The following is a 144,179-nucleotide window of genomic DNA, read 5'->3' on the forward strand; positions in this document are numbered from 1 at the left end:
TGGTTTTTCAGGCTTTAAAAATGCAAGAGCTACAGGGTCATGTATGCTTCCAGGTAGATATCAAAGAAAATCTTTGGAATCCAAGAACTGTTTGTTAGGGTCAGAGTCTATGTAGACAAATCCGAGAGGGCAACTCATAAGGTTGGGAAGGTGAAGCATGACGAGAAACCCGAAAGTTAGATATTAGTACATGGAACATCTGCTAAGAAAAGCTGCAATCAATAAGCAGAAGCAGCCCACCGGAGGCTATGGAGGCTGTGTCCTGGCTGGCTCAGAGTTTGCTGTGTAGAATAGGTTGACACCGAGTTCACAAAGATCTGCCAGTCTTTGCTTCCTACATGCTAGAATTACAGATGTGCGTTGCCATGTAAAGTTTTATGTAGTTGCCATATTAATTATGAAAACTCAGCCTTAGCTTAGGCTTGTCCCACTAGATCTTCTAACTTGATTTAACCTGTTTCTATTCATCTGCATTTTGCCTTGGGGATTTTTACCTATTGCCATCAGTTTGTCCATGTGCTCTTTGTCTATCTGGACCTGTTGTCCATTCATCTGCTCACTTGTCTGTGGGAACCTAGTTCTGGGCTTTTCCTCTACAGCCTCCACTGTCCTCTATCTTGCTTCTGCAGCTCAGCTCAGCCCTGAGGCTCAGTACAACCCTGATGTTGCACTGGTCTCTGTGACAATACCTCCAGCATATCTGATCTCCTTCCCAGAGGGCCCTTGGTACCCTACCGGCTTCCTCCTCTGCTTCTCAGTTAGCTTTCTTTAGAACTCACTCTACTCTGCTGCGACTCCTTTAGCCCTTTGTAGACATTCGGTAACTTGCATGCTACATGCCCCCTCTTTTTCTATAAGTACATACACTCTCACAGTAATGTTCAATGTGTGATCTGAGAGTTATTTGTAGTTAGGATTGGGATAAAAGAACTTAGGTTTGGCTTGGCTGGCTATTGCGAAATTGAGACTTCTTGGCAAGTTGCTGCCATTGAAGGTGGTTTGTGAATTTATAATTCTAATCTCATGGAAAGACGGATGTGTCATCTGCGTTTCTGACAGTTGCCCACAGTTTACCTTGACTCTGAGCCAGAATAGCTTCGTGGGCCTTCGCCCACCTAGTCTAACCCAGCACCTTCAGAGCACATTAAGTGTTTCAGAACAGATAAAATTTGTGTTTAGGAGGCAGAGTTCATGCACTTGGGGAAAAGGAATAGATGTCTTTGGGTGTTTTGGGTATTAAAGTGACTGTCCAAACCTGAACCAAAATGGGTTAAGTTGCACGTTTTATTCCCAGTAAAAGAGTATGTGGCATGTCTTCCATAGAGGATGACATCAACCGCAAGTAGTGCTGGGACGTCCATTTCCATGGACCTGAGGTCTCTCAGATTCTCAGTTGGCAGCAGAGAAACAAAGGCACCAGAAATGACCACCTGGCCTCTCTGTCCACCCTCCTCCTGCTCTTCCTCCCAAGTCCAGCCAAGTGAAAACCAAAATTAAGCACACATTCGTCATTGGGGATCTTATCTTTTAGACTTCAGCCTTTTGGGGAATCAATCAACATGTAGGAATGTTTTCTTATGGAGAAAAAAGTATCCGTGGGCATAAATATTCCCCCCAGAGAACTTCAAACGTTTACAAAAAGATTTATAATTATTTAAATTTTCAGCTGAGTGCTGTGGCACACACCTATAATTCAACACTTGGGGTCCTAGATATTTTGAGATTCTGTCTCAAAACCAATTTGAATTACATGTTTAGATAGTGCCCATCATAGGGCTATAGATATTTCCTTAAAATTTCACACATACAGCCAGGAAGTGGAGTCACATGCCTTTAATCTCAGCACTTGGGAGGCAGAAGCAGGTGGATCTCTGAGTTTAAGGCCAACCTGGTCTACAGAGTGAGTTCCAGAACAGCTAGGCTGTTGCCCAAAGAAACCCTGTCTCAAAAAACAAACAAAAAATCATACATACATGTGTGTATGTGTGTGTATGTATATTTATGTGTATGGATGCTCACATGCCAAAGCATGGGTTATATGATCAGAGGACAGTTTGCCTGAGTCCCATTTGTCCTTCCACTATGTGGGTTCTGGAGGTTGTACTCAGGTTGTCAGGCTCTACAGCAAGTGTCTTTGCTCACCAAGCCAACTTGAAAGCCAGAGAAAACATTTTTATCTGAAAGGATACAACTGTCTCATATGCTTTATGTTTAAAAGAGAAAAAAATATTTTTATTTCTTAAGTATTGTATGTACTTTTGAAAGAAGGAGATGAAGTGAGATGAAGTGAAATCTACTTGGTGTTTATTCAGTCAGAATGATAGCATGCATCATTCTGACATTATATACAAATACTCTATTGCTGTTAAAAAATCACATACTGGCTTAAAGCCTCAGTACTATCAACTCATTTAAAAATATGGGTGTTTCAAACCCGGGAGCCGCGTTTCAGAGAGGGCGGCTCTGTGACCACTGCCGCCGGCACTTGCTCCGAGTGGTCCTGTGGTCCACCTCTGCCATGATGATCTACGGCTTCCAGAGCAGCTACCAGGACTTCTCCTTCGGGTCTTGGAAACTGACAGCGGCCAAGACCCACATCATGAAATCTGCAGATGTGGAGAAGTTAGCTGATGAAATGCATATGCCTTCCCTCCCTGAAATGATGTTTGGAGACAACATTCTAAGGATCCAGCATGGCTCTGGGCTTTGGAATTGAGTTCAATGCTACAGATGCACTAAGATGTGTAAACAACTACCAAGGGATGCTTAAGGTAGCTTGTGCTGAAGAGTGGCAGGAAAGTAGAACGGAGGGTGAACACTCCAAAGTTCTTAAACCGTATGATTGGACCTATACAACAGATTATAAAGGACCGTTACTTGGAGAATCTCTTAAGTTAAAGGTTGTACCTACAACAGATCATATAGATACAGAGAAATTGAAAGCCAGAGAACAGATTACATTTTTTGAAGAAGTTCTCCTGTTTGAAGATGAATTATATGATCATGGAGTTTCTAGCCTGAGTGTGAAAATTAGAGTAATGCCTTCCAGCTTTTTTTCTGCTATTGAGGTTTTTCTTGAGAATTGATGGTGTGCTTATCAGAATGAATGACACAAGGCTTTACCATGAGGCTGACAAGACCTACATGTTTCGAGAATATGCATCATGAAAGAGCAAAATTGCTAATTTAATGCACGTTCCACCTTCCCTCTTCATGAAACCTAACGAAATCTCTCAATATTTACCAATCAAGGAGGCAGTTTGTGAGAAGTTAGTATTTCCAGAAAGGGTTGAATCTAGCCCTGGGGACTCACAAAGCACATCCTTGGAATAGAATGTGGTACAGCCTACTCTCCATGTAGAGCCTGCGTGGACATCTTGGCTGTTTGTAGGGATATTTTTATTATGAGAATTAATTTCCTTGCTTATGCTCAGATTTTCTGTGGCCTTAAAGGAAAAAGAGTGTTACAGGCAGGTTCCACTCAACTCTCATTTATGTTGTCTGTCTTCAAATTCCTACTGGAGGTGTATGCTCTGTAGCAAAATTTGGATTCCTAAATGATCCCAAATTGTGACCTCAGCAGCAGTGATGTGTATGTGTCTCAGGAGGGGGGCATGATCTGCATCCATCATGAAGCATCGTCTTCTACTGCGAAGAGGCTAAATTGTAAATTCCATCACTGAGTCCCGATGCCTTGTGACTTTCATAGGATTCTGACTGCATGCTGATGGACTGTACTGGCTGGGCGTTGGGCTGGCTTTCTGGTGTTTATTTGCGCTTCTGAAGAGTTGTGACCTGTCACCTAGGAAATTAATCTTGTATTATTCATTAGTTCCAGTTTCTGGGCAACATCATATTGTGTGTATTTGTACACACATGTATTTTTAAAACTTTTCATTTAAATGTCTTTGTCTCTGAGTAAGTGTTAGATTACTTATTTTGATAATTCATTGTTAAAAATTGTGGAGAATTAAGAGAATTTACCTTTAAAAAAAAAGAAACAGAAAGAAAGAAGTGGGTGGCGGGAAAGATGAGTGTGCTTCTGAGGATTTTATTAGTGTGTTCCGGGTGAGGAGTGCCAAGGGAATGTGTCGCCATTTCTAAATATGACATGTACCATTTTATATTTATTTGTCCAGTGTCTTTTGTAAGAGGAGAATAAATAATAAGGAATTAAGGAAAAAAATATGGGTGTTTGCCTGTATGAAGTATGGGTAACCCATGAGTGCTTGGTGTCTGATAAGGCCAGAAGAGGGTGTCAAATCCCCTGGAATTGGAGTTACAGACTGTTGTGAACCTCTATGTGGGTGCTGGGAATTGAATTCGGGTCCCCTGAGAGATCAAGACAGGAGGAGACAGATGTCCCCTGCACAAACAGAACTGCCCATTTTGTTCTACCTATTACCCCCTTCTCTGGAGATGCTATATGGGAGGCAGGAATCAGTTAACATGAAAGAGAAGAGCTATATAAGCCCAGTATAGTGACACATACCTGTAACCCCAGCACTGAGAAAGTAGAGGCTATAAGGTCAGAAGTTCAAGGTCATCCTTGGATATTAGAGAGCTTGGGGCCAGCCTGGGCTACATGAGCTCTTGTTACAAAAGAAAGAAACACACAACACACACACACACACACACACACACACACACACACACACAATATACACATATACAGTACATACACATAGAGACAGATACAGAAAGACAACTACAGAGACAGATAGACAGCTGGAAATCAATTATTTTATAAACACAATGATTAAAGTCCAAAGAGTTCAAGACAATACATAATGGGAAGATAATTATTTTATGTTGTGCTATAAGATTTTCAATAATAATATAATCCTAAATCAAATCCATCATTCATGAAGCACTCTACATACATGCTTAATTTGTGGTTACCATAAAAAATAAAGTTAGTAATAATCCTTGAGAAAGGGGAAGCTCCAAAACTCACAAAGAATATCGTATGATTCAATTTACAAGGTAAAGATGAAATCAATATTAAGTAAGGAATTACAGACAGAGGATTCTGTGATGATATCTTGCTTGTATGTAAATGGAGTTCTTAATTGGTCTAGAAAATAAAAACCTGGAGTCAGATATAGAGGGAAATGCTGAGAGATCAGAGAGCAGAAGCAAGCCACAGCACAACTTACCTCCTCAGCGTCTCAGCAGAAAGAGAGCAATTTTCTGTTTCTCCCTGCTTATATCCTGTTTCTAGCCAGCTATCTCACTTCCTGTCTATCTGTATGGACTTCCAGACCTCCAGACCTCTATGGTTAGCTAGTGGCAAGCTCCATTCTCTGATCCCCAGACAGGCTTTATTTGTACAAGCAAGATATCACCACAAGATTCAATACAAATCTCAAAGACCTACACTGCTGGAAGGAATAGCTACCATTTCATGTGGCAAAAAGTATGAGACTGGCCAAAAATGTTTTTTTTTTTTTTTGATAATAAGGAAAATAATGACTCAGGACCAGAGAAGAGGAGATGCTACCTGGTTACCAAAAGGATGTTTACATGAACTGAGTGGACAATAAGCAGGTAGCCACACTATTCCTAAATACTCATCAGTAAATCACAATATTGTGTGTGTAGGGACCTAAGGGTTCTATGGCATATCTCTAAGTAAATGGATGGAGTCTTTCTTGGGGATCTACGCACCCTTGTGGTTGTCTAAGGGGCTGCAACGTTGGCAGGTCATTATAGAAAAATATTTAGAAATGCAACTGGTACTTGTAAGATGTCTACACTCAAAATGTGCAGAAGAGGGCAAGAGAGATCATGACCATGTTCCCAGGCATCCTGCTGAGCTTCAGTTAAAAAGGCCTAAAACAAAATGTGAAAATAATGCTGAAATTCATGGACAGGAGGCCAGGGCAGAGTGCTTAGCCCCAGCAAGTCTGTAGGTTCAGTCCCCTGCAGCAAAGTACAAAAGCCAAATCAGACAACCAACAAACAAAAAAAACAGGAAGGGTTTGAACTTCATAATGGATTTGCTTGGGGAGATTGTGTTGCTGTTAATATGTATATGGTTGAATGTTTTTTAGTGATTGCCTAATAGAGTAAAAAGAAAAACAAAATGTGTTCAAGGTCTTTCTAAGTAAAGAGCAAGATGTTGAGGTTTCACAGTTGTAAATCTGTGTAAATATTTGCTTCACCAAGTAAGGCAAATAAAATTTCTTCATTATTCATTCACATGGTGTAAGAAAAACAGCACCCTAAGAAGATTGTGAAACAAAACAAAACATTCCTTTCTAATGGCAAAGAAACAAGACAGTTTTTATCCTGTCTGCCAAGAATGAACTGAAATCACTACCAACCCCCCATCAAAACAGAAACCACTACAATTTGTCAGCATTTGTCCAAGACTTTATTACTGTATCCCTTTGCCTACTTTTGATATTTACTAATTTATTTAATAAAAACACACTGATTATCTTTCTACTCTTTTGTTGAATAGACATTATCTTACTATATTCCCGTTGCCATAACCAAACACTATAAGCACAGGGGACCAGAAGGACAGCTAGTCAATCTTGTTCATTAGATGACTGCTGGTACCCAAACTGCATTTTAAACATCAATAGCACTTTAAACATGTGAAAGAAAGCTTTAACGAGACTCTAAGCTTAGGTTCCTGTCATTGGCGTATTACATGTCTCTACATACATTACTTCATTTTGGTTTTGTGGCCCACAATTGCTTCAAATTGAATATTCTGTATACGACTTATGGCTTTTAAGGCACGTTCAGGAAGAAACCTACATTAAGAAAAAAAATAAGAAATTTCAATTTAAAATTTTGATACTAGTGTTCCATTTTTTTCCAATTTAAAAGTGCCCTGAAGCTTACCTGACCCTCATTTAGTTTTCCTTCGTTCTCTGTTTCCTTAGTTTCTCCCACCCTCCACCCCCATCTGTACTGATCTATAATATATTGTCACTCTTTCATAATAGTAAAATTGCATGAGATCTTATATAAACAATGGTCTAAAACTGAAGCTATAAGTTCACTTCGGGGTCGGTAAATTCTGGTGCCAAGAACCCAGAATCCATTACACACCCTTCCTTCCTCCTCTTACGTTCAGGGTACCTATCACTTTATAAAAGAAAAACTAGAGAGCCTTTAAAAATGCTATTGCCTTTGAGTACATGGCTGTGCCAAGCGCTGACACAGCCAGCTGAAAAACATCAGCCGTCTATGATAAAATGTGTAGGATTCACATGGGCTGAATATTCAAGCTTGCTGGAGGGTGGGTTAGTCAACCTGAGTTGCCAGGTGAAGGAAGAAGAGCATGAGAGAACCGAAGAAGGCAGAACGAGCACTTTCTACAAAGAAAGTCATATTTCAAATCACGTGGTCATTATTTACTAATGCAAGATTTACTTCCCTGTCAGCCCCTGGGTAGAGGGTGGGAAGATAGGGAAAGAAATGAAGAGGTGAGGATGATTCTGCTGGGAGAAGGACAAGGGTAAGAAGAGAGCTTCTGCAGGCCTCTAAACGCCTGGCCCAGACCACAAAACTGTCTCTGTCTAAATGGAGTTAAATGCAAAGGGCAAGGAAAAGCTCTGTTGCCAGAGCACCAAACCACACTGAGAGCTCCACAATGAGGCAAAGGCTTTGTTCAGGGGTACTGCTTTCAACTGAGGCAGAACCATCAATCATATTTATATCATGGTCATATACATGCCTAGTCCCGTTGGGGCTTTTCCCACTCTAATGAGACCTGTGTGGAGGAAATTTGTCATCTTTGGGGCTCATGAGCCTGGGAAGGAAAGAAAAAGGACTCCATGCTAAGGTTCTTGGATTGTAAACAAAGTGATATAAAATCACGTGGAAGTGGGTTGTGAGACAGGTAAGATGCACACTGTCCCAAAGAACTGCAAAAACTGAGCTCCCGAGGCTCTGGGGAGGTGGGCACACAAACGTGGGGACCTGAGTTTAAACCCAGAAGCCACATAAAAAAGCTGGCCATGGTGGTAGGCATGTAACCCCAGTGTTGGCGGATATGGAGCCTGGCACAACCCTGCTCGCTCCTAGACATGGTTTCTGGGCTAATTGGTGAGTACAGGTCTCAATAAAAGACCTTGTCTCAAAAAAAAAAAAAAAGAAAGAAAGAAAGAGAGAGAAAAAAAGAAAGGAAGGAAGAAAAAAAGAAAAAAATCCTTCCTCCATCTGCACCAGCATATATATTGCACACATACACACGAACACACAGAGCCTTTATGATGGATGCTCCATAACTTGTCCTTTTAAAGCTGTCTTCCCTTTAGTTTGAATAGTCTTGAGCAAAGTTTGTATTCCATAATGGGAGACGGAATCAAGGACTCATTTACCCCCATCCCTGAATCAGTAAGGCAGCAGTAACACAGGAAACTTAATTTTCACTCCAGGCATGGAGAGTTTCCATAGCAACCTTCACATCTGGAAATCTGTCTGTAATAACATTTCTATTTATGTTTTAGCATTCAGGGTTCTACGCTGTACTTACTTTTCCAGAACTAAAGAAATACTGATATAAGATGGGACGAAGATCATTTTCTTGTTGGTAAGTATTCCATCTATCAGACTGCTTGCAACTTCACTTGTCTCCAATACAGGCCACAATCTGATGGAAAATGGGAAACGAGTTTATATCTGTTTATACTGTATTTCTTCATTAGGGTGCTGGGATTGAACCCAGAACTTCACACATGCTAAGCATGTGCTCTACTACTGGGGTAACCCCCATTTTTATTTATTTATTTATTTTAATTAATTAATTAATATTTATTTATTTATTTATTTATTGATGCAAACTGCATGAGGCTTTATTGTTGTTTAATGAGCTAACCCCATGTTAGCTTGGGTCTTTCACCCATCCGCCATGGCGGATGGCTAGCAAAGACAGCTTGAACTGGCTGCATAGAGATCTTGTAGGGCAGCATAAGGGGAGTGTCTAGGGGTACACACAGGCTCAGGGTACCCCCATTTTAAAAATCATTTTTAATTAATGAATGAAGGAAATTGATCTATCTCTTCACCAAATTTAGAATTAGGATTTAAAATGCTTCAGGATTCTCTGTATGAATGCCACTCCCCTACACACACATTGTTGTAATTTTAAAAGAGCAGCTCAAGAAAGAAACATGCAACAGAGTTCAATCAGAGGTTTTTTTTATATTAAGGAAAAAAGATCATAAAAATAGGAAAGGGTGGGGGAGACTGGCCTTGGGGTACAGGAGCAGTGGGAAAAGGAAAGAGAGGGAGAGAGAGAGAGAGAGAGAGAGAGAGAGAGAGAGAGAGAGAGAGAGATAGAGAGAGAGAGAGAGATACACCGAGAAACAGACAGAGAGGGAGAGAAAGAAAGATGGGAGGTGGGCAGGGCCCTTTTAAAAGGGAACATATTAAATAGGTACATGGTTAGTGGCAACAGCTGAGGGCATATCTTGTCAGAACTCCAAAGGCAGGCCAGTAAAATGCCTAAATACTAACACACATCCCACTCTGGTATCTTATCACATTTTTATACTTTTAAGTCCAATATGTGTTTGTGTTAGCTCACCAGGTCAAAACAATTAAATCATGACAAGGTATAAGATGGGAAGGAACAGAGGAGGGGGGCAATGACAAAAGGATGTGTGTAGGATGAATCACGTGATGTCTCCAGGCCTGTTGGGTAGGATGAGTCATGTGATGTCTCCAGGCCTGTTAGATGTAAAGAGAATGCTCTGTGGCTGTGTGTGGGTATTCTGTGGAGCTGTATTGTTTTGAGGCATTTAGCAATTAAGATTTGCCTCTGATTTGCTTCTCCTACAGTTTTATGGGGACTTAAGATTTGTATAAATTACAGCTTTTTTTTTTTTTGTATATGTGGTGTAGCATGTATGCATATGTGTGTGCCGCATCTGGTGGCATGGCTTCCTAGATCCAAAGGTTGTGCACATGTCTCATTGAGGAGTGCTCATAACCTGTGCTCAGTGGAGAGTCTTGTCCACTAGTGAAGATGATGAGAGAAAAACCAAAGCATGAAAATGGGTTTAAAATGTCGCATCAAGGTTAGCATGCCTACGTGTGGCTGAGTGAATGTGAGAACTTAATTCTCCGAGACAGTTTGAGGTTTCTGAAGGCTCATGTGTGATTGGGATGTCTGTGTTGTGGACTAGCAAACCATCACATGGCAATGGAAATCCATACTTTTTGGATTATTGGGGCTCAGTCTTTTCCCATCCTAACTTTGCAGTGGAGTCTTCAACCCAGACTTAGAGCCACATCTGACATGAGCACCTTAATGTCAGTTCCAGTGGAAGAAATTCAGGGTTCAGCAGCCCAAGTGGGAACATTCCAGAGTCCTGCACTGCTGTGTCAGCAGCTACAGTTGCTTCAGGACTAGTGCCAATCTAACTTATTCTTCCCTATGGTGTCTTCCCCTACAGTGGTGGGCACTCCTGGAAGCTGAACACTTGCCAGGGTCTCTAGGGGACACACTCTCCCATGTAAGAAAGCTGCTAGGGTTTACTTACATAAAGGTAACCTACAAAAGTACCTATGACCTACTCAAAACATCACTGTCTTCGAGGGCTCCAGCTTAAAGGTCGACCCAGCTGATTCCCACCTCACCTTGTACTTGGGTTTTTGGTGAAGCCAGTGTTCACGAACACAGGGCACAGACATGAGGTTTTGATACCAGTTTTCCCTAAGGTTTCAAGTTCTGCAGTCAGTGCTCTGTGAAAGCCAACAGCAGCAAACTTGCTTGAGCTGTGAGAGAAAATCAGCCATCAGCAAATTTGGGGGACAGTCCCAGCTACCTGTGAGACGACAGCTTCATTTGTTTAGGGCCAGAAGACCCCCAACCTACTACTTACAGTTTTTCTGAGAGGGTAAATGAGCATTCGTTTTATTTTCTTATGTGATTAAGCAGGATTCTGAGCATGCCTAGTACCTTTTTTCTTTTAGGGTTCAGGGGATTGAACCCAGGGGTCTGTACATATACTCAACCGTTGCCACACCCCAGGGCCTTGTTCCTAATTTGTGACTAGCAAGGATGGCAAAACCACCACTTTACAGACAGGCTTAATGTCTTCCATTCTACATGTGACCTTTTCTATGGTCCAGTCAACCTTACAAATGTTTCTTAATCCAGTTTTATTACTGGGTGTTTTTTTCCTTCCTTCCTTCCTTCCTTCCTTCCTTCCTTCCTTCCTTCCTTCCTTCCTTCCTTTCTTTGAGACAGGATTTCTCAAGACAGGGTTTCTCTGTGTAACAGCCCTGGATATCCTGGAACTAGCACTGTAGCCCCCACCTCTGCCTCCCAAGTACTGGGATTAAAGGCATGCCCACCAACTGGCTTATTACTGTTTTTATCTTTAAAAATATGAGTCCAGAAAAGACATTGAAAATACTCTAAAACCAATATTGGCAAACTTTTGTGGGACTGTGAACATTTCTCCTTTCTTGATTAATGGGTTGATGGCTTCTCTCTTGACATTGGTGGTCTTATTAGCTTAATTTCATTGAGTATTTGGAGTTGAAGGACTCAAGACAGTGTTGGAGTCATTGGATTTATACGTGCAATCTTTAACATCAGGTTCTATGTTCTTTTGTTTCTCTGATTATAAAATGTTGATAATAAAATATAAGGCTGTTTGGGGGAGTCAATAAAATAGGATATGAATAGTAATTTATTATCTACAAGGATCTATATATGTGGTAATTGCTGTTTTGTTCCAGGTGACAAAAAATTCAGTGTTAAAAGTTTTCTGTCTCTCTTGTCTCTCTCTCTCTCTCTCTCTCTCTCTCTCTCTCTCTCTCTCTCTCTCTCTCCCTGTCTGACTCTGTCTCTCTCTGTTTCTCTGTCTCTCTGTCTCTCTCTGTCTCTTTCTCTCTGTGTAATGGAAGCCTGAACTATGTTGAAGTGTAATTTATTTGTGACCATGTTCAGTGTGAGAAAATGTTGAGTGTGTAGTTAAATTTAGCTTTGAGTGTGCATATAAAGAAATAACAAATTGACGAACAACATTTGCATTCCCTGCATTCAATTATCTAGGTAAAATTGTTTCTGGGATTATTATATAGCAGAAGCAGGGAAATTAGATGCCATTGGCAGAATTTGTCACAGATAGTGTGTCTGTGTCCCTTGGACATGGTGTGTAGTGTCTGTTTCTCCTGGTGAGGCTGAGCCATTTCGTATTCTTTCTCTCACACATGTATGCACCCAGGCCACAGGTATACCTTCTAGCTTCTGTGTGTTTTGTTTCCTAGTCTGTTGTGTTTCTTGTCTCAACATCCACTCATCCCAGGATATAATGGAAATGTAGTCTATGGGGGGGATTTTCAGAAGTCTAAAAATTTTAAAATAAAATTAGAGCCAGTTTCCTTGTTTTAAAAGTCATTTAAAAGTTACCTTAACCTTCCATGTAAATTCTCTACACCCAAATTCCCAAACCATGGGCCTGAAGACTAAGAATCCTTCAAAAGTCCAAAATGCATAGCACAGCTGGTATTGTTTAGTACCTACCAATATGGGATGAGATAAGGAATCACTCCGTGGCCACACACTGAAGCCACTGTGACAATGTGGCCGGAGTTTCTTCTTAGCATCGATGGGAGAAGTGCTTTTATGATCTTAAGATCCATGGAAAAAGAAAAGAAGCAATGACACAGGCATTAGGTAGATCCCAAATCAGGCCATCTCATTTCTGCTAAGATGGAGGCATTAGAAATGAAATACTTTCGAGACTCTGTGGTCCCTGCTATACACATGACAGAAAGGGAGCATACGCATGATAGCTTGGGACAGCACCGGGAGCTGTGTCCTTTCACTCATGTACCAAGAACCCGTGTCAGTGTGTCCCCTTCTTCTCTTCAGAAGGAATTAAGAAGCTCCTTCCTGGACATGCCATCTAAGCAACATTACTATCCTTTTTTATAGTGCTACGGATTAACCAGAGGACTCTGTGCATGCTCAGCAAGCGCAGAATTGCTGAGCTGTGAGCAATATTGTCAAGGGATAAATCCACAAATGTCATCCCTGAAGGGTAATTGGGCATTTTACAAGTTCTTGGTTTCAGTTAGAAGGATGGGAACCTACTTATCTAACGCAAGCTGAGTTCTCTCCTGGTCCACAGCCACCGGGCAGAGCGAGCAGACCCGAATCTCTTTCTTGTAACAGGGAATATGATACACTATGTTAATGGGAAACACAGGATTTATTTTTGTTTTCCAAAGAAATGTCACTGTATAGTAAGAAATATCAATAATGTTATGAGAATTTTGTAGACCCACCCTTCAAAGTCTATGCAAATTCCTGGAGTCCTGACTGCTAAACTAAAGGCCCAACCAGCTCCAGCCTATAGATCTGTGAGGAGATAATGAGTATTCCTGGTCCCTCTAAACCACTATCTTTTGTTGTAGCTATGACTCACTATTGATTATCAGATAACTAATATACAAGGTCTCTGTGTAGTGTGAGTGGCATGATGACTGATGGCATGATGGTAGCATACACAAGGGGCTAAGGAAGGACGATCTTCAAATCCAGGTTAGCTTCAGATGCTACACTAATATGGAGGCCTGTGCTGATATTTTGTTTATGATCTAACAAATGAAGCTTGCCTGAAGATCAGAAAAGCAAAGCAGCCATCCACTAGAGAGATTTCCACCAATGCTCAGATGGAAGGGCCAATCCATCAAACCTCAGACTGCATCTCCAGACTGCACTGCTCAGACTCATTCAAACTGCCCCTGAGATCCTGTCTCCTTCTGTTGTATATTCCTCTCTAGAGCAGGGATTAAAGGTCTGGAATCCCAAGTACTGAGATCACCTTTGTGTGAGCTCTGCTTCTCTTTTAGATAGATTCAGTCTCATGTAGTCCAGGATGGCCTTGAACTCACAGAGATCCATCTGCCTCTGTCTCCTGAGTGCTGGGATTAAAGGTGCATGCCACCACTGCCTGGCCTGTATGGCTAACTAGTGTGTCTAGCTTTGCATTCTGATCTTCAGGCAAGCTTTATTTGTTAGATCATAAACAAAATATCACTACATTTTCCCTCTCTTATCTAATAAAAATAAAAAGGTCATAACTAATATAAGAAAAACTATATGCACTGCTCTCTCCAAAGGGTTGAGAGTCACACTTCATTTTCCCACAAACAACCAATATTAAGAAATCCCCCAATTCACCTTTCTACATTCTAGCATTTGGTAGATCTAGCAGGCTTGTTCGACCCATAGCCCATAGGCTTCATATGGTTGAGATTAGCTATGAATGCAGACCAATGCAAAAATGTGAACCCATGGAAACATTATGAGATTTTTAAACTGTGAACCTATTGAAACACTCTGAGATTTTTATTTTATTTTTGGTAACTTGATTGTGAACTTCTCAACCATAAACTTCATAGATGATAATGCCATGTCGAAATGTCAAGTACTCAGAGCCTCACCCAAAGTGTCCCCAACCCCTGCACACATCTGTTTAGTTACTTCTATGTCCTTTCGGCCACAAATGGATGCACACGTTATGTATTCCCTCTAAAACCCTGGAAAGAGGCACACAGACAACTCTCAGCAAGCCTCCACAAATATTTTCTGTAGACCTAGCGCATGCCAGGGTCTGTGTTAGATTCTGTTTGGCAAAACAAAGCAGATGGCTTTCATTTGAATGTACCATGCCCACTTGAATTCTGAATCCTGCTGCCAGAGACTCCGTGGCTCCTCTACTCAAACACAGTGCACCATTCCTGACTTAAAAACAAAAACAAAAACAAAAACAAAAAACAAAAAACAAAAAAACTTTACATTTTCCCACCCACTGAACAAGTTTCCAGCCCCAAGGAGATGCCAGACACATACCAGCCAGAAGTGTTTCTGACTCACTCACCCAAAAATGCCCCAGGATGTTGACCTCGAAGGTTTTAGTAATCTCCTCATCCTTAGTGCTAAGTAGGTCAGCTGGGTATATCGCCCCGGCGTTATTCACCACGATTTCAACATCACCCACTTCTTTCTTTACCTTTTAAAATGAGGAGAATGCACACAGGATCAGTTAACTCTCACAAGGACGTGGGGCTAATAGTGACAGAGCTCAGATGGCTAGAGGCGCTTTTTTGTTCAACATTATAAGGACATATGCTCTGCTTTGTAAAAAGGAGCCATAACGTACATATTATTTGTAGCTTGGCAGTTACATGCTGTTAATGGGTTGTGTGTTCTGATCTAACCACTCCACTCCCTGCCCCTAGCCTAGAAGGCCCCAAAAGAGTGCCAGGTTGATACCAGTAGAAACTAAGTTGATTTAACAATTTCAAGAAACACCTGAGTCCAATAACACAGTAAAGGAGGGAATGATGCAAGGGATGACAATGAGACACACACAGGCATCCAAGTCACAAAACCATGGCTGACTATCAGAGGCAAGACGGAGCTCCAGAGCTCCACAACCACTGCCGGTATAATCTGAAGGCTGGGGATGACAGGGAAGACAGATATCTAGGATATCAATTTGCCATCTGATCAGGTTGCCAGCCCTCTGAGTAAAGGACAGACTTAAGATGCAATTTCCGTCTGTGCTCATTGGCTTAGGTGACAGCCAGCTTGGTCACAATACCGTCTAGGGATTAGGGTTTTTTGTTATTTTTATTTCGCTGCATGAGGTCTCTCAGAGTTCAGACATAAAAGAACTGGCTCAAACAATGACACAAAAGGATAGCTGTCATTAGGTAGGCTAAGTCGTTTTGGTGAAAACCTATTAATTTTGTGCTCAGTATAGCCTGGGTAGTATGAAAGCTTATAGATTTAAGATTTTAAATAAACAAGAATTAATGTTTGTGCTGGTAAACTAATACTTCAGTTCTGACAAAATATTTCTGGAGTGTTAATCTTGGTTCTACCGCCCATGGCCATGAACTTTGTCTGGGCCAAACCTTTCAAGCATTTATTTATTGATATATATGAGAGGCTAGTGGGTTTTAAAGTTAAATTAGATTAAAGAAGGTGGCAGCTTATCAGAGGGTTTGGTTCATTGTAAGCACTAGATGTTTACTTTTTCTTTAAAAAAGTGGTTATAGTGGGATGGTGAGAGGGTAAAGGCATTTTTTTATTTGCCAGACCGAACAACCCCAGGACCCATATTGTAGAAGGAGAGAACCTGCTTTCAAAAGTTGTTGTCTGAATTCCAAATACACATTATGGGGTGTGCACACACCCCAACATGCACACGTGTACACTCACACACATTCATGCACACACATATACATATACATACACACACATTCATGCACACACATACACATCTACACACAGACACTAAATAAACAAAATGTTTAACTGTCATTAACTGTATGTTTTCCACAAAAGACTAGATTATACACAAACCAATAAAAACTCAGAGAGGAAATAAGAAATAGGAAAAAATGTAAAAAAAAGTTAGGAAGGAAAAATTTTCTGCAGATAAATCTTCTGTCGTAGCTGGGGGTGGTGGCACACACCTTCAATCCCAGCACTGAGGCAGGAGGATCTCTGTGAGTTCGAGGCTAGCCTGGTCTACAAAGCAAGTTCTAGGACAGCCAGAGAAACCCTGTCTCAAAAAAACCCAACCAAAGAAACAAACCAGAAAGAAAGAAAGAGAGCTCTCATTTCCTCTGGGCCGTTGCTCAAACTTCTGATCAGAGCAAATTTGATTCAAAATATGACAGTCACAGAGGCCAGAGCTGAGGATTTTAATACCAAGGAAGTTCTATGTTTCCCTTCGGCCACACAGCAACTACACTGAGCAGCTGGTGTCTAGGCATCCCCTGAAAACCATTTAATTTCCCAGCTCACTGCCAGCGTACAGATACACACGGTTCTATGCAGACACCTGTGCCTGGTTCTCACCTGATCCACAGAATTGTAAATCTCCACCCGGTTGCTGCAGTCCACCACAAACACGTGCACAGTGGCCCCCAGTTTCCGGCATTCGGCAGCAGTTTCTTCAACACCGCGCTGTATGAGGGGGCCGGGATGGGCGGGGGTGGGTGGAGGCAAATTCAAGGAAAGATAAGTACTGGAGGAGAAATGCTTCAAAATCCTCGTCCAATAAGTCTTTTTTTTTTTTTTTTTTTTTTTTGAGACAGGTTTTTTTTGTAGCTTTGGAGCCTATCCTGGCACTCACTCTGGAGACCAGGCTGGCCTTGAACTCACAGAGATCTGCCTGCCTCTGCCTCCCGAGTGCTGGGATTAAAAGCGTGCGCCACCAACGCCTGGCCCAATAAGTCTCCTTAAGCATAAGGGAATTTCTGGAACTAATTAGACTGACTTTGCCGCCAAACCAGAGCCAGCAAGGAAGAGAAACAAGCTCTTCCACTTAGGGCTTTTGCAGCTTTCCTTCCTGGCCTGGGGCTTGCTTGAAGTGATTCATCTAGAGGAATACAGTCATAGCATGAAGGGCATCCTTGATGTGCTCGAAGATGCCACTTCTTACAATGTCAGGGAAGGTGTCTGAGGGCGGAAGGAAGACTGCTCCACTCCTTAAGCTGGCATTCACGGAGCATCAGCCATCGCTGGCAGCCAAATGCCGAGCACAGTCTAACCAGCAGGGATTCTCGATGACCCATCTCATCTCCTGGTGCAAGGAGAGGAGAGACATATCCGATAGAAGCTTCCGTGGGGAAAGTGTTACTACACCAGATGATCTACTGGGTACTTTTTCTTCTGGCACTTGGAGCAAAAAGTCCAAGAGACAATGTTAGAAATTGTGCACGAGTCCCAGGTATGGAGGCAGCTTATTTTCAGCCTAAATTCAGAAGTCTTTTTTAACCTGAGATGGATTGTCCTAACGCCGTGTGTGTGTGTGTGTGTGTGTGTGTGTGTGTGTGTGTGTGTGTGTGTGTGTGTGTGTGTGTGTTGTGTGTGTGTGTTCAAGCATGTGTTTTCTCTCCTGTTGTTTTAGAGCAGCTGCCACTTCCCTATTCCTTTCGTACTACATGAACCCCAGGCAGGTCTCCAACTCCCACCAGTTTCCTTCCCTGCCTCATCTCCTGAGGTTGCAATTACAGGTGTAAGTCACCACCCTAGGAGGTCTTAATTTTTTTTTTTTGACCTCGAATTCAAGAAAATATGAATTCTTTCCAAGTTTCAATATTTGTTGATTTTATAAGAAATATTATGAGGTTTAAAATAATTTTTTAAATTATGCTTTTTCCTCTCCCGCTTGTCCCCACTTCTCTGTGATGGAGAGTGAGGATGCCAGAGAATCTCTTTCCTGTGTGATATCAGGAGAGGTGTTACCATCTTGTGGGGCCATCCCAGAGTGGATGTGTGGGTTTGGTTTAGGCTAGCCACCTTCCTTGGGTCCTCTTTGCATTTCTCCATCTTGGGCTAAAGCACAGAGCAGCAATGGAAGTCTCAAAAAAAAGGACTTTAACGAGGATTAGGATGTCACTACAAAACCAACTGTCCCTTCTCTCGGTGGGCTGCAGCATAGAGTAGGAGAGTTTCCATTGACTGTGGCTTCAGCTGGAAGCCTGCTTACCGCCCCTCCTGTCACTCCATTTCGTGTAGATCTGAAGTCTGTAGAGAGGGACAGTGACCAGAGCTCCAAGCAGGTGCCTTGACTGATGAAGAAACGTTGTATCTGTTACCTTTCTCAGCTGCACCGCCACCCACCTGCAAGCTGTCCATGCCCCTCCCTGTATTGAACCCTCCACGAGCTAGCTCATGGTAGCAATCCTAATTAAACCTGTTATCTCATATACAAACAAAAGACAGGAAAGTAGAAGGGGCAGTTAGAAAGGGGATCAGCAAGAGTGGGAGGGGCAAGTGGGGATGAGGAATGCATATGATGAAATTATACATATTTATGATGAAACCCATTATTATGCATGACTAATATTTGCTAGTAGGAGCTTATAAAACCCCTCCGGTTTTACAACTGATTTGGAACATGGAAGACTGTAACTCTTTGCTACTTTTGCACAGGAAGCACCACCTGTGAGGTCGATTCCTCTGTGCTCTGCATTTTGATAATCTCGTAAAACTAGTGTATAAAGTAGTATGTTTCATGATGACATTTACACACACACACACACACATAGTTCCCATGCTTGTTGTCCTCCCCTATTCTCTGACAGCCTCCCTGTTTTGTCTTTTGTTATAATTCTATCTGTAGCCAAGGCTGGCTTCCAGCTTATAGCAATCCTCTTGCTTGGCTCCTCCATTGCTGGGACCACAGCAGAGTGACTGTTCCCGACAGACCCTTCCCTCTGTGAGCCTGGCTTGTTTCACCCAACATTGTGATCTCTACTTTCACCCTCTGAAGTTTTATCTCAATTGTAGAGTTTTTTTTTTTTTTTTTTTAATTATGTGATTTGCCTAATTTCAGCAGCTTGGAAGTTTCCGGCTCCTGCATCTCTTGCTATCAAGTTGTACACCATGGTAGAAACAAACAAAACAAAACAAAACAAAAAACCCCACAGCCTAGTCCTCTAGCTTGTTCATTCCATTCAGCCAACCTGCCACACAGATCTGGCAAGGCCCCCCGGGGGGGGGATTTATTAAAACTTTGAAAAAGGAAAACAAAAAGGAAAGCTAAATCAAATAACTAAAGCAATATATGACTTATTAATTTGTGACTTTATAGGTGGCAGAAACATGCATTACCTTATTGATGTCCCACAGCACCAATCTGCTTTTCCGCTTTGCAAATTCATAAGCGGTCAGCCTGCCTATTCCATGTCCTGCCCCGGTGATGAGAGCGATCTGTCCGGCCACAGATTTTCTTCTCCGGGGAATGAAAAACTTTACCAGTGACTCCAAGTAGGAGTAGATGATGATGCCTACCAGCAGGAGAAGTTCTAGGACAATGTGCATGGCTCCGCACCACCCTGTCCCTTGGGCTCTGTCCTCAAAACAGACAACTCTGCAAAGAGCTCCACAGAGAGCCCTGCCTGTCAGGTATTATGGGCTGCAGGAGGTGAGGCAGGCTTCGCTTTTCACCTCTGACAAATCAAATACACCTCTGGTTTTTGAAATGATGCCAGTTTCTAACAGAAGCTCAGTACAGGTCAGGGAACCTAGCAGCCTGTGCCCTTTGGACATGCTTATCGGAGAAGCGGTCGTGTTTCAACACGAAAGTTCACCTCTCAAAGTTATTCTGGAAGTATTTTTATCATCTGGGAGAGGGCTGACTGTTTCATATAATCTCAGGGCTGCCATGCAGCTTCATCGACTGAGTCTGATCCCTAGAATCGATAGAGGAAATAGAGAACCAGCTCTACACACTCCCACCCACACACATATTTGCTCACACAAATACACACACACACACACACACACCATAAAATAAAAATGAGGAACCTAAAATATGGTTCCACAAAGCCTAGCTAATCCACTCATGTATTCACAGAAACCCTTTCTTTGAAAAGCCCTTGAGGCTGAGAAGAATGTTAGTTTATAGGAAACAGTTCTCTCCATGATAACACTGGGAAAATCAGGAGACCAGGTGTCATATATCTCATCTTAAAAGTGCTAAGACTTCTGTCTTAGCCCAAGCTGTGCAAACAAATACCCTGGGTGAGGTGGCTTATTGCTGGGTCCTAGAGGCTGTGTTGCCCAAGGTGTAAGTGGGTTGCATGTTGATGGGAACCGGCTTCTTGGTTAACAGACATCAGTCATTTTACTGCCACTGCATATGACACAGTGAGGAATGGGATTCTCTGTGGTCACACTTATAAAGGGCATAGATGGTCATTATGACTTAATCACCTCCCAAAGTTCCTACATCTCATTTCAGGGGGACACATGCAGGCTAGAGTCATTTCTTGTAGGGAGCCGTCCCTGCATTCTCCATTACAAGATGGCGCCTGCATCCGGCAGGCACCGAATGTAAACAAGATTATTGCGCAGGCGCTGGGTAAATTTCCATTCCTTGATCTCTGCCTATTCCGTGGCGTCATATGGCCGGATGAGCTGCAGCCAATCATGGGGTGACATGTCCAAGGCGGCGGTTGCCCTCCTTTATTAGGGGACGGGCTTCTTGGTTCAGTGTCTCCGCTCTGGTAAGCTTATGCTCTCCTCTCAAGACGCATTAAAGCTTGTCTGCAGAAGGATCCGAGTGTCCCGTGTATGATTTCTTGCTGGCGAGAAATACAGAGAGCGCGCGGGACATATGGTGCCGAAACCCGGGAACATGTGAACATTTCCAGCACCTCGGAGACCCCTCTAACGAGGCGGATTCAGAACTGCAGGGTGGTAAATTCGGAGAGGTATGATTTTTCTGGACTTTGGCTTGGGAATGTTGCTATTGTGGGAGGTTAATATAGAGGCTTCTATGCTTTTACTAGGAGCTATTTTGACTTTTCTCACTGTTGTAGCAATCTTAAAGAAGTCCAGAATTACATATCAGAAACCGAATGTGGTGAGAGATGGGGCGCGCCTAACAATAAAATATAAGAAAAAAGGACCTCCCGGGATGTCTAGTGACAAGGGAGTGAATAATTTGTTAACAGAAAAAACAACAAATAAGAAAAAAGGACCTCCTGGAATGTCTACTGACAAGGGAGTGAATAATTTGTTAGATGATTCTGTAAATAAGTTTAAAGCTTTAAATCTTGATAGCTCTAATGACTCTAAAAGCTCAAGAGATAAAGTTTTAGAGGAAACAGCTCAGGTAGGTGAAAAAGAAACAAAAAAGGGGGGAGAGAAAATGGGGAATAACCGGTCACACCCCGGTAAATTTAAGAGACCTGTTAATCCAGCGGGTGTGCTTCCATCAGCACCCCCACTATTTGGTACCGACTCCTTTTTACCATCAGAGGAGCAGAGAAAATTACAGATGGCTTTCCCAGTCTTTGATAGGGGAAAAGGCCGTGCATGTTATTCAACACTGCTTGGAGGCCTGGGATGCCTGGGAAAAGCCTCATATCCTAAAGTTGCTCAAGTAATTTATGTATGCTTGTTTTAAAATGTTCTATTTCCTGGTACGGCCATTTTGTAGCTGGTCACATGACTGACGGTAGCCATTTTGCTAAAGTTAAAAAAAGGATACTTAGACCGCCATCTTAACTAAAGGTGACCGCATGGAAATTAGAAGTACCATCTTAAAAACAAGTTTTTCAGTTAAGATTTAAAATGTTAATGCTTCTATATATTACAGAAAGACCTTAAGGAAATTTAAATTTCTTTTTAAAACCAGTTTTCAAATGTTTGATTTTATTAATGTTTATACTTAAAGAGCTTCAATTTAGAATTATTTTTAAGCAAAGCCTGACAATGTAAAGTTCTTGTTTTTATAAAAGATGCTAATCTATTATGTTGGTAGCACACACCTTTAAGCTCAGGGTGTTGGTGACACACGCCTTTAAATTTAGGGCGTTGGCGGCATACGCCTTTAATCCCAACACTAGGGAGTAAGAGACAGATAGATCTTTATGAGTTCAAGGCCTGCCTGGTCCGACAGATCGAATTCCAGGACAGGCTCCAAAGTCACAAAAAAAAAAACCCTGCCTCAAAAAGAAGTTAAGCTACTGTTTAAGGAAGTTCAGCTGTATTACAAAAATAAGACTTTACCTAGCCACCTATGTGCTTCTTAAAAACAGATAATGGGCCGGCTTATACCTCTCAAAAATTCCAACACTTCTACAGACAGATGGAAATAACCCATCTAACTGGCCTACCTTATACAAGGCATTGTGGAACATGCCCATCACACACTTAAGTCTTATTTAATCAAACAAAAGGAGGGAATGGGAGCATCCCTACCCTCGGTGCCAAGAGTTGCAATATCCATGGCACTCTTTACCCTTAATTTTCTAAACACCGACGCTCAGGGCCATACAGCGGCCAAGCGTCATACCTCAGAGGAGATGGTAAAATGGAAAGATGTCTTAACTGGTCTTTGGAGAGGCCCGGATCCTATTCTCATAAGATCCAGGGGAGCGATATGTGTTTTTCCACAGGATGAAGAGAATCCCCTGTGGATCCCGGAAAGACTCACCCGAAGAGCCCCTTTGGACCCTCAAAAGTCGGAACTCCACCCTCTCCCCGGGAGTTGAGAGCCGCTATTATCCAGATTAACTCCTGTCCTTGACGGAGAGATTGTCATCATAGATAGCTTCAGCTGTCTCCTATTTTAAGGAAATGGGTGGAGGTGGGATTGTTTGGTGCAGCCGTTTGCTGCGGATTGATGTTGCTTCTCTGGCTGGTCTGTAAGCTCAGGGCTCAAACTAAGAGAGACAAGGTGGTTATCGCCCAAGCGCTTGTAGCTTTGGAACAAGGAAGCAATAGGCCGCTGGCCAGACAGCTCTTGCACACCCGGAGCCTGGGCTCATTGCACAGGGTAGAGTGCCTGGCTTGAGCAGCCCATGAGGGATGCTGAGCATAGGCATCGCACAGAGTTGCCTATTATACAGGCTTCTCTGGGAGGTACGTTGTCCTGCATAAGGGTTGCCTGCCCTAGTCTCCCTTTCCCAGAAAAACGGCAGAGGACAGGTCGAGAGTGCTTCGGGTCAAGCTAACAGCCTAGTTGCGACTCCCGTACACAGTCTTAATGTTTGATTTTGGGAAGGTTCAACCTCTGCCTCTATCCCTCAACATATGGGTGACCTATTTGCTTGTAAAAATATAAAGCCTTATCATTAATTAATAAAAAAAGGGGGATCTGTAGGGAGCCGTCCCTGCATTCTCCATTACAAGATGGCGCCTGCATCCGGCAGGCACCGAATGTAAACAAGATTATTGCGCAGGCGCTGGGTAAATTTCCATTCCTTGATCTCTGCCTATTCCGTGGCGTCATATGGCCGGATGAGCTGCAGCCAATCATGGGGTGACATGTCCAAGGCGGCGGTTGCCCTCCTTTATTAGGGGACGGGCTTCTTGGTTCAGTGTCTCCGCTCTGGTAAGCTTATGCTCTCCTCTCAAGACGCATTAAAGCTTTCCTGCAGAAGGATCCGAGTGTCCCGTGTATGATTTCTTGCTGGCGAGAAATACAGAGAGCGCGCGGGACAATTTCTAATAATCAAAAAGTGAAAATAACCCGTGTCTATCAGTGGATGGGTAAATAAGATATATTGGGCATTTATACAATGGAATGACGCTCTTCCTTTAAAAAAAAATTCAGATATACATGACAAAATGATGATTCTCTGTGAATACTTGAGACACAAAGGCACTGATGTGATTCCTGAGATAGTCACAGAGAGACAGATGGCAGGATGATGGCTGACAGAGGCGAAGTATGACAGGAATAGGGTGTTATTATTTTATGAGCACTGGTTCTCGTGGTGACTGTACAGCCATGGGAATGCACTTAATGCCACATTAAAGTATGGTCGAAGTGGTTAACTTTAGGTCAGGGATGTGTGACCAGCCATTCCGTTTATTTTCTCTATGTTCCATTCTCCTTATCTAGACCATTGCAGTAAGAATAAAGCATGCCTTATCAAGCATGAACCTTCAGCACATATCATAAACTCAACTGTCTCCCAGAAACCACACATACCCATGCCAGAGCTGTCCGAGGCTGGGTGAGTGGCACTTCTGTAATTCCAGCGTTCAGGATGTGACAGGAGGACTGAAAGTTCCAGACAAGCCAGAAATAACAATGAGATTCTGTCCCTCAATCCACAAAGCTCTCCAACAAAGTCAGTTATCAACAGCGAAGCAGAAAAGAATGAAATAAAAAAGCATGCACGTGGACACACACACACATCCAAGAAATTTTGCAAGTAGCAAATGGTTACAGAAATCAAATAAATAGTAATGGTTTAAATTTATTAAGCACATATTTAGGCATACATTTATTTACTCCTCATAGGATGTGTTTGGTGAAATACTATTAAAATCTGTAGTGGGAGCTCGAGAGATGGCCCAGTGGTTAAGAGTGTTGTCCTTGCAGAGGAGCCGAGTTCAGTTGCCAGCACCCACATCTGGCAGCTCACACTTTCCTCTAACTCCAGTGCCGGGGTGATCTGATGTCTCTGACCTCTTTACAAATCAGCACCCATTCATATGCCTGCACCCACACACAAATTCACATAATTAAAAATGATAGAAATAAATCTTTAAAATCTGCAGGAGCAACAAGGTGTGGTGCTGTATACATGTATGGTGTGTGTCTCTAGTCCCAGAACTAGACATGTGTGTATGTATATATGGTATGTGTCTCTAGTCCCAGCATTAGGGATGTATGTATGTATGTATGTATGTATGTATGTATGTATGTATGTATATATGTATGTGTGTATTGTTTGTGTCTCTAGTCACAGCATTAGGAATGCATGTATGTTTGTATGTATGGTGTGTGTCTCTAGTCACAGCACTAGGGATATATGTATGTATGTATGGTATCTTAAGTACCAGCACTAAGGTTTCAGAGACATGCAAGGGATAGTCTGGTCTACTTCCTGAGTGTCAGACCACCTAGAGTAACACAGTGTGAGACTCCATTTCAAACAAAACAACACAAACAAAACCTTCTACTATATGTTTTGGAGCTGGAGCTCTGGCTTAGATGATAGTACCTGCTGCCCTCCTAGTTTAGTTTTAAGCACCTACATTTGGTAACTTACATCCTGAAACTCCAGCTTCCAGGAATTTGGTGCCCTCTCCCATCCCTGCTCCCAGCACCTGAACACATGTGTCATACACACACACAAACACACATATAAATATAATAAATCTTAAAAAAAACAGCAATGGCTAGAGAGAGGCTGAGTGGTTAAGAATGCTTGTTGCTCTTGCAGAGGACCTGGGTTCAGTTCCCAGCACCCACATCAGGCAGCTCACAGCCTCTTGCAACTCCAGTATCAGGAAATCTGGTACCCACTTACAGCCCCCTGTGACACTTGCAAGGACCAGACCAGAGGACAGATGCCATCCAAGTTCACACATCCTTCATATACTTCAGAAAGACAGCCTTAGATTGATAGTGGGACCTGTATTTTACTTCTAAAGGATATGTGGTATCCAAGAATTGAGAAACACTGAGAAAGTGCAAAGCAGTTATGTCTTTCTCAAATAGCTGGGATGCTGCAAACAGTCATTCTGAGATGGAGAACTTGGTGGGTCATATTTTTTCTCTCTCTCCTTACTTTCTATGGGCCAGAAAATTTATGTTCTTCATACAGCAGATTTTAACTGTTAGAAACAGACCTGCCTCCTGATTGATAAACCTTTCTTTGGGCCATATGGTTTTGTTTATTTGGAGACAGGATCTAACTTGCTGGCCTCAAACTCATGATCTTTCTGCCTCAGCCTCCTGGGTTCTGGGGTTATAGACACACACCACCAAACCAGGCTGTATATTCTTACAAAATCATTGCCTGTAATATAGTTTCATTGCAAGTGTAGTCTGGCCATGATTTAGATCAGTTGTTGGCTTCTGACTTGAATCTGGAAGCTTAAATATTAATTTTCTTCATAGCATGTCCCAGGACAAGTTACCCTGTAAAAAAATGTCCTATCTAAGCTAGAACCATCTCCATCATTTAGAGTCTTATTAAACAGAAATTCTTTCTAAACTGGGTGATCTTCTTTTCTTGCTTAAAGGTCCCAGTTGGCCATACCTGTAGAGAAATTAAGAAGCCACTTGGATGTGTCCCTGAAGTTCAGAGGAGAGATCCAGGCTGGAAGTTGTTCGTATTCAGACATCTACTGGCCTGTCCTTGGTGGGGGGGGGGATCCTTACAGAATATGCCCCCAGCTGCAGCCACTAAGAGCATTACCACCTCCCATTTCTCTTTCTCTGCCCCTCCTCCCTTTCCCCCCCTCTTCTCTTGTGCCATTCCTGTCCTCAGAGGCCAGTCTCCCTTCCCCCCTTTTCCCATTCACTTTCTCACAATTAAAAAAACCCTCCTCCCACGCTCTGTCACATGGCATCTTTCTCTTGCTCACCTCTTTTTAAATTACAACATTGGATCCCTGACAGGAAAGGTTCTTCTGGCGTTTCCTCCTGTCCACAGGCAGTTTGAGGCATGCCCAGACCCTGGAACCCGGTCCACATACCACAGTCTCACTTCACCAGATCACTGACTGGGTCCCTCCTTCCAAAACCTGTATGATTGGTGAGTCACTCCCTCTTCCCCACTTCTGCCTATTTCCACTGGTGAGGACTTGTCTCTCAAGCATGGTTTTTCACCTTTGGCCTCATTAAGCCTTGGTATCAGGCAACCAAGGCTTTCTTGGGCTCAGAGCCCTTGGGATCCGCTCTTTGTGTGATAACCCACTGGGTAGCTTGTGCCTGTCTCATTTCTTGGACCCTCAGGTCCTTCGGCCCCTGCCCCTTGATTGACAATCATCTGTTGGCTTGTGCCTTTCTTGAGATCCTCACTTGATAAATAGCCGTTGGATCTGGTATGGGGGATAAGCCTGCTTCTAAAATCTTCCAAAAATCTGCTTCCCAGCCCTTTTTAATCATTTCATGCTGGGACCCTACCCACCTGCTCCACCCTCAATACATCTGCCCTCTTGCACCTGCAACAAATACGCTTTCTTGTTTGCTGGTGGCTTTGTCTTCCATTCAGCAACAATTGGTGGGGTTATCCACCTCTTGATCATTCCTCTGGACATGAGGCTTCCTTTCTCGAGCACAGTCCTATCCTTGCCTTCTGGCTTTTCTTGAAGTCCTGGTACCAGATGTCTGTGTCTCTCTCAGGCTCAGAGCCCTTGGCCCCTGCTCTGTGTTTGATGAATCACTGAGCAGCCTGTGCCTGGCTTGAGATCAACCATCTCTGAATTCCTGGCATGCTAGGAATTGCAGACCCTTGGGTCTTCTCTGTCCCACTCATGGGAGCTGTGTCATCGTCTATATATCTTTGCTCCCATTGGGATGTTTTTTGGAAACTCACTGACCATGCTATTGTTGCAGGACTACCAGCTGTTGTCCATAGAGCTGGAGGTGCAACACTACCAAATATGTCCCGGTGATGCTGTGATGACGGGAAAGGTCAGGTGCTTGAAGCCCTAGGATCCACCTTGAACAGCATTTTTCCAGGTCTAGGTGGTGCCTGACAGTTCCACAGAGCCTGGACAGTGAAATGAAATAGCCAGCTACTCCAGGACATGGTCAGCACAGCAGCTTTCCCTGGTCCCCCAAAGATGAAGGATGCCCCCTCAAGGTCAGCAGAAAGCAGTCTCGAGAACACAGCATCCTCATCCCCGCCTCACCTGTTACCCATCTCTAACTCCTCATCTTTTTAAAATAAATTGAAAGGAAGGAATGTTAGTATTCAGGTATCTGTATTGGCCTGTCCTTGGGGTTCTGACAGGATACACCCTCAGCTGGAGCCACTAAGAGCACCACCTGTGCACATTCACTATGTTCCCTTTAAAAAGGGCCCTGCCCACCTTCCATTTTTCTCTCTTTCCCTCTGCTTCTCTGTCTCTCCCCTTTCTCTGCCTCTCCTCTTCTGCCTACCCTGTCCGCAGAGGCCAGTCTCCCCTCCCCTCCCCTCTCCACACTTTTTGCATTCACTTCCCCCCAGTAAAAAAAAACAAAAAAACAAAAAAACCTTCCACCCAAGCTCTGTCATGTGGCATCTTTCTCTGTGGAGCATCCTTCTAAAATTATAACAGAAGCAACCCCTCATGGGAGATGGTGATTGACATAGAATGTGTGAAGGGGAAGGAGAGAAATTCTTCTGTGTCTGGACTTGGGCACTTGTCAGAAGGGTCATCCTGGTAGGAAACACCAATGAAACTGAGAAAGTGCTACTCATAGCTTACTTTGACTCTAAGACACTATTTAACAGAACAAAAGGTCACCATGAGATTATGTCGGCTGATTTAGTCACTTTATGGATAGGAAATTGAAGCTCATGACCATCTAGCCCAGTGGTTTTCAACCTTCTTAATGCTGGGACCCTTTAATACAGTTCCTCATGTTGTGGTGACCCCCCCCACAAATTTATTTTTGTTGCTACTTCATAACTGTAATTTTGCTACAATTGTGAGCTATAATGTAAATATCTGATATGCAGGTGGTCTTCCGAAACCCCTGTGAAACAGTCGGTCAATCCCCAAAGGAGTTGTGCCCCATCTCCCATTTCTCAACTTGTACTAGATTCTAACTTGTACTAGACCATGTTCTCTACACTGCTGGGCACCTAGAATTGGACAGAAGACCACTAAGTAAGAGGTTCATCTCCCTCAGTCTTTGATAAAGGATGACAAAGTAAAACAAGTCACACCAGGTTAGTTCTAAAGAAAAATCAATGTTATTGTCTATTTTGAGGAAGATTTGGTATCCTGAGAGGAAGAAGACCACACTCCATTGCTGACCTATGTCTATTTTAGTTTCAGGAACCTTAGACTGTGGTGTGCAGAGCTGGGCAGGCCACCCTCTTCCAGGTGGAGGGACTCAGAGTCTAAATTGCAAATGTTTGTTCTAGATTAAGTAGTTTCCTTCCCATCCTGGACATCTATTTGCTGAGTTTTCAAATATATTTTGAATTGTGAAGGTAAATAGAAATGGAAACGGATGATATGTAGGGCAACAGTCTAGTGCTTGGGACTTTCACTGAGGTTACATGATGGAAGGTCAGCAAGCTTGGGATCAAATCTTGAGAATTTGGGATTTTTAGGTAAGCTGTTTAACCTCCTTGGACTATATACTACTGGCTTATCCATAAATAGAGACAATGGTATCTACCACACAGCTTTCCCCAAGGCAGTACTTTGTCACCTACCCTGGGAAAGCAAGTCCTCTACTGACTGAGCCATACCCCCCAGTGTCTCAAGAGGAGACTGTTAGAAATTGTCATGATTTTTATGAACTCTCTCTCTCTCTCTCTCTCTCTCTCTCTCTCTCTCTCTCTCTCACACACACACACACACACACACACACACACACACACACACACACACACACAGTGTCTTTAGCCATCAGCCACATCTGTGTTGAGGGTGTTAACCTTGTTCCTTAGCCTGACTTCCCACCATTTATAGTCTTTTTTTTTTCTAATAAAATGTTGGATTCTTGTCAAGTCAGTACGACAGCTGGGATGAGACAGACCTCAGTATACAACTCAAGGGAGGAAGAAGTGACTTTTGCTGCTGGGTTACAATCCAAGACCAGATCACCTACTGATTCTGACCAATAGTGAGACAGAGTTGCAGAAGGGCTAGTGGGCTCTCCTCAGTGCTCCTTTGTCCCACCTGAGGTCCCAGGCTAGAAGACAGTGCTGCCATATCAGTGTAGACATTCCTTTCTTAGTTACTGTCTGGGGAAACAACCTTGCTGTACACCCAACAGTGAGAATTGCTAATTCCCTAGGCATTCCTTAATCTAAATAAACTGACAATCAAGCTTAGTCATCACATTCAAGGTGGCTCCAGTGCAGAAACAGGATCCTGTCTGTTGGCAATTGGCCTCTCAGGCCTTAGGTTTGGGTATGCTCCTCAGAGGCAGCCCTATGAATGAACAAGGTGGATTTTCTCATCAAACTAGTGAGAGATAGATTTCAAGCAAGGATTAACTTCAAACAACATTTAATAAGCCTCAGACCCTGAGGCAAAGGAGCCACTGCCTGGTGTTGGTGGATTAGAGCAAGCTTTTTAAAAAATGCAGAGAAAAAAAAATTCAGAAGCCCTCCCCCATCCTGTATACATTTGCCATCCCTGAAGAGTGGGGATCTAGACTCAGAGTTGCTCTTCTGGGTTCCCGTGGCTACCACTCTGTCCACAGCCAGCTTGAGTCCTGACTATCCCACTGCACAGGACTGCTGTGAGATCATGTGTAATTTGACTTTCTTTTGGGATGGCCAGCTCACAAATAATGACATGGAGATTATTAATTATGAAAGCTTGGCCTTTAGCTTAGGCTTGTCCTCAATTAGCTCTTATAACTTAATCCATATTTTTAATCTATGTTCTGCCACATTGCCTGGTTACCTCTCCTCTGTTTTTGTTTGTTTGTTTGTTTGTTTTGTTTTTGTTTTTCGAGACAGGGTTTCTCTGTGTAGCTTTGGAGCCTATCCTGGCACTCCTCTGTACAGCACATCTAACTTTCTCCAAGTCTGTTGGCAATATCTCCTTGCCTAGATTCCTCCTTCCCTTTCCTTTCTCTGCCTGGAAGTCCCACCTATCCTCTCCTTCGTAGCTATTGGCCATTCACCTCTTTATTGAACCAATCAGAAGGTGCCTTGGCAAAGATGCACCTTTACAGTGTACACAAATATTCTGAAACAATCACATGGCAATCTCTGCCTGGTGTCTTAACAATCAAGAAATGAGTTTCCATTTTGCCAGTATCATATGCTGTGGTGATATATTATTTATGATTTACTAAAGCTTGCCTGAGGATTCAGAAAGCAAAGCCAGCCTCAAGCTATAGAGATCAGGCAGTGGACTCAAGAGACAAAGGTAGATGGATCTCTGTTAGTTCAAGGCCACCTTATGCTATCTGAGAGTGAATCAGTGCTGGGATTAAAGGCATGCACCACCACTTCCTGGCTGAACAAAGCTTCTTTTACAGGAGGTAGGAACTACTATATCAGGCACTGCATCTTCAAGTGTCATGCTTTTTAAAAACATGGTGTCAGGTATCCTGGCTCTAACTCACAACATAGCTGTGAGTTGACCTTGAGCTTCCCCCTGCCTCCAGCTCTAGAGCCCCAGGATAAGTGTGTGTACTGCCAGGCCAGACGTGCAGAGTGCTAGGGATGGAGCCTGGTAGTTTGTGAATGTTAGGGGTGTACTCCACCAGTTGAGCTACATGCCCAGCCCCACCTGAAACCTGATAAACAGTCCCACCTCGATGAACTTCATGTTCAAGAAATTTCTGGAGACAAAAAAAAAAAAAACAAAACGAGAGAGAGAGAGAGAGAGAGAGAGAGAGAGAGAGAGAGAGAGAGAGAGAGACTTTATTGCATCATTGGCTTTCCTTTAACTTAAAGGTTAAGCCATGTTCTATGTGTAGCAGAGGGAAACACTGAGAATTGAAATCTTGTCCATTTATTGTTACCATTTGTAAGTTATTCTCCCATACTTCTGCCTGAAATCCGACAGATGCTTTTATCCTTGCAATAGCATCTACCCCCCAGCTCCCTTGGGCTGGCATTTCAGGCAACAGCGCTGATGTATGAGATGGGATGTTTCAGAGCACATGAAACCACTGTGAAATGACACTAGACACAGTCCTTCATTCTATCTTGAGAGGGTAAAGTTTATAATTTCATATGGAATAGAAGAGGAAATGTGAATTACATAAACTAAAAGTGCAATTACAAATATCTTAAATAAAAATTGAGTTCTGAAAACTTGGTGATGAGATACAAAATCTGGGGAAATTGTTATGAAATTGATCATCCTCTCTCAGCCCCCTTTTTCGTAATAGCAACTCTTAAGGCCTTTTGGCTTTGTGATGTGAAGCTGGCTTTTATGAGTGTGGTCACACTTCAAAAGGACAAGATCATGAGAAAAACAAGTCAAAAACATTAAAATTTCAATTCATATTGGAAGAAATCAACTTGAGTCCAGTAAATCAGCCTTCAAGAAAACCAGGCAGTCTTCATCATTTATCTTTGTAGCCAATAACTGCATCAAACTTGACATTGATCCTGTGTTTTAAAACTGCCAGGAACCGCTCAGGAAAGATCCTAGGAGATACATGGATATAATTATAATTAGGAAATATAATTAGGAAAGTGACACTAAGTACATTTGTAAAACATACTCATTTAAAACACTAAACACTTAATTTATGGTTCATTGTGTCAGATTCACTACAGACATGATTGAGATCTATAACTTGAATTAAAATTTTTTTCATTTCAATTCACTTCCTTCTTAAATGAGGAACAAGGATTAACTTTCTCTAGGGTAGGAGTGTCTCGAATAGCTTTCAAAATTCACACACACACACACACACACACACACACACACACACACACACACACACACACACACAGATGTAACTTATTTACTTTTGAAATAAGCATATTCTTCCTTTTTTTTCCCCCAGAAGATCTCAGGAGGTACACAAAGCTGAAGAGTTGAGATGCAGAAGAGTTAAAGAAAACCCTGACGCTTGAAAGGCAGTAAAATTCAGTACTAATATTATGGTGCTCTATAATTCAAAACACCACTGGGATGCTCTACAGCCAGAGAAGGGGCTGCTAAACGAAAATGTAGGCAGTGCCCCTGGTTTTGAGTATAATGTTGAACCAATTAATTGACCTTTGAGTTTAAATTTCTCACGTGTATATGGAAAAATGTATGCCCAATTGTTCTTGTGAACAGTCTCTATGTTAGTATTAAAGGCTATGAACAGTGACAGACATGCAGCTCATCTCTCTCTCTCCCTTTTTTTTTTCTCTCCGGAGTGTGTACTAAAGAACCTTTAGAAGCTTGTCCCAGTCTAGTGGGTCTGAGATAAAGTAAACAGGATATATAAATCAGTGTAATGACATATAGTGATCTGCTAGACCACATTCAAACAGCTGCCAGCAAAGCCAAGGTCTCTAAAATTATAGATCATTTAGTCACTTCTATGCTTCCAGATGGTTTTCCATAGCATGAAAACTCCCATGAGATCTGCAAATGAGTATCTAAACTCTAACTTTATTACCAACTGAACAAAGACTGTGACAAATACCTGAGCTGACGGTTCAAGACTTTTCAAGGCCCCTTGTTAGCACTTCTTCCTGTACTACAGGTGCTGATTTTCTTTTTCTTTAAACTGGTATTTTCTAAACTATCTTTTGTCTTTGGTCCCATATGTCACTAAGGGTCTGCAAATCAAAAAGGCATTCAAGACTGCTGGAAGGTAAGCTCTGTGGAGAGAGGACAATCGTCCATTTAGCTGATGCGGGTTACAGCAGACAGAGAAGTGCTGCAGGGAGCCATTCTGGATTCCGAAGATGTATCCCCACATGGGAAACTTTTTGATTCCGTATTGTCTCCATTTCCAAGTCAGAAACAATAAGAGCTGTTGCTTCTAGGTAGGGACAGTGACAACAACTTTCTCACACCACCATCCTTGTGCTGTCACTTTTAGAATTTAAAACCAAAACCAGTTTTCATTGTTAATGTGAGACCATGTCTCTCTTAGATTTCTTGGAAATTACCTATTGGGCTAGAACCAAGTATGGAAAGTAAGCATTTTGCTTTATAAATGACAAAAGATTTAAAAAAAAAATTCAACCTTGGTCTCCTTTCATCCTATTGTCCAATGATTCTACTACTAAATATGCTTTAAAACATTCTTGCTCATTGATAAATGATATACATTTCTTATACTTTTGGACTTTAATGGCTGAGCTATCCCTCCAGCCCAAGAGACATACATTTCTTAAAAAAAAGAAAACCAAAAACCTAGCAAACCTTACAAACAGAAATGTCTCAGTGACTATTCCAGTCTTCCCTGGATGATTAGTATTCTGTTTTAAAAACTCAGAACCTTTTCACCTATTATTTTTTTCTCAACTTACTCCTATTTAACAGTGTTAACTACTGATTTTTAAATCTAGTAGGAACATGTTGACTTTTAATGCAGACAAACACAACTGTTGCTTACCTTTCCAACACCATCAAAAACCCTAAAGCACTTGGAACAAATATCATCTTCTTTTCAGTGAGGATCCCATACATGAGATGTTTTACTACCTCTTCAGGTTCCAGGGTGGGTCCTAAGCTAAAACAGAGGCAGGCTTCAGAAACGAGGTATCTCGCTGAAGGTGGAGTCTGGACCTTCAAGTGGAATTCTGCATTTAGAGGAAAGGTCGCTCTGGGGTCTAGAGTTCATAAACACTGGTGTAAATGGCATAGCACATTGGAGGGCTACACTGTGGCCTGGTATCCACCATCAGGAAGTCTACACTATAGACTGGTACCCACAACCATGATCCACACTATAGCTTGGTACCCACCACCAGGAAGTCCACACTACAGCCTGGTACCCACCATCAGGAAGTCCACACTACAGCCTGGTACCCACCACCAGGAAGTCCACACTACAGCCTGGTACCCGCCCCCCCTCCCCATCAGGAAATCTACACTTTAGCCTGGTATCTTCGCCATCAGAAGTTCTGCAGTAACTGACTGAATGCTGCTTGATGTATCTGCACTGCCTAAGGTCAGGCCACTTCTGAATGAAGTGCAATAACTCTCAAGTACTGTGGTTTAAAAAGGCCAAAAGATCACCAAACTATTAGCCACCTGCATTCCCAGCCTTCTGGGTTCAAAAACAGGTTATAAAGCCTTTTCTTTGAGAAGCTCACCCTGTGTGTATAGCATTCCTGGTTTCCCTTGTGCTGTCTCTGAGCACAAGGACCTTTTCTCAAAACATATGAAGCTAAAAGTGTCAGAACTGTGAGGAGAAAATAGAGTTTGGCAATCATAGTGGGAGACTTCATTCCCCACTTTCAACAGTGTATGAGATGCTGAGACAAGACCAGCAAGAGACTTCAAAGATCCTAGAAGTCACCTACATTGTGCTGATGTGGACACAGTGTTCCCTTAGCAATGGCAGACTGTATAGGTTTTTCAAGAGCATATAGAAAAGTTTTCTTTAGCAGAGGCCATGCGTTAGACCACAAAACACATCTAGGCGAGTGCAAAAAGACTGAAATTGAACAAAGTATGTTCTGTCCTTAATGGATGAAGCCCACAATGGAGTGAAGTTAGAAACCAGCAAAATAAAGGGAACTGGAAAGTTCGAAGTCACAGGGAAAGTGAGCAGCACAGACTCATACATCCAGAGGGGAGGAGAAGCTGCACAAAACCAGATGCTCTGAGATGAAAAGAAGGCACATTAGGCCGGGCGTTCGTTGCCAGGCGTAGGTGGCACACGCCTTTAATCCCTGCACTCGGGAGGCAGAGGCAGGAGGATCTCTGTGAGTTCGAGGCCAACCTGGTCTTCAGAGCGAGTGCCAGGATAGGCTCCTAAGCTACACAGAGAAACTCTGTCTCGAAAAACAAAACAAAAAAAAAAAAAAAAAAAGAAAAGGAAAAAGAAAAAAGAAAAGAAAAGAAGGCACATCACAGCAAAATGTGAGAGACAGTCTCAGAAAAAGAAGAAAAGTATCAAAACAATTGATGTGAAAGTCCACATTGAGAAGACATCCAAGTTTCCAAAGGAAGGAAACAATCCCCCATGGGCTGGGCCCGCCCCCATTGATCACTAATTGAGAAAATGCCCTACAGTTGGATCTCATGGAGGCATTTCCTCAGCTGAGGCTCCTTCCTCTCTGATTACTGTGTCAAGTTGACACACATAACCAGCCAGTACATTATCCAAGTTTATTTAATAAAAACAATTCTTGGTTCTCAAGAACTTAATTGGAATGCATGGTAATATTTAATTACCATAAATTTAGACTACAGTGAATTCTAACCTTTATGGAAAGCCTGTTTCTTTGCAGTGTGTTACACATATAAACACAAGAAGAGATAAACTACACCTGGATGTCCTTCAGAGTGGATCTAAATGCCAACATTAACATGAGATGCATCATTTCAAATTCAGCCACTTAGAAACTGTTCCAGTTTCTTCTGTGAGAAATCTGGCTTTGTGTAACCATGCCTGAGGTTCCGTTCTGAGGCTCATGGGTGAGTTGCTTGGGTATCTGTGAGCCTCAGACAACTTGATGGCATCTGCCCCAATGCTCAAGAAAAAGACTGTGTTCAGTGTTCGGTTAGGGTACATGCCTCCAGTCATGTTTTTAAAATGTCCTGTAATTATTTCTTGTATGAATACAGTTTTGCCAGAAGAGGGCGATCTTGCCTTGTCCAGCCACGTCCTAGGGTGTGGTTAAAACAGTAATAGCTTTAAAATTGTGGCATCTGATTTTAATAATTGAAAGATAGCTGGAGTTTTAAGATCACAGACACCATCGTTATTTTAGCACTAGATTCTGAGATAATAGAGGAAAGAGACAAGTGTTACTTTGGCACACCTATTCTTGGATTTAATGAACAAGACTTCTCCTTAACTTTGCTCCCCAAATGAGCTGTTGCTTTTCTTCCTTCAGGGTCATATTAGGGTTTTTTTTTTTTAGTTAATTCAGGTGGAGTTAAGAACTAGCTTTTTGAACTAGACAGTCTTGCTTTGGGGGCTTTTTGTTTCTGTGTTTTTTTGGTTGTTTTGGGTTTTGTTTGTTTAATTGGTCCCTCCTTCTCCTCTTCTTTTTTGCTTGGTTTTTTTTTGTTTGTTTGTTTTGTTTTGTTTTGTTTTGTTTTGAGACAGGGCTTACCTTGTTGCCAAGACTGGTAGAAATTTAGCTTCTAGGGTGTTGAGACTAGAGGTGCCTGCTAGAAGACCTAGGTTCATTCTTACTTTTGTTTCCTAACAAAACTGTGTCTTAACATATTATTTTTGTGTGAGATCTCATGACATTAAAAAGCTTCTCCACAGAAAAGGTAAAGCACACAAAGTGAACTACGGACTGGGGCAGAGTCTTAGCTTGCAGTACATCCACTTAGCTTTTATAGTATATCTGACAGAAGATTAACGTCTAGATTGTACAAGGAACTAAAAACTGAAATATCAAGACACCAAATCTAGTGAGTGAGTAAAGGAACAGATATTTCTCAAAAGATAAATTACAAATAGTCAATAAACATGGAAAGAATGCTTAGCTTCAGCACCCACCAGAGAATTACAAATGCATTACACTGAGGTGGTCCTACCTCCCCTAGTCAGAGTGGCAGTGCTTTCAAAAGTAAGTCAGAGATAAGGTGAGGTTGTGCCAGCCACTGAGAATACAAGTACATGCTCTGCTTTCCTCACATATATAGCCAGTGAGAAAGTAAACCAGAAGGGAGATCAGAATGGAGATGGAGTATAGTAAGATCCAGTTATACCATTCTTAGGATGACGTGAGGGACTCCAAACCAGCCTGCCACAGAGACACTTGCACACAGCAATGTTTATTGCAGCTCTATTCACAGCAGTTAAGTGATGGAACCAACTTAGGTGTCCAACAACAGGGAAAAGGGTAAAGAAAATGGTGTACACACAGTGAAATTTTCTCAGCCATAAAGATGAAGTTATGTTGCTTACAGGAAAATGGGTGAAGCTGGAGACAATTGTATGAAGTGAATTAAGGCCGTCTCAGAAAGACAACCATGCTTTCTCTCGTTTGTGACTCCTAGGATGTATATAGATACATGAAATTGTGTATGTACATATGACATGAAAGTGAAAGCGGGGGTTGGGGAGATGACTCAGTCAGTAAGGAGCTTGCTGTGCAAGCATTAAGATGTGCATTCCATCCCCAGCACCTAGTAAAAGTTAAAAAGCAGGATGTGGCAATGTTTGTCTGGAGGAGAGAAGGGGGGGGCAGGGAAAGAGAGGAAGAGTTGAAATGTAAAGTGTTTAACTACAAATTCAAGTGGTAACAACAAATACTTTTTTTCTTATGCATGTTTGAAGTTCACATCCTATAAAAATGTCTATATGTATTACCAACATTGTAAATTCACTAAATGTGAATCAGTCTATAGTTTTAGGAAACCTAGTTGATCTGACTAAATGCTATTTTTTTAATCAACCATTTCCCTGCAAAATATATACTTCAAGATTCTTAGCATCATTCATAGATCTCTTAATGATAAGACAGGAGGGTTCTTTGTCAGTCAAAACAAGCTTCATTACTAACTTCTAACCACATTGTAAATCACCATTTCTAACTCTGCACAAATCCTAACTGCTACAGAATCATCGGGCAATCTGTTACTAGTATAAATTGTGTCACTGTATAAATCTTTATAAATTGTTACTAGCTTGGTATCACATTTTGCTTTGTAAAATAAATAAACTTAGTGGTTTCAAAATAATTAAATAAACAAAAGTTCCCAGGTTAAAAATAAACAAGAAAGAAAATGTCCTTATTTAATATAACATCATGCACAGTTAATATGCACTAAGGGAAAAACTAAATAGAGAATCCAAATGCATAGCCAAATACATACATGAAATTATGATATAAATTTAGGCCAGTGAGAGAAATAATGAGCTACTAAACAATAGAACAGAATAACTCATAACTATTTGGGAAAAGCAATTAGGTTGTAACTTCAGTTCTTTCTTAAGCCAAAGTAAATTGAGGTAAACATTTAAATGTAAAAAGTACAGCCATAAAAACCTTCCAAAAGGACTGGAATGTGACGCTCCCTGGCAGGGCATCTGCCTTGCATATAGGCAAAGTCCTGTGTCCAACCCCTAACACTATTACCCCATCTCCTCCCATCCAAGATACTAGAAAGTGATTTGGGTAGATGTAAGTGTGGCATGAGACAGACCTCTCCAAATACCTCATGGAACCTAACGGCTGTGGAGGCAGCACCAATACGACAGGTAAAGGATCTCAGATATATAAACAGCAATATGCTTTAAAACTCCATTCCCCTAGAGCACATACCATGAAACACAGACCAGCTATGGAAGCAGTTATTAATATAAAGTTTCTTCATGTATGAAATTGGTGATGCTTTAAAAAGTGAGCAGAAAGGAGACTGATGACGAAGAAGCAAGATGCCTGCCTTTACTGTGGGTAAACTGTAAACTGGTGCCCCACTTCTGGAGGAACACTCTGTAGGAATATGACAATTTGTAAATATTTGATTTGATATACTAATGGCCCTTCATGGTAGATCTATGAATATAAAGTACATGAGTGTAACTTAAAGTTTAAACTCTGTCAGACACAGTGGCACACACCTATAATCCCAGCCCCCAGGAGACAGACGCAGGCAGATGAGTTTGAAGCCAGCCTGGTTCACCTAGTGAAATCTTACCTAGTTAAAAAAAAAATGAACTTTATATTTTATTTAACACATATAAAGTTATCTAGAAAGATGCTATCAGATGTTAAGGTTGGGTCCTACCAATGAAGAAAATTTGGAAAAAAATTTTTGTATTATTTCCTGTAATGTTTGAATTTAAAAATATACATTATGGGCCGGGCATTCTAGCGCTTGGGGTAGTGGTGGGGTAGGCAGAGTTAAGCCTGATCTACATTGTGAGTTCCAGGCTAGTCAGAGATGCAGAATAATTCCTATATTATGATTGCTAAGACATTAAAGCTAATGCCAAAGAGATGGAAGATGAAAAATTATCCATAGAGTTGATTCTTTATGAATGTTTTTTTTTAAAACCAAAGAAATAGTTTGGTCTGAAACTCATTTTGGATGATAACCTCTAAATCCACCAAGGGAAAAACTTTCACGCTGTTAACACCAGAATCAACTATGTGGATTTTGATCAGGGACTCAGGCGCCCTCCTCACCACTGCCCTACCTCAACCAAACAGGGTAAGACATCTCTGGGGTGGGAGAGCCCAGTGTGTGTCACAAGCAGTCCAGGACACACAGATGTGTATGTGAGTCTGAAAACTTTGCTGATCCGGGGTTGAAGAAACAAAGGAGAGATTAACCAGTTCACCTGCATCATTCGGATCTGCATTCTTGTTTTCCCCACTTTCTTTGTTTCCCCACCTGTTTTCCCACAATCTACAAATTGAAGCAAGGCGAACTAACAGCATCAGATGGCAGGTATTTCAGGGATTAATCTGTTCAGGGTTAATCCCCACAGAACAGGCTCCATAGTAACAGCCCGCCCGCACTGCGGTCTTGCTCTGGTCCCTGCTTACTTGGTACTCGGGTTCTTGATGAAGCCGGTGTTTATGAAGTTAGGGCAGAGACACGAAGTTTTGACTCCGGATCTTCCTAGGGCAGCCAGTTCATCCGTCAGGGCTCTGTGGAAGCCAACAGCAGCAAACTTGCTGGAACTGAAAGAAAGGGGTTTACAAGTAAATTCAAGAACACTGTGGTCCTATCGTTGGGGGAGCTCTTCCGACCAGCAGAGGGGCACCCCTCGTCATGGCCCTGGGGTAGATTTAGTGGGTCAGAGCCACACTAAGGTAAATTCCTAGACACCAGAGAGCCTCTGGCACATGGCACCCGACATTTCCTACATGTTGCATTCCTAACCGGCTGGATTTCAGTGCATTAAGTGAGCAGACAGGAAGCTTGCAGAATGTTTGCTTTCACTATTGCTGGTTCCATAAAATTCAAGGTCACTGTGAATCTGTTTATTATTTTTTTCTAAAACAGTCATGGCACTCTGTGGGCAGCTCTTCTGTACACAGCCATTCTTCCTTTCTGAAAGTTAGACTCTGAGTCTAACTTTCTGAGTCCTCCTCCACCCCCCACCGTTATATAGCACTCATAAGTTTTCTAGGATGGAATATTTCAGTTTTGAAATGAAACATTGACTGTGCCTAATTTTTTGTGTATATAATTTTTAAGTGATCTGTTCCTGAAGCTGTGTGCATGCATGAGTGTTCATGTGTACAGTGTGTATACATGTGTGTAAGGCAAGATTTTAACATTGATGTTGTTCATGAATGCACTTATGAACATTTTTTGCCTTATTTTTTGAGACAGGGTCTCTCTCTATGAGCCTGAAGCTTGCCCATTGGCTTTCTTACACTTTACTATACTCTTCATGACTATATTGGTCACAAATGAGAGTCCAGGGCCTTGCCTAGGACTGGCTTCTTAATAGGTACTCAGTAAATATTTGTCAAATAAATGAATCAGAGTGCAAAGCAATTCTCACAAAAACATCTTTGCTTGGAAATATTGTGAAACTACTCTAACTGGATTTTATTTTCCATGTAACTCTAAAAAGAGCTGTAATGAAATATAAAGTATATAATACTTTAAATTTTATATCAGGCATATAATACTTTATATTTTATATGAAAGTATGTAAAAGAACATAATTCAATCATTTGTTGGTATCTTACATTACTAGTTTTAAAACTGTCATAAGATACATGTAACATAAAATCTGTTACCTCAAGTGTATTAATTACTATATAGTTTTATGCTTTTAAATCTTTATGAATAAGAAATTAGATAAGGTCTCTATACAGTCTTGTCAATTAAGCTGTACTTTGAAAAAACAGAAAGCTGTAGAAAGTTTTCTGTTTTAAGCTTGGGAGTGTATTGGACCATAAACGAAACACTGTCACTTTCAATGGTGAGGTGGAAAGCTTCAGTACACATATATGTAATATATGCCAGCATCATTTTCCTTCCTTCCTTCCTTCCTTCCTTCTTTTCTTTTCCTTTTTTTTGCCTGCCTCTGCCTCCACAGTTCTTGAACAGGGTGGTGGTGGCTTAACCCCAGCATATATTACTTTCTATATGAATCAGGCTGGTCTTGAACTTGTGACCTTCCTGCCTCAGTGTCACTCTATCAGGCTAACTATAGATTTTCTTTCTCTCTTTCATTCTCCTCACTCTCCCCCCTCCCTCTCTTTAGACTCAGGACCGTGAGGATGCTAGGCTAGTACTCTACCACTCAGCCATTGTTCTTTGAAAGTGTTTCTCTATACAGCCCCCACTGGCCCTGAACTCACAGAGCCCGGATCTCTTGCTTTTACCTCAAAGTACTGAGATTGCAGGTGCATACCACCATAGCCACAACTAAATGCTGATGTTTTTCTTATATGTGTGACTGTGTTTAATGTGCCCAAAGAGTTGTACCAAATGCTTAACATGGTTCTTTGAGTTTGGTGAGGCTACCAATAAATTTTCCTTAAAGAAATTCTGTTTTCTGACTTTTTTCTTAAGTGAATCAAAAATGCAGAAACAGCTAAGGAATTAACAGTCTCAAGTGTCTGAAGCAAGAAGGGCATGGATTACAATAAAGCATCAGTGTGGCTTTAAGAAATGGTACTTGGAGTGCTTCCTTCAACCAGTATCAAGCCCAGATTTGGATTGGGCTGTCCTCCCCCAGCTGTGCTTTCCTATATAATCCTGCAGTTTGGGCTATGCCAGTCTCTCTGCCCAGGCTGCCCCTCTTGGTCAGCCGCCCCTCCCCCTCCCCCTTCTTCTCCTCACATGGCTCAGGGTCATGTCCACTCTAGACTCCCAGATGTCCCCGCCTCTGGCTATGCTCTCCCACATTTCTATAACACACTTTCACCATATCTAGAAGCAGTTGTGTCCTTTCCTTTTTTATTTTATTTTCTTCATTCAAGGAGGGTGGAGGATCAGGGAGGAGTTAGAGGGAGAAATGGGAGGCTGTGAATATGATTAAAATATATACATGAAATTCCCAAAGATTTAGTAAAATATATTAAAAAATCAAGATCCCATTAAAAAACCCCACTTAACAGACATCAAAAATCATCTTAGGAAAGAATCAAAAAGGCTTTATTCTTCCCCACTATGAATTCAGTTTTCCACTGTGCACTTTTCAGGTCAATAACTGAAACTGCTCATATGTAACTCCTATAGTATGATTAATTTTCTCCTGAGAAAGATGGTCGGAGAGTCCTAAGATATTCTGTTGCTGTGACAACCAACTACGTTGATAGGCGAGGGTTCCGTTATAGAATAAAGAATCAGTAATTCTGTCTCCCCTTCCTTTCATCCCACAAAGAACAACTGGAGAACATAGAATCAGTTTCCGAGGGCTGTATTCTGGGAGCTGACAGGTTGGGCCCAGTTTTTTTTCGTGAATATAGGGAAGTGGAAGTGAAATTCCAGCAGGTACCCTCCAGTTACTGAGAAATCTCAGGGCCCCAGAATCAGTGCTAAGTTCATTGCATTCTAGGATTTACATTATATACTGCTATTAAACTGTTTTATGGATGAGGAAAATTCAGCACTGAAAAGCTGAGAAGTTAGTATAAGGTCTTAAGCTAGTAAATGATCAGGCAATGCTCACTTTTATTATTCCAAAGGAATCCTATCCTGGAAACATCCCAGATGTTCATAACCAGTAGGACAGGCAGACAGGTTGCTGTGTAGTAACATGATACAAGACTATGTATGATAAAACAATAGTCACAAATGACATTATGGGCACATCTCACAAATACAGTGAGATGCCATGTACATAAAGATCAAAAATGGGCAAATTTAACCTGTATTGTTACAAGGTAGTTTGTGTTTATCTGTGAGTGGTATCTAGGGAGACCACAGAGAGGCTCCAGAGGCAATGTTTTTATTATTATTATTATTATTATTATTATTATTATTATTATTTATTGCATCTATTTTGAAGTAATTCATTTTTCATTGTTATAAATGAGTATTATGCTTTTAAAAAGCTTTACAATTAAAAGGCAGTGTCATGGCCAGGTTGTGGCTCAGTGTAGAATGCTTGCCTTGTATGCACAGGGCCCTGGGGGTGATTTCCAGCATTGCACAAACAGAGTGCTCAGTTGGCCTGCACAGGGCCCTCAGTGTGATCCAGCACTGCAGAGACTGGGTACACTGGTACACACCTAGGACTTGGGAAGTAAGAACAAGATCAGGAGTTCAAGATCATCCTTGGCTTGGCCACATGAGACCCTATCTCAAAAATCAAAAGAGGGATGGAGGAAGGGAGAGAAGGAGAGAGAGAGAGAGAGACAGGGATAAGCCCAAAGAAAGAAGAGAAATGGAAGTAGTGTGTTCACCTAGAAGCACCAGGCTCAGATGCCTGGTTATCAACATCTGATGACTGGGTTTTCTGTTGGTAGAAGTCTTCAATGTCTGAAAGTTCCAGCCTGAGAAGATGCTCCGCAAAACTGAAACAATGTTACAGATATTCCTTTACACTGTGTGAAGATGTGTTACTGTGATGAGTTTAATGGAGAGCGGAACGGCCAATAACTAGGCAGGAAGAGGTTAGGTGGGACTTCCGGGGACAGAGGACTTGGAGAGGAAGAAAGGTGGAATTGCCAGGCAGATGCAGAGGAAGCAGGGTATACAGGAGAGGAAAAATCCACGAGCAATCTGACAGCACATAGATTAAGATAAATGGGTTAATTTAAATTATAAGAGCCAGTGGGACAAGCCTAAGCCAAAGCCAGGCTTCATGATTTGGGGGCTGGAGGTAAAGAGAAAGACTGACTACAAACCAGTGAAATCATGATTGACTCACAGATGAAGCCAACGGCTAAGACCCCAGTGGGGTCTGCAAAGCTCAGAAACCACAGATCTTCAGCTCAGGTAGAGGTATACCCACTGCTCTGTGGTTACAGTTATCTAAGATGATACCCTTGTCAATTTTAAATGGCCATTCCTCTTTGTAAGATATTTTACTGCCATCTTCATGGTGCAAAAACATTACTCTTTTGTTTTCTTATTGCTAGAAGGCATGGAAAATGTTTTAAATGACTGTCTTATAATTGGATCAATTTCTACAGAGACCTCTAGAACAGCAGCTGAGATGAACTGAAAAGGGTCTTAACAGTTGATTCCCAAGGCTTTGCATAGCTCCTTCTCTTTGGGCAACTTTTAGTTTATTATCATGATGAAGATAGTCCTCATTAGATAGGGTAAGAAAAATTAAGTGCCTAAACCCTAAAAATAATATGCATGTGTCTGTACATGTAACTACAGATGTGTATAAATAGACATACATAAATAGGTAAATGGGTTATTTATGTATGTGCATCTTATATAAAAGTTTCCAAAGTAGTAAGACACAAAAGCATACAAGTTAAGTATAGGAGTCAGTGAAGGAAAAGTAGTCACATACCAGTAAGCCAGCAAGAAAGGAACCACTGTGTGCCCAGCTGCTGATGCCACGGTGACAATATGGCCATGATTATTCTTCATCATCTCTGGAAGAAATGCCTTTGTGGTCTAGAAATAATTTTATTTAAAAGAAAAAAACATGGTTCACGGTCTTGTGGAGAATACTCTAAAACAAAGATATGCTCTCTAAACATTGTTCCTGATATAAATGAAATCACCTAACCACCAAGCACATCAGGCCAGACAAATGGACTGGACGTCACATCGGAATAACTACAACTGACGCTGAAAGTGTTGAGAGCCCATCTCGTTTAAGTCACTCAGTACTTATCCCTTGCCTCCCTAGCCTCTTGCCATTGATGTCTTCTACCGTCTCATACATCAAATAGGAATGATAGATACACTGGAGTACAATAGGGATTAACAATTAACATTAAATTACTAGACAATAATTTGATCATGATCTCAAATATTACAAAGAGCAATCTTCTAGTGGTTACTAATTGATTGGCACACCAAACACTTATTGAGCACCCACTGTGTGCTGGGGATACAGAAACAAATAAAACACACTATATTTTACCAAGCATAAAAACAGGAAGACAGATATCCATGGCGTGGGAAAAGTGGAGTAACCAACATACTGCATTTTCACGAGCTCCAATCACACCAAGTGTGCATCCAAGAAAATGCCAGGGCTCTTTTATGAATTAGCTGTCTGAGAACTATTTGAAACACACACATTTTATAATGGAATGGTGAGTTACCTTATAAACTCTGCAGCTTTCGAGGCCAGGAAATAACGTGGGGCCTGAATCTCATGAGAATTCTAAAGCACACCACACTCAACTTTGTTGCAGAATCATGGACAATGACTTGGGTGGTCTCTGTTCCTTTCTGTATGCCTGTACTATCACAGAGAGTTGTGCAAATAGTTCAGAATCAAAATCTATGAGCAGGGCATGCCTGCAAACCCAGCACTTTGAGGGTAGAGAAAGGAGGATCAGGAGTTCAAGGCCAGCCTCCGCTATATATTGAGTTTATGGCCAGCCTGTGCTACCTGAGACCTCAATACTGAACAGCCAGAAGAATCAAAATCAAATCAAATCCATACACAAATACCTGAAGCTTACCATGATTTGCTTCATTATTAATTTTGAAAGGTGCAACTGTTGGTAAAATGCAGTCATATCATTAAAACTCTTAATCTTTGAGTCTTCAAAGGGGACTACTTTGTAAAACAAGTCAAACTCACCCAAAAGTGTGCAAGCACATTGACTTCGAAAGTCTTTTCGATTTGTGCATCTTGTGTAGCAAACAAATCCGAAGTGTAGACAACACCAGCATTATTTACCAGAATGCTAACATTTCCAACTTCCTCCTTTACCTTAAACATCAAAAGAAAAACTATATTCATCAAAAGGAAACTATATTCATTAAGTGGTTTGACTGTAGATTCGCATACACTGACTACTAAAAGAACACATGCTTTTATCTACTAGGTATGAGAAAAGTAGTTTTGTTACCTATATGTCAGCATGGGGTAAAAGATCCCTTTTATTTTATGTACTTATGTCCAAAGCAGCTCTGTTTAGAATTCTTTTGCAGTTTAGTCTATTGGCTTTACTCTATTGGTTATGGCTAACGAGATATTCAGATAAATAGCATTGATTTTTAAATGCTCCTCTAAAAATTAGCTGAAATTAGTTAAATTTATTAAAGATTCTAGGATGGGTTACAGGAAACTATGTAAAACTGGCTACACTATTAAGATGGTCACATCTTTTTCCTCATTGTCATGATCATTTTGTTCTATTGCTCACCAGCCGTTCTCCACTGGGTGGCAAAAGGCTGGGGAGTATAGAGTAGGGAGGGGTCTTTGGTCAGCGTTGAATTGACTTTTGACTCTGCCACTATCTGGACTATAAATAAACCATTAAAAATTTCCATTGCTGCTCTTAGAACAGAGTTAAGAATATAGCTTGTTGTAAGTTACTGTGGGAACAATGAAACAACATGTAAATGAGCTATCTGGTACAAATTATAATGTGCTATTACTATTATTCTAGCAATACACATCAATTCATATCTATATCCAAGGGATATGTTTGTAGATTCTTTTCTTGATCTGATAAGGAGTCTGAGATGGTCTTAATATGGAAATATATGGGGTAAATAATACAAATATTATACACACACACACACACACACACACACACACACATATATATATATATATATATATATCTGTGCATGGTAGTATACATCTTTAATTCCAAAACTTTGAAGGCAGATTTCTGTGAGTTTGAGTGTAATATTTACATAGAGCATTCTAGGCCAGTCAGGGCTGCATAATGAGACCCTGTCTCAAAACAAAACAAAAGCACAAACAAAAAATTACATGCACGGTTTCTAACGTGTTTCCCCTTGATAATTAGCTTCTCTCTTTGGTATTAGTTCAGAAGGAAGAACATCTGAAAAACTAAGGTGATTATGTGGGAGGGCTTATATAAGCCACTAAATCCAAATTTCAAAGGTTATTGCAGCTATGGGTAAAATGATTTCAGTTGAGGAAGTATAATCATGATATCAGGGCTGGCTGCCAAGGGCTGTACATGACATCCTTTGAACAGTGACAGCTTCTGTATTCAAGAAGGAGAAACTCCTGGTGGTATATTTTTTTCCAAGGGATTGCTGCACCTTCTGGGTTCTGCTGTGATCACTAACAGCACCTGTAAACAAAGCTCACCGACTTTTGATTGGAATACCATAGCTCCTGGTCTAGTGGGGCAAGGGCATCACACAAGAATTTTTGTTTTAGCCTGTGAGTAGTTAAGCTCACTGCATGGGCCCTGGAGTCAGACAGTACTCTGCTACACCTTGGGCTCTAACTAAAAGGTGGCTTCTCTTAGCAAAGTTGCCACTATTTGGGGTAGTAATGCAGGGGCCTGAAAAGTGGCAAATGCCTATTGGAAGCCTTTGCTTTGTTGTGCAAAGTTTCTTTCATTCTTTGTGTTTAATGTTCACAAGGCAATGACTCTTATTTGCCCATTTTTAAAGTAAGAAACAAACCAATAGAATGATTTAGGCTATTAAAGGGTGAAACCCGGACTCTTGCAGTCTCAACAAAGGACCTCACACTGAAATGTCCACCAGTGCCCAGGGAAGCTTCTGTGGACATACTGAAGTCTCACAGTCATGACTGAATCATATCAGGGTGTGATTAAGGTAGTAAGGGCCAAGCGACAGTATCTGGTCCTTTATCTACAACATCAATCCTCCCATCTTTAGAATACAGTATGAAAATTATTAATGATGCCCCCAATTTACTGTTTTCCCAAACACTATCAACTTTTTATTCTTTAAAAATATTTATTTATGGGGCTGGAGAGATGGCTCAGTGGTTAAGAGCACTGGCTGCTCTTCCAGAAGTCCTGAGTTCAATTCCCAGAAACCACATGGTGGCTTACAACCATCTATAGTGGAATCTGATGCCCTCTTCTGGTCTGCAGGCCTACATTCATGGAGAACACTGTATATAATAAATAAATCTTTAAAAATATTTATTTAATTAGAGCATATGTGTTTAGTATATTTACCTAGTAAGACATTACAGTTTTATGTCTATACAAATAACTTGTTCCCCCATGTGGGTTTTAATCTATGGCAAGTTGAGTTGTTTCCTAATTGTAACAATTCTAGTAATTTATTTACAGATGCCTTAAAAAACAAAACAAAAAAAATAAACTTTTTCTTTTTCACTGTCTATTCTTTCCCCAGAGTGAGAATGCTGCTAAATTTGCATATTTCTTAGTAAAGAAAGCATGCTGACAGTTTAATTGCCTAGGTGGTTCACATAGTTAATTCATTTCATCTTAGCAACAGCCCTGTGGCATAGGCATTCTATTCTACAATCCAGTAAATTTAGTAGATACAGAGAGGTTATCTTATTATCTGACAAAACAGACTAAAACTAATCAGAAGAGAGAAAAAGGGACACATCATTTTAATCAAAGAGACAGTTAACCAAGAAGATGTTACTATCTTAAACATATATGTACCAAACTTTGGGGCACTCAATTTCATAAAACAACAACAATAACAACAAAAACCAAAACAACTACTACTACTGGATTTAAAGACAGACTAATATCAATCCAATAATAGTAGGGGATTTCAATACCCCACTTTCTCCTGTAGACAGGTCATCTGAAGAAAAACTAAACAGAGAAACACCAGAATTAATTATATCAGACATCAAATGGACTTAACAGATACCCACAGAACATTGCAACCAAACATCAAAGAATGTACCTTCTACTCAGTAGCACATGGGATCTTTTCTAAACCAGAACACAGCCCTGGGACACAAAACAAATCTTTAAAAATTAAAAAAGATTGAAATCACTCCTTGTATCTTGTCTACCACAAAGCAGAAATGCTTAAAATCTTTAGTGAATACACAGACTCATGGAGATTAAACAGCACATTGTTGAGTAATGAATGGGCCTAAGAAAAAAATTCAGAAAGAAATAAAAAAATTCCCTAGATCTAAGTAAAATGAAAACACAACAAAACCTCAGGTACAAATTGAAAACAGTCTTATGAGGCCAGGTGTTGGTGGCGCACGCCTTTAATCCCAGCACTCGGGAGGCAGAGGCAGGTGGATCTCTGTGAGTTCAAGGCCAGCCTTGTCTCCAGAGCGAGTGCCAGGATAGGCTCCAAAGCTACACAGAGAAATCCTGTCTCGAAAAACCAAAAAAAAAAAAAAAAGAAAAAGAAAGAAAACAGTCTTATGAGAGGAAATTTATAGCTCTAAGTGACTATATTATCAGAAAGAGAATAAATAAATGACTTAATGATAAACTCAAAAATTTGGCAAAACAAGAACAAATCAAATCCAAACCCAAACAATGGGGATAAAACTCACAGCATGAATCAATGAAATAGAAACAACAATAACAAATAATATAAAGACTCAACAAATCTAAGAGCACTTTGAGATAATAAACAAGAAGATTGATATGCCCTTGGCCTAACTAACCAAAGAAAGAAAGAGAGGACCCAAATTAACAAAATCAGAAAAATACATGGAAATTTTACAACAGACACCAAAGAAATTCACAATATTATAGGGGAATATTTTTAGAAACCTGTTTAACATTAAGCTATTTTTGAAAACCAGAAAAAAAAACAACCCAAAGGATGATTTTCTAGATTCAGTCAAATTAAACCAAGAACTCAACAATCTAAACACACCCATAACAAATGAGAAGATTGAGATAATAACAAAAAAAAGTCTTTCAGCTAAAAATCAAAACAAAACAAAAGCACAAAACAAAACACAAAACAAGAAAAAACAGGGCCAGATGGAGTCACAGCAGAATTCTATCAGACTTTCAAAGAAGATCAACAGCCAAGCCTTCTTAAACTATTCTAAAGAATAGAAACAACAACAACAACAAACAGGTGGTACCCAACATGATTTTCTGAATAGGACTCCATTTGCCCAAGAACCAAGGCTAATATACTTGACAAGTGGGACTTCATAAAAGCTAAAAATCTTCTGCATAGCTAAAGAAATAATCAGCTGAGTGAAGAGGATGCCCACAGAATGGCAGAGAACCTTTGCTGGTTACACATCTGACAGAGAATTAACATGTAAAATATATAATAATAGCCAGAACCTGGAAGCAACCCTAGATGCTCCTCAACTGAATAATGGATAGAGAAAATGTGGTACATTTACACAATGGAGTACTACTCAGTGGAAAAAAAAAAACATGAACTCTTGAAATTCACAGGCAAATGGGCAGAACTAGAAGAAACCATCCTGAGTGAGGTAACCCAATCGCAAAAAGACAAACATGAGCCTTCATTCAGTAGCTGTTCGATGAAGAAACAGGCACCCACAGCTAAGCACTGAACCATACTCCTGGAATCCAGTTGTGCAAAGGAGCCAAGACAGTGCTGGAGAAACCTGCAGAAACAGTTGACCTGACCTACTGAGAGCATGGAGACCCTAGTGATAAAGCTGGGGAAACAGCATTGGACCAAACCAAGCCCTCTGAATGTGGGTGCCAGTTAGGAGGCCAAGACAGTCTAAGGGACCTCTAACAGTGGAGCCAGTGTTCATCCCTAGAGCACAAATGGACTTTGGGAGCCCATTCCCTATGGAGGGATACTATTGCAGCCCAGATACAGCAAGGAGGCCTAGGCCCTCCCCCAAATGATATGGCAAACTTTGAAGGTGCCCCGTGGAGGGCCTCATTATCCCTGGGGATGAGTTGGGGGATGGGTTGGGGGGGAACATGGGAGGATGGGAGGGCAAGGGAATGGGGAGATGGATATATAAATATGAGTGCCTCTAATCTCTCTCTCTCTCTCTCTCTCTCTCTCTCTCTCTCTCTCCTCTCTCTCTCTGTCTATCTATCTATCAAGAACTCAAAAAGACAATGAATCAAGAAGACAAATTGTCTTAGTCACAGTTCTGATGCTGTGAAGAGGCACCATAACCAAGGCAACTCTTATGAAAGGAAGCATTTGATTTGGGGTCTTTCTTACAATTTCATAGGTTTAGTCCATTAGTGTCATGGTAGGAGCATGGCATCATGTAGGCAGGTGCTGGGGCAATAGCTGAGAGTTACATCATGATCCAAAGGCAGAGAGTATGAGAGAGAGACAGAGAGAGAGGGACACACACACACACACACACACCACACACACACACAACACACACACCACACACACAGAGAGAGAGAGAGAGAGAGAGAGAGAGAGAGAGAGAGAGAGAGAGAGACTGACTCTGGGTTTGGCATGGACTTTTAAAACCTTAAAGCCCACCCCCAGTGATACACTTCCTTCAACAAGGTCACACCCCTTAATCCCTCTAGTCCTTTTAAAAAGTGCCACTCCCTGGTGACTAAGCCTTCAAATATATGAGCCTATGGGGGCCATTCTTATTCAAACCACCACACAAATGACCCATTCAAAAAATGGGTCTGGGACCTGAACAGAGATGTTTCAAAATGAAGAAAAATCTGACTAGGAAATACCTTTAAGAAATGTTCATCATTCCTATCAATTAGGGAAATGCAAATCAAAACAACTTTAAGATTTCGTCTTAGTCCAGCCAGAATGGCAAAGGCCAACAGAACAACTGACAACAAAAGCCGGAGGGGATGCAGGGAAAAGGGAACTCTCATTCACTATTGGTGGGATTCCAAACTGGTGCAGCCACTGTGAAAATTGGAGTGGAGAATTCACAAAAAAGTTAAAATGCTGTGTGATATTTTGATTGTATTCTGACAACGAAGTTTGCTTTGAGTCAGAGGGAGGAGCTAGCCATAGAAGTCTTGGAGGACTGAGGACAGATAGGAGACAGGAAGTAGTAAGGTGAGTTGAGAGAGGTGACTGGTGGGTTCTCTGCTTCTCTGATCATTCAGATTCAATTTTTTATTGATAAAGAACAATTAAATAAATGCTTCAACCCAGATTTACTACTCCTTGACATATGCCCAAAGGACTTGACATCCTACTCCACAGATACTTGTTCAGGCATCTTTACTGGCACTCTATTCACAATAGCTAGGAAATGGAAATAACTGGCCAATGTATAATAAAAATGTGGTGAATACACACCCTGTAATATTATTCAAATCAGGAGATTTTCAGTTAAATGGGCAGAACTAGAAAAGACCATATCGAACATGATAACCCAGACCTAGAAAGAAGAATGTCAATTATTTTTTCTCATGGGGGCTCCTAGTGCCAAATCTTCAGATTGAGCACATATTCTGTAGTAGCTACAGAAACCAGGAAGTAAGAAGGGTGAGGGTGCTGGAAGCAATGAAGACTGGAAGAGCAGGATATAATTGATCTGATTAGACAAGTGAGAAGGGCAGGCTCAAGTTAGGAAGAGAGACAGATACCTAAGAAAGAGGATGAAGTGTCAGTAAGGATGTCTGTGAAGGAACCAGCTTCCCTTACGGCAGCCATAACGGTCCAACATGTGCTTCTATGACCTTGCCCTAGACACTAGAAAGTCAGATTCCTGTCTTGTGACAAGGAACCAATCAGAAGTTAGCTGGTGGCGCTATGCTTTACGACCCTGGGTGTGCTTTACGGACAAGCGCACAGCAATGACGTAGAGAGCATAGCAACCACCCTGGGAGGGCCTATGAGCCATAACAACCAGTTGACCAATCAACACAGGGCAAGCCCTCCAAGCCTGGAGGCACACCAATCGTGAGCCTGTGCGTACCCCTAGACACTCCCCTTACGCTGCCCTATAAAGATCTGTACGCAGCGGCTTCAAACCGTCTTTGCTAGCCATCCGCCATGGTGGGTGGGTGAAAGACCCGAGCTAACATGGGGTTAGCTCGTTAAATTACAATAAAGCCTCGTGCAGTTTGCAGCAAGCTCTCGAATCTGCCTGGTGATTGGGGTGACCGCGAACGTGGCCTGGGACCCCGGATACTTGAGTTTTCGGGGGTCTAACATCTGAAAGTGTCACTTTATCAACTATTTACTAAAAAACAAAGCAAACAAAAAAACAAACAAACAAACAAAAAAGCCCGGTAGTGGTGGTGCACACCTTTAAACCCAACATTCGGCAGGCAGAGGCAGGCAGATTCTGAACTCAAGGCGAGCCTGGTCTATAGAGTGAGTTCAAGGATAGCCAGGGCTACACAGAGAAACCCTGTCTCAAAAAACCAAAGCAACAAAAACCAAAAACAACAATGACAAAGAAATCTATAATATATGTAAGTCTGTGTATAAATGTATAGTTTAAATGAAATTTGCTCATCTGTGCTGCAGTGAGCCAAAGACTACCTAACAAAATCCCCAAGAAAAGACATGGGAAGTCCTCTTTTGAGTTGCTGGTCAGGGTTCTCCAAGAGACTCCAAAAACATATAGCCTATTGCTACTGCTCTTGGTTGCCCTGTAGAAGTGGAAGGTAAGTGCTTATTGCTGAAGATACCATGGACTTCAGATGCGTGCCAAGAGACCCCTGAACTAGAATTGACCTGAATGACTCCTCCCTGAAGACTAGCATCCATAGTACCAGATGGCACCATGTAAGCTCTCAAAGGAGGGAGCAACCAACAGTCACACCAGCTATGATGCCTATGAGCCATAACAATGATGGGCATGTCTTGATAACTCTAGTAGCACACTACCTTGGTGGTAACTGTGCTGGCCAATTTTATGACAACTTGACACAAGCTGGAGTCATCAGAGAGAAGGGAGCCTCAGTTGAGAAAATGCCTCTGTAAGATTGGGCTGTAAAGCACTCTATTAGTGATCAATGGGTGAGGGCACAGTCATTTATGGGTGGTGTCATCCCTGGGCTAGTGGTCCTGGGTTCCATAAGAAATCAGACTGAGCAAGCCATAATGAGCAAGCCAGTAAGCAGCATTCCTCCATGGTTTCTGCATCAGCTCCTGCCTTTAGGTTCCTGCCCTGTGTAAGTTTCCGTCTTGACTGCTTTTGATAATGAACTGTTACATGGAAGTAGAAATGAAGTAAACCCTACTCCCCCAAGTTGTTTTTGGTTATAGTATTTCATCACTATAATAGCAACACTAAGACGGTAACCAACACCTCTCTAATCACACAAAAGACCTGCTCAGCAAGAGGGAAATCATGCCTTGTGCTGGAAACCTAGTCAACTACCCAGGGGTAGTGAAATCATGGACCTTAAAGGAGAAGCAAAACCATCACTTTACTAAACCAGCACAATCCCTTACTGCTTTATCAGTATTTGTCCTTATAGCCACATGTAAGCGTAGTTCTCACCACTCATCAAGGAAACTTCTCTTTGCAACAGAGAGAGGACACTGCAGAACTCCACAACTCGTCAAAATGCAGTCATAAGCCATAAGGTGTTGGTGGCGCACGCCTTTAATCCCAACACTTGGGAGGCAGAGGCAGGTGGATCTCTGTGAGTTCGAGGCCAGCCTGATCTCCAGAGCAGCGAGTGCCAGGATAGGCTCCAAAGCTACACAGAGAAACCCTGTCTCGAAAAACCAAAAAAACCAACAACAATAACAACAACAAAACCCAAAAAACAAAATGCAGTCATAACAGACACATCTACAAAACTATCCTACACCTAAGAGTCAGGGAACACTGTGGAAGAGGAGGCAGAAAGATTGTAAGAGCTAGATGATCTATGAATTTGCTGTGAGACTGTGTCAGCTAGTAATGTCAGAAGTTATACCCAACGAGTCTCACCGTGACTGCCAAAACACGAGCTGAAAAGGACACCAGCAATGCACTTGAGATCTCATCTCAGCCCTGCAGAAAAGACACTATAGACGACTGAAGAATGCTGAGAGAATGGGAGAAGTAGTAGTCTTCCCCAGGCAAGAACACACCAACTAGTTATTCAATAGCAAATGATCAGCCCTGACAACATAACATACAAGTAACATTATTCAGACTGAACAGGTTATATTTAGGAATATATATGTATACAATAGTTAGTGGAAAAGGAGGCCATGAATCTGGAAGAGACAAAGCAGGGGTGTTTGGGAAGGTTTAGAGGGAGGAAAGGGAAGGGAGAAATGAGGTAATTATATTATAATGTCAAAATTTTAAATAAAAAATCCAAACAACTAAACTATTCAAAAATAGGAGGAAAAATTTAACCATATCTAAATCTAAACAAAGAGGCCCTCAGCCTGGTTGAGTTAGGATCCTTGTGTCTACTAAATCAGATTAGCTGAGGAAGAGGTCTAGAAATGCAGATTTTAAAGAATTTGCCTGTTATTCTCACGACCTTCCTTCACTGGTGCAAATGGCAACATGTTTCATACAAAGAACATTTCAGTTGTAGGTGGAGGAGGGCAGCAAGGTCTTGTAGGGATAGATCAACCTACGATTCAAACAAAACCCAGTATAGAGTAAGTTTCACCCCCATATCTTTGACTGGGCTTTAGAAGACACGGTTAGTGTTGGCAAGTGTCAGTCAAGGACGTTCAACCGCATCAGACCATGGGGGAAGGTAAGAGTGTACATGTTAGAATCCTGGACTCTGCTCTACATCTACTGGAAGAAAATCACTGGAGGTGAGTTTGATGATGCACACACACACACACACACACACACACACACACACACACACACACTTTTTTTTCTGGAGATTGATGCCTAGGTTTTGTACTTGCTAAGCAAGAACTTTGCTATACAGTAGCCTCACTGCTCCCTCAAATATGTATGTATGTATATATTTGTGTGTATATGTATATTATGTGTAATGTGTATAGTATACGGGTAGGTACATGTGCCTATATACACACAGAGGCCAGAGGAGGACACTGGGTGCCCTGTTCTATCATGTGGTTGTTTTGCATATGGATGTTTGTTACCCTTGTGCAGCAAGTGTGCCTACCCATTGAGCCATCTACCTTACCTACTGCACCATCTCTCCTTTCCCAAACCTGTATTTTCAGTAAGCTCCCTAGAAGGCCATAGCATACATTGATGTCTGAGCCTCTCAGTCACATGGTATAATTGCAGGTCTGACTCTAGCCAGACACAGTCTTGGGAAATACAAACCACAATGTTCCTCAGTTGCTTTGTGTAAGGAGTAAATGTGGTCATCTCCAACATACTTCCCATCCCCCCATGACATATTTCCAACTCCAGGTAGAACTGTACCTTATTTGCAGCACTGTAAATTTCGTCCCGCTTGCTGCAGTCCACCACAAAGGGATAGGCCTGGGCACCAAGGTTCCTGCACTTTGCAGCTGTTTCCTCGATGCCATTCTAGAAAAAGCCCCAAAGAGAGCAAAAGAGCAGCGTAAATGATGGAACACATCCTGCAAAAGCTGTGGATCAAGCAGGAAGAAGTAATATTAAAATTCAAGGTGGAATATCTAGAATCTGTTCAGAAAACGAAAGGAGTAAGGGCACTCCTTAAATCATCCTGCAAGGCCAACATTAGCTCACTTACAAAGCTAGACAAAAGCTTGCTGTCCGAAATACACAGAGCATTCCTAAAAACAGGAAAGGAATAGCCTATTTAAAAAAAAAGAATTAACAAATACTTCACCAAAAATATACAGATAAGAAATAAATAAGCTTGTGAGAAATTGCTTATGATATCAGAACAGTATGTAATACATTATTTGAAAATCACCTAAATGTGTTCAAATTTGATGGGCAAAATTCTCAAACTAAAGATCTTATATGATGAGCAGGCATGAAACAAGAACCTTAAACTAAGGCTTTGTTTTTTTATATTTGTAATCTGAGAAGTATAAATAAAACTTTCTGAGAAGTATAAATAAAATAAAACAATATAAGGTGGGTTGTTTACATAACTAGCCTTGTGAGCTCATTAGCCTTCAATGATTTGGACACAACCTCTGCTAGCACACCTGGTCATTGAAATTTCTACACTCTTGCCTGAGTGATCACAACCATTGGTGTCCAACCTGCTGGCCTCCTTCACTCCCTCCTTCCATGCCCCCCTCTCCAGTTTCCTCCACCCACTAGTCAGAGGATATATCAGTAAAAGATTCCTTCAAACTCTTGGCTGCCCCCTCAGGAGCAAAACCAAAGTATACACAGTAGCTCCCAGGACACCACAAATAGGGGCTCCTGGCCTTAGGTCTCCAAAAATGTAAGGGGTCAAATTCCTCTTTTTAAGTTTTTAGTTGCATATTACAAAAATAAAATTAAAACTAGCAGAATATTGTTTTTGGTTAAGGAAAATTTTGTTCCTCTGATGCATTCAATTAGAGTTTGCCCCTAAATATTTGTACTAAAATATACCATAGCCAAATGTCAAAGCAGGACAGCATGCTAACAAGTTCAGTAGAAGCATCTGATCAATTAAATCATAGGGATATGAAAGGAAATGAGAAAGATCATTTCTGAATCAGCTGTACCCCATACTTCAGCCAATACACAAAGACAAGCCGCTCTCTCTGTGTGTATGTGCACAATGCATTGTACAGATGTATATGCATTCATGTATGTGGTGCATATATGAGTACATATTCACTTGTGCAATGCACTGTATGGAGAGTCACATGTGCACATGGATTGTACGAATGTGCATGCATTCATGTGTGTGGTGTATGTATGTGTACACATTCACATGTTCACACTTGTGTGAGTGATGTACATGCACATGGAAGCCAGAAGTCAACAATTTCTTTTAATCATTTTCCACTTTGGTTTTTTGAAACAGGGTTTCTTACTGAGCCTAGAGTTCACCAAGTCTGTTAGACTGGCTGGCCAGCAAGGTCCACAGGTCCTCCAGGCTCCCCACTCAGTTACAGTCATTGCGCTTGGATTTTTAAATAGACACTGCCATCCCAAACTTGGGTCCTCATGCACTTTATCAACCAAGTTGTCTCTCCAGAGTTTCTCTCTCATAGTCTTGCACTTATCTGTGCATTTGTTGTCACAGAATTCCATGTTTTGGTCATATACATCTAGAAGTTTGGATTGTTACAATTAACCTAAGTATGTTACAAAGCATGGAGAGGCTGAATTAAAACATTATGTGCAGCCCACAGGTCAGAGTTAATAGTAGAAGCAGATAAAACAGACAACAAAGCGTGGCCACAGCCATTGCTCATCACTGTTAAAAAACCAAGGGCTGTCTGAAGTTTCTCCAACTGTGTGCTTTTGCCTCACATAGGGGCATCGTTCCACTCCACCCTTTTATTTAATCCAGTTTACCCATCAAACTATTACCATTTAAACAGCACCAATATAATATTCTGCATTCCTCTTTTCATACCAAATGTTGGGAATCAGGTAGGTTGTCCACACAGAGCTCTTCTCAATTCAGACCAGGAATATTTGAAAAGCTGAACAGCTATGAAGGATGAGCGCCTTTTAACCTACATTAGCAGCCCAGACCCTTTCTTCTCCTCACTCCGTTCCAGGCCTTGCATTTGCTGAGCCTTCTTAAGGCAACTGTCACCACGTGTTTGTGTGTGTTGGTGCTGGGGACTGAGCCAGGGTCTTGTGCATGCTAGGAAAGTGCTGTAACACCAAGCTACGACACCAGCCTGTCTGGTCTCTATCTACTGAGGCCTTCCTTCCATGGTCAACTGTATGTGATTGGTAATCTGTCTTTCCCATGCATAGTCCCAAACTCCTCTCATGTTTATTCCTTTCTACTTAATGCCACCCAATTGTACATTTTATTGTACAGTTTGCCTGTTGTTTTTAGCTCATGAAGGCTGTTTTCATCATTGCTCTATCTGTAGTTCTATACTAGACCACTATGTAGCAGACAGTGCATGTCAATAAATATTCATTGGATACATTTCTGAGAAAAGTTTGTGCTCACCAGTGCTAGAGACTAGAAGTCATCAGCCCAGGTCACTCTTTGTTAAAGAATAAAATTTCACACTAGTTTGCTTGCCATCTGCTAGACCACCTGGCTAAATTATCTCATGCACTGGCTTCTCATCTCACTGGCCTTCTAAGGCAGATACTTTTATTTTATAGATTTGTGCAGGAAAACCAAAGGCTAGGGAAGTCAAGTTTCTCAACTAAGAAGCAAAGAGCCCATGATGTGTCTGAACATATTACCATACGGGCCTTGGCCAGCTGACCTATGCTGGCCCAGTATATATCTTTCTTTCATTGTGTAAATAAATACCTAATATCTGTTTTCTACACCAGACGGCAGGACCCCATCTCCTGTTTGCTACCTGGTCTTAAAATCCAGGCAGTAGCTACTCATGGAGAATTGGTTGCCTGCTGTCTCAACCATTCTTGAGTTAGCTCTTATTTGACCTCATGCACCTTGGCTTCTTGTTTGCAGAATTGGGTGTGTACATAGGCAATGAGTGTCGTGTTATGTCAACAGGTGCCTTCAAATACTCCCGTGTTCATCTACCAAAAGCCAAATCACAGCTTCATCGCCAGGTCCTCCTAACTTCTTCACACACCTCTACCCGAAGGTCCAGGGGAATCACATGGAACGCCCCTCTCTTTTAATTGTTTTGTTACTAGGTGACTTAAATCAGTAACTATGGCAGCGTAATGGTGACTTCTGTAGGGTATCATTTTTGAATTTATCTCAATAACTGCAAAAGAGATTTACCAGCTACACAGTTCTGACTCTTAGAATACTACCTAAAACTGCTGCATTTTCCAAAAGCTTATGAGGATCAGTATCAGGAAGATTACAGGCAATTTACACTGTTAATGCAAGGATAGGAGGTAACCAAGGTTCTTAGCACCCATAGGTCCATTCATCGTGTGGTCATACAGATATAAATTCATGCCTTTCCAGAAATCTGAAAAATATCAATAGTAACTGAAAGCTCTAGTTCTTTACAGACAGCTGTAACGGGTGGTTGTTTTCGAGGTGTGGACCAGTCCCCGGAGTGAAGCTGCAAAGCAAAGGCAGCGAGGGAGCGCTGTTACCTTATTGATATCCCAGAGAACCAATTTGGTATTAAGTTTGGCAAATTCGTAGGCAGTCAGTCTTCCAATTCCATGACCAGCTCCAGTGATCAGGACAAGCTCTCCGGCGACTGATTTTTTCTTCTTGGGAATAAAAAGCTTGACGAAAGACTCTATGCAGAAGACGATGAGCAAGGGTAGCATCAGGATGAAGTCAAGTAGGTACTTCATCCTTCCGGCTGGCCGGTGTTCTCTCTCGTCCCTCGCCTTAAACTGCTTCTGGAGGTTGAGCTGGTCACGCACAGAGTAAAAGCCAGAGGAAGGCAGAGTGCCTCATCAAAGAGAAACAAACAACTCTGAAACCGTTCCTTCCGCGGGGCCGGGCTTCAGGAGGGTTTTTGCCATTGGCTCGGGCTGCGGTCAGAGCAACTGCTCGCTGGCTGGGATATCTGGGAGGGACAAAGTCCAGACGCAAGCCCTAGGGCGGTGCGACCCCGTCAGCTTTTCACCTACTTCCTCCAAGGAGGGGTAGGTGCCATACGCCTTCCTCAATAGGAAAGATCTCTGTCTGCAGCAGACCTTGGAGAGGTAGTTACCCAGTGCTGTAAAGCATGACTGGCAGTGCCTGCAGCTCGCAGGCTACTGCGGACCATCGCCTGAATCTGCATAAGGGTTGCAAAAAATGTGGAACCACATCTCAAAGGACCAGGAAGCAAGGAAGGGGACTCTTGGGGGAAAGAAAGAGGAGTAGCAACAGGGGGATGGGAGGAGAGCTATGGGAGAGGGGCCAATAAGAACAAATAATGAGATACATGTGTATAAAAATGTCACAAAATCCATTTCTTTGCACGCTAACCAGAGATTAATAACAAAACAAATAAACAAGCCAAAGCACAAAGAGAAAAGCCAGTTACTCTGTTCCTGATTTAGGAATGACTCTGCATCGAATTTTAATTTGAATTAAGCACAATTTCTGGAGGGCAGAGGAGGCTGTGTCCTCCCAAGGCATCATCAAGTTTTAGGAAAGGTTTATAGTAAACTCATTTCCTCAGGGAAGAGCAGTGTAGCCTGGCAACCATCTCCCACTTGGACTCAGAGAATCCGGAGACAAGAAACAAAGTGTATACTCAAGGATGGTGATCTTTTCTTTAAACTTATTACTTTTTATATGTGTATGCGTGGTTTGCCTATGTGCTTGTTCATGGTGCAGGTGGAGGCCAGATGAGGGTGCTGGGGATACTGAAAGCTGCCAGCCTGCATGTAGGCACTGGGAATTGTCCTCTCTCGAAGAATAGCCAGTGCTCTTAATCACACAACCACACTCTCCAGCATTCCCCTCCCCCATACACATTTTTTGAGATAGGGTCTCTATGTAACTCTGGCTGGCTTGGAAGTCTTGTTTTCCCCAAGTCGTTTTGAGTCAATGTTTCCTCACAGCAGCAGAAGCATGCTAACAGCCTGTCTGTTGGTTGACTCCCTCACTCTTAATAAAGGTTCCCAACAGCTTGTTCTTGGTTTATGAACCATAAACATTAGCAGCTGACTTTTCTACAGTGACAGTTGTGGCTTGCTTAATTTTCATCTTACTCTCTTCTATCATCCCAATATAATTATCTCTCCCTTTGCTACTTCTGTTAGATTTTATTTGCGACTTTAGGGAACAAACTTCTTTTTCTGTCTTGTTCCGGCAACAGCTGTTGTGGAGAAACAAGGCACAGTTGTGGAGAAAGAAAAACGCCCCATTCTTCCCCTGGAGTCCGTTTCTAATTCCCAGTTTCTGCTTTCTGTAGGTTTCCTTTCCCATTGTCAAGACTGATCATATTTACTTTCTGCCTTGTAGCCATTACATTTGTTTCCTTTGCCTGTTGAATCTGAAAACTGAAGGCAATGTTTACATTCTTGTAAATCAGGAGGCTCTCCTTAGTGTGGGTCTACTTAGAGGGTTGAGTGCCTGGGACAGAGCACAGCAGAGAAAAGCAGCATCCTCTGGAAATGATGAACCCTGCTGGCCTCCTTTAGAGCTGAAGCAATCTGGTGGCGAAGCCAATATTCTGAGGAGAGGCTGGAATTTTGGCTTTAATAGGACACAGTGGCATATGTTAGCCTGACCTACATATAAAAGATATGGTTAGCTGGGCAGTGGTGGCACACACCTTTAAGGCCAGCACTTGAGAGGAAGAGGCAAGGGGATCTCTGTGAGTTTAAGGCCAGCCTGGTCTACAGAGCGAGTTCCAGAGCAGCCAGACCAATGTAGAGTGACCCAGTCTCAAAACATCCAAGTAAATAAATAAATAAATAAATAAATGACACTGTTTTTGTCACTTTCTAGTTGAATGAGTTTGAAGTTGAAAAAGCATGTGTGTCTCTTTTCTTTACCCTTAAAATGGAGATATTAATAGTTACCTTCTTAGGGTTGTCAGGAAGATTAAAGGGTATTTATAAAATGTTCACAATAATGACTGATACATTTTAAATGCTTTATGAATTTTGAAAAAAATAACCCCTTGGGGGAGAAATGAGGAAAGATTAGACATATTCTTATTTAAAATGCTATTATGTCTGCTGTCTTCATCACAGGGACAGTTATTGAATGCTGTCGTCTTAAGAGTTTGATTATGTTAGGACATGAAGATTTGGCCCCTCATTCTCACTCCCAGTCATAGAAAACTCATCTCTAAACCTAAGACTTTGTTGTGGGGAAGCTGAAGATCAAACAAGGGCCTTTAGGGTTGGCAAGTGTGCTACCGAGTCACGCCCAGAGCGCAGATGTCAATCTTAGGCTCTCTACAAGAGGTGGATAAATGCTAAAATACCGGAGAAGATTGTGCAGACTTCCACTTCCTCCTAACCCACAAACCAGGGCAGCTCTACACTGTTGACTATTGACAGCTTTTGACAAAAAACAGGTATAAGAGATTCACCCCTTGTGGCTCCTGCACGCTTGCAGTTTCAGGTCAAAAGGCTTTTTTTTTTTTTTGCGGTTGCTTCAGCCTTGGAGAACCACCCTGCCCAAAGCAAAGAGAAAAGTGACCTCTGGATACAGGGCAAAGGGACAGAGATAGAGGAAGTGCAGGGGAGGAGTTCCTTATCACACCTTAGGGCTAGGACTGGCTGTAGAAGCCACTTAGGACAAACCAGAGAGATAGCAGCACCCACTGAGTGGTTCTCAGGATCCTGCATCACTGACTGATCTTTGCTTTTCTTGGGACTGTTAGCTGTTAGCTGTGGTTTTTAGGAATGCAAACACAAATATTTCCATTTCCTCTAGAATTGACCAAAAGGCTCAGATTCTCCAAAATATGGAATTTCTTTTCAATCATGTTTCCCATCAGGTTCTGAATTTCCAGGCTTTAGAAGGTGAGGCTGGGCTCTGTATTATATAGCGCACTGCACATCAAGATGCAAGCACTTCTACTAGAAAGATCATTCTAGAAAGTCACACATGATTTCATTGACTTATTCAAGTCCAGAATTCATTTACTGAAAAATATAATTTAATGGAATTCTCTTGTTTAATTATGTTTTTACTGAAATCCAAAAATTAAAAATATAGCCATTGAAAATGAAAGGAACTTTTCCTGAAACAAAAGAATTGAAGAAAATGTCTTTACTTTAGTGCTGAAACCTGGGAGAAGGCGTCTGAAAACAAATATGTTTAGTGTCTTTATTCTTCTTACACACCCCCCCACCAAAGAGGACAACTGTTGTTTCTTTCTAACCAAGTTCAATAAGGGTTAGTATAACTTCTTCATGAAAGGTAGCTTAAGGATGAAGTAGAGAGAGATATCTCTCTTTAGAAGCCCATGGTCTAAGAGCCCATGGTCTAGGATATCTGAATAGAAATTAAAGCAACTAGGAGAAAGAGAGGAAGAGCGATGGGTGGAGAGTTGAGGCAGGTAGAAAGGGAAAGGAAGAGGAGGGGGCTATGTTAATTCAGATGAGGAGAGGTTTTGTTTTAAAATAGTCTTCTTTTGTTCAAGATCATTATACACTTTAATCTACTCAGTATTATTAAGATTGCTTTTTTTCGGAGCTGGAGAGATGGCTCAGTTGTTGCAAGCATCAGTTGTTACAGATGACAAGGGTTCAATTCTTAGTACCCACAAGGTGGCTAGGAGATCTGAGGTCTTCTGGCCTCCACAGATACTGCACACACATGGTACACAAACATGCATGCAGGCAGAACACCCATACAGACTTCTTAAAAAATTACTTGTTTAGATTATACACAAATTTTAGTTCATTTAACTAATGGGACCAAGTACCTAAGCAGCCAGCTTAGATTTTAGAACAATGTGGCCACCCTGTGAGCCACTCCACAGATCACAAGGTTTGATTTGGTGTATCTGTTTTGCAGGTGTTTCTTTCTTCTTTCAAATGTATTTCTCCAGATGCTATGGAATTCATCATGGCAGGGACACACATTTCTCAGCCAAAGAACAAAAGTAACAAGGCTTTGGGGTCATCTATTTTTCATGGTACCTTACAACCCTCTTTGCAATCTACCAATTTTTCAACCCTCCCCTACCAGGAAATTTATTGTTACTATTGTATCACTATTGATTAAAAGTAATTGCAGTGACTTCTATCTGTAACTACTTTGAGCTGATTATACTTACAATTTTATAATATGCTTTCTGCTTTCCTACTTTAAAATGAAACTTAATAACTGGAATACTGTAAATTTTAACAGTGGCCACCTACTTTGGTCATTTTCACCATAAGAGAAGTTTTCATTATAAAAAAATTACTTGTTTTAGCTACAACAAAGATAACTAAAGGGACTTCAGCCAATTGGGAATGAAAGTGTACTAATATTCCAATGCAGCATTTTAAAAAATTGTGCACCAATATTTATTAAGTTAGGGAATCAATTTTATTGCCAAATCAATTTAGGAGATTATACTAGCATGATGGGGAATGTCCTTCTGTGTATATTTATCTTATTGATTGTTGATTAAAGCACTGTTTGGCCAATGAGGCAGCAAGTTATGCGGGACTAGGAGTCAAGGAGGATTCTGGGAAATTTAGTAAAAAGAAGTCTTGTGATACAGGCAGGAAGTAACATAGCAGGCAGACTCATATATAAGCAGGACAAGAAGGAAATTGTCCTCTTGCTCTATCTCTTCCTCTTTTCTCTATGGAGCTGTCATGTGATCCCTGGAAGAGGACGCCAGCCGAAGGTGTCCTCGATAAGATAAATCTTATAAGATATATAGATTTATGATAATTAAGACTGAGCTAGCATATAAGAAATCCTAGTCAATTGGCCAGCAGCATTGTAAACTAATATAAGACTCTGTATGTTATTCTGGGTGCCCATGTGGCGGTGAGGCTTTGGCTTGGCTCTTTTTCTGAAATATTCTATTTCTCCATAACCATGCTGTTCTAGTTATCCAAGGTTTGGTAGACTGCTGTCAATCAAATGTGACTTCTATAGAGAATGTTGGTTCACAACAAAATAAGTTGTCTTTTGTGACTAATTTCTTTCACTTGCCATAGAGTTCAAGGCTGTTTCAGATCTTCCCCATCTCCTCTTCTCTCTTCCCTGAATACTATTCCACTGAACAGCTATAGCACATTTGATTTGTTCACTCATTGAGGGGATTTAGTGCATGTGTGATGTCTGGCTATTATTAAGATTTGTTTTTACAGGGACAGTAAGATGGCTCAGTAGGTAAAGATTTGTGGGCACAAGCCTAGGGAGCCGAGTTCCATCCCCAGAACTCACAAAAGTGAAAGGAGATAACTGACTCTACAAAGTTGTATTTTTGGCCTCTGCTCATGTTCCATGGCACATGTGCCCACACACACACAAAATAATGATTTAAAACAATTTTAAGTGATAATTTAAAGATGCTACTATGAACAAGTTTCTGTGAGTCTTCAATTTTCTAGGAGATACACACACATACATACATGCACACACTACACACACACACACACACACACACACACACACACACACACACACACACAAACAGGAATACGGGAGTAGGCAATGATATTATATCTCTCTGTTGAGCTTTTTGACTATTTTATATCTACATCAGCAATGTATTAAGGCTTCAATTTCTCCACATTTGTCATTTTCTGCTTGAAAAATTATTTTTATATTAATCCTGTGAATATGATGTGATACCTCATTGTAGTTCTGATTTATGTTTCTTTAATAAAAAATGATGTTGAATGTAGCAAACTTTGTCTTTTAGGCCACCAGCCAGCTGCCAACTCATAACACAGAGACTTATTACTAGTTTTGGATGCTTGTCTTGGCCTTAGCTTAGCTCTTATTTTAATCTGTTTCTCCTTATCTATGTTTTGCCCTAGGACTTTTTATCTTTCTATATATCTAACTTTCCTGCTGACTCCATGGCTGGCTGGTGGCTGCCTGGATTCTGGCCCTGGGTGTGTCCCTCTCTTTCTCCCTCATTTTCTCTTCCTTCCCTTTAGAGCCTAGATTTCTCCTCCTGCTTATTCTCTCTGCCCGCCAGCCATGCCTATTCCTTGCTTGCCTAGCTATTGGCTGTTCAGCTTTTTATTAGACCAATCAGGTGCCTTACCAGACAAACTGAAACAAATGCAATATATCTTTTACATAATTAAACAAATGCAGCAGAAACAAAAGTAACAATATTTACATCATTAGTAAAGGCAGCAGAAACAAATGTAATACACCTTCACATAGTTAAAGTTCACAGCATTAAAAATGTAGCACATCTTTGACTCGTTAAAATAATATTCTACAACAGCTGAACATGTTTTCAATATATTTTAGTAAATTCTTGAGAATTTCATACATGTATTTTGATCATATTCATCCCTACTCTTACCCCTAAGTCCTCTCAGATCCAAGTCTACCCTTCCCTCTCTTCTCAGTGTTGAGTCCTCTTCTAAACATGCTTTTATTGGCCATTAGTATTTCTTCTCTGACAAACACTGACTCAAGCCCTTTGTTTATTCTAAAAATTAGATAGTCTTTCGGTTGCTGAGTTTCCAAAACTATTTATAAATTCTGGACAGCTGTATCTGATATTCGCTTTGTGACTATTGTCTTCCATTCCATAGACATTTTTTTCCTTTGTCAATAGAGTCCCTGGAAGCCCTAAAAAGTTTTTAATTTTGTTAAAGTCTAATTCATTCATTTTTTTTCTTTTGGTCCTCTACTTTGGGTACCACAGTAGCCTAGTAAGGAAGTCCTCTCAGCTTTAAACTATATGAGGATAGTGACTTTGAAATGAAGAATCTTTTTGCCCTCTGTTTCTGTTTTACTCAGCCATTCTATATACCTTCCTTTCTTCCTGGGGATAGAGCCCAGGAACTCTTTATGCTGCTTATGCTATACCTCTGCAATACAACCACATTTTTGTCAGCATTTTTTGTTCATAAAGTCAACAGTTTACCAGAACACATTCATAAACTGAGATGTCTCCCAAGTCTAGTATTGTACATAAAAGTCAATCTTTAAGTTTGCTGCTATTTTGCCTTTGATTCTGTCTTCACTTTGTAGATAAGAAAGCCAGCTATAGAGAAGTGAATTGATTTGTTTGTGTGCCATGGCTTAATGTGGGGATCCAGGACTCAGATACTTTTAAATGTTATGTTCTCTTTGGCCATGAAGATATCAGGTTCCAACAAACTGTTGTGGAAGCTCTTTCCCTGGTGAGACACAGAGAAACAGCTACCTCCTTTGGGGCACCAATAACAAATTTCAGTAAGAGTCCACCAAAGTCCATCCTGGGCAACCAGTGAGCATACTAGGATTACTTACAGAGCAGGGTGAGCAGTTACCTACAACAGTCAAATCACTGAAACTTCTCACCCCAATATAGATGACTTCACAGTCACATCGGTGGAGTGGCCCTTCAGTTAACCTTACACATATACACATTTTAGTACCCTCCAAGACTACAGAATTAATACAGTGGATTGGGAGGTGCAGTAGGAGGGGCAGGGAGCTCAGGTAAGTGTTCTGAACTCTCTGAAGGTACTGGAGCCTCCCTTGAGGGAACATCATCAGTCAAGAAGTCTGATGTCAACAATTTTTCACAAGTAGTCACAGCTACTTTGAGGAAAATAATGAAATGACCATTATACTGGAGGACAGATTCCACAACATACTGGGAAAAAAATAAGGGCCCACTTCAAATAGATAAGTTGGCCTTCTAAAGTCGACTTCAGAAGGTCAACTTTGGCAGGTGCACAGAATAGCCTTAGACTATTAAGAAGACATTAACAACAAAACACTCCTCTCCCAACTAACTACAAGAGAGCTACAGAGACAACAAATAGACAGACATCTAACAAATGCCCAGTTAACAGTCTATCTGCATTCTAGGTTACATCAAGGCTAACAGGTGAAAGACCCAGCTTAAATAAGTGTAGCATTAGTGTCAACAGCTGTGAACAGTTCCCAGGTAGTCATCAAGGGAGGCTTCTGCAGTGCACTGTCTTCAGACCTGTGTTTTTGCAACTAAGAGAGAACTTTTCTTCTAACATGGGCATGGATATAATTTTTTATGTTCATTGAATTCATTTAATGTTTAGTTTTTTGAGAATTTCAAGCATGAGTGCTGCACATGTGCGTGCACACACACACACACACACACACACACACACACACACACACACACACACACACCTTCTAAAGCTAGGTTTCCCTAGGGCCTTTCAAACATCCTTAGTGTTATATATCCCTTCTGCCTTTCTCTCTCTTCTCCCAACTAACATCCCTTCCACTCCATATCACCTGTCCTGCTATTCCCCCGCCCCCCACGTTCCCTCTGCCTAGATCACCTTCTTGCTACTCCCACAACAGTACCTTTCCATTATCCTTACTTCTAAGGTTACCCCAAGTACACGCAAACCTAAAGTTTAATAGCCAGGAGCCACAAATGGGTGCAAGCGTGTCTGGGTTACCTAACTCAGTATAACAATTTCCAGTTTGGGGCACAACTTCATAAGATTTAAAATTATTTTTATTTTATCACTATTTGTGTTTGTGTATCACAAGCACAATGGTGCACACATTCTGTATCGGGCATGTGGAGAGTCAGTTCTCTGTCTTCACTGTGGGCTCTGGGGAATGAACTCAGTTAATTAAGCCTCCATGGCAAACACTCTTACCTGCTAACCCATTTTGCCAGTCTAATATGACTTTTTCCAAGTTTCATGATGTATGGTCAAATAATGACTTCCTAGAAAATTAGTAACATATGACCCCATTAAAAAAATTAAAACTGAGCCAGGCTTGGTAGTATTCTAATCTCAGATTCTTGATAAATTGAGGTAGGATGCTCCTGAGTTCAAGGCCAGCCTAGGCTACAGAGTAAACCTAGGAAACGTAATGTGACACCCTCTCAAAATAAAAAGCAAAAAAAAAGGGGGGGGGCTGGTTGAGTGTTTGTCCAACATTCATCAGACCCTACGCTCAATTTCCATAAACAAAGAAAAAATAAATAAGTGAAGCGATAAAAACTATGATGAAAGGTTTTATCTTATTGATCATAAATGGTAATGTGCTCAGATCTCTAGTGATGAGATGATCAGGTAAACTACAGTTCACATTCTCACGAATCCCTGTAATCAACAATTATAATTTGACCATTCTCAAGCCCTTTAGTGATATATCTGTGTTAGGGTATCTTTTGTTGTTATAAAACACCAAGACTAAAAGCAGTTGAGGAGAAGAGATTTATTTCAGCTTACAGTTCCATATCACAGTCCATCACTAGGGCAAGAGCCAGGAGGCAGGAGCTGATGCGGAGGCCATGGTGTGTGCTGCTTCCTGGCTTCCTCCTAGTGGCTTGCTCAGTCTGCTTTCTCAAAGAACCTAGGACCACCTGCCTAGGGGCGGCACCATTCACAGTGAGCTGGGCCTGCCTACATCAATAGTCAATCAAGAAAGTGACCCCACAGATTTGGCAACAAGCCAAAATGGTGGGGACATTTTCTCAATTGAGATTCCTGCTTCCAAAATGAATCTAATTTGTATTAAGTTGACATAAAACTAGCCAGCACAGTATCTCAGCACTGAGAAGGCTGAGGTAGTGGACCACCAGTTTGTTAGTCTGATCCTGTCTCAAAAAATGGAAGTTTGGGCATATAGCTAAGTCCCAGAAGGTTCATGAAGGTTCAGAAGGTTCAATGTTTGACATGTGAAGAAAGCAGAATAAGGCAGAAAATGGAATTTTATTTATTTTCCATGGTGTAATAAAAATGTACTGCTATTTAATCTTTGTTTTTCCTAACCTTGGGCAAAAATATTGCTATTTGTGGATCAAAACTGTGAGCAACAAGTGATCTGAGTTAAACACTAAGAAAATACTATCGTGGTTTGTTTTTCTTCATATTTTTGCATAAGCTATACAAACTGTGATATACTAAATAAATCAACTTGACAACATATAAACCATGAAAGAAAATAAAAAGGCAATGCAGCTAGTCAATAAGATGCTAATTTATGAGGTTAGTTTCATTGCATAGTCATAGCTGTCTGTTTATAGGCGACTGCAGGTGGGAGAGAGCAGATGAGTGAGTGAAGGTAAATGTCCTAGGGTAGTGTCTTTTGGGTGTTTTGTATATGGATGCACAGAGAGAAATACACTTTCACTTTGAACCTCCTGCAGAGCGGGTGGATAACTGAGTAGTACCTCTGCCCTATTCCTTGTGTGAAATACAGAAAGGATGTAAAGTCATTCTGACCTAGGGTTCCTCAGGCCTCATACAAGGCACTTAGGATTTATTTATAGGCTGTTTGCTTTAAACTTGTGGCCACTTTGATTAAAAGGTCTTCGTTTATACTTTGTGCTTTCCTTTGATATTATTTGGAGTAAGTGAGTAAAATTAATTGCTGTTAGGTCCCAATAAATTCCTTTTCCCTAAGCTCCTAGCTTAGCTACTTTCCCTAGCTGCTAAAAGGGTCATTCTCATCACTGGCAAAAGGGACATATGGCTCCTCTATTAACCTATGCCTGGGTGCCTATTAGCATAGCAAAGTCAATTCTAGCCTCTAGGCTCCCTCAGTCCCTATTCACAAGTACCTGTTACAGAGTCATCTTCAGCAGTTACACTAGAATTTATAGCATAAATTATGAAGGAATTATATTCAACTTGTTTGTGTGTATGTGTGAGCATGTGTGTATGCTCATCGGTGCACTGGTGCATGCATGTGTACAAGTACACAAACATGTTCATGTGAAGGCCCAGAGGTCAATCAACCTTAGACATTCTTCCTCAGGACAGTTGCCCATCTTGGTTTTGAGACAGGGTCTCTTCTCTGGGGTCTGGAACTCACCCATTAGGCTGAGCTGGCCCCAGGGATCCTCCTGTCCTGACCTCCCCAGCACTGGGATTCAAGCATGTACCTTCATACCTAACTTTTTATGTTAATTCTGGAAATTGAACTCTTTGTGCTCATGCCTATGTGGCAAGCACTTTGAATACTGAACTGTTGCCTCAGCCCTTAACTGTATTGTTGTTTGTTTGTTTGTTTAAGACAGAGTCTCTGTATAGCCCTAGATGTCCTGGAACTCACTCTGTAGTGAGTTCCAACTCACAGAGATCTGCCTGCCTCTACCTCCTGAGTGCTAGGATTGAAGACATGCACCACTACCCAGCTAACTCTCTTTCTTGATAACGAGATAACAAATAACTTGTGGGTAGCACTTTGGAGTACAGCTGAAGGGTCATTCCTTAGGTTCTTTTAAAATGTAGTAGATTGTCATTGACCCAGTGCTCTGTGCTTTAAAGAGGAAATCAGAGAAAGGGTGATCACATAAGCATACATGTTCACCATTTTGAAGACTAATTCAACCACAGAATAATTTCAGAAAACTAAGAACTGTCAGGTCCTAAATATGGGAATACTGCAGGAGAACATGTGTTGAGAAAAGTAAATGAAATTCCTGGCTGATATTCTAAAGCCATGTGCCCATACCTGGACTAGATACATAGAGGTTCACTATACTAGCTGTCCAAACTATACCTTTTTTTATTCTTATTTTTATTATTTTGCAGTACTGGGGTCAACCTGCACACATGAGCACTGCACCACTAAGTGGGAGTGCCTATCTTGTGTTTCTGCGCTGCATCAGTGCTCACTGCTGTCTGTAACTTACCCAGTTTCTGTGACTACCAACCTCAGGGAAAGCTCTGCATGAGCAGAAGGTGGTTGCAACCTTCTCTGTGGTCTCTAATTGTTATCTAGGTCTTTCCTTCAAGATGACCATGGATATTCATCATAACACACTTCACATGAAAGCATTCCCACTCAGGGAGGCAAGAGAGTGAAGGAAAGGCAAGGGGCTCAATGGCCTCAATTTGCTGCCGGTCCCTTCGTTAATGTTAATACAGTCCCTCTTTCCTGCTCTTGCTGTTACCTCATCAGCACTGAAATCACCTGATACTCAGGAGCCCTTTGCCTTTGTGAAGCTCACCTCTGTTATTTGTAGCCTTCCAGACTTGGTCTCCCTGAGGGCTTTAGAGAACTGCCTAACCCTGTCTTGACCCTTATTATCTCCAGTTAAATGAGGTGACTTACTGGTGTTAAGTCTCTGCTAGTGATGACCTGTAATAACCATTGCAAGTTCACTGCTCTTTGATGCATGTGGAGAAGGCTGAAGCTGTCTCTGAGCTCTCTGTTGCACAATGGTGAAAACATTGCACAATATCATGCATCAGAGGCCAGTATATGCAGGGGAGTGTAAGTGAGGCAAAAAATTATACTGGACTCCTTTTTTTCTGACTTTCTTTATCATCCATGCCTCTATTCATGACTTTGAATATGCTTCTCAACTATGGTACTGCTTACTCTCCAGTTTCAGCTTGGAGCCCCACCTTGTTCAGCACCCCAACTCCTCTAGCTCACCCATTTGGATGAGCCTACTAGAGTCTCCGTTTGCCTGGCTTTCTCTAATGAAGAGTCACTTCCATGTCCCATTTCCTGACTCCTTCTTCCCTGCTCTTGAGTGGACCTAGGCTGGTCATCCTAAGTGTTTTGAGGCTTCCTGCCATTCTCTCCCATGCTTTGCCTGCAGCAAACTGAACACTCCTCAAAACAACCCGCCCACTCAATCACTAGCTCCTGAGGCTCCTGGAGGAACTGCTGCCACTCCTCAAACTCCTTGTACATTTCCCGCCCTCCTTCCCATCTGATAACATTGTGGCTTCTGATAAAGATAGAACTGATCACAAGAAGTGTCCTCATCCCATCACCAAACCTGCAGCACCTGATCCCAGGAGCTGTCTCCTCCATTGTTGCCACTCAGAGATGAGAGATGATATGGGCACTCTCTCTCTCTCTCTCTCTCTCTGTCTCTCTCTCTCTGTGTCTCTCTCTCTGTCTCTCTCTCTCTGTCTCTCTCTCTGTCTCTCTCTCTGTCTCTCTCTCTCTCTCTCTCTCTGTCTCTCTCTCTCTCTCTCTCTCTCTCTCTCTCTCTCTCTCTCTCTCTCTCTCTCTCTCCAGGCATCTTTCATTCCCTCCAGCCTTCTGCAGATGTTCCCTCTTCTTCTGGTGGAGTTGGTTTTTAGAAAGCAAGTGATTTTCTGTCCTGGAAAAACTCCTCCTCCAGAGCCAAAAACTCTTCTTCAGAGAGGAAGCACTTCACTCTCGGGTGTCTTATATTTGGGAGCCTGGGAAGTAAACTGATAAAAAGACTATTGGTAGAAAAGATCTTATTTTTTTAGTATCAGAAAAATGTGATTCAGAGAGGCAGGATTAAGGGCACATGGGCACTGTAAGGGGGAGGGAGGGTTCCTGGCTTCCCTTTTTGCTGCTGTGATAAAATACTGACCAAAAAGCAACTCGGGGGAGGAAAGATTTACTGTTTTACAAAATTTGGAGGAACATGTGTGGTTTCAGTTGAGTATTAATTGCTGTTGAGTAACATGATGGGCACTGTCACTTGAGTTTCCTGGTTGGGGACTGGTAGTCTACTAAGGCTATATAACAGGCCTACAGTTGATTTCCAAACAGCAAATACTTCTGTGTCATAAAGTTCATATTCTGCTGCAGAGCCATAGGGCCTTCCGCTCTTGACTCTGTGCTGGAAGGAGCCACAGAGTCTCTTATCTACACAGATAACTCCTGGGTCAAAGTCACATACATACTCAGCATAGGTTGGCCTGACATAGAACACCATGGGTTTTACTCAAAGTGGACATGGTTATCTATATTCATGATATTCAAACCCAAGGAGGCCACGATGTCACCCATTCTCAGAAGAAGATGATAGAAAGAACAACACTGTGCATCTTACCTTCAAGGAGTGCCTCAGATAGCTGGGCCTTTATACATTTCATAGATGAGACAGGGTTTGGATTCCAGTGGAGTTTAATCTGCATTCTCTGGTACTTGTATGTCTCACTAGCACATCCAGATCACAGGCTGTTTGCTGACCACAGAGTTCATGAAAATTGATGTTATCAACATAATGAGCCAGAATAGTACTCTGCAGAATGTCATTTTATGTAAGGCTCCTATGAGTTCTACTTGTGAAAAAGTTCACAAAGCCCTAGAATGTGTGTCTTCCCCCTGTGAAAGGAAACTACTTCCCACTTCTTAAAATGACCAGGATTGGAAAGAAAACGCTCACCAGATCATTAGTCCCATTAGGACACCGAGTGAGATTCCGATGAAGATGATCACCCTACACTATAGAATCTCTTGAGAGTGGTGCTGATCTTTGCCATAGTGGATGAGATTACTCATTTGGCCCTTCTTTTCCCAAAGTCCCTTCCATAGATCAGGTATGGAAATATATATCCCAATTTCTTTTTGTGATCAAGAAAATAACTCGAGGGTGGTCTCAGAGATCCAAAAGATCTGCTGTGCCTTGAAAGTAGGTCAAGATTCCCTTTATCACTCAGTGTTGGTGAATTTCCAGTAGAGGGGCCATGATAGTATCCCAGCTGTTGTAATTTAAGAAAATAGGCACGTGAGAGATGCCATGTGACAGGGTTCAAGCAGAGGAGTTTTTTATTATTTAAAGGAGAAAGGGAAGGGGGGAAGACCAGCCTCCAGAGACAGGAGTAGCAGGAGAGAAGAGAAAGGAAAGAGGGGGAAAGAGAGGAAAGGGGGGGAAGAGAGAGGGAGAGAAACAGACAGAGGGAGAGAAAGAGAGAAAGAAGGATGGGAGGTTGGCAGGGCCCTTTTAAAAGGGAACACAATGAATATGCACAGGTAGTGCTCTTAGTGGCTGTAACTGAGGGCGTATCCTGCCAGAACTCCAAGGATAGGCCAATACAGATGCCTGAATACTAACACCAGCTCCCTTGATGAGTTAGAGCAAATATTACAAAGTCTGGGAATTATCTTTTGCCTAGTACACAATTGCTCTGTTGAATGGTCATAAACCTGTTTGGAAAAGGACTGGGGGAATATGTTATCTGTATTTTTGCAGTGTCATATAGCACTCCTCTTTGGTTAGTGACCCTGGATCAAAGAACAGGTTCATGTGGACAATCTGGGCAAGAGGTCATAATTATCTATTATGGCTTGTCTACCCAGCTTTATGTGGGAGCTGGGGACTTGAACTCCTGTCCTCAGCTTGTGCAGCAAGCCACCTGCTTACCCTCCCTTTCGGGACTCCCTTCATTGCTCTTATGTTGGCGCCTGACTTACTGTTTTTCACTCTTCTCTACCTATTCCATGGGATCATCTCTTTTTTGTCTGCTGGCTGAAACAAGCTAAGCCTCATCAGGAGAGAACATGGCTACATTGCAGGAGGAAAAAAAATGAATTCCTATCCTGACTTCTTTTGCAGTAAGGTTCCTGAAGCCCATGCACCCTGCATCTGCTTCCTGAAGTGCACAGCAGTCAGCAGCCCAGCCAGCCACCAGAAGCTAGCAACATTCACTGTTAACTCTGGGGGAGAAACTACCCACTGAACAAATTTTTCAGCAGCTTAGATGGTATACTCTCCACAAGACTCAGGAGGGTAACCTCCAGATGTTTCTGTAGGTAGACAAGGATGGATAACTTATGAGTCATTCAATAAACTATGGCCACACCCTCTTCAACAAGATCTTTTTCTTGGGGCATTCTGCCCTAGTATATTGGATCCTGCACATTGCTGTTGTACCTTCCCTCTTTGAGACCTCCATCTTAGCCAATCCTGCATCATGCTAGTCCACTCTTAGCATTAGTTCATTTTGTTGGATTTGACCTGTCCTGGAAGTTCGAGGTTCTTTCTTTTACCCCAGACACCCTCATCTCAGCCTTTGAGATCTTGCTCCTTTCCCACTAGGACCCAAGTTTTGACTTCAGACTCCTGATTTGATATCCTATTTTGGGTATATGATTGAGTTGTTCATTTCTAACCAGCCAACTTGATTCCTTAGCTTAATGACTTCTACTATTGGAGAGCCACGGCTACCCACACAAGCCAGTGCTTGCATTATGTCTCAAAAAATGAAGTCTTGGTATGGATTTAACTACTGCATTTTGTCAGTTATCACCTCTCAAGTTAACCATTTACCATGAAATCCTTATACTGAATCAGAATCCTACCCTAAAAGTCTCATTGTCAGACTACTTCTTATATCAACTGTCACAGTTTAGATGCCAGAAAAGTAGAGCCCAAGACACACATGTGGTGCTTTTTAAGTGATTCTAGGGAAATAAACTTGGGAGTTGTGAAACGGTGGAAAAACAAAACTAATGAATACAAGGGTGTGTTACTGATGTAGGATCCTCTAGGAGTTTGAGATGCGACTCTGGTGAACCATATGATACTCAGAATTTTCCACCCAAAAAATGAGAGAGAATTCATCTATAGGTTCTTGCTCTCCATTGTTCAATGGGTTGTCAGTGGAATGCCATTTGCACTTCTCAAGAGGGCACGTGGCTTTCAATATAGCTATATGGGGTCCTTATGGGTTTATCTTGCAATCTTGGCATCAGAAAAGCCCCATGGCAGATATATATGTTGTCCGGTTTTTATACATAATCAAAACTGATTGTGGCAGCAATGACTGGCTAAAAGATATAAGAGAGCATGGCTGACATAGTGATCAAGAAGGAGACAGTTGTAAAGTTCCACAGCTAAGCAGAAGACAAACTATGCAAGATCTTGCCAGCTATGGTAATTTGAACTTCATTTTAACATTATCATTATTATTATTATTATTATTATTATTTATTATTATTATTATTATTATTATTATTATTAGAGTGTGTGTGTGTGTGTGTGTGTGTACACCATGGTGCATATGTGGAGGACAACTCTGTAGAGTTGATTCTCCCCTTCCACCTTTACACAGGTTCTGGGGATTGAACTCAGGATATCAGACTTGTGTGGCAAACATTTCACTCCTCAAGCCATCTCATGGGCCCCTATGTGAATTCTCAGTGCATCTGAAAATCATTGACAGGGTAGCTGGAAAGATGACTCAATTACCTCTCAAAACCCTTCTGGTAGCTTACAAAAACTCTAGTTCCAGGGGATTTGCTGTCCTCTACTGGTCTCCATGGGCACTGCATGCATATGGTGCACTTACATACATGCACGCAAAACACTTATCATGAACATAAAACTTTAAAAAGTGAGTGGAGAGACAGAGCCATTGAAAAGGTTCTAAACAAATAGCTATGTGATCTAACTTCAGATGTTAAAAGAAAAAAAAAACCCACTCTGTGGTCAGTGTGGGTAATCGGCTCTTGGAAGAGAAGGTATAGAAGACAAATAGAAGTGATCATAGGACTGCTAGATAAAGCTGAAGATGGGTTTAAACACCGTGATTGAAGTGAACAGAGTGGAAACAAATCAGAGTGATAAGGACTGCTAATGGTGTGCATGTGGAACTTAGAAAATAGCAGTTCTCAAGGATAATTTTTGGGGCCATTCCATAGGTTATATACTACTCACGGCTTATGGCTCCATTTAGAGGTATATACTCAGAATAATGCAATGACCCCAGCTTATTTGAGACAGCTTTTTCTGTACAGAACAGGCTTCCCTCAAGACCATGATCCCCCTGCTTCAGACTCCCGAGTGCTGGGATTACAGGTGCATGCCCCATGCCTGACTTCATGAGGTAGTTTTTAGTGTGATGTGGAAACCTCTTTTTCTAGTTATAAATACTAATGTACTGATGGGAGTTTACTTAAAGGACACAACAGAGGGAACAAAATTATTAGAAACTTAAAAATTCATGTATATTTGTTTTCAACTAGCTCCTTAACTAAGCTTATTTCTTTCATGTAATAAATTCTGACGAAAACCTTGGAAAAATACTTTCAGTTACAAAAGTACATTTTCTGAAATCTCTCTCTTGCAACAAACACATAGCAACACATTTGTGAAAACTGTCCTTGAATGAGTTTGTCTTGCCTGACAACTAATCTTTGATAGAACCAAGACTTTTTTGTGGCACAGAGTTTGTCAGGCTCTTTGAACAGCCTTGACCATGTCACATCTTAGGAAATGGAGTAACAGAAAATTCTTGTCTCTTGGAATGGTAGACTAAGAGTTTCCCTTTTTCTTTCTGCCTTGCTTGAGCAACATCCAGCACAGACTTATTAAAATCTATTCAATTATGACCTCTGGAGATGATGTTGTATGCCCTGCTCCAGTGCAAGTTCCAAGGACTTAGGGAACTGGGTATTCTACAACCACAGAGTATTGATCAAAATAACCCTCTAGCTGCCCTAGTAGATTCTATTTTATTAGTAGTAATTTTACTTATTTAATGTGTATGAGTGTTTTGCCTGTATGTATGGCTGTGTACCATGTGCCTGCTTGGTGTCCTAGGAGGCCAGAAGGCAGCTTTGGATCCCTCTGGACTGAAATTACTATAAAATAAAATAGCTGTTTATTACCATGGGGGTGCTGGGGAATTGAACCCATGTCTCTGGAAGAGGAGCTAGTTCTGGTAATCCCTGAGCTGTCTCCCCAACCTTGCCCTAGCAGATTCCTTAAGGAACAGAGTGAGAGAGGGAACTCGATTTTCTGAGCACTTAGCATGCTGCATCTTCTGCAGCTGAGGTGTCTTAAGGCTTTGCTTATTCCCTATGTCCAGTGGCCCATACTCTTCCTTAAGCTCTCATATCAAATGTTGCTTTTTAGGTTGACTTTCCCAGCCTCTCCCATCACCCCTCTGCAGAGCAACCCAACTCTCTGGTCAGAACATAAGTCATTCTTGGTATTTATTTGCCTGATTATTATTTTCTTTTTAAATCATTGTCTGCCCCCTCAACTAATCCACTGGTTTGTAAGGGCATCCTGATAACTAATGGTTGTTTCATTCACTTCACACCCACAGGGTCTGCCAGTGCTAACATAATTCAGGTGTTTAGTAGTGAACATGTACATGTTCGGTTAGGAGTTGGAGCACACAGTCACTCGGATCCAAATCTGAATCATGATAAAGGAAGCTGAGACATTACCCCCAAATGTACTAGACTCAATTTCCCGGAACCTGTAAATAGTAACTAATATGGAAACAAGGCTTTCACAGATGTGATTAAGGGTTTTCAGTGATTGTCTGGACTGGCACTAAATTAAATCACATGTATCCTATAAAAGTTAGGCCAAGACAGAAAAGGTGGAAAGCAATGTGACTACAGAGAGAGACTGGAGTGATGTGACCACAAGCCAGGGGATGCTAGCAGTTACAAGGACCTAGAAGATAGAGAAGGCTAAGAATAAACTCTCTCATAGTGTTTATTAAGCCCTCTGACAGTGTAGTCCCACTGCCATCTTAACTTTGGAACTGTGGAACTGATTTCTGACTTTTAGAACTGTGAGATAACAAATCTCTAATTCAAACTATTGATTTGTTACAGCAACCAAAGAGAATGGACACACCAGGCCTTACAGACTATTAAATATGTTGCATGAATCTTGACTTGCGACTTGGTGCTGAGTCTATATTACCTCCTATCCCAGGGAAACCACAGCTGATGCCCTAGAGGATGTGGTAACATGACAATTTGTAGAGATTATGTTGTAAGTGCTTGAAAACACACAGTTATTATGATATTTGTTAGGCATTTTATAAACTATTATGCTTAGTTCTCATAGCTCCATGATGTTGAATATCACCATCTCCTCATTTTACAGGCAAGGAGACAGAGACGTTAAACAGTTTGCTCAAATTGCATGATCAAAATGAAAAATACCATGGGAATAATTTTTGCAATATTTTAGATGTGTTTTTAAAATATTCCCGTACTTATTGCCAGATGAACTCTATCCCTTGAAATAATAGTTACATTGTTTCAGAGGGAAGGACAGATATGGTTAGAACAAAGGCGAGACTGTCAAGGGGACTTTCAGTCTCTAGCTCAGGATTAATCTTGAAAACCAAGCTTTATTAAATCAAGATTTTGTTAAGTTCTTTCATTGCCCCCTAACTCATCAAAAAAGCAGAACATGTGGGGGTGGAGCTGAAGAGCACAGAGGCATGCAGAAAATCTTACTACGGGGCATGGAGAGGGAAGCTATGCTTGACCCAGTAGATGACGAGAATGAAAGGGGAAATGAGAGTGACACACCAAGAAACCAGTCACCCGACTTCTCACTCTGCTGGTTTGGGTTTCTGAACATCTCCAGGAGGTCTGTGTTCAAGCCTGCTTTCCAAACTGCAGTGCTACTGGGAGAGGGTGGAACCTTTGAGAGGTGGGGCCTACCGAGAAGAAGTTGGACCAGCGGTAACATATTATTCAAGGCGTACTGAACACTGGCTCCAGTCCCTTCTCTCACATTCTGCCCATGAAGTGAACAGCTTGATTGTGCTCTGTGCACCATGAGCTGCCTGGGCATAAGCCCAAGAACAACAGGGCCAATGACCCCTGGGAAATCATGAGCCAAACTGAACCTTCTCATGAGTTCATGTATCTTATCGAGATAATGGAAAGCTGACTATTGCGTGCTTACCCCACCATAACTCATGATAACTTGTTATTCACTTTCAACTTGGATAATTCTTTTTCCTCCTCCTCTTTTTTTTTTTTTGACTGCATCTCACTATGTAGCTACTCACCAGCCTAGAGTTTGCTGTGTAAACCAGCTGTCCCTGAACTCAGATCTGCCTGCCTCTGCCTCTGCTGGGATTACAAGCAGCACTATTGCTCCTAGGCACTTCTCTATTTTGTGAAGACTAAATCTGTGGAGTTGAAGGGGTTTTCATAGCAGGAGATCTAGAAAAACTTCACCAAACGTTTCACTCTCAAGTCAGATTTTTTTTTTTAATAAAGTAAACCCAATCATGGTTTAGCCAAGTAGAAATTTGTTTTCCTCCATTCTGAAGCAGCTTGTCCAGGCTTGATGTAAATATTCCAGGACCCAGTAAACTCTCAGTTTCCCTCTGGTACACTACTTGGCCCAGCTTCTGACAGGGTAGTCAGATAGCTGCTCCATTTTTAGAAGAGTTGCCCTCCTTCCTAGCAGGGATAAAGTATGGAGGTGGAATGCATGTGTGAAGCCAGTCAGACCCTTTCACCAGGGAGACAGCAGGTTCTCACAAGACTCTCACAGCAAACATACACCTTAATCTCACTGACCACCGAGGGCCATGTAGAGGTACATCTTAAAGTGGGTATTTTCCACAGGAACCATGGAGGAAAGAGAGACAAGCCTCACTGCAGATTAGACCCTGCTCACAATGCTTCAGCATGTTGGCCTTCTGTTGTAAGTGGGCAAGCTCTTTTCTCTCCCAGACCATATTTAGTTTGCAGTCATCTTAGATGGACTGTTCTTCTCTTCTCCAGTGGCTAGGAGCTTATGTCTCCATCTCTGTCTGCTCAATTGTGAACAGCTCAGGAAAGCTTTATCATATTGGCAAGTGACTACTTTCTCAACCAGTAACTCTCAACCAAAGGAGATTGTTTATTTCCCTACCCCACACCCTTTCTCCTCCTCCTGCCCTTTCTTTCTCTTCCCTTCTCCTTTCTTAAGGCCTATGATGATCTTGAAGTTCTGATTCTTCTGCCTCAGGAGTCCAGGATTATGAGATTACCACTATAAATCCCTGGGGCTTTATGCTTGGTAAGTAAGCACTCTAAGAATTTAGCTACATCCCCAGCCACTGAGCACTCCTCTGGTCTGATGTTACTAGCTTTTTTTTTTTTTTTTTTTTTTTTTTTTTTTTTTTTTTATTCTTGTCCCTCTACAAGAAAGCAGCCCTCTGGGAGACACGGTTTCTCTATAGCTCTGGCTGTCCTGGAACTCCCTATGTAGACCAGGCTGGCCTCAAACTTGCAGAGATCCATCTGCCTCTGCCTCTTGAGTGCTGGAATTAAAGGTGTGCACCATCATGCCCTGTTTGAGTTTTATTTTTTAAATACACATTTTTTTTTTGAGACAAGGTTTTGCTATGTAGCTCAGGCTGGCTTTGAACTTCTGATCCTTCTGCCCCAGCTTCCTGAGAGCTGGAATTTATATTCACAAGCTACTAGGATCTGCTTTCACATGCACATTGAACTGAAGAAAAAAAGCCATACCTACATTAATATTCTACAAGGTTGGTTAGCTTATGAGTGAGTTGGAATGTTGCAGTCCCAGAGCCCAATTATTTTGATTCATCTATCTAAATAGCTATTTACTGTTGTCATCATGGCTATTACATAAATCCCATTTTAACGCATAAACAGACCCCCATCCCAAAGAAGATCATATAACATCTGAGGCCCATATCAGATATTTCCCTGATATGCTATGCAGGGGCCTACTTGACATTTCCACTAATGTGTCTAAAGTGTCTCGATTTTCAATTTTTTGTTGTTGTTGTTGCTAGAGAAACTTAATGAAATTGTTACCACCTAGGAACATGATATTTGGGGTAATCTAAATCTGTGTTCCTAGGGCCAAAGGCATTCACATTTTGCTCCAGAAGAAGCTGTTAGGCCCTTTGAATTGAGAGCTATGTTTTTTTTTTTTTATGTCAACAATTATTTTAAGAAAAATGCTATCTGAAAGAGCTGTCAAAATAATGCCTGAGCTACAGAGGTGGCTCAGTGGTGAAAAGCACTGGCTGCTTTTCCAGAGGTCCTGGATTCAATTCTTATCACCTGTACAGTAATTCTGGTCCTGAGGGATCCAAAGCCCTTTTCTGGCTTGTGTGGTCACTACACACTTGGGATACACAGACCTTCAGGCAAAACACTTAGACACATAAAAGTAAACACATCTTAAAAAGACAAGTCCATCTGAGGATACTAGTTACAGACACATGGAAAGGTTTTATTGACTACTGCTGCCATAAGAAAGACTGCATTAGGAACTGGATTCTATTTTCATGAAACAAAAGGGCTGAGATGTTTAAAGGCTGGGGAATGGTGCTAAAAGGTCTAAAGTGTTGGTGAATGTTGATAGCTGTGACCAAGCTACTTGTCAAGCAGAGAAATAAACTTTTCTCATGACAGGAGGCAGTGGGGAAAGTTGAAGTAAGACAACCATCTCTCCCAGGGACTGGAGCCCAAGGTGAATTATCTTCCTGAATGCTCGAACCTCAGAGAGGTGGCTATCCCAGCTCCAGGAAAATGTTAGGTGGCAAGCTTGCACTCCAGAGTGCAAAGAAGGAATATGTAATTACAATATTTACTTTGCTTCAGGACCAGGTTTGGGCTGGGGGAATTTACAAAAAAAAAATTTACAAAAAAAAAATTTACAAAAAAAAAAAAGTTAATTTCCCATAATTTTTCAGTTCATCCAAGCGGGCATTTTAAGGAGTTTAGCACAACCCCAAAGACAACACCCTAAACTGCTGTAACGTGTGTTACAGCAGAGTTCAAGTTTCTTATTGCTGTTCCTTCCCGATAGTCCTGCAGTTGCCAGGCTAAAATCTGATTGCTCTGGCTTTAAAAAACTGCTAACACCTTATGGTGTGTTTCTAAAGTGCGGAGGCCCAAGCTGATTATATCCTTAAAACTTACAAATCTGTCTCATTAGCAGAGAATATAAAAGCCAGAATGCAAACTGCTTTGCACACGCGGTTTTACCACTCGCAACCTAACTTTGGCCCTTCGTTCATTGTTTAGTTATTTATGCAGCCTGTGTGCCAGTTTCGCGGCTTGTCTAGGAGGGGTCTTGGGGTTTGGGGTTCAAGTGGGACACTGTGGGAAATACTAACACCACACCCGCCCGGCGGCATCAATTGGGTTCTGAGGCGCTCAGACCGGTTCGAGCCCTCAATGACCGAGAGGATCACGTGACCGGCGGGATGCTCACAGTTCCCGCTCACAGGCGGTCGCTGAGTCAGCTATGCGCGCACGTTTCGAAAAAGGCGAGTTACTACTTCTAGAAACCACACCGCCGTCATTTCAGGAACCGTCACCGCATCCCTCTACGTCCTCTCATTACCTCCTTACGCTCACGTGACTCCGCACGGCCCTCCTCTCCCGGAAACACGTGTCTGCCTGGCCTTTCACATTCCCGTCCCTTCCTCTCTGGGCCTCAGTGCGCGGCTCTCCGCGCCCAGACGCTCACCTCAGTGCGCCTGCGCAGACGCGGAGGCCCGGCAGGCAGGTTGGTTTGCGGCACCATCGTAAAGCGCTGTCGTGCGGCGGCGGGTGCGTCGTGCGGCTGCGGCGTCCCTTTAGGGCCAGCGCGGCCGGGTCCTAGTGCCCGCTGTTTTCCGGAGCGGGGCTCGCTCGCTGCGGGGCTCGACGCCAGGCCTGGCGGCCGCAGACCCCAAACTAGCCGCCCGCCAGGCCAGGCGCCGATGGCCTGCCGCTCCCTGGGGCAGGCGGTAGCCACCGTGTCGCTGTCAGTGGCCCTCGCGTCCGTGACTGTCCGGTCCTCTGGCTGCCGCAGCATCCCTGCATCCAGGTACCCAGTTTCCCGGATCTCGGGCGGACCGCGACCCCTACCTGCCTTGCCTGAAGGTTCTGTAGGCTTTGCCCGCGTACTGGGTTTTGGAAAACTAATAGCCAGGACCTTTCTCGATCTCTGAATTTTAAGTCTGCCTTCGTAGATAGAAGCCGCCAACGTTTGGAAGAACATTTATTGTGTGTTGTCCCGCGTCGGGGGTAATAATGAATATCTGTAATGGAAACGTAGATAGCAGATGTTGCTTGCTATGCGCCCTAAGGCTATTGGTTTGGCTTTTGGTTCCACTGATAGACTGGAAATACAAGTGTGTACGCAGGAACCGCGGGGGAACCTCGCTCTTTCTGTCTGCTGGGCAACGTGGCCCCGACTTTCTTTCCTAGTGACTTGGAAAGTTTGTAAGCCTGGTTCTGTTACGGTCTCTGACACCAGTGTCTGTAGTAGTGGTCCTGACCCTCGCCACCTTAAAACGCATACACCCACATATGGTTAGCTAGTGGCAAGCTCCATTCTCTGATCTTCAGACAGGCTTTATTTGTACCAGCAAGATATCACCACACCCACACCTCAAACTTGACTCTAGGCCGGAGTCGCCTGTCACTAGACTTCAATTTCTCAGAGGAAAGAGGTTAATTCCATGGTTCCTGGTTGGCTTACAAGAAGACCAAGTTTGAAATTTCTGAGGGCTCCACTTATTGGAGTGACATCTTCCTTCTTTTGGAAACAGAATGACTTCTGTGGTTTGTAGACCCCATGATTCCATCCATTTTCTGTATTCCTGACTGTGGCTAAAACCCCTCAATCAGAGTGTCCCTTCTCTGCCTGTGTGAGTGAACTTCCTTCTTTAGTGGGGTTTGCAGAGGGAGAAACTCAGCTCCAAGGAAGTCACTAACACCCTTCTTGTTATTTTTATGCCAGAACCATGTCAAGTTGCTTGGTGTTTATTCTTTATTTTAGTAAGATGGGGAAGGGAACTCTTAAAGTGGTGTATCCAAAACTGAAACTGCATATTTAGAAGAAAAACCCAAAGTTAAGTCAGCAAGTATGTGTTGAGTGCCTGCTAATCTCATGTAAACAAGAGCAGTTTATCATCAAGAGGTTTGTGACTATAGTTTTCTTTAGGGGCATGGCCCAGCTTAGACCCTGGATTCTGACTCTGCTGTGAGTGTATGACTTCAGCTAACCTATTAGGCTCACCCCGAGTCCTTATTAGACTTATTTCCAAAATAAGGACTTTTGAGGGTCACATGAGTGAGCAGAATTCCATCACTTAGAACAAGGTCTTGCAGGTGCATGTCTGTCTCTACAAATTATAACATTGAGAGTTTCTTCAATTCAAAGCATGTCATCAGAGGGGAAAATAATGAAAACCTGCCACTTTTGTTGGTTTGTGAGGCAGTCTTGCTGAATAGCCAGGCTGGCTTTGACCAGGAGGCCTTCCTGGCTGTCCCCACCATTCAGGAATTGTACTTGTATTTTGCATAAAGTGAGTCAGGCTATATAGTCTCCTACTTTTCACTTGGACCCAGCATCCCTGGGTGGGAACCTCCTCACTCACTGGGCACCCCTGCAGTTTGGGAGTTTGACAGTACCTGATGGATGCAGAGTGCATGCACAATGAAATGGCCATTTTGAAAGTCTTTAAATGGGATGAAAGAAAACAGCTGCATTCCGCCTTCATCTTTAGACGCCGACAAAGACAGGATGGCTTTGAACCTTCTGAAGTCAGGCAGAGCAAGCAGTTTCTTACAAAAGCAATCATCCTGCGTCAGAGTGACTCAGTAGTCACCATTGGTAATTCATGTCCATGCAAAAACTTGCACATAACTTTTCTTTTTGGTAGCAAATTTTATAAACTCCTGTTTGTATTTTTACCCATGGCTGAGTTCTCATAGCACTCCCCACCAATCCTAAAGACAAAAAAACTAAAGTTTGGCCCTCTGTTCCTTTATCTAAAATAATTGCAGTCAATAGGCAACAGTTATAAGATTAGTTTGTGTGTGCATGCTGGTATGTGCTGTGTGTGTGTGTGTGTTGTGTATGAATGCAGGTGCCCTCAGAGGTCAGAGGCCTTACTTACCCTGGAGCTGGAGTTATAGGCAGTTGTGTACTATCTGGCTGAGGTATAGTTGGAATCAAACTTGGGTCCTCTGGAAGAGTAATAAACACTTTTAACCACTGAGTCACCAATCTCTTCATCCCTAATCTTCTAATTTTTAAGTTTTTGAAACTGAAAAAAATGTTTTGGGAATCTTTGAAGTAGGTTCTTTAATTCATATGTTTTGGAGTGTTTATAAGATGTTTTTCTTTTTTTCCTCAGAAACTCGTTTCCATCTTGTGGATTTCACCTTAACTCCAACATCATGTCTGGTTCTAATGGTGCCAAAGAGAATTCCCACAACAAGGCTCGGACATCTCCTTACCCAGGTTCAAAAGTTGAACGAAGTGAGGTTCCTAATGAGAAGGTGGGCTGGCTTGTTGAGTGGCAAGACTATAACCCTGTGGAATACACTGCAGTCTCCGTCCTGGCTGGCCCCCAATGGGCGGATCCTCAGATCAGGTGAGTGATAAGCTGGTGTTAGTGAGTTGTAAGATGGCTATGGGTCGTGTGTTATAAGTTATCATTTGTCCCTAGAGGAATCATTTTTATCCATCTGGGCATTGTTACAAGTCAGTTTCTACTTTTCCTTGAATTTGCCCAAACTAAACAGTCCATATTTGTTTACTCTTTGATAAGTTTTGTGAGGATCTCTCCTAATAGGCAAATCTGTTTTGGTTTGAAATAGCTGCTGTTTGTTTTGTAGTGACAACAACAGGTAGTGTCTGTTTCTGCATGTTGTAGTTGGGTTAACAGTTGTACACCTCTGTTGTTCTGGCAGAGTTTCAGGAGGTCCCATTTATTAATTGTTGATTTCAGTGTCTGTGCTACCATTGTTATATTCAGGAAGCAGTCTCCTGTACCAATTCTTTCAAGGGTACCACCTACTTTCTCTTCTAAGAGGTTCAGTGTGGCTGGATTTATGCTGAGGTCTTTGATGCAGTTGGACATAAGTTTTGTGCATGGTGATAGATATGGATCTATTTGTAATCTTCTGCATGCCAGCATCCAGTTATGCCAGCACCATTTGTTGAAGATGCTTTCTTTTTTCCATTGAATAATTTTAGCTTCTTTGTCAAAAATCAGATGTTGGTATGTCTGTGAGTTAATATCAGGGTTTTCAATTCAATTCTGTTCATCTACTTGTCTATTTTTGTGCCAATGCCAAGCTGTTTTCAGGACTATAACTCTATAATAGAGCTTGAAGTCAGGGATGATGATGCTGTGATGCCTCCGGATGTTCCTTTATTGTACATGGTTGTTTTGGGTATCCTGGGTCTTTTGTTTTCCATATAAAGTTGAGAATTGTTCTTTCAAGGTCTGTGAAGAATTGTACTGGGATTTTGATGGGGATTGCATTGAATTAACTAGTTCTTATAAGTTAGATTAACCCATTTATATTAATCTACGTTCTGCCTCATGGTGTTACCTCTCTTCCATTTTCTACCTCCTGTTTCTTCTCTGTGTTTGAATGGAGACTCTGCCTTTTTTCCTCCCAGAGTTTTCTCTCTTCCTGGATGTCCCGCTTATACCTTCTATCTAGCTATTGGCCGTTCAGCTTTTTATTACACCAATCACAGCAATACATCTTCATACAGTGTACGAATATCTCACATCATTTCCCCATTCTTGTCTAATGAAAAGGGAAGTTTTTAACTTTAATACAGTAAAACTATATACAATAAAAACAATTGTCAAATAAGAATTATATTGCGACCATATGTTGGTCTGACATTTACTTCTCAGCTGAGCGGTTGGCCAGTGGGTAAAGAGCTTGCTGTGAAAGCATTTGGGCCTGGGTTTGGTCCCCAGAGCCAATGTAAAAAGCTGAGGGGAAGGGTGGGGGTGGGCAGCATGCACTTATAGCCCCAGTGCTGCAGAGACCAGATTGTGGTATCCCTGGAGTGCGCTGGCCACCAGCCCAGCATGTTTGGCCAGTTCCAGACCAGTAAAAGGCTCTGTCTAAATAGCAATGAGTGGATGGCTCCTGAGAATTGACCTCTGAGGATGACCTCCAAACATGCGCATGTGCACCCCCACCCCAGCACTTCAGGCAACAAAAGTCAAACAAGTTGATTGAAGTAGATATTAGGAGAGTGCTAACTACAGGCTAGGAAGTGTAACTGGGTGACTGGGTAGCCAGCAACTCCCCACGTACAGTTCCTTAGAAAGTAAGTTCTGCCAGTCACAATACGTTTTTAAAATATATTTTATAAAGAGCTAGAAAAGAGAATTTCAAAAGTTTCCCATGTAGAGAAGCGGCAAATGTGTAAGAAGACGGAAACGCTAATGACTCAAATTTGATCATCACAGTTTTATGCATGTACCAGGTCATCACTCTGTACCCCATAATATGTACAGTGATTATGTATCAACTAAAAAGAAAAAAAAAGCACTAATGTTTGCTCTGCTGATGTCTGTGGTATATAATGTGTACTTTAGCTCAGTTGACTCCTGAGTTTATTTTCTTACATTTTCGCTAAGCTGCCATCACAGTCTCAGAAGGAAAAGAGCCCCAGCCTGCCCCCCACATATAGAATCTAGTAAGTAGTATATGCACATATGCAAACAGGTGTACATGTGGGCGCAGTGTAACATGACGAGAAGAAGAAAGGCTGAAATAAGGGGACAGGGAAGCACTGAGTGCAGGTGGTGGCCATGAGTTCTGAAGGAGAATATGTAGCTAATTGTTTTTCTAGTTCTAGCTCTGATGGAGTTTTTGGTTTTGGTAGTGGATATGTGCATAGGAACTGTGCATAGGAACGTGTTTGATACAATGTAATGCAAAACTTCACAGCCTCTCTTCTGAATGCCTATGCTAACTGTATAGAAGGCCACTGTGTTATATTGGTTTTGATTAACTTTGGTCTTGTTTTAATTTATTTGCAAGATTTTAATACTGTCCATTATAAAATGTTTCTGGTGAGGCATGACATACCATGCAGCCAATGTGCATTTCCGAATTTCCGAAGTTGCAGGTGCAGTTAGTAAACATGTGCAATTCAGGTCACAATCTCCATGATCTCTACTTTTAATATACATCACATTTATTGTCTAGTTGATGGGATGATTCACCCTTTGTGAAATTTGATAATATGGGAATATTTGACAGTATTAACCAATATGCATTAAATTAAGGCAATTAAAGTTACATTGAAGCATTAGAGAGATCACACTGTTCAGAGGGAATCTTTCATTTGGAATCCTGTGGGAACCAGCAGTTGCCATAGCATGCCCACAGATAGTTCTGTGTTGCTGATATGATGTAGATATTTTGCTCACATAGGAGGGGCTCCCTTCCTCCTTTTTTTTTTTTAATTTTTAAAATTTTTTTTTATTAGCTCAAATTCGGAACAAGTTTGCTTCACATGTCAATCCCTTCTCCCTCCCCTTCCCCCCAGCCCTCCTCCCAACCCCCCACCTGCCCCCCCCCCATCCACCCTCCACTCCCCAGGCAGGGTAGGGCCCTCGACGGGGGCTCCCCAAAGCCCATCACATCATCCTGGGCTGGGCCTAGGCCCTCCCTCATGTATCCAGGGCAAGAGTGCATCCCTTCACATGTGATGGGCTCTCAAAGTCCCTTCTTACACCAGGGAAAAATACTAATCCACTAGGCAATGGTAGAGAGGATAACTTAAATTCCTTCCCCTATAATGAGACTGATGACTACTTTTTTATGCCACCCTTCCTCCTTTCTTAAGGGTTAGTAGGCCTCATAATACTACACCCTTTTCTGCTTTGGCTAAAAGGGTCTTTGGCTACCCCTAGAGCTTGTTTTGATTGAATAAGATGATTTGTAAATCAGAACTTACTCTTAAAAATTTTCTCTTTATTTTGAGTAACATTGTTAAGCTGTAGGTGGTATTTAATCATTATTTTATTTTACATTGTCATTCTCATTGCAGTGAAAGCAACTTTTCTCCCAAATTCAATGAAAAGGACGGGCATGTGGAGAGAAAGAGCCAGAATGGACTGTACGAGATTGAAAATGGAAGGCCCAGGTGTGTGCTGGCAAGAAGTGACTTAGCATAAGGTCTTAAGGGAGATGAGGTGTTAGCAGTCACAGTGTAACTGTAAGTGCCAGGCATGGTATGCCAACCCATTACATTTTCACAGAACTCCTTGGACATACATGTAGTTTTAGTTCCATTTAACATATTAGGAAGGAATGTTAGCACATAGCACACAGTAAGTGCTGGAGACGGGATTTGAATATATTGTTTTATAATTTTATCTTGAAGGATGAAATAATTAATTGAATAAATTATAAAAGGATTAAAATTTGTGTTTTCAATGGATTTTTATTAAATGAGCCAATGGCTTATGGTAAGAATTTATCCAAGCATGTAAGACATGCTGGGTAAGATTGCTCAGCGTGAAGTCTCTGCTACAAGGCTTACTTAGCACCTGCCTCAGGGACTAATGGTAGAAGGAGAGATTGACTGCTGCAGCTTGTTCTCTGGCCTCTACATGTGTACACACACACACACACACACACACACACACACACACACACACACACACACTGAATAAAATGTAATTTAAAAGACAAGTAAAACCCAGTGATTTTAACATCAAAGCTCTTTTTGCCCATCTTCCATTCTTGACCTTCTGTGGATTTGAAGAAAAAAATTATTGTCAGTTGGCCAGGTGAGTTTAGTATAAAACAATATAAAAATGTCACTCACTTTCAACAGCAGTAATGAACATTGGTGTGAATGCTGCTGTGGTAATGAACTCGGGTGTGAGTGCAGATGCCCGTAGCTGACATTTTATTTTAGGTTGTGGATTAGATCAAGAAGTTAGTTGGGCTGGGAGGTGGCAGCAGAGGTGCACGCCTTTAATCCCAGCACTCGGAAGGCAGAGGCAGGAGGATCTTTGCAAGTTCGAGGCCAGCCTGGTCTACAGAGCAAGTTCTAGGACAGCCAGAACACAGAGAGAAAAGCCCTGTCTAGAAAAAACAAACAAAAGCAAAGTAATAGGGGGGCTGTGAAGATGGCTCTGGGAATAAAGCTTGTACAGGTGTAAGTAAAGACAGGAGTTTGGCACTCCAGGGCCCACATAAAAGCTGACCCTGCCTGGTGGCTGTCTGTAATCTTATGGCTCAAGAAAGGGATAGAAACAGGGTGTCCCAGGGGTAAACTGGATAGCTGGGTTACCTCAGACTAGTGTATTGGTCCTTCCTGGATGAACTGGAGAGTTGTCGATGAAGACACCGCAGGCTGGATGTCAGTCTCATGCTTCCACATGGACACGCATTCAGATGATGTGTGTACACACCTGCCCACACACATTCAGACGTGTGTACATGAATGTATACTGTACCAAGCCAGACTTTAAAAAAATGGATGCATTCAATTGATTATGTGTTGTTTTGTGGTCTTTTGTTCATTCCCTTCCTAGAAATCCTGCAGGGAGGACAGGACTGGTTGGCCGGGGTCTTTTGGGGAGATGGGGCCCAAACCATGCTGCAGATCCCATTATAACCAGGTAAGAACTGAGTAAGGTGTTCCAGTAGCAAAGAGCTAAGTGATCAGAAAAGTATATATGTTAACTCTATGTGTGTGCATTCATATGAATAGGTCTAGAACTATGTTTGTACATACATGGGACTTTATGTGACATTATAGTGTGTGGTGGAAGAAGAAAGTTGTGGTTTTAGTTAGGTATTATGGCTTATGTTCACAATCCCTATACTTGGGAAGTTGAAGCAGGTGGCTTGCCATAGATTTTGATGCCCGTGTCAAAGCCTCAAAATCAATCAGTCAGTGAATTAAGCTGCGGTTTTATGTTGTAGATGTACACCACGCATTATCAACCAGGCATGTCCAACTTACTGCCCAAGAGCTGCAACTGCCCAGTGATGGCTATGACTGTGGCCCAGCACAGTGTGAGATAAAACAAAAAACAAAAAACAAAAAAACCAAACTTGAGAGCCTGTTTCTCAAGTGTGACCTTTGTAAATGACACAGTCATGTTGCAGTGTCAAAAGTTTGGACACACCTGGCAGATATTTCAGCACTGAGTAGGTACTTTAGAGGGTATAAAAAAGTGTAAAAATTAAGGTTTTTGTCATTTGCAAGGTGGGAAATTTAAAATAAAAAGTGTGAAATGTAACCAAGTACAGTCATGGATTGCTCAGCACTGGAGACATGTTCTAAGAATGTGTCATTGGGCAATTTCCTCATTGTGCCCGTCACTCAGTGTACTTATACAAGGCTAGATGATACCAGTCAGTCACTGCAGCCTCATGATGCAAGAGACTTACCCAACACAAGACGTATGGGCTAGTTGGAGTGACATGTTGTAATGATTTATAGTATACTCATTTGTTCATAAAAACACTGAGGAAGGAATGGTTGTAAAGAACTTGATGGCACTAAAAAGAACACAGGAGCTTTTAGTGAAATGTCACAGGAAAGACCTTGAGAGCACCCTGGGAATGGACAAGTCACGCCTACCTCCTGGCTTCAGACGTCTAAGGGGGTAAACTTGTTTACACCTTAGAAGGGAGCCATGGGATGCTGCCCTTTGCAGAGAATGGTCTAGATGGAGAATGATCTATGAAAGCTGTACTTTCAGTTTCAAATGAGTGAGTTTATTAAGTATGGGCAGGTAAAAGTAAAAGAAAAAAGAGCAAGTAGTAGATGGCAGTGGCATTTTAGCTAGCTGGTCTGTAAGTCATTCTATTTCCCTTGAGTCATTTTAGCATTTTAGCTGGTCTTTAAGTCATTCTGCTAGTTCTCTCCGTGCCTGTATGACAGTAGGTGAGCTCTCTAAAATGCTAACAGGCTGTGGGATTACCCTGCTCAACAGTATTCTCTGGATCTCTTAAGAGCACAGATTGAGGATTCTGTGTGTGAACATTCACTGGCTTCTTATTTAGCTACTTCACGCTCCATCCTCCCTCTCACTTGCTTATATTGCCAGACCCGAGTAGGTGTTCAGTTTCTTGGACCAATATTTTATTGCTTTGTATCTTTCTTATGTTATTTTTGGGTCTGCACTAATTATTCTTTTATTTCTGTTTCCCATTCTCCTTGGTCTGAAGCCTTTTCTCATAGTTTGTCTCTTTGGGGTTTAGCTCTATTCTAGACCCACGGGATCTTTCATGAGGGAGTGTGGGTTTGATAAAGAAACTCTCAGACCCATCCAAACCAGTGTGCTTTTACATTTTGTCTAGAGTGGGACTCAAGTGTCATAGACTTCCCCTTTCAAGCACTTGTTAGTGGAAGTGCAAAGTTCTTATCTTTGTCCAGAAGACCAGTTTTAGAAAAAGCCTTGAAGTCAGGGGTATAGGTTAGTATGGGAAGGAGAGGCTTGTCTTCAGAAAGAGAATGTGGATAGAAAAGCATGCTTGGAATTGACCATTCCCTAACCACATAATTTAATTCAAGACATAAAATTAAAGGGTGGAGCTGCCCCCCATAGTCTAAAGATGGCACAAAACTGAAAAGCACTACTTTACCCTCAGCTTAAACTACTGGGTAGCCAACTTTTCTGATATCCCAGGGAGATGTGATCAATAGAAGTAGTATTGCCTGGTCTTTTTTATCACTTCAGTTTCTAAAAGGGATCATTGATGAAAAATATCATGTAATACCTTTGAAAACCCTTCCTTCAAACTATGTTCTGCATTTAAATGTTTTTAACAGACTTAAGGAATAAGAAACATATATAGTCTAAATTTTCCTTACAAAGAATACAGCATCCAGGCTGGAGAGATAGCTCAGAGGTTAAGAGCGCTGTCTGTTCTTCCAGAGGTCCTGAATTCAATTCCCAGCATCCACATGGTGGCTCACAACCATCTGTAATGACATCTGGTGCCCTCTTCTGGCCTGCAGGCTGACATGAAGGCAGAACACTGTATGCATAATAAGTAAATCTTTAGAAAAAAAAAATACAACATCCCTGTATGAAGTAAACTTCCTCCTAGTTTATGAAAGGGCTAAATATAGCACTTTCCTAATTAAAAAAAACAGTGTTTTAAATTGACTGATTGGGGGTAAATAAGTACTTTGTTATAGAGAAAATATCTTTATAGCATTGTCACAGGCATAATCTGGAACCTTGTCTTCTGTCCCCGTTCATAGGTGGAAAAGGGATGACAGCGGGAATAAAATCACACACCCTGTTTCCGGGAAATGCATCTTACAGTTTGTTGCAATAAAAAGGAAAGACTGTGGAGAGTGGGCAATCCCAGGGGTAAGCATGGCCCTGCCTTCCGCTGCTTAGCTCACTGTGAAGCCCCTGTGTGAGGAGGCTGCATCTTCACGCCTCACCACAGTCTTTTGTCATCAAGTTTAGAGTGACGTAATTCTTTAGGATTCAAGTACAATTGTAGCGCTTTTGGGAAGAACATAAACTTTTGACTAGATGGAGGCTCACATTCTGTCCTGTGCACTTGCTGCTGGGTGATGGAGTCCAGGCCCTCATTGTTAAGATGATGGTAGCCCTAGTTCCCTCGGGGAGATAGCCAATGAGTATTTGACATTCGGTTGGCACTCATGATATATGGTCCATCTCAATCCTCTACTCTAAACTCAATTATATGTATTTTTAGTATTACTTACTGAATTTTTAAGATATTTAAACATAATAAAAAGATAACACCTGTTACAAACTTTTCCTGAAGTTCCGGATCACCATCAGGAAGGGTGTACTTGTTGACTTTGTGCCATTGATGTATTTGAAGGTACATATTAAGATATGCATCATGTGTGATAGGAGGCTTTGTAGTTTATGTCTTGTTGTGAGATGGAGGTAGCTTGAGTGAAGAAGAGTTTTTATGAGTATACTGCTGTCGGTAAGAATATGTTTTTCTTTGTAGTGTAAAAACAGAATGGAATTACAGATTGTAGCTGACTGATCCAAGCTTAGGCTGGTTACTGTGAACCAGATCACTCATGCCAAGTGTAATAACACAAGAATAATTTCATCATAGGGCATTGTATTTTTATTGTCATTTGAAACTCTGATCAAGGAAGCAGCTGTTGTCATTGATACGTTTTTGAGTACATTGATACATTTTATGTCAATAGATGATACAATTAAAACTAGAGCAGGACAGGAAGTAAAAAGTGATTGAGAAATTGCAATTTTCGCTACAGCTAGAGAAGGCCTTTGGGGAAGGTGACATTTAAATGACATTATGAAGGAAGTGAATGAGTATTTTGTATGGAGACATTTTGAACAAAACCAATGGAGTGTCTTGGTGCATTCTGCAAATGTTTAAGAAGCCACAGTGACTGGGTCAGACTCCACAGTGTGGAGAGGCTTTGTGTTGTTTTCTTGCCTCCAGGCAAGTTTGAGTTTGGAACATCTCAAGAAATGAGTTTGCCTGGCACAGTTCGTCATAGCCTAACCCTGGACCAGTCACTGTGGCCCAGTGTATGCATTGCCTCTCTTGGCTGCTTCTGTTGGGAACAAATGGTTTAAGAGGTGCTTCTCATGGGGTGAGAGGTGGTAACTACTATGGGCAAAGACAATAATACACGTTTATTGTACCAGTCAGTAAACACATGTGTAATGAGTCAAAGCTTACTACTTGTTAAAACATGTCACTGTAGGGGATGGTGGACCCTGGGGAGAAGATCAGTGCCACTCTCAAGAGGGAGTTTGGTGAGGAAGCCCTGAACTCCTTACAGAAGTCCAGTGCTGAGAAGAGGGAGATCGAGAAGAAGCTGCATGCACTCTTCAGCCAAGAGCATCTTGTGGTGGGTGGCTTCTGGGGGCTCAGGCCTGTCAGCGGGGACTGGGACTGCTCACAAGGCAGACTGTGCTCACCATGTGTACCCTGGCTTTAGCTCATCTGATCATTTGCAGCTTTCCCCCCCTCTGACTTTCCTTCAGCTGAGGGCTAAACTCACATGACAAACAAGCTATTTTCTCACACACTGAGAATCCATTAAACAGATCTCTTTGTTTACATGAATCTAATTTACATCTTAGATTTGTTTTTACAAGGTGTTTTTTTTTTTTTTTGAGGGGGGCAGTGCATTGCTAACTGTTTACATCTTATGCCTATTTTGTCTATACACTCTGTGTTATTAAAAGAAAACAAAAAGCATTTGAGGATCCATAATGAAATGATTGATTTTCTTTTCTTTTTGACTGTCATTCTTTGATTTTGTTCCAGAATTGGGATCTCTTTAGTTTTTTTTTGGGGGGGGGGTTGGTTGTAACATGTAGCTCAGGTCAGCAAGCCCCAGGGATCCATGGGTCTCCTGTGTTTACCCAGCATTCACCTTGCTGACTGAGCTCTGTTCAGCCCTGGACCAAGTCTCCTAATTGCCTCCCTTGGTCTTCCAAGAGGAATTCCTGTGCATCTGGATCTTCTTACTCATGTTTGTATTGGATGACTGGATCTAAGTTTTTTCTGTTGCTAATTACCTTTAAATTTCAATTTTTAGATTTCTCTCTTGTTTCCTAGGTTTATCAAGAATTATATACCCTTCAATATATGAAATTATAATCACAGAGATTATTAAAACAGAAAAATACTTATATTATGGACATGGCCCATATTGACATCTCAGTTTTTCCCTTGGTGCTGTTGAGCTTGGGGCCTCCAGCATACTAAGCATATACCACTACTGAGCTATATACCCCTAGCCCCTCTCAGATTCTGTGGTACTGAACATTTTGTGAAATTTAAAGCTGCCTCAGAAGAGAATATGGTCCCCTGAGAAATCTAATACAAGTCTGTGAAGCTGTGTCAAAGGTTCTATGCTATTTGCATTTCTTTGTAAGCATTTTTTTGGGGGGGTAAAACATGTAGCATTGCATACCATCTTAACTATTTTAATATGTCCAGTTCATTAGCGTTAAGTGTGCATCAGGGTATTTATTAACCTGTGTCTTACTCGGTCCTGTCTCACTCTAGACCATTGTTTTTCTGTCCTCCTTTACAATAGATATATAAGGGGTATGTTGATGATCCTCGGAACACTGACAATGCATGGATGGAGACAGAAGCTGTGAACTACCACGATGAAACAGGTAATTTTAGTCTTGACTTGGTTCCATTGACTAGAGTTGAGGACCAGCTGAAGCCAAGATGTCCACTAGGATGTCATTACATTTAGAGTATCTTAGCTTTTTAAACCCATTAACTGTTGAGTTTAGGGTTATGCTTATCTGTAGGGAAGTTGTTAGTATTTAAAGAATGCTTAGAGCAAAGCCTACAAAGTTTATCAGCAGTGACTAGAACATCTTTATTCTGTTGATGGTGTGTGAAGTTGGATTTGTAGGATAAAATAATGCAATTTAAAGCCAGCAATTATTTAGTACAGTTATTAAACTATAATTAAATTTGTGTAAACAAAAGCAAAAGCAAGTGAGAATTTGGGTGGGGCAGTTGGTCGATGAGATAAGAAATGGCATTTACATTTATCTTGCTTTGTGAGGTATTGCCGTCCTGGTGTAGCAGCCCGGGACTGATGTTTTTGTAATAAGTGTGTGATTTAGGACTTAGTGGGAAAGACAGTCTGTTATTGCAGAAGAGGAGGGAAGAAGAGAAGAGTCTGCTGTCTTCAGAATGACTTAGGATCTTTACGCATCGCTTCACCCCTCAGAACATCCTTTCTTGCTAAGCTGAGTGGTGTTTTAAGCATTTGGCGTTCATTTGAGTAGTAATGAAATGAGGACATGTTCTGAGAACTCCGTGTTCCTCTGGTTCTTTGATGAGCTGCCTGCTCTTATGCTAATCACTTGTCCTTGGACCAGCAGTGCAGACTGGGAGGTCTCCTTTCACTCTGCTTTTACTTGGCCTTGGGGAACTCCAGCACAATTCCCTTCTCTTTGCGGCAGTTCCAACTAGACCAAGCAGAGTTCATCCCTGAGTGGAGAATTTAGAAGGCAGACGTGTGCAAATGGAGTTCAGAAGGGGGTTTCTAGTTTAACTGTACAAGATTCATTATTTATTTGTGAAGCTAAAAACAAATGGCCTTTTCTCCAAATACTGAAGGTATCTGATGGGTGGTTGATCTTTCTTTCTCTGTAAAAAGAAAACTCTGCACATAAATTCTCAGTCTTTGGCTCTGGTGTTTGCCTATATAGACTGCCGTGGTTTATCTATCAGAAGGAATTAAGGCAGGTAGACCTGTGGGCACTAGGCCTCTGTCCCCAGTCCTACTGATGCGTCTTCCTCACATCTTTGGGCACCTCTAGGAGACTTCCAGGTAAGGTCTGAGGTTTGCCCACAGTAGAACTCCTTGTTGATAAAATAATTGTACACAAGGGAGGTAAACAGTGTGCTGCTCTAGACTGGCTGCTGTTCCGCTTTCACTGCTGTGACAGGGGATTTTCTACCCGAGGGGGATGGCAGTGTGGATCTGAGAACTATTTGCTTTCAGTTCAGGTTTCTTCTCTTGGGAGTGGGAGAGGTGGCTGCCAAACTCTGTATGTATTTAAATATTAATAGAGTGATCAGAGGAGTAAAAGAAGTCTAGGTATTATTAGTTCAGACAAAACTCAGCATGCCTGAGGATTGTACTGAGGTAATGGAACACTTTAAATCAGTGGTTCTCAATGCTGCAGCCCTTCAGTATAGTTCCTCATGTTGTGGTGGCCTCCAAGCATAAAATTATTTTTGTTTCTACTTCAAAACTGTAATTTTGCTACTGTTAGGAATTGCAGTGTAAATTCTGTTTTCTGATGGTCTTTGGTGACCTCTGTGAAATGGTTCGTGACCCACAGGTTGGGGACCACTGCTTTAGCTTCACACCAGCCATGCGTCTTAGTCTGTGAAGGTGCTGGCAGCTGGAGTGTTGGTAGATGTAGAGCTGGGATGCTAGCACTAGCACTTAGAGCCTGTGGCCAAAACATTGTCTCCTTTAAGAAGGACTTCTGTTGACTTACTGTATTGGTGATTTTTATGTAGGTAAAATGATTAGAATTTAGAGAATAGATGATGTAATGAAGAAAATATAAATCACCACCTTTAATTACCAGCTTGCCTTAGCTTCTCAAATAAGATTTGAGCTTGCCTGTATCTTCACAAATAAGTAGATAAAAGGTGCTCGGGCTGTGTGTTCTGTTCTGTTGCTTGATATTTCACTTAAAAGCATATATAATATGGCTGCTTGATGGCCATGGATATGGACTTGCCTCAGTTATGGTTGTTATTTGTTTTGGTTTTTTTGAGGTAGAGTCTTGCCACATAGCTCAGGCTGTCATGAACTCACTCTTTAGTCCAGGCTGTCATGAGCTCACTCTGTAGTTCAAGCTGTCCTGAGCTCACTTTGTAGCCCAGGCTGTCCTGAGTTCACTCTGTAGTTCATGCTTTTCTGAGCTCACTGTATAGTTTAGTCTGGCCACAAACTCGTGGGCAGTCCTCCTGCCTTTGACTCCCAAATACTGGGATTACAGTCATGGGCCACCATATCAGGCCCAATCACCTTATAATCATGTTTAGTGACTGTAACACTCCATTGTATATTCCATCATTTTTTAACCAATGTCATAAAGCTGACAAGTTTGATTCAGTCCATTTTTAAGAATGAGACATGGTGCAATGGCTCAGCAGTTAAGAGCACTGGCTGCTGTTCCAGAGGATCTAGGTTCAACTCCCAGCATCCTCGTTGTGACTCAGCAGTGTCTGTAACTACAGTTCCAGGGATTCAGTGCCCTCTTCTGGCCTCTTCTTGCACATTCATGGTGCGCAGATATTTATGCAGGCAAAACAACCATACACATAGAAATAAGTAAAAATTAAAGAAGATAGCATATAACACTAAATGTTTATGTACATACATAAAATATGCACATATGTTGCCTTGAATAGTTTATTCTCTGTGTCCATTGGATTATGTTTTATTTTTGGGACAGTCTCATTATTTAACCCAGGCTAGCTCTAACTGATGGCAATCCTCCTGCCTCAGTTCTCTGGGTGCTGGGATTACAGCAGTAAGCCACCACACCTTGTGTAATTGTTTCCATATTTAGGATTTTGTCCAGAGCTTCATGTATGCTAGGCAGGCACTGATCACTGAGCTGCATTCCAGCCTTCTAAACTCCATGGCTCTCCACCTGAAGCAGAGTCTGGTACATAAGGCATTCTGAAAGTTATTGATTACATGCTCATCAGGGAAAATTCATTTTCTAAAATACTGGGTAAGCATTGACAATTAATTTATCCTGTAGGAAGAGCCATTTACATTTCTAACAGTAATGGCATTTATACATGTATAAATATAATTATAAATATACTGTATTCTAGTTGATTTGACATTCAATTATATAACGTAAAAGTGCAAAATGAGTTATAAATTTATATTTTACTCTGTAATCATTCTGGAATTTATTTTTGCAAAGGCTTTCATATAGCATGGTATCTCTCTCAAGGAGAATCGTCTTTAAAGAGAAAAGTTTTCTCTTAATATTGAATCACTTAAAATTCAGGCATTTTGGAATATTCTGGTTTTTAATTCTTTGGCCACCTAGTAACAATGATTTAATCTTATTTTTAATAATACTATTTCAAAGTACAGAATTACGTTGAGAAAAAAAGCAGACTAAAGGAATTTCCCCTTATGGGGTTCTGTTTCTTTGGACACCAGGGGAAACAATGGACAGTCTCACCCTGGAGGCTGGAGATGATGCCGGGAAGGTGAAGTGGGTTGACATCAGTGACCAGCTCAAGCTGTATGCCAGCCACTCTCAGTTCATCAGACTCGTGGCGGAGAAGCGAGATGCACACTGGAGTGAGGACCCTGCTGCTGACAGCCGTGGTCCATAGCTTGTCCCCACAAGCCAGGGGCCATCTGGGAGCGCTGCAGATGCAGGGACACAGAACTTATGCTCCGCAAAGGACATGTGGAAATGTTTGCAAAAAGGTCAAATGAGCCAGTACGATGGAGTGGATCGTTGAATTCTCTTCCCGAAGGATTGGAGCTTGCCAGATTTTGTATGTACGAACAAAAGCATGTCTGAACAAATTTAAATAACAAATGTTCTTTGAAGATCTGTAGTTACAATAAAATAAAACCCAACCTGTGGTGACTTGTGTTTCTATTTCTTATTGTTAGCTTTCCCCACTTCCCGCTGAGCTAGGCTTCTTTTGGAGGGTGCCGTCTCTCCTGTGCAGTTCATGTCTGACCCAACTCCCTTTAAACGGCTTGCTTTCTCTGTGTTTCATGTGCACGCAGTGCCTGGGGAGGGCTGACAATAGCATTGGATTCCCGGGAACTAGGTTTACAGGTGGCTGTGAGCCTCCATGCTTGTGCTGGGAATCAAACCCCTGTCCTAGAAAAACAACCAATTCTCTTAACTGATCAGCCATCTCTCCAGCTCGATTTATCAATTTTACAATGGAATTTCACTTATGGCATTTATTTATTTATTTATTTTGAGGCAGAGCCTTACTGTGTCTCAGTTGTTCTTGTGGTCAAAGATCAAAGTCAAAGGATAGAAGTTCATAATCTCATTTTTAGAATATTAAATTTTTAATAATATTATGCCCATGTAAATTCTCAATTTCTAAAGATGTCACTTTACTGTGAATACTACATGACAGTAGACATAGAAGGAAACATGGCAGGGTCAGGAGGGAGCTTTTGTGGATTTTGACGGCAGGATAATATTAAGGATTAAAGTTTTTCTGAGAGATGCGTACCTAATGTTATAAATCCCAGATGAAGGAGAGCATGTGTTGGTGGGGTCCCTCTGAAAGAAGAAACCGACCCCACCAACCTCTCATCCCCGTGAACCCAGATATCACATGCTCCTAGGGCTGTCCTTTGGCAAGTTCAGTCAGCCTGAACCAGAGGCCAATGCTTGCTTAAATTTGGATCCAGAAGGACCTCTGAAGACTCGGGTATGGGGAAAGGGAATATGATAGTTTTGTCTTCAGGGGTTTGAGAATCAGGATCACTCTAGCTAGAAGGTAAGACAAAGGGGGTGGGGCATATATTGTGAGCACCCTGCCTGCGGTGGTAGACTGGAGTTGAGCTGATCTGGTTGCAGCTTTTGTAGTGTCTGCCAAGGAGCTCTGAGATGTTTGATTTCAAGGTGAACTCTCTTACCATGTTATTTTTAACAGTCCAGAAATGCCTGGCCTGAGGGTATGTCACAGGCACTTGGACCTGATAAGGATGGCCACTCAGGAGACACAGGGTGAATCTGACTTGGAGAGAATGCTGCTGTCCAGCACTGAGACCGAGCTGCTTTCAAAGATTCTCAAGAAACTTTGAGCAGTCACTGAACACTTGAACTGAAATCCACACAGACGTTCTAGTGAGAAGTTTATTTAGAGCAGATGGTCTGTAGATAATAGACTTCCTTTGGTGTTTGAAGTTTCACAGAACTTTTTACAGAGTATACAAGATGGTAAGACTGTTTGTTCCAAGCTGCAGATAACAGAGCACGTAACCCAGACAATACCCAGCACCACCTGCAACAAAGAAAACATTGAAACCACTAGTTTCCGGCCTTCCTATCAGGAGTGTCTTCTCATGGTCTCTGGTGGTTCCCCTCTTCTTGCTCATGTTCTCCCATTGTCACTGCTGGTCCCCTGTTCTTGCTGCTCATAAGTCACTGGTGGTCCCCTGTTCTTGCTCATGTCTGCTCATGGTCACTGGTGGTCCCCCCATACTTGTCCGTGTTTGGTGTGAGGAATGTTTTCTACATTAGAATCAGTAGGAATACTAGATAACTCTTACTGTGTATACCACCATCCTCAGATGAAGCAGTTGGCATTTGGAAAGATTGCTCAAGAGCTTCTCGCCCAAGGGATAGAGCTAATGTTTGATTCCAGTCTCCCTAGTCCCAGAACATACTCTTTGTCTGCTGTGTTCTCTACCAAGGTTCTGACTGAGTTGCTCCTGCAGGAGACAGTTAGTATACTGTGTGTAGTGTTACAAATTCTGGTACATAAGCTAGACTTACATGAACCACGGTAGTGCATGGGATTTAAAGGCTCTGTCTGATTGGCTGTTGAAATTGTGCATAAATTTTGGGAAATGACAGTCTATTTCATAATTCCTTAATCTGAGGATAATGGCCACAGTCAATATTTGTCTGACTCAGGCACTTTTGGGTTTTTGAAAACATTTCAGACATAAATATTTATCCTAACTTTACTTAATGCCATAGTTATCTTAAAAGTTAAAAGTGGAACTTGTAAATTCCAGCTGTTTTTCAAGGCTACTCAGGTTTAAAATGGTAAGTTTTACTATATCCAGAACTTCTGTGATACATATTATATTTCTGAAGTTTACTAAGTACATTTATATTTTATTACATTGTGGTGCTACAGACTTGAAGAGCCTTACACATGCTAGGCAAGCACTCTTTCCACTGAGTCACACCCCAGTCCATTTAAATACAGTTAGAATGCATCTTTTGATAAACAGACTATTTGTAGTTAAATTGGTCTTCTGAATCCTTGCTTTTATCATGCCATTAATTTACTAACACAGACACTGGTGATAAGACTCTTAGAAATACATAGAGTTCATGGGAGTGTTCTGGGATTTTACTCACCGTGTGTGACTTCTGCTGTAACAGTGAGAATTATTTCTGTTAAAATACAGTTACAGTTGTTAGTATGTGAGATATCTTCAGAGTTCCTCCTCCACCTTCACCAGCCTCTCCCATTTTATGGTTATTTTGTTGTTGATATGTTAATATTGGTGGGATTGGGGGATTGGCATAGAAAACCCTGTGCTTTGGTGATATGTAAATGCTGAACAACTGAATCCTTAATGACCTTGTCTGTAGCATAGAAGCTTATTTCTTCCACATGGTATATGGTGGCCTGATCGGGGAGGTTGTCACAGTGGTTAAAAAAAAAACATGCTAGTAATATTCCAGGGCAGCAAAACTTATTACAAGGAAGGGTAGTGGGTGAAAACCCATTTTTTTTTCCCTCAATGGGATTGAAAATTGCCTTGAGGTCAGGACATAGCTACGTTTGGTAATTTTACAATAGGCCTTTCTCATTCTATTACCATGGGTTGTCCATTAGACAGAAGCAAGTCCAAGGTAAAGTACAATATTTCAAAGTTCTTGACCTAATGTTGTGTTGATTTCTATAATCTTAAATTTTGTGAAACTCCCTTGTGAAAGGATACTCACCATTAGAGATGCAGAAACTTATATCTAAAGGTCTGGGAACTGAATTCATGAAGCCCATGGGTTGTAATTGGCTTAATTTATTGGTTTGATTCCGTCTTATGCCTTTGTAGTTTAGAGGGATTGCTCTTACCTTCCCTGGCATTGGATGTCACTTTTATCAATATAATCAGAAATAAAATCTTACCCCAAGGAAGCCCTAAAAATGAGGAAAGAAAAAAGTTAAATACTAATCTATGTTCATTAGTGAGTTTGTAGTTTATGCAAAAAAGATTTACCTGCAGTTGGTTCAAAATAGAAGTGATTAGCTGTAAAAGAAGAAAATGATAAGTACTCTCGGTGGGCTTGTCTTCTCATTTATATTTACTGTAGTACGTGTGTCTGTTAAAATGTTTTGTACATAAACGCTTCATTGAAAATTGTGTTTTACTTATATAAGATTTTAAAATGAAGATATTTAAATTTCTTTAATTTAAAAAATATTTTCTCTACCTTCTAACTGTACTGTATTGGAAAGTTAGAAAGTTAAAGAACTCTGGTCCACTTTAAGCTGTGGCATCTCAGTCATGGGTGTGAATGTCCAGTTGAATGATTTATTTCAGCACAACTATGAGTACATGTTTTGTCTTGTGGATCTGCTTACACAGCTGTTCCACTGGAAATGTGTTGCTTTGTAGCCTCAAAAACTCAGCAGCTTGTTCAAGACTTGGTCTAAGTGGTGAATGAACCCTCTATGTGTAACCACCTGTTCTAGAACATGTAGGAATAGTGAAGCCAAGTGGACACTGGCCAGTGTCAGCAGTTCTTATGCATAAACAGTGCTCTGGGTAGTGAGTGTTGGAGGAGGGCAAGGAAGAGGAAGAAGGGAGACAGGGAGAGGGAGAGAGGAGAGGTATATGTGTGAGGTATGAATAAGACTGGAACCAGCTAGGTAGGGCAGCTCTGTCAGTATTGTTTCTTAAGAAGGTCTCTGGCAACTTGAATGAGTCAGATTCTCCAAGGAGAGAATATCCTCAGAGGTTGACAGGGTCTGTGTTTTCCCTGCTGGAAGACTCAGCAGAGCCACAAAGCTGGTTCAATGTACAGGTGAGGTCAGGACCCAGCTTCCCATCGCTGGCTGCTCAGTGCTCCTGCAGCAGAGCTTGGATGGGAAGGTGCACGGCTGATTTTGTAACACCAGCAATCACTCTGAAGCGGTCCCTGAGGCACGCTTAGTGACAGTGTGCTTGGAGTTGTATAGGTTTGATCTTCAGGAATGGACTGCCATGTTTAAACAGGGAGTGCCATGGGAAGAGCACCAGTTTCCCGAACTGAAATTAACTTTAGGCTTCATGATACGTTTAAACAGTCTTTAGAATGACTTGAACCAGTTGGTATTTTTAAAATCCTGGGGAAGTTTATCTTACACACATAAACTTTAGAGGCCCAGCTTCCTGGCCTTGAAAAGGATACTGCATGTCTGTTTCTAAGACACTATTAACTATGAAAACGTTTTTTGTTTTACTAATGGCTTTTAAAAGAGTAACATGCATTTTATTCATTGTGACACATGTTCCTATCTCAGAAATGTTTGTGCTTTAGACAGAGAAGTGGAACTTTTTAGTTTTATCTTTTGTAATTATATTCAAAGGATTCTTCTGATATTTTCGTAAACTGATACTCTAAGGAACTTACCAATCAATAAACAGTTCATTAAACAGCTGAATTATGTGCAGTTGATTAAAAAAACATCTTTTGGGCCAGACATGGTGGTGCACACCTTTAATCCCAGCACTGCCGAGGCAGGTGGATTGCTATGAATTTGAGGCCAGCCTGGTCTATGTAGTGAGTTCCAGGCCACCAAGGACTATGTCTCAAAAACAAAAAACAAAAACAAAAAAGCAGGCCTCTAAACTCAGGTTTTATAGTAATGTTTCACATGTTACGTGTTTGTGGCATCTCATTAGTTATGGGATCTATCTTATCTCCCTGAAACTCTTAACTCTTTTCCTCTATTCTGAACCCTCACTGGTCACTTGCTTGCATCAGCAGTAGAAGACACTGTCTTGTCACTTTATAGCTCAATGAATTGAATCAGTGGAAAGAACTCTTTTTACGTGCCTGGTTGGTTTTGGGTTTAACAGGTGTCCGTACTTTTGTCAGGATGAACTGAGCAAGTGCAGTGGTTTTCTGAATGAACTGGCCTTTTTTTTTTTAAAGGACATTAGATATTATATTCTTAGAGTCCCTATAGATAGAAAAAATATATTTACCGCTATAAGTTGATTAGGCGTCAGAACCTTGAATAAAAGAAACAAACAAAATAATCCAAGAGTTACAATGTAGCATTTTGAGTTACAAATTTGAGTTAGACTGGTAAATGGAAACATATCTTTAAGGCCCTTAGCATTTGTAAAATCCCTTCATTAAGTCCATACCACTGAAGAGTTTACACCCCCTGCCTGGTTCCTGAACCTTTTTCAAACCATCTCTGGAAATGGACACTCCACAGTTTGCTTTGGGCTCAGCACAGTAGGGAACATCTTGTGAAGGTCACATTATACTTAGGAGAATCCCTTCATGAAAAAAAGCCAATCAATGGTTCTTTCTCACAACTTCACTAGTTTTTAACAATCAAATTACTACGGTATAATAAACACAGCTTTGTGTTTTGGTTCGTAGTTAAATCTATCATCTTACAAATAATTATCCCTACTTCAGGAAAACCTTGTTAGGAACACAAGGAAAACACACCTTTGTACTCTGTCCTTAACCTTAAACAGAGCGTCTAGGACAGATGACATTTCAGTGAAGTCATATCCCTGTAAATGTACATGTGACAACCTATGGGTGTAATGACATTAGACCTCTCAGTGTCCCATTCCTCTCCAGAGGCTTAAGAGCAAGCACATCTGCTCCTCTGGCTGTTTCACTCCTGTTAGTGCTGCTGGGCCCGTGGTCCCTCCACATGGTCACAGCCTAGGCACTTGAGCTTTCAGAGATATGTGGGTTTCTACATTAGATTCTTTAAATCAAACAAAACATGTTTTAACTTTTAGTCACATATCTTCTTAAAGGAAGTTTTAGGTATATTTACCTGGTTCGGATCAAAAGGGAAGGGAAAAGGAAATGGAATCTACAAAAAGGAAGAAAAAAGATGAGTTGTGGGTGAATCAAGCCATGCCTGTTTTCCTTTGCTGTTTTATATTCTCTATTCCCTCACCCTTTTAGCCTTTTGGTGTGTGCTGAGCAGCAGTAGGCCTCCGGGACTGGGTGGCAACACATAAGGCTACTGCCCTACAGAGCTCTGGATTTGATACACTGTTTTCCTTTTAGGAGTTATAATTAATTTGATTAATTAGTTAACAATAGTGTCCAAGGTTCTGTTGATGGTTCTTGAAAACCCACCAATTTCCCTACCACAGGTGCCACTCTCTCTTGTTTTTGAATACAGGCTGCCCTCTGCTGGTGGGAAGAGTTTCGCACTAAGGATTTGTTTTAGTTGCTCAGGACCTGACTTCTTCGACAGGCTTGAGTCAGCCTAGCCAGGGCTGCCTTTGCCTCTGGGAGCATGTACCAAAAGGGCCCTGCCATGCACTTAGTATTTCTCCAGTCCTCATGGAGATAGTTATAAAAATTCAACTATTAGGAGAGAGACAGCGAGGGTGTCAGCAAGAAGGGCAAAGTAATCATTTGCTTTGACTTTTGAGAAAAAAGTTACAGAAACCCGAGGGAACCCCTCCCCCCCCCATTTTTTTTTCAAGAAAAGAAAGCAACAAAGTGATTTAGTGACAGCAAAAGAATACTGTCACAGAGGCTACTGGTACAAAACTTGGAAAGTTTGATAGCCATTCACCACCCAACCGATACACTTGAGACTTCCCACACTCTGCTTACCAGAGGAGGCTGCTGGAAGGGAAACTGAGGAAAGAATGGCAGGATTTGTGGTGGGAAGAAGTTGAATCTCTGTGAAAGGAAACACAGTGTGGATCGTTGGGAGTGCAAATGACAGCTTGTAAATATGAACGTCCGTTGGAAAGTCCAGGCGTACCTGTTCACTGGAGCTTCCTGCAGATTGTCCGAGCTTGAAAACAAGAAAAGCAACAAGGTGAAGCAGCTGGCCACCGTACCTTATGAGTGAAGACATTTCATTTTATGTGAGAACAGCTAAAAAAAGAAACCCCATGAGCTTTATGCTTATCAGTCATGAGTCTTCACCTCTGAAGTAAATTACACATTTAACAGGGAAATGCCCAGTTAATTATGTCCAGTGATTCAGAGTGTCAAGCACTTTTGGCTTTAAAGTTATATCAAAACATGCTCTTACTTACTTTCCTAAGACCACACACTGCATGCCTTGTTCTGGTATATTTAACATCAATACTATTCTAGATTTGTTTTCAGTATGTAGACGTTCAAAGGAAGAGAGTATGAGTCTCAACTTAAATTTTGTAATCTCCCCACAACCTTTGAAAGCCCCTTTGTTGCCAGTTGTGCATGGAGAGGGTTTCATACCTCACTGGTGCTGGGCACTGTCTACAATAAATATAAATTGTTCCTACAGGTCTCAGTACAAATGTAGGCTGTAGTCAGTGCACAACAAAGGTTAAGCTGCCGGTGGTGTGCTCTCATTGTTTTACATATTCTATGATGGTATCATAAAATGCATCATTATTTCACAGATCAACTACAGAGCAAATGTTCCTGTCAAATGGGCATGATGCATTATCTATTGCACCATGGCTGAAACAATACTCATTTCAGAGATGCTAACAGATGAAGAAAGCCCATACTCAAATTATTGAAATATTTATGCTGCAACACTTTCATCAGCATAGTGTTCTTACAGAGACAAGTTTTGCATCTTTTTTGGAACTTTAGACAGGAATGCTTGTCCAGGCTGGGGATGTAACTGGATGGAAGAGCATTTGCCTTGCATGTGCAATACTCTAGGTTTGAGCCCTAGTCCTACCAAGAACACACTACAACAGTTCTTGTTAATGTTCCAAGAATCAACTGTGATCTCATGCAAGAGACTGGTTTGTTATCCAGGCATGCTTCATATGGGCATGGGTTGTTAACCCAATCCTGCTTTCCCAAATGGTACAGTAAAGATGCTCATGTATAATGTTTAGTGATCTGTCACACTCCTGAACTGCATATTTCAGACATAAGTTTTTAATATTAACTTAGAACTAGCATGGGTAGTCTTACATCACCCTCTGTCTTGGTGTTGGATCGTCTTGGAGAGGAGCCTTTTAAGAAAACTCTAGATGATGTAGGGCAGTGTTATGAACGGAGCTCAATTCGATGGCTAAATTTCGATCTGGGTCCCTGTAGAGCACTTTGTTTATATTGCTAAGTCTGCCAAGAGCTTTCTCTTGCAAGTAGGACTGTAAGTTTTTTATAACAATTTTTTAAAAATCATTTTTACACTCTGGAGTTGTCCTAACTCATTGAGCAGGGAAAGCATCAGTTAGTTCCTTGCCCAAGGCCTCCAGAAACAGCTTTGTGACATACAGAGCCTTAGACCCAGGAAGATTCCTGATTCTGTTGCACTCCTGTACTGCACTTTCCTCATCTGTAAAGATGTGAGATGCCTTCTAGCCCATAAATATGAAGACTCACAGTGGAGACTGAAAGTTGAGTACTCACTGGGATGGGCAGAGCAGTGGCGGCACTCAGCAGGGCGGCCAGGAGGAAAACCTTCATTCTGAAGACAAGAGTCTGGGAGTGAAGGTTGAGGTGATCTCCACGTCCTGTTTCCATGTGAACAGATCGTTGAAGTAGACATGCTGACAGTGGTCAGGCTAAATCTTGCCTCTAGATTCACACTTTTTTAAGCTTGGAAAACTTTTCAAAAGCTTTAAATGCCTTTAGACCAGTCATTCTCTGGCTTGTTATAGTGCCCGCCAGTCCCCACTCTTCCTTACACTTTACTGTTCTGCCTACACTCAGCTGTTCTGCCTTTAAAGTGACTTGAGATTGCAATCTCCGGATACAGGTCTTTTTGTCTTTAATGTTTCAATGGGGAAGGGAGTATCGATGACTAAAAGGAGAAAACGGTTTTTACAGAATTTACAGATAAAGCTTGTTGCTGCACAAGACTGATCGGTCCATATGCCCCGTAGGTTGTTGTTGTTGACAATTACAGTTCCTTAGAAAGGAAATTATATGAGAAAAATTTGCAAGGCATCATGGGTTGATAAGAATAAGCAAAGTATGGATAAATTCAGTAAAGCAATTCAACAAGGTCAGCTCTACCCCACTGGTTCTAAAGTAAAACTTCACGTTCGTAAAATCACATTCGTTTAGAACTAGCTTACCCTCTGCATTTTAAACTATGTCACTGTACTATGGAGTTAGGCTGTGAAAGAACAACTTCACCATATCTTCATGAAGACTTGTCCCCAACATCTGAGGCAAATTCCATCCGTCCATGAATCATCTGCCAGCTACTGCAATATACTTAAACTCAACTCTGGTTGAGTTTGTATCACTTTGCTTGAACATAGACTTCATCCTTTCTTTTTCATATTTTTCCTCTGTATGTTTTCTGGATCCAAACTCTAAAAATTTCTTCCCCTTTTGTTAAGTGGACATAGTAGAAGTCATTGAACTACCAACCCAAGACTATCCCACATACTTTGAGCAGCATAAATTATATCGCTTTAATTACCTGGGCTTCCAATGGACCTCAGAGCAGCAGATTCAGGAAGCAGTGTGGACTGACATCTCTACACCTGGCTAGTATTTAAGCTGTGTTACTAATGTCTACATGGTCATGGGCAATATGACTCACAAATACATGGCTAAACGAGAGATTAGCTTCATACCAGGGACTCCACTTTCTGGAAGATCACAATTACTGAGATGGGCTTATAGGAGGATTCTGAGAAGACAGCTTCATTGCCTTGGCTGGGATCAGAGCGATTCTTTATCACAACCAACTGGTCATTAAGAACTAACCACAAAGAACATGAAAGCACTTCTGTCTACCTGTGTCCTCAGACCCGGGGTAAGATCTGAACATCTCCATTCTTAGTATTTTCATTTCAAAATGAAAATAATTGTCAAATATACATTTTTGTGTTTAGATGGCATCTTTAATATTAAAATCAGTTTTCCTTATTTTAAAGAATTTTTTGCAAAACTTCCTGAGAGTAAAATAAAATTCAGGCCTAATTGACACCTGCTAGTATAATTATAAAACATGGTTTCTAAAACCTAACTTCTAAAAGTTATTTTCTAATTAAGACAGTTTTGGTATTTATAAAAATATTCTGAAGTTTAGAATGTTTTTAAAATTAATTTCCTATTTGATAAACATAAATAAGTAGATTTTGGTTGGTCAAATTGAACCTAATTATCTAGAAAGGATATGGTTTAATGTGGTTTTAGTTCAAGAATAAGGGACTTTTTGACCTCATAAAAGGTTATAAACCATTGAAGATAATTGTATCAATAGCATCTATTTCAATAGAAAACTATATAACCTCCCATTTCTTTCAAATATTATAAAAGTGGAATGAAATGGATGCCAGGAACTTTTGGTGCCTCACTGTAGACATTGCAATATTGTGTGGTGTCACTTATACTTTTATGCCCCAGTTTTTAGCATTACAGAAAAGCCCAACTAGAAACACAAATTTTTTAAGACACAATCAGGCCAAGGGAATAATGCTGATCTCTCACGGCATTACCCCATGGCTCATCATCTGCACCTTTCACTTTGTTTTGAGAAAAGAGACACATGGGGCTCTTTCAGATCTCTTCCTCTCTGATGCACAAATGCTACCTCACAGAAGTTAGAACTGATTGGCCAATGCAATGCAGAATCATTCACATTTTAAACTGCACTTGGCTAAAAAGCAATTGAATCCAACCCCCACCCCCATTAAAACTTACACAATGGCCGGGCATTGGTGGCACATGCCTTTAATCCCAGCACTTGGGATACAGAGGCAGGCAGATCTCTGTGAGTTCGAGGCCAGCCTGGTCTCCAGAGCGACTGCCAGGATAGGCTCCAAAGCTACACACAGAAACCCTGTCTAGAAAAACCAAAAAACAAAAAACAACCCCCCAAAAACAAACAAACAAACAAACAAACAGAAAAACAAAAAACTTACACAATGACAAAGGACATTCATGATTAGTTTGTAACAATTTGTTATAGAAAATGTCTCAATCTTTTCTTTAAATGAACCTTTTATTAGGAGCAGTAAGCAAGCATAATTCTATTTTGATTTCTAATGTAAGCCCTGAGTTGGTCTTTTACATTTAATTGTTTAAATAAACAACTGGAAATAAACTTGAGCAGGCATTTGAGGCTTTCTTTACTGGCTCTTTATTAGACATTAAGATACTGAAAATGAGGCATGTTAACCACAAAAGAGCAATATCTCACTTCCTTAACATGCATAAGGTATTACGGACAATAAGAACACATTTTTCATGTTTTAAAAGTAGATGCAGAGTGACAGTACTACGAGTTAAATTATTCCCAGACAGTACAGTCTTTTGTAGACATTGGCACTACTTAATTTTAAAGTTTTATTTCCTAGGGTAATGTTAAAGGCCGGCACATGTCTGTCACCATCAAGCAGTTAGTGTCATTGTCTTCTCTTACATGCAAACAAACATTTTGCTAACTATGCATCTATAGTGTCATGGCTGCATGTACTCAGAAGCAGTTAAAGCAAACGAGGCTGGCGGGAAGTTTCCATTCTTTCAAATCTTAATTCAAAACAGGAGGTTTTCATCTATGTCTTCTGTAAAGATAAGAGAAAGAATAAATAAATGAACAAACGAATGAATAAATAAATAGACACACTCTTAGAAAGTCACCTGGAAAGCCACAAAACCAAGGAAAGGCCAGAGCTGTGGATATACAAAACCATCTAAAAGGCAGCAAGGTAGTAATTGCTAATATGGCTGGAACTTTTGAAAATGTCTTTGGGCTTCACCTCTGGCTTCTGGGATCAGAATCCCTGGGGGAGGGCAGCTATCATGTGGATACCTAGGCAGTTCTTCTGGAATTCTTTGTACAGTTGAGGACCACCAAAGGAAGAAGGGTGAGCCATTGATGGCAGGACCAGGCCAAGAAGTGCCAGGTATAAATGGTGGCTGAAGTTCCATAGAAATGGTAGATGTCCAGGTGCAGCTCAGTTCAACTTTGAACTAAGTCATCTGCAGAAACACCTGTTGCTGCTTGGATGCCAGACAACACGGCCTCCTCTGTTGGACCACTCTGGACCCAGGTAGCCCTGTTGGGACTTCCTGGGAATCCCTATTTCTACATCAGTGGACCTGTGAATATCTTCTACCTTTGGTCTTCCTTGCAGTCAGCATAGTCCCTTACCTATGCAACACCTTTTTTAACATGGAACTTCCCTTCATTCCTTCCTTTTGGGGGGACTGCTCTTTCTTCTTTCTGAACCCCTTCTCAAGGATGTGTTATCTACAGGTGTGATTCCCTGGTGTCCAACCATAGAGTTTTGTTCTATAACTTAATGAAGTTTCTTTAGCATAATAATTCCCTTCCTTAGTGTCAATTATTCTCCATGTGCCCATGTCGCTCTTTCTCTTGCTGGGGATAAACTCAGGCCCATGCATATGTGAGATAAGAATTCCACCACTGAATTATATCCATAATTCTCCAAATGCATATTCAATTTCCAAACTCTTGCAACTATGACTCAGCTAGGGATCGTCTTTGTCTTGTTAGTAATTAAAATTCAGCACGTTCAAGTGGAATTTGTCATTGCCTCAAATCTGCTCCTGTCATTGTGCCCCTAGCTATCTTGCCTGGCCCAAGGCAGGAATAGGGACACTGTATGCTTCCTCTAGATTCTCTCAGCTGTCTGCTCCCTGCCTAGTATTTCTTACCAGCCATTGCCTCCTTATATGCCAAACCTGCACCATGTGAGTGTGCTTCTAATTTAGGATGTCTTGACTGCATCACTTATTTCCCCACAATCACTTCTGAGTCAGAGTCAGGATCTTATCAACTCTTGGATTTACCACAGCATCCTCAGCCATTCTTTACTTGCTCTGCAGTGTAACCACAGGACTCTGGTTTGATGACACTCCCAGAGTAAAGTCTTTAAAGGGCTCAGGAGGCCCTGTGTGGTCTGACTTATCCCTGTAGTTTCACTAAGAGTGATATGAGTAGATGCAGTAGGTGGTGTATTGGTTGGGTTTTTTTTGTCACCAGACATAGGCTGGAGTCATTTGAAACGAGTGCACCTCAGGTGAGAAAATGCTCCCATCAGATCAGCCAATCGACAAGCCCGTGGGGGCATTTTCTTGATTGGTGATTGATGCAGAAGGACTCAGCCCACTGTGAGTGTTGGTCTCCACCTCCAGACAGGTGAAGGAAGCAGGCTGAAAAAACTATGGGGAACAAGCCAGTAAGAAGCACCCTCCATGGCCTCTGCATCAGCTCCTGCCTCCAGGTTCTTGCCCTGACTTCTCCTAGTGATGACGGCGACCTGAGAGTTGTAAGATGAAATAAACCCTTTTCTCTCCAAGTTGCTGTTGGTCATGGTGTTGATCGTATTAACTGAAGCACACAGTGTGTCATCATCATGAAGACCCTCCCGCCACTTCTCTGAGCTTCATTATTGCAGCAAAAGATGAGTGACCGAGGGCAAGCGGCATGCCTGGAGCTGGCTAGTGGTAGGCTGTGCCGTTTGAACATATCTAGTTTAGGTCATAGGCGGTTGAAAATCAAGAAAATGCTAGTAAAGTTTATCTTCTCCTGTGCTCTTATTAGCATTCACTGGGAAGAAAGTACATTTATAAAGAAATGTTATTCTTTCTTTGCCTTGCCCTGCTGTATCCCAAAGTGATAACTTGTTTACTTACTTTAACTGAACATTTAATGACTGCCTTATTGGCTTAGTACGTGATAATTCTCTCCCAACTTCAAAATAGCATAATGCTAGTCAGACCACAGTGACAAACAAGACTATTAGGAGCTTTGCAAGTCACTGGGCTTGGACCTTTCTGGCTCCTCCCAGTGTAGAGCCTGGATAGCCTGACTGTGGAAGAACTGCTGGACATTTTGCAAAGGAAACAGGGAAGAAAAACTCCTTTTCTTTAAGCAAATGACCTTTACTCAAATTTGCCCTTTTATCAGTCTTTAAAACACCAAGTCCTGTAAGGAGATGTCAATGAAAATGTTCTGGCCCAGCTGTGCTCCTCATGTTGCTAATAGTGGGCTCAGCTGCACTGGGGGATGCTCTGTCTCTTCAGCAGGGAGTTTAAAAGACAGGTTTAACCATTTGGGGGATACATTTGAACTTGTATAAATACTCTGCTTGGAGAATAGGTGTTAGAAAGGGAACCTATCCTTTTGTATCAGTCTTGGTCTAACAGCTTGTTCATGTCTTTTGAGCACTAATGAAATCCAATTTCCAAAGTGGCTTCCAATGATCCCCCTTGGCCCGTGTTCCCCATTTGAGAGCAGGGTTGTCCTGTGTGACCAACAGAACATGGCAGAATGAGGTGGACTTCAGCCTTGGGTTACTAAGGGTAGGTGGCTACCACAGGGTGATGTCCTTTTAAACAACCAGGTGACAGAACTTAGAAGCAGATCCTTCAGGCCACCTCTGCACTTGGCTAACAGATTGGTCACATGATCCTACGCCAGAACCGCCCAGAAAAGTGACTCCCATTCTCCTGACCCTGGCAAACAGGTTAACATTAGCTAATCAGGTTAACATCCTGCTAATCTGGTGATAGTTTGCTACATAGTAGAGCAACTAAGGCAGAAGAGGCAGTGCTCCCTGAAACAGGCTCATCATTGGTGTTCATTCACACAGTACTGTTGAGAGCAGCAGGGTCATCCTTCTGCTGAACATTAAAGGGCTTGGTCCCAACACTTTCAGGTCTTGCCAATTCCAAGCCATTGCACATCGGCATGGCGAAGAATTTTAAAGTGAAGTCACACATATAACCCATGAGGGGAAGGAAGTCTGACCTTTGCCAACCGTACTGTTCTTAGTGTTAGACTGTTTGCTCATCTGTATGTGTTTTGTTTGTTTGTTTGTTTTTTGGTTTTCCGAGACAGGGTTTCTCTGTATTGTTTTGGAGGTTGTCCTGGAACTCACTCTATAGACAGTATGTGTTTTTAAATGTGTTCATAAAGCATCTGTGGTATGTGTTTGTGACCAGGTGTACATGTGTGCATGGGTATACATGTATTCTGGGTACACAAGCATATGTGAATGCAGGCCAGAAGACAACCTCAGTATTGTTACTCAGGCTTTTCCTACATTGTTATTATTGTTATTGTTTTGAGAAAAGGTTTTTCTACATAGGCCTGGCTGGCCAGGAACACACGTAGATCTACCAGCCTGTGCCTCCTGAGTTCTGGGATTAAAGGACTATGTGCATGCGGGGACACACACACACACACACACACACACACACACACACACACACACACTCCTATAGCAGGATCTTGATATTTTGTTAAAGGACTCAGCATTTATCTGAAAAAGGAGACATTGTTCTTTGGTAATGAACTTACCTTCTTTAATCCCAAAGCAGTGGCCCCATTCCTTCAAGGTGATGTGCTTATCCTTGTTGGGGTCACACTCCTCAAAGAAGCGGGTTATGCAGTGCTCCATGGGTACCAGGGAGGCTCTCAGAGGAGCAAGTTCGGAATGTGTCAAGATCCTGCAAGAGGACAATGACAGCCTATTAACTGTGTTGCTTCTGCATGAGGGACTTAAGTCTCCATCACCAAGGACATTTCCTTCCTCAAGGTCACTGTGTATGCCAAATGAACCACACAGTGAAAAGCTACAGGCAAGAATGGGTTGTGGTGCCCAAGGCTTGCCTCTTTGCTGGGAATTGTGCATCATCCTATCCCAGTCTCTATATGCGCACCCAGAAGTCGGGCTTGTGTGAGCTGGTTCTCACTCACTGGCATTCCTGGATGGTCCCAGAGGTGGTACTTGACCCAAGTTGAGCCAATTAGATTACCCTGTGGATTTAGTTCTAGAATGAGAATAGAGAGCATCTCTGTGGGAAACAGAGATTTAATTAGTAAACTCAGAGTGGTAATTCGGACACTGTGCTGTTGCCATCTTCAATTATTTTCTTAGTGATTTTTGATTAGATTCCTAACCATGACTGGTTTGTACTGGGTGTTTGAAAATGAAGCTGGAAACATTCCCAGTCGTGTCTGGAGTTCTATTTCACATAGATATCATTACCAGGAAGTGTCCTGGGGGTGGGAGGTAAAGGGTCTTCACCTGTCCGCAGGGTGTTGGTCCAGCTCATTGAACTGCCAGTGCACAGGGTACACATACATGTGGTAGTTTTTCTTGAAGTCCCTCAAGAGGAGTTCAATGGGATGGTCTCCTGCCAAGAGCCTCTTTTCATCCAGGTAAATTTTTTTGACCTGAGATTAAGAAGTCAGAAGGCTGTTAGAGTACCAGGAAAGTGTCTTGATATTGTCACTTATCAGCTCTTGAAGGGTAACAATATGACAGAGGAAAACCTGTTCAGGACGTGAAGTCTGACCCAGAGGAAATGGATTCTAATCAACACAGCCTCTCTTCTTCCCTTCCCTTCCCTTCCCTTTCCTTCCCTTCCCTTCCCTTCCCTTCCCTTCCCTTCCCTTCCCTTCCCTTCCCTTCCCTTCCCTTCCCTTCCCTCCCTGCCCTGCCCTGCCTGCCCCTGCCCTGCCCTGCCCTGCCTGCCCTTCATTTTCCTTCCCCTCCGTCCCCCTCCCTCCCTCCCTTCCTTCCCCCTTCCTCCCTCTTTCTTTTTGTTTTAAAACAACTCAGCAAAATAAAATTTCAGTTTATTGCTGGACATTTCACACACACGAACTTGCTTTAGTATAGTAATCTGTCTCCTTGCCTTGAATGTAAACCTTTTAAAGTGGAAGTTTTATGTGTCTGTTGCTGTATGTCTAGAGTGTAGGTCAATTCTGGCACCCAGAATATATTCACTAACTATCCAATGGGAGAATCTTCTCTTGAAACTTCAGGAATCAATTTTCTGCACTTTTCTTTTTTTCCTGAGACAGGGTTTCTCTGTGTAGCTCTGGCTGTCCTGGAACTCACTTTGTAGACCAGGCTGGCCTCAAACTCACAAGAGATCCACCTGCCTCTGCCTCCTGGAGTATTGAGATTAAAGTTGTGTGCCACCACTGCTTGGCAATGTTCTGTGCTCTTAAATCTTAATGTGTTGCTGGCATAAAGAGCAACTAATTTCCCTTACAGCAGAATCTGTGTCTGGTCTACGAGGACTGAAAATGTCAGACTTAAACATGCTGGGCCTGCTTTATCAAGGATACCATGTTGCCCATGGAGGCCCATGAGTTAGAATCTTGGTCCTTAGCCCATGACACTAATGGGAAATGGTGGAACCTTTCAGAGATAAGGCCTAGTTGGAAGTTTCCTGGTCATATGGGGGCATGACCGAAGGGGATGTGGGGAGCCCAGCACCTCTTCTTTTTTCTTTGTTCATTGGTCCAATATGAAGTGAATATTCCTTGCCACATATAATACCTCAACACAGGCCCAAAGCAACACAGATAACATCGGTCACAGACTAGAACTTCCAAAATTGTGAGCCAAGAGACCTTTCTTCTTTAAGTAGTGTTATCTGAGGTATTTGTTATAATCATAGGAAGCTGATCATATAAATGCTGTATTTGTTAACTTTGCATGGTCATAGATTTCTGTAGATGCAACTTAAGGAACACTTTCCAGGCTACTATCCCTTGAGTAGAATGTGGGCAGTTGGTTGTATTATGGAAATTGTAGCATGGATGGTGACCACTATAATCTGTTAATGCATGCAGGCTAACCAGATGCAGAAAAGCTGGGCAGACTTCCACTGCTGTGCAAGGCAGGGCGCTCTCACCACACCTCCCCCCTTGAGTCCTGCAGACAGACAGACACTCAGGTAGCAGAACCTGTCTTGCCACACCTCCCCACTCAGGTCCTGCACACAGACACTTAGGTAGCAGAGTGTGGAACTTACTTTGCTTCTCTGCTTTTCATTTAGATAGCCATCATGTTTGGGATTGGGTTCGTAAAGCTGCATCAGGATATTTTTGAGCCAGTCTCTCATTCGCAGGGGAAACTGAGCCACTTCAAAGTCCGTACAAGCAGGAATAGCTGGGATAAGCAGAAAACACAATGTAACCACATTTCAAATAACAAGATCTTGTCACAGGAAGATCAACACCCACTTCCTCCTTATGGTGGTCCTTACCCCTGGCATCACAGTAGAATTTCCTAGGGTGTCTTAAAAACATACCAATCAAATGTCAAAGTTGTTGGGTATTTTTTTTTTTTTTTGTGATCCTCCTGCCTCACAGTACCAAGTGCCAAAATGATAGACTCACATTACTATGCCTAGCAGACAACAATTTCTATGGAAAGAAAATCCTGATGATTTTGTGGTGGGACCTGGGCATCAGGATGTCTTAAGTGATCCCCCAAATAATTTGGACATTCAGTAAAGGGCTGAGAATCAGTGTTGTAAAGCCAGGGACCAGGAATTTGGAAGTGGAGGGCATCAGGTTGTTGATTGACAGCACAGGGAAAAGCCAAGAGGAGCTCCCTCGACAGCAGCAGATATTGTGACATCTCTGCTCTTAGAGAAGACCACACTTTTTTCCGGATGGCCCCACATCAGACACCGGCTGCCAAGAGGGCTCAACTCATCACCGTCTCCCTGAGCCTTGACACGGTGGCTACTGCCTCAGCACAAGCTGAGAGGACACAGTAACGTACCAGCCTTTATGGGCTTTTGCCTAGAATGTACGTGGGTGATTTTGTCTATGTTAGTGGACAGAGAAAGTCAAACAATAGCACTTAATAGATTGTGTGTATGTGTGTGTAGAAACTTTGGAGAAGCAGAAGCACGAGGGGGCAATACTAGTGTGGGACTAGTTATCTACAAGAGGAGCCAGACACAACTGAGAAAATCCTGGGGCAGGAAGTTCTGGAAGAATCTACTGCAATAAAATTCTTGGCAAAGACTTAAGTGAAATTGGGAGGAAGGTAAGTAATCCAGAAAACCCTGGTCTTTCATGTCTATACAAAGTGCATATTACAATGGTGCCTCTGAACTCCATGGGGAGACTTGGAATGGTCTAGGTTTCTTGAAAAACAAATAGTAGAACAAAACTATGGTTCCAACACAGTCGCATGGAATCAGAATCTCTCATGATTAAGACCTGGGAATTCCTGAGTTGCTTTTTGTTTCAGACTGACTTCATAACTATGTAAACTGTTCTGTTTGTGTATAGAGACAGGCACAAAAATCGCCCCAAGTCCACCTGGAAATGATGTTTGGTAGTAGTGGTCAGTGGCTTACATTTGCAAGATCCAAAATAATCCAGCTGTAGTTGGTGTCCCTTTTTGGTCCCTTCCAGCCTGCACTTGGTAGCAAACAGGTGACAGGAGCTGGCATAGGTCTGGTTATCAGTGCCACAAACCTAGGCAAAGGAAACAAGGAGACGTGATGGAACTGAATACTTGCTGGAAAACACTTCCCTGGGACTCACAGAATGTCTGGAAAGTGTACTGTGCCAAAGATGTGCTCCGGTAGAGTCTATTAAAATAACAATTCTCTGATTTGGCACCAAATCAGGTGTGGGTGGGCTGGAGCTGATGTCGGAGTCTTCTCTGATCTCTCCCCACCTTATTGCTGAGGTGGTATCTCTCAGTTGAACCCAGAGTTCATCTATACCACTAGTCAGCTTGCTTCAGCAATCCCCACCTCTGCTTTCTGAGTGTCCTAGAGTTAACAAGGACACAGGCACTCCCACCTAGCATTTATGTGGGTGCTGGATCCGAACTCCCGTCCTTAGAACTGCACAGGAGGTCTTAACCACTGACCTGTCTCCTTGACCCCACTATTACATTTTTATGACACAATAAAAATACTTTGATTTCTCTGGTATCTGTTCTCACTCAATATAACCTCAAATAGTAGTAGATTACCTGTGCACCCGCTTAAAAAATAGATTCAATTTCAAACTATGTCCACCCTTGGGTTTTGGTGTATCTTGAGAACTGTTCATCAGAATACTTACTTGGTCAAGAATCTTTGCAGGGGGACAGGTCTCTGGATCTTGGCAAACACAGTGGGGTTTCCCCTGCTGATCTGCTTCACAAGTGTGTCCCCTTTTACATTGGAAGTTCATGCAAGAATCTAAAAGGGAAGAATGGAAAGGGAATGTAGACATGGAGAAATTGTGTATTAAACACAGAGTCAGCCAGACAGTTAGCTTCTCTTTCACGCATCAGACAGAAAAACCAGATCCTGAAAACATGAAAGCAGGAAGATGCTGGGAAATGCTTTAACTGATGTTAATCTGCAGCGGGACTCTGGCCTTGGATGTGTGCATAGGACTTCAGATGTCCTCTTACAGAAGACTGCACTGGAGCTGGAAGAGGTCTTCCTGGCACTGCATAAGACAGTCAGAATCTGAAGTGCATAAAACAGTGCATAAAACAGCGTGGAAAGAGGTCAGAAGTCAAGCCAGGAGAATGTAATTTTGTTGAAATTAAAGATGTTTGTGGTTGGGATAGGATGGACTTGAGAGTAAGCAACAGAATCAGTCTTTCCTAGAGCTAAAAGTGGTGTTTGGGGCTGTGGGGGGTGGTGGAGATAGCTTTGTGTAAAATCCCAACAGGACTTTCAGTTTGTCAGCACACTGACCCACGGCTTATCAAACACATATAAACAATACCCACATTTTATGAGATATTTCCTTGGGGAGGCTGGGGATGTGGATTTATGGATCAGAATGGAAGGGGGTGCTAGCCAAAGTGACAGATTCCACCCCTCCCTGGACCTGGCTTCCACTCACCGGCACTGTGCCCCCTCGAGTTGCCCTCATCCGAAGGTCCAACATTTGGCAAACTCTCAGCTTTCTTGGCCTTTGAAAAGAACAGGAGCAGAATTTCAGTGCTATCAAGAGATCACTGATTTGCTTTCTCTCTTAATGTGCATAGTCACAGAGCTCTGAATACAGTCACTGAGCTGTGCATACATACAGTCACTGGGTTGTGCATACAGTCACTGAGCTGTGCATACAGTAACCCTTGGAGAACAAGAATTGTTCCATGTGAGGTAGGATCACCCCCTTGGAATTGGGTCCCCATAACATTGTCTTGGGATTTTGTCATGAGGATGGCAGTCCATCAGTGACCTCTGTGGAAGTGTTACTAAAACTTTCTTTGTAGAGTTTGAGGTGTAAGAAACTTTCTGCCTTAGAATGGAAGGAGAGGTCTAGGGACTTGAGAGATTACCTGCCACCCCAAATGGGGTCAGTTCTTCCTGGTTGTGGGGGGGCATATGGAATTAATTCCTCCTGGGAAGGCAGGAGGGCAGTGTGCTGGGAATTTTCCTGAAAGTCCCAGGCGATTAGGTAGTCAAATCAAAACAGAATCCCCTCTTCCTCCCTACTGCAGTTCCCATATTTTCATATGGACATGTGTTTGCTTTTTAGAGCAGTACTTTAATTTTTATGGTTAAATCCACAAACATTGCTATCTCTGATTATGTTGGGGGCATTTCTGTTAGACACAGTGGTTCAGCAGGACCAATGTGATGTGAGCCCAGATTTGAAGACAGCAGAAATGCAGCTCTAGTGTCTCCCATTCTTCAGGTCTGTCAGAATTTTCCATCCAGCTGCAGGGATTTTCAACCCCACTGTCTGCATTTGTATGCCCCCTAAGCCACAGAAATCTACTAGGCCTATCCAAAGGACAGACTGGATGTGTTGGGGAATTATTACGTCTCTAGCAAGTCTCAGACAAAATAAATGTCCCAGCTCACTTATTCCCAAATGGAATAATCCTTGGGAGGGTTCTTTTTATAAGTGAATTTAATTTTTTGGTTTAATTTTAGCTTCTTTTCCTTCTCTATGTAATATTTAAATTTCTCTTTCATTGTTTCTTGTACTTCTCAAATAACTGTCACTCAAATTGAAGACCTGCTTCTAATAAGATCACAAATAAAACATATTCTCAGTCTAATGATGGAGACAGGAAGGCAAATACATTGTACAAGGTGAGCATCCATAATCTGAACACTTGAAATAGGAAATTCTCTGAAATCCAGCTACTGTTTGCGTGAAGACATGGCCCCAAAAGTGAGATTTAGCACATGAACTCACGTGACAGGTCACAGTTAAAATACAAACACGTTAAAAATATTGCATAAAGTTATGCTTAAGCTATAAACACAGAGGAAGTGTTTGTGAAATGAATGAATCTTGTGTTTAAACATGGATTCTATTTTCAAGATATCTCATTATGTATATGCACATCTTCCAGCCTGAACAAGATTGCAATGCTTTTGGTCTGTCACTTCAAATGGGGGATGCTCAGCCTGCCCTGTATTTTAGGAATGTACTGCTAGAAGCACACACAGCAGAGTGAGAGAGTATACAGAGTGATTGCGACTATTTCTTGGCTAATTTATTGGACAAGCATCATTGTAAATAATCTCACCCCTTGGTTGTCTCCAGCTTCGCTTTTATCTACGTTTTCATTCTCATCTGTGGCTTCCTCAACATGTTTGAGGTAATAGGAAAGGGAATGTGTCTTTCCAGCCTCTAGGAATTCCTGGCTTGGGATGAAATAGTCATCACTTGTGCCATGCTTAGCATCACCATTGCCTCCATTATCATGGGCTTCATGATTCCTAGTCACAATGGCACCATCATCAGTAGGTTCTGTGGAAACTGTCTTTTCATCCATGTCCTTTTGGTTACCAGTAGCTTCAAGACCAGCTTTTCCTTCTTGGCCCTGCCACTCTGTATGCTGAATGTGCTTCTTGCTGCTTGCTGTCTTGTCGTCCTCCCCTTCTGCATTGGAGTTACCTTCTTGCCCTTGGTTTCCTTGCTCAAATCCATTCTTCTGCATCTTGCTTATTGGGGTTGGTTGACTAAACTCTTCTAAGGTATCATCAGATTGGTCACTGTTCCCCTCCTGCTTGCTGATAGGCTGCTCCTCGAGAGGTTCTTTTTCCTTTTCTTGGTTATCACTGGGAGCATCAGCATCTTCTGGCTCTTCTTCCTCTTCTTCATCTCCTGGCTCTTCTTCCTCTTCTTCATTGGGAGCACCTAGATCTTGTTCCTGGCTTTCTTCATCCACTAAGTCTTGGTTATGCTTACTGCTCTTGTTTAGTTGCAGGTTTGAATCACCTACAGGTTGCTCTTGGCTTCCTTCCCCTTTTGTGATGTTTGCACGTTGGTTAGAATCCACAAAGGAAGTAGAAGCAATGGCAGGAAGATCAGTGTTCTCTAGGAGCTTTCTCTCTGGAGGTTCATTTGTACTTTCTTGTACATCCATCGTTCCTTCTGTTGGTGAATATTCCAAATTCACACTCAAATCACCATCGCCATCCTCCTCATCCTTCAGATCCACCTCATGGCTGTAGGTTTTGTCCTGTTCTGTTGACTGTACATGGGTTTCCTCTTCTGACTTTGGTGCTGAAGGTTCTTCAGCCTTAAAAGAACAAACGTTTATTCTTGAAACAAATGACATGGTATTCATATTTATCACTACAAAGCTAACATTAAACATTCTTCCTTCTTTTTCTCCACACATCATCATGTAAATATATTTGTGTTGTTCTTCCCATTCTAAATTTAAATATTGTATAAAGAAATGTTTTATATAGCACTTCACTACAGGGAGTATACTCATTAGTCACCATAATTTCTCGTATTTGGAGAATAGTTCATGTGATGATTGCACTTACAAAATTAAACCGAGAAATGAATATATTAAACTTTAAGCCTGATTTGATACTGGATTCTCTGGAGAAATAAAAAGATGACACTAATATGACGATTACTTTTACCTTATCATTGGCATGGTTTTCTATGTCTGCTGCAGCTTCAGCTCCAGCACTGGGGGCTTCAGCATTGTCGGGTGTCACCAATGTTGCAGTAGTTGGGTTGGAATGTTCAGACAGAAACCGTGCATTTGTCTGAAAAAAAATGAAGACTTTGTGTTACTAATATACCAACTTAAAAAATATGAGTTATTTTTGTCATTATCACCACTACTGGGATCTTTAATGATAAAGTTAATGAACAACAGTCTCTAGAATTATAAGCAAGGTCTCTAGGTTACAAGCAAGTGCCTGCAATATACTGTGACATGAAAGAATTATAGTCAAATTTATGAAAGGTTATATATACAAAGACTGGCTGAAAATAAAACAGAAAACATTTCAATAATGACTATCCTTGACTTTTGGGATTTTCAAACCTTGACAGAAACATTTATATTTTATAATCTTGAAAGGTATTATTTAACACAAAGTTGGAGAAAAACAAAATTAACTCCTGGATATAGCACTATACAGCACCTTGGCTTCTTTCAAATTCTCATTGATAATTAGCAGAAAAGATTGCAAGATTTTTGCTAAATATTTATTTTCTTGGTCCCATTGGTTTCAACAGACACCAGGGCATCTTTTACTAAATAATTGATTTAATTTAGAACCAATGTGAGACAGGACATGGAGCCTGGTAGGGAGTGGCCCCTGAGGACCCTGATTTCAGCAAGAACAATGGCTTCATACAAGTTTAGAGATGTCAATGAAGAGCAGGACAGTAATGCACCAAAGGGAAGTTGAGTCCCTAGACTTGGAGGGAAATCTCCCTCAAGACTTGGTTGCTCTTTGATCTCCATTGGGGCTTGACAAGTCGCTGTCTTCTATCCTTTGGCAAAGTGAGCAGAAACACAGAGACTGAGTGATGGACATAAGCTATTTCATAAATTTCAATGAGTTCCCAAGTTAAAACTACTCCTCCTGACAGTGAAGGTTCATGATGATAACACATAACTGTCTGAAGCAGGTATTTGCCTATATCATAATGGAGGTCCTGTGGGAATGCGGTGGACCTAAGTATAGAGCCCAGGCTCTATTTGGACAGTGTCTTCTCATCCACCAGCAGGTTCTGTAAGTGCTGACAGTATCTGTAAAGTAAGCCAGGTGGCTACAGGATCTGTTATGTTCTGTTTGCAATCTTGCATCTCACCTCCTTCTCAACTGAGAGGATTAACACTGAAAATGACTAGAAAGAAGCTAAAGGGAAGAGGAAAAGGAGAAATGGAACCTGCTTTGGTAAATCCCTTCCTCCCAGGGTGTCATGGAGAGGCGATGGAGGGGGAGGTTGCACTTTTTGCTGAATGCCTTTCCTATCTCTCTCCTGCACCTTCTTGTTCCACTTATCTCTAAGGAGTGCACACTAGTGCAGCAACTTATTTTCCTTCAGAACTATCTGGTAATTAAAAATCTATTTCGTCATCGTGCCCACGTCTATGTTTATTTCTCATGCCCTCTTGAGAGTCTGCTTGGAATCTCTTGGCCACACAGAAACAATTAGCTGTTGAAGAATTCAACCAAGGTTGGAAAATGCTGCAGGATTTTACACTGACCAGACTTTTGAGAAGACATTTAGCTTTTCAGCATCAGGCTGGGACTGCTTATAATAAATTGCCCCAGAAAGGAAACATCTGGCTTGTGTCTATATGTGGGAGTGTCATCAAACATTTGGTTCAAAGATTCTGGATGTCTCTTTACAAAGCTGAAACCATGACCATTCCAAAGGGAAAACAAATTTTCAGGAAAAAGCAATGATTTTGTGGGAACTCCGTTCTCTTCTAATTTGTTCTGCTTCTCTAATTTCAAAGTACAATGTGTAACATCAACTGGACTACTCCACATGAGTTAATGTACAGCATGATTCTTAATGTTTGTCATAAATTCTTTCTTTCTATGAACTGCTCCATCAGGGTGGCACGGAGTTTGTTTTTGCCAATACAGCTATCTGCAACTAGCTCCCATTCATCTAAAAGGAAAGATAGAATCAGACTGGAGAAGAGGGGGCAATGCTATTTATTTAAAGGAGATTGGTTCTTCCATTGGTTGAAGAAAAACAGTTGGCACATGTGGCTTAATGAAAGATGACATAGGTCATCTGTGGAACATCAGAAATGATCATAAGGCCATTGAAATCTTCCAGTAGTGCTGAGGCTGCTGATTTGGCCTCCAGGAATATGACTTGCATGCAGTGGTTTTATTACTTGTAGATTGTGGTGGGTGAATGTGCCTGACCATGAAGTAGAGGATGCCCTAGTCATGCCTAACTGGAGCATAATTTCTTGGACAGCCTAGAGATAAGGTTGCAGCTATAGATTCCCATAACATCTGTGGTCCTACTACACTGAGCTCTGTTTTCATTATTGTAGGGGAGAGTCTCAATCTGAGAAAACAGCATGCATTTGATCTTGAAGAAAATAATAGAGGAGAGTGGTCATGCAATACATGTTAAATTCTTTATCTTTTCACACATCTGCAAGCTGATTTATTTCTCGATGGCCATTTGTTTGGGTACACTCTGTCTAGTAAGATGATAGTCAACATTTTTTGCTTCATATTCATTTTACTTTATTATTTGTAAAAAATATTTTAAAGCATGTCATCTTGATTTTTTTCCTTTTACTTATGCATTTACTTATTGGTCAATAAGGAAATGTAATTGGAATTAAAAAGAATCCAAAGCCATCCTAGAAAGAATCACCCATGGGGGTGCCTTTCCTTGGGACTGGGTCTTTTTAGGCTCAACTGGTACTTGACATGGATCTTCCTGCTTTAGCACCTCAAAGTCAAGAACATTTTCTTCCAAATGCAGAGTCAAGAGTGGGAGACATAACACAGAAGTAGGGCACTTACGGGGATCGCAGCTGCAGTCCCCAAGATGTACAGGAAGAAAAGCACAGCCTTCATGTTGTCTGGACCTGTGAATCAAGGAGACAGCATCAGTGATTGTGGGGGCTTCCATTGGGAAAATTACCAGATGATTTCACGAATGCTAGTGGCTATTGTCTACTGTAGAAGTGACCATCATTTTACTAGTTTCCAACATCTAAATGAACAGGCTTATTTCAGTTCTTACCTCATCTTATTCCTATAAAAACTGTTTTTTCATATGTTCCCACTTACAACAAGAAAAGACACAAGCTTCCAGGGGACCTCCAGCACTGCTCCAATTGTAAGGTTTTATCACACAACCAAAGGTAACCCTTTACATTCCACAACACCCAGATGCTCTTTTTTTCTAAAAGATATTTTGACTATTGTATCAAAAATAAATATTTTACTGGGGAAGGGGAAAGAGAAGAGGAAGAGGAAGGGGCAGAAATAATGTAAATATAGTACTCATATGTAAAATCCCCAAAAGATAAAAACTTAAAACAAAAATGTTTCATATATGGAATTAAGAGCAAGAATAAGATAAATATCAAGCAAATAAACAGTAAACTTATAGGGAGTGCAGAACATAAATCTATGATTGCAGATAGTCCAAAAATATTTTATTCTCTCAGTGAATGCTAATTATAAAGAACGCATTGAAAAATGCATTTCCCTTTTTCTCTACTTTAAGATTTTAATGTTTAATACTATGTTAAAACTATCTGAGATGACACCCTACTAGTAAGCCATGGGTAAATATTTGCTTGTCCTATTTTTAAAGTACAGGAGATGGTTCTAGTGTGTGTTGTGCCCTTTAGGTAAGTTACTGGGCATGCTGCCTCGTCGAGGTCACTGTATCTGTCACATATTGATGGGGGACAATTTCATGGTCTGTAGCATCTTATTTGAATGTGCTGATTTGTGTAAAGATGTGGAGGACTGTATTGGGAATCGAGAGATGCTTTGAAAGCCACGGCCACAATGACGTCTCCAGAGGAGGCTTAATCTGCTGATGCTGGCAAAGCACTTTGAAAATGAAAACCACGATGTCCCTGTTCAGTACGATGAATACCATTTATTCTGGGATAAGTGAAAAATCACTTATTTTGAGACAGTGCTGTTTCTACAAATGCAGACTTTGTCTTCATAAAGACAAGATGAAACTCCAGACCAAAGCGTGACAAAATTTCACACGTGTGGAATTACACTCGATGGCTCTGTCTGTGTGCTGATGTGAGATGATGAAAGCTCTTCTCCAAATCTACAAGTTTTCTCAAAGCACTGGGGTTTGAAAGGACAGCTGGTAGGGAAGTGGAATCTGAGCCCCAGACTGGCACTGCCTTCCAACAGCCCAGGGACCTTGGTCGTTTCTTCATCTACAAAAAGAGGGAAGGAATAGCTTCTCCACCAGGGGCTCCCAACACCTGTGACAATGAAGAAACTATTTCTGGAAACACTCCAAGGCTTAACAACTCTGGTTATTACTAGCTAACAGATCTGGAATCATTTTGTCACAGTTCTCTCCAGCTCTTTCCTCCCTTCACACCCGTGTTTATTGTTATAAATCTAGGAAGGCTGAAGATGGGGGAGGTGGACAAGAAATGGAGGACTTCAGTGAAACTTTAACCGATGCCAGCTAGACTCATGCTGTAGGTAAGCCTTTCTGAAGAAACCTGCATTTAGAACCCGAAATGTCGAGAACTCCCCATTGGCCAGCCAGTCTGTGCAATTAAGACAAATATCCAGATGAAACATTTGGCAGCAGAAAGAAATATCCTACTAAGAACCAAAGCTCCACAGATAACAGCTGTATTCCAAGTGACACTGCTTAGCAGTCTGGAGACGGTGCCGTACATTTCTGTATGTAGGGTATAAAGTCTTGGCTGCTCTTCTTATTGAATGTAGTCTTATTTCTTCCCCCGAATCCGGGCTGTCCTCACTGACTTGCTTGACCAAGTGATTAAGACAGAAGTGATGTTCCAGACTTCTGGATCCAGGTCACAGAATTTCACTACTTCTCTCTTGGAACATTTGTTTCGGGAGCCCTGAGCCACCTGTTCTAGGCTTGTTACACCATCTCAGACACTTTTTTTTACCAGTCCTAATGATCTCAGTTTTCCATGTGTCCTTGACAAAGCCCACTGACCTGTGAGTGACACTCCTTCATCAAGTCAGTACCCCTGATGAGACTAGATCCCTGACCCACAAAATCTTCCGACGTTATATACGGGCTTCTGTTTTGGGTCAATATTTTGGTATTCAGCAATAGATGACTGAAACAGAAGTTGAGTCTCTTAGTGTTTGCTGTTTTTCCCAAAGTATAATTTTATGGAAAAAGTACCTTTTTTTTTCACCAAATTTAATAGTAGCTGACACTTCATGCCAGGTAATGTGGTAAGCACCCTCCCCGAGTGCCACTCAGGCACTGCACCTGTGACCTGACTTCATTCCCCAGAACTGCACACCAAGGAGAACTTCCCCAACACCCTGCTTTGCCAATGTTCAGTTTTGCCACCATTCCCATTTCAGTCATCCCAAGGGGTGCTTTTCATGGACATCCTCAAAGCCACCTGTCTCACTCAAAAGAAATGAGGACAGCCCCTCTCTTCCAGGGCCTGTTATTGAGGGATTACTTTAATTATCTTTAAGGGATCTCACAGGCTTTTCAGAGTAAGGCTGCAATGAGCACCTTTGCACACCTTTTCATCATCCCCCTCAGAGCCGCTCATCTTATACCACACACTAATCTCCCTGTGCCTCATTCCCACCCTTCACAAGGCACAGACTCACAAAGCAGTCCTCCGTGGTTTTCCCCCCCCCACAAGAATTTGCCTTTAGAGTGCCTCAATCTTGCCCTACCTCATAGTGTAATTAGGGAAGTAATTTTGGTCATATTTACCCTTTCTCAATTTTGGTTACGGCATCTTCCTCTTTCTCCTTTCTCTGTGAATGCAGGGTTTCTTCAGTTTTACATTATTTACTGCTCAACAGTATTTTTGCATATTCTTTGAGCTATAAATACCTGAAATTATGTATCTCCCATGTACTATCTATCTATCTATCTATCTATCTATCTATCTATTTATCTATTGTCTATCTATCATCCATCATTACCTATGTATCCATCATCTATCTACCCATCTATGTATTATCTATCCACCTATCTATCTATGCATCTATCTATCTATCTATCTATCTATCTATCTATCTATCTATCTATCATCTAGGTAGCTAGATAACTGATTGACAGATCACAAACCCAAGAAGCTCAAGTTTCAAAGCCCTCCTTTGCATAGGAGCCACACGAGTCTAATCATGACTCCTTTATTTTGACAAAGAAAGCTCCATACATTGTACAAACCCCCTGCTTCATGAATCTCACATCTGCTTCTCAGCACACCTCCTCTGAAGGCCCCCCCCCCGACTTGTGAGGGCTTAACAATGCAGGTGATGTGCTCCATGTTGCTAAAAGCATGGCAGTCCCTGCCTGAAGGCTGACTCCTGCCATGATCAGATATCCTATCCCGTTTCTCCCTTCAGTTCCCTCTTTCACCACCACCAAGCTTTTCCCCCTTGAATGCCTAGTTCTGGCTTCCTCATCTGACTGCTTTTCTTTGAATTTCTCTTATTAGTTAAACTCTATGAGTATAAAATAAAGCTGTTGGCTTCAGTGGAAATTGTCCCTTTCGTTAATAAGTCAGTTGTCCAGTTCTAGTTGAGAGGGATTTCAAGTGCTTTCAACTGTGTGAATGGACCAAGAATTATTCACTGAGAGAGTTCTCTTTCAGGATAAAAAAAAAAAAAAAAACAGCAAAGACAGTTCCAAGTAGCCTGATTCTCATGGTACTGGGCCCCTTTGGGGAATAGTGGTGTGCTTTGAGGAGGTTTTGGCTTTTGTGTAAACTAAGGATGATGAAAGAACTCATTCCAAGGAGTCCCTCCAGGACTTAGCACATGGTGGAGCTTCTCATGTATCCTTGTCAGGGCCGACAGTTTTGTTTTTTATGAGGATGGCAATTGTTTGCCCAGTGATGTAGCATAGCTCATCACTCACAGTTGCAAATGCAGCTAATGGTTGGAGCTTTATGGTTGGAGCTTGGTAGAGGAATTTCATGGGAAATAGGGAGAGGCTGAGGTTACCCCTGCTGTTTGAAAGAGCCCAAGGAGGGGTCCCTCCAAAGAGGCACAGCTGGTTCACAGCTGGGCCGTGGCTGCTCATTGTTTCCCTCCCACTCTGGGAAGAGATGTCCCTTCATATCTCTGACACTGTCTATGTTCATTTGTGTCTCTTCTTTCCCATTATTAGCCATGTGGGTTCCCCAGGGATGGGATCAACAGGCTTTCTTACCCATTTTCTGCTGGGTTCAGCCAACAGGGAGTGAGAGGTGAATGAGGCAAGGACTTGTAGTTCCAGCTCCCTTTGGTGGCTGTGCTTCTTGAGTGTCAGCCCTTCGTGATGGCCTTTTCTAGATTCAGAGAACTTTCCCTCCTCTTTTATTTATAAACTTGGTTTTTACTACCCTGTTCCTAAAAGCCCCATAGCTTCTTCACACACTGCCCAAACTTTGGTAAATGATTTCTAATGATATTCTCAAGTTCTCAGATATGAGTTTCTTGCCCAGGGTCATCATTTCCTTTCTGTGTTTTGGATTGATAACAACTTTGAGTAAAAATGCAGGAGTAGTGGGTTTGCATGTCTTCAGATCTCTTACAGCATGGGATGCCATGTCTTGGGCCTTTTTTGATGCTACTTAGCTCATTCCATTTCAATTTGTTTTGTTTTGTTTTTTACTTTTACTCCAGTCCCCTTTCACACTATGCTTAGTCCTAGGACCAATAAATTTATTTCTAATCAAGAGTAGTACAATTAGCTGAATGCTAATATAATTTGCATTTTGGATGATTAATAGTGGACATGGAAATCTTTTTTCTTGGATGATATTTATTTATTTATTTATATTTATTTTTTTCTTGGTGCAAACAGCACGAGGCTTTATTGTAGTTGTTTAACGAGCTAACCCCATGTTAGCTTGGGCCTTTCACCTATCCACCATGGAGGATGGCTAGGAAAGACACTGCGAAGCCACTGCATAGAGATCTTATAGGGCAGCGTAAGGGGAGTGTCTAGGGGTCTGCACAGGCTCAGGATTGGTGTGCCTCCAGGCTTGCCCTGTGTTGATTGGTCAACTAGTTGTTATGGCCTATAGGCCCTCCCAGGGCGATTGCTATGCTTTGAGTGTCATTGCTGTACACTTGTCCATAAAGCACACCCAGAGCATAGCACCATCAGCTAACTTCTGATTGGTTCCTTGCCACGAGGCAGGCATCTGACCTCCTAGTGACCAAGGCAAAGTCAGGCTAGCATGTGCTAGGCTGTTATGGATGATAATTATTTATGACTTCATAACATACACACAAAAAAATGTACCCACCACCTTCAAGGACTAGACTATCAAATCCTAGAGTCCTTAGCCTTGCTCTCAAGATTCTGGAAGCAGTGGGGTGAATTAGACATCTGCAACATGACCCACTCTCAGACCTTACTACAATCACTCTTCAGACCATAGGGTTTTCGAAAAATGCAACAGTGAGCAACCAAATACACTGTAAGCATAGGCTGGTTCTCTACGTCCCTTGTGGGAATGAAAAAAACCCAACAATATCAAGATTTCATGGATATATACATTCTTGCTCAGAAACAAAAACCTCAAGTGATAACAAACCACTTAGAGAAAAATCGATCCCTTCACACTACTTCAGATCACAGTAGACAGTGGTGAACCCTCCCACAACTATTCAGAAAGCTACTGAATAAAGAAGGCAGCACTGAGGTCTAAACTCAAAGTTTTCTTTGCTTTAACCGAGTTTCTAGTGTTTTATTCTCCCCATGTTCTAGGAAACATTATTGGAAATTTTTTATTGAAAAGTTTTTACAGAGATTAAACCGTATGCCAGTGTAAGGTCTTGGAATGCATTTGTGTGTGCTAGAGCTGGGAGCAAGAAGGAAAAAAAAATGGAAGACACTTGGGGTTTTGTTCCTTTTGAATGTGACAGAATGTTGCATTGATTCAGAGAGAGAGAGTTAACTCAAAGTTGTTTGATGGCTAATAAAAGGTTGGTGGCATGCACTGAACCAACGACTTGCTCCAGAATTACAAATGGCTCCAATGTGACAGCATGACATGAATATTTGGCCAGCGTGGTGGTATGAAACCAATTACAGGCATCCACTGCCATAAAGTAAATTCTTGTGATTTTTTTCACCTCCCAGTGAATTCCTGTCATATCATGTCAGTAGGTTGGCAGCTCAAGTTGGATCAATATAGAAACTTGGCTTTGATTTTAGTGCTATGGTGTGTGTGTGTGTGTGTGTGTGTGTGTGTGTGTGTGTGTGTGTAGTGGATTCTGTCAGCAACTAGGGTAAAGTTTATATTATTATGAAAAGCAACCACTTCTCATCCTTCATTCCATTTGTCTTCATTTAAAACTCAGTAGTGGGCTGGAGGCTTGTTCCAAAAATTTGCCTACTCTTTTCTCGTAAGTTACAAATCTGGATACTAGACCCATTCCAGTGATTAGTCTGTAGTAGCAGAGACTTGACTGGAATGGACAATCTCATTATTTTAGCCAATTTATAAATATTTATGTATAGTACTTATAAAATACACATTTCTAGAATATGTGCTACTAAAGTAAGTACAAAATACACATTTCTATGAACAAGCCTGTCTCCACTTATTTCAGCTGGGCTTTAGGAAATCAGGGAGACCCTTCTCCAGACAACACTGCTGTTTCACTGTCTGCTAGTGGACAGGTGAACTGTAGCTGTGGCACATAGCATTAAGGATGTCAGAGACAGATACTGGCTTAAATAACCTATTCTATTTATTCCAAGATCAACAGGGAAAGTCATCTTTTAAAAACAGCCCAACTTATTTTAATTATGTGTATGTCTGTGTGTCTGTAAGAGCAAGCTGAGGCCAGAAGAGAGAGTTAGATCCCCTAGAGGTGGTGGAACAGTTGTTTGTGAGCTACTTGCTGTTGGCGACTGGAGCTGAACTCGGGGTCACTGGAAGAGCAGCAAGTGCTCTTAGGAGCTGAACTTGGGGTCACTGGAAGAACAGCCAGTGCTCTCAGCTGCCGCGTACCTCTTCAGCTCTGGAAAGTCTTCTTGCTGAATTAAAAATATGTGGAGGGACAAGATGCTGGCTCAAAATTTGCTTTGTCATAAGCAGTAGATCTTTAGGAAACTCCCTCAGATTCCTGGTATCACACGTATAATTCTTTTCCCCTCTAGGGACAAAGGAAAAGCGATAGGTTGTGACGATTACCCTGCAAGGTCCACACACCTTCTCTGCACAGTCACCTCACAGAGAAGAACACACACATACCCACTGTTTGGCTTCTTTTTGTGCTAAAGGGATTGGCTTTCACCACAGGAGAAGTTGTAATTGGATTTCACCATGAAAGGAAGGAGTAATTAGATTTCTTAGCAGCTCCTCAGGCTCCATGCTTGGAAAAGGAAGCCACAGAGCTGGAATGTCCTATTCTTCAGCTGTAAATAGAGTCCAGACAAGCCTGGAGACACAGGGCTGCAAGGCACAGGGGAATGGCTCTGGGAGCCTTAGCCACTCTTGGTCTCCATGGGAGCAATTCTAGCTTTGGCCTATGAGAACATGAGGAGGGTCATTCAGACTAAGGATAGGATGCTGGGCCTCCAACAGCTACACAGGGCTTGTTCATTGTATGTGGTAGGCAAACAGAACATTTCTTTTAATGAAACACTTTGATTCATCTCTATCTCTTTGTCCACAAGTATCTGTCTCCTAGAGGACAAGGTGTCTAAAATTTGGCACACACTAGAATATCACTCTCTATCCAAATTAAATAATGAATTCATTGTGTGTTCTTTTTTGGTTTCATTGCTTCCATTTCAGTCTCTGTAGCATTTTGTAGGGATTTATAACAAGGGTAGGGCAGGGTAGATATTTTTCTTTTTTTAAAGACAGGGTTTCTCTGTGTAGCTTTGTAGACCAGACTGACCTCTAAGTCACAGAGATCCACCTGCCTTTGCCTCCCAAGTGCTGGAATTAAAGGTGTGTGCCACCACTGCCCGGCTCAGGGTCAGACTGTTATATTGGTTTCTTTCTGCTTCGTATAGTTTTTAGAACATTAATTAAATCATCGTATTAATTTAGAATACACAAAATTGAAATTAAGTTAAATTTAATTTCTAAGTTCTAGACTGCCTCACCTCTTGGCATAACCCTCATGTCCCCTACTAGTACCCTTATCTTATCATCCCCCACTATCACTTTACACCCCCACTTTTACACTTTAAAAGCCAGGGCATCAACACAGTCACCCATACCTCTGATAGATTCCTCTTGTCTACTGGTCACATGGTGCTATGTGGAAATTTAAGTGTTGGTAGTTTTGCCTTCTTCCTGAATTGACCTCATTTTGTCATGAACCATCAAATAGCTAAGCCTTTTCCTTCCTGACCAAGGAGACTAACAACTTGCATCAAGGGGCTGGTCCTGAAGGCTGGCAGCCATTTGATCTGTTTGTCTTTGTTTCAAGTTAACCTGAGAAGTTCTTACCAGAGACCCTAAAAGAGGGAGACTCCTGCCTTGACTAGTCTCTCTGCTTTCTCTTTTTCTCCTTGTGGCTAATGTTTTATTTCCTGGAACATGTACATCCACACTTCCAAATAAGGCCAGGTATCCTCTCATGAGGTTGTTTGTATCAGAGGAAGCCTGGAGGCCACTATTTTTAGTCGTTATTGCAGCTATGGAGAATTTCCTTTCTGAGAAGGTTGCAAACCCATCGACTATTATAGGTGCTTCATAGTCAGACTCAAACAGTGCTCTCTTAGTCTTATGAGAGACTCACAGGCTTTGCTATCTGAGAGCAAATCGTGGAGTCATATTTCACCCACCAAATGCATGCTGCTGCCTGATCTAGAGTTAACCCTGATGTGTTGGGGCTTTTAAAGTATTAATGAGTCTCCCGGGAGAGGCCCATAGCTTGGCATTAAAGTCATCAGAAGGATGCAAACAAAGCTCTTCTATTTTTGAGTTTCTGCTGCGTCACCATCTGACATCAAGGTATGCGTGTACTGGGCATGTGATATTCTCAGACTTTCCTAGACCACAGACACCCATATCTTTTCTAACCGAATCTACTATCATGTGGATCTTCATTTGGGGTAGCCAAGGCTCCTGGCCACCAGGCCTTTGAATCTAACTGGAAATCCATGGAGATATTGAGATACACATGCAATCCGAATCAAGCAGAGTTGCCTAATTTAGTGCTGAAGTGATTTGTGGGGATTTAAGATTCAAAAATCTCCTCTTCTCGTTTTCAGAGGAGTTGATTGCTTGTCCATCAAATTGTCAGATAGACTGTGATCCTTCCTGCTCACATTCATTCTTCCCAACCACCCTGCCACACACAACCTCTATTTTTAGCCTTCAGATGGGGGAGGAGGGGAGGGCAAGAGCAGGGAGAAGAAGCCACTTTTGACCTTGTGTAGAGGTCAAGCTCCATCAAACTCTCTTAGAACAAACATGCTTTAACCGTGCAACATGTATCTCAGCATAAAATTACATACAATGTGTTCAGCTATAGGATGAGCTTTTTCATCCTCAAAAATGCTGTATAAAAAGACTGATTCATCGTAAATTCAGTGCCTCTGAGGTCTCTCTCGTTAGAGTGCAAGGTCTGAATGACTTCATTTTGAGCAAAAAAGTAGTATTGAGGACACCAATCTGAATCGGCCTCAGGCACTGCCTGTTTTCATTGCTAGGAAGCCAACCTTGACAATATGGGTGAGAAAAGAAATAAAGCAGATTTAATCACTGTTCTTAAGGCATGACTTCATCATCATCAGTGTTGAAATCACAGAATTCTAGAGCCCCACTTACAGATTTAAGTGGTTTTACATAAGCCCTTTAAAGAGCACTGGAAGAGGCAAAACAGCAAGTAATTAAAATGTGGATGGCATCACCGTAGGGCGAGCACTTGTGCCTGGAGCTACATTCACAGCATCAGCAGGCTTTTAAAGGTGACTCATAGTCTGCAGAGGGACTGAGGATGCTACTGTCAGGCAGTGACAAAGTGGGTCCAGTCCACACAGACACGGATGTTAAAGACACTCATGAAGACTCTCCACAGAGGTCAGGAAATACATAAAATACATAAAACAATTAAAATGAAATGGCATTTAAAAGTTGCACATGGAATAGTAGTTTAGAAATCTTAAGTACACATTATCATGCATTCCTGCATTGTCCATTCACACATTTGGGTTGGCCAAAACCATTAGCAAAATGAAGTTAACTTTGTCCTCAAGGTCATGTTATGCTTGCATGTGCAATTTCAATTCCCATGATGGTTTGATTAATGATGGGTTCACTACACGAAGGCTCTGAGGAGCACAGCCCTGCTCCCAGTCTGCTCCTTGCTTCCTCCCTGGCATTGCACAGGGTAAAGAACACTGCATGGATCAGTAGCTTGAGCTCAGCATAAGATAAAAATAGCATTATTTAAGTAATTGTCTGACCTAAGATGTTATGAAAGCTAACATGTCAGGAGAGATGAAATGGTTTATACCTTTTGTCTTAGTACTAAGACAAGAAAAGACTTTAATGTTCTTTAAAATGTAATAAATAAATAAATGCCAACCAACTGCTAAACTGATAATTATCCCCTTTCTTTTTTTCTTTACAAATTCACTGTTCCACAGTTAAGCAATGATTTTTTTTTTTCTGGGGCTATTATTACAATTTACTCTCCAGGAGACTGCAAGTTGAAAAGGGCCACCTCTGCCAGCATTAGATCTCATCATGGGAAGGATGATAAGACAAATCCTTGCTAAGGTTTCATCCATCACCTCAGTTAATGTTACAGTGATCCATTTCCTCTTCAAACACAGGAGAAGCTAAGGCTTTTAAGTTTAGCAGCTAGCTTTAACACAGGTTAGATGCTGAGTAATAACTGCAGTGTGTACCATCAAGGACGGTGACTTCTATTTCTCCTTTGTCTTCCTGGTTTTCTTCCCTTGCACCCCATGGGGAGGGGGATGGCTTCTGTTATAGCTGCCCAATTACTACTTTCTATTCTCTGAATACTTAAAGGAAACATTTAGATGCTGCTGCACATCAGTTGGTTGCATAATAGGCGAGAACTGAGCCAGGACTGGACACTCCATCTCCACAGAAGGATTTTAAGACCAACAAGAGCTGTTTCATAAAGCTGGTCATGACTCCGGACTCTCTCTATACCCTTTCATCACTATGACAACAGGCAGCTCCTACTTTACACGGCCAGGAAAAGCAGCTGACATCTCAATGCTAGGAACATAGGGGAGAAGTTTACAAAAAGCACAACAACCAGCACCAAAAGAGCCTTTTTGTTTGAATGAAAATAGCAAGAGGAAAAAAACACCCCCAGAGCAAGTCAAAACCTCTATTCTTGCCTTCAAGAAAGGTCTGAAAGGAAAAGAGTTGGGGCTTTTCCCCCTTGTCCAAGGGACCCCCTAAACCAGAGCTGGCTGCAGAGTGGTATGGCTTCTCTCTGCCTCCGGAAGGGCTGGCGCTGAAAATCACCCCCTCCCATTTAACTTGGGCCCTTTCAGAGCTGCTAACTGAGGAAGCATGGATACTCAGAGACAAGCACACATGTAGAGGACCTGAAGATGGCTTCTTTTACATTTCTTTGAATAAAGAAAATAGAAGCCTCATTCCAACTTCATAATAAACAGCTTAGGACATGAGATTCCCTGTGATAACTAACTTTTCTGGTGAGTCTGGTGTCCTAGCTGGTGCCATTCACACTTGTGTTTAATAAATATCTCATTTGACCCTTAGGGCAGCCACACCTATCGGAATCATTAGTCTAAGAGATGGTTAGCTGAGGCCTAGAGGTGTGAAGTGACTGATGAAGCTCACACAGCTTGTGAGAGGGAGCTGGAGTTGTAGCTCAGGTGCAACCACCTCTGCAGCCTGCACCTGTCCACTCTTGTTAGAGCAGAGTGCACCAGTACAAGGGGAAGCCCAGAGGCTATCCCTTTCCAGAGTTTATGGAGTGAAAACCAGCTAGATCAATACTTTTGTATTGGCTATGATTATTTAATAGATACTAGGTATAGATACATTTCCCACTTAATTTTCCAGTTGTATCTCGGCAGTATCTATTGTTTTCAAGATTCTGATGTTGTAACAAATGGTTCTATGGCCAAAAAAAAGGTAAAGTTACTTGCCCAGGGTCCCCGAGCTATTTAGTGTGACAGTGTGCACATAAACCACATCTTTGTGGCCTTATTATATAAGTCAGAGTTACATGGTCATCATGAATGAAGCAGAGCCCAGTGTCTTTCTCATGTTAATTTTACTGGTTATCTCTGAAGAAGACAGTTTCTCCCAGAGTTCTGTACATCCTTTGATGTCCATGACAAAGAAACAGGCTGTGGCCAGGTGGCAATGCCATTGGAAATGAAGCAGTGGCAGAAGGCATCCAGGTTCTCCTGGATTTATGGGGGTCCCTTTTCACCCACTAAAGATGGTTTTAGGATAACAAGAAAGTCCAACATTCTGAAAGCCTTGTGACAAGTTGTTTCTGTTCTCCTTGGCAGGAAAATAATGTTCCAAACATGTTTCTGGACATCATGTTAAAGTTAACCAAAGCAGACATGTTCATGCATGACTTCAAGTCAGCTGAAAAAGATAAGAGTCAAGAGGGAACGAGGCAAACAACATTTGGAACTGTGCAGACGCTTCACAGCACACCTCATTCTGTCATTGCTATTTCTTGTTTAACTGTGGATCTGCACCAGAATAGCCTCCTGGAGACTAAACTGAAGGGCAAAGAAATCAGCCCCCAATAGTCCAACAATGCAGTGGCTATCCAAAAATTTTTTTTAATAAATTGGAGGGGGACACGATCTTCGAACAACGCACATAATCTTTTCCCAGATGTGGGAAATAGCATCAGTGGATTGAATGACAAGCAGATCAAATAGACTAGATAATTCAAAATTTAAATCTTTTCTAAGAAGGGAGTCTTTAAGAAAAACAAAGAAAACCATTCAGAACCATCAAGATTTAGCTGAACAAGCTATGGACTATAAAACAAAAACTTGGTATCCAAAAGAAAGGAGAGAATAATTTTATTTTAGAATGTGGGCACATTTCTTTTCAGCATGGTCAGGGCCTGCTCCCAGAGGAGTGGCTGATACAATGTCAAGGTGACATATTTAACCTCTTTGCAGACAAAAGACAGTGCAAATGAGACGGTGGCAGGACTTCTTGGGTACCTTTTCAACTGTATCTCTCTGCAGCTGAAAGCAGGGTACAGCTTTTTCCTGCAGGGTGATCAGTGCTTGGAGGAATGAGCAAGCAGGGCTTACAGGAAAATGCTGTATTTGGAAAGAACCAGATCTGAGAACCTTCTGGGAGACAGCACAGCTGCTCGTAGCTTTTAATTCTCCTTCTGCATTTTGTTTTTCTAAAGAAGACATTATCAGGGATTGGATACATTTCTTGTCCCCTTGTGTACATCTTAACAAATGGTAACAGGAGGCGAGAAAAAACCTGCTAAACTGTTAGAGAGAAGAACCAGGAAAGAGATAACTTAAAAATAACAGAAGCAGAATATGCTATGAGAGAGAGAGAGAGCTCCTAACTCTTAGAAAAACAAAATGTTCCAATCCTACATTGCTGTGAGATACACAGCGAAGATGGATAACTTTAGATAATTTAAACATGGAAAATATGCATATTGTTTGATTCTGATATCTATACTTCTGGTTTGGTCATTACTAAAACTATGGTTTATTAGTGCTTGATTTTGTAGTTTTGTAGGAGGAAAAGAAACATGACCACAAAAAAATAAAATTCTTTTTTTCCCTTTATAAATTACTCAAAATGGATTTTTAAAATAAATAAATAAATAAATGGCTTTGAATTATCTAATCAAAATCAAATTTTAACCAGCCCTTTCAGATAATAGAAGTCAGTTTAATACATGCAATTGGCCAATGTAGTGAATTAGCATTTACCTGCCCAGAGGTGGCTGGATCCAGGGCCTTGGTGGTTTGCGGCTGATGTTGAAACCCCTCTTTGCACACAACAGGAAGTAAAAGTCTGACAGACGCCCAAGAGGAACTCTTTCAACCCCCTTCCTCCTTAGCTTGGCTTCTTTGCCTGGAAGCACATCAGGGTTATTGGTGTTGAAACCCTGCTGCTCTGTCAGCCCGTCAGGGACTGAAGTGACTGATGAGAACTTGGAGGTTGGCACCAGAGGGTGTTTCAGGCTGTCATCGTTTTTTGTTGCAGATTCCTGGATCTCTCTCCCTCGGTGCTGCTGAGCATTGCAGTAGAACAGACCCAGAGGGAGAGAGCTAATTCTGCTACGTGCATGGAGCGAACAGCCCTCCCCTAAGCTCTTGTTCTCATAGGCTCCTAACTTGGCCAGAATGTAAGCTCTTGGCTCTTCATGCATTTTTTTTCTTTTTTTCAAACAGTTCTGAGAGAGATCTTATGATTGGGATCCCTTGGGGTGGGGGTTGTGATTTGAAGACGTTGTAAAGAGACTCCACACTGTTGTTTACTCCTGGGGCACTTGGGAAAGCCGGGGTTAAAG

The 144,179-nt window shown here is 41.7% G+C and overlaps 4 protein-coding genes and 1 pseudogene across 6 annotated transcripts; 2 read left to right on the forward strand and 3 right to left on the reverse strand.

Moving 5' to 3' along the window:
* The first annotated feature begins 2,518 nt into the window (after window positions 1-2,518).
* On the forward strand, window positions 2,519-3,159 carry LOC100767522 (annotated as a pseudogene).
* A 3,223-nt stretch (window positions 3,160-6,382) lies between these two features.
* Window positions 6,383-19,837, reverse strand: Hsd17b13 (hydroxysteroid 17-beta dehydrogenase 13). Its single transcript, XM_035453329.1, has 6 exons — window positions 19,628-19,837; window positions 14,871-15,002; window positions 12,506-12,612; window positions 10,609-10,746; window positions 8,501-8,617; window positions 6,383-6,770 (listed from the first exon to the last, which is right to left on the reverse strand). The coding sequence occupies exons 1-6, from the start codon at window positions 19,835-19,837 to the stop codon at window positions 6,680-6,682; spliced, it is 795 nt and encodes a 264-aa protein (XP_035309220.1). The 3' UTR covers window positions 6,383-6,679.
* Window positions 19,838-31,899: 12,062 nt separating this feature from the next.
* On the reverse strand, window positions 31,900-61,264 carry Hsd17b11 (hydroxysteroid 17-beta dehydrogenase 11). The gene is made up of 7 exons (XM_027388492.2): window positions 60,864-61,264; window positions 57,120-57,227; window positions 46,707-46,838; window positions 45,453-45,559; window positions 40,555-40,692; window positions 34,479-34,595; window positions 31,900-32,559 (listed from the first exon to the last, which is right to left on the reverse strand). The coding sequence occupies exons 1-7, from the start codon at window positions 61,071-61,073 to the stop codon at window positions 32,475-32,477; spliced, it is 897 nt and encodes a 298-aa protein (XP_027244293.1). The 5' UTR covers window positions 61,074-61,264; the 3' UTR covers window positions 31,900-32,474.
* Window positions 61,265-85,224: 23,960 nt separating this feature from the next.
* On the forward strand, window positions 85,225-102,713 carry Nudt9 (nudix hydrolase 9). 3 transcript variants are annotated; one of them, XM_027388490.2, is made up of 8 exons: window positions 85,225-85,309; window positions 87,933-88,172; window positions 91,616-91,711; window positions 93,114-93,200; window positions 95,804-95,915; window positions 97,280-97,426; window positions 98,627-98,711; window positions 102,272-102,713. In XM_027388490.2, exons 2-8 carry the CDS (start codon window positions 87,976-87,978, stop codon window positions 102,448-102,450), a joined length of 903 nt encoding a protein of 300 aa, XP_027244291.1. In that variant the 5' UTR covers window positions 85,225-85,309; window positions 87,933-87,975; the 3' UTR covers window positions 102,451-102,713. The 3 variants fall into 3 exon arrangements, with proteins under 3 accessions (XP_027244291.1, XP_027244290.1, XP_027244292.1); XM_027388489.2 differs by lacking the exon at window positions 85,225-85,309 and adding an exon at window positions 85,399-85,612; XM_027388491.2 differs by lacking the exon at window positions 85,225-85,309 and adding an exon at window positions 85,645-85,668.
* Window positions 102,714-114,506: 11,793 nt separating this feature from the next.
* Window positions 114,507-129,566, reverse strand: Sparcl1 (SPARC like 1). Its single transcript, XM_035453437.1, has 10 exons — window positions 129,513-129,566; window positions 126,627-126,755; window positions 125,270-126,268; window positions 123,622-123,691; window positions 122,842-122,960; window positions 122,121-122,241; window positions 120,777-120,913; window positions 119,033-119,181; window positions 118,303-118,451; window positions 114,507-114,535 (listed from the first exon to the last, which is right to left on the reverse strand). Exons 1-10 carry the CDS (start codon window positions 129,564-129,566, stop codon window positions 114,507-114,509), a joined length of 1,956 nt encoding a protein of 651 aa, XP_035309328.1.
* Window positions 129,567-144,179: the final 14,613 nt, after the last annotated feature.

Source organism: Cricetulus griseus (assembly GCF_003668045.3).
Source record: "Cricetulus griseus strain 17A/GY chromosome 1 unlocalized genomic scaffold, alternate assembly CriGri-PICRH-1.0 chr1_1, whole genome shotgun sequence".
In the NCBI taxonomy this organism is placed as follows: Eukaryota; Metazoa; Chordata; class Mammalia; order Rodentia; family Cricetidae; genus Cricetulus; species Cricetulus griseus.

What these genes read in the sequence shown, in the direction of transcription:
- Hsd17b13 (XM_035453329.1), bottom strand. Translation starts at nt 19,837, where the DNA reads ATGCACATTGTCCTAGAACTTCTCCTGCTGGTAGGCATCATCATCTAC. An exon ending in TGCTGTGGGACATCAATAAG is followed by an intron (nt 15,003 to 19,627) that starts GTAATGCATGTT and finishes TCATTTTAAAAG; the next exon opens with GTAAAGAAAGAAGTGGGTGA. An exon ending in ACATCCTGGGGCATTTTTGG is followed by an intron (nt 12,613 to 14,870) that starts GTGAGTGAGTCA and finishes ATGGATCTTAAG; the next exon opens with ATCATAAAAGCACTTCTCCC.
- Hsd17b11 (XM_027388492.2), bottom strand. Translation starts at nt 61,073, where the DNA reads ATGAAGTACCTACTTGACTTCATCCTGATGCTACCCTTGCTCATCGTC. An exon ending in TTTACAGTGCTGCAAATAAG is followed by an intron (nt 46,839 to 57,119) that starts GTACAGTTCTAC and finishes TTGATGTTTAAG; the next exon opens with GTAAAGGAGGAAGTTGGAAA. An exon ending in CCTTTCTTGCTGGCTTACTG is followed by an intron (nt 40,693 to 45,452) that starts GTATGTGACTAC and finishes CCTTTCTTTCAG; the next exon opens with TTCCAGCAAGTTTGCTGCTG.
- Nudt9 (XM_027388489.2), top strand. Translation starts at nt 85,506, where the DNA reads ATGGCCTGCCGCTCCCTGGGGCAGGCGGTAGCCACCGTGTCGCTGTCA. An exon ending in GCAGATCCCATTATAACCAG is followed by an intron (nt 93,201 to 95,803) that starts GTAAGAACTGAG and finishes CCCCGTTCATAG; the next exon opens with GTGGAAAAGGGATGACAGCG. An exon ending in GAGAGTGGGCAATCCCAGGG is followed by an intron (nt 95,916 to 97,279) that starts GTAAGCATGGCC and finishes ATGTCACTGTAG; the next exon opens with GGGATGGTGGACCCTGGGGA.
- Sparcl1 (XM_035453437.1), bottom strand. Translation starts at nt 129,566, where the DNA reads ATGAAGGCTGTGCTTTTCTTCCTGTACATCTTGGGGACTGCAGCTGCG. An exon ending in CTCGAGGGGGCACAGTGCCG is followed by an intron (nt 122,961 to 123,621) that starts GTGAGTGGAAGC and finishes CTTCCCTTTTAG; the next exon opens with ATTCTTGCATGAACTTCCAA. An exon ending in CTGCTTTGGGATTAAAGAAG is followed by an intron (nt 114,536 to 118,302) that starts GTAAGTTCATTA and finishes TTATCTTTACAG; the next exon opens with AAGACATAGATGAAAACCTC.